The 144,179-nt window shown below is 38.2% G+C and overlaps 1 non-coding gene and 1 pseudogene across 1 annotated transcript; one reads left to right on the forward strand and one right to left on the reverse strand.

Annotated features, from left to right (window-relative positions):
• The first annotated feature begins 10,398 nt into the window (after window positions 1-10,398).
• Window positions 10,399-93,433, forward strand: LOC129633043 (aurora kinase B-like; annotated as a pseudogene).
• On the reverse strand, window positions 85,788-85,870 carry TRNAS-GCU (transfer RNA serine (anticodon GCU)). The gene has a single exon. It is a non-coding gene; the product is annotated as a tRNA-Ser (tRNA).
• Window positions 93,434-144,179: the final 50,746 nt, after the last annotated feature.

Raw genomic sequence — 144,179 nt, forward strand, 5'->3', positions numbered from 1 at the left:
CTTTCAATTATATTCAGCAAAATTTTGTGATGCTACTCTTAAGAATCATATTGCAAACTAGGAATACAAAGACATGTTTCATCAAACATATACTGAAATAATAGTTTTGCTTTCTTAATCTAATAACAAATTTCCTTTGTGTTCTGGAAGATATTTGGTCTTATCTTTAGTCCTTTTTAAAAACATATTAAGCTTTCAGAGGCAATAGTTACCAACAAGAATATATCAATGAATTACATTACAGCTTTTTATATGTCTAATGATTTCTCACATGGTCTTATCCTGCTATTTTACCATGTGATTCGAAGTACATACTGCTACTTCATTTTATTTCCCGCTTTATGAGTTCCTTTAAGCTGCCACACTCTTACATAAAATTCACTAGATTTTGTAGAAAAGAAGTGCCCGATGTTTATTGTTCTATTCTTTCAGTAACAAACTGTTTATCTTGATCTGTTCTCATAAGTCTATTTTTCTCAGACACCAATTTCTCTTTGTATTCCCTTTTTATCCTTCTTTCCCAAGGCCCTCTATTTTAACTTTATTCATCCATTCATTTTTTTCCCATCTAATATCCTTCAACTTTTTTAATAAATTGCAACTTGTAAATGCTGCTGCTGCTGCTAAGTTGCTTCAGTAGTGTCCAACTCTGTGCGACCCCATAGATGGCAGCCACCAGGCTCCCCTGTCCCTGGGATTCTCCAGGCAAGTGTACTGGAGTGGGTTGCCATTTCCTTCTCCAATGCATGAAAGTGAAAAGTGAATGTGAAGTCGCTCAGTTGTGTCTGACTCCTAGCGACCCCATGGACTGCAGCCTACCAGGTTCCTCCATCCATGGGATTTTCCAGGCAAGAGTACTGGAGTGGGGTGCCATTGCCTTCTCCGGTGGTAAATGCTACAAATGTTTGGTCAAAAACAAAGCGCCCAGTGACATTGAAGACTGCAAGATGAGCAAAAAGAATGGGGACATCAGGGCGAACCATATATAAACCTAAAAGATGACATCTTGACATTGATGTTGGCACTTAAACTTTGAAGTGCTACCTTGGATGGCCTACATAAAGCCTCTTTTTAGTTTATCTTAAGTTCCATAAACTTCATATGATGCCTGGTGTCCCTAAGTTTCACCTGGAATGGCCTGTTTATAGGCAGGATTCAAATCAATAGTTCTCTTTTGTAGGATATTTTTCTCCTGTCATTATTTTTATTCTGCTACTAACAGTCATGAAATAAATTTCTTCATAGAAAAAAAGAAATACAGCAGGTCAAAAAGTCTGTGTGAATACAAATCAATCTCAGCAGGAAGGAAAACCATCACTGATATGTTGTAAAAGTTCGTCTAGTCAAGGCTATGGTTTTTCCTGTGGTCATGTATGGATGTGAGAGATGGACTGTGAAGAAGGCTGAGCGCCGAAGAATTGATGCTTTTGAACTGTGGTGTTGGAGAAGACTCTTGAGAGTCCCTTGGACTGCAAGGAGATCCAACCAGTCCATTCTGAAGGAGATCAGCCCTGGGATTTCTTTGCAAGGAATGGTGCTAAAGCTGAAACTCCAGTACTTTGGCCACCTCATGCAAAGAGTTGACTCATTGAAAAAGACTCTGATGCTGTAAGGGATTGGGGGCAAGAGGAGAAGGGGACGACAGAGGATGAGATGGCTGGATGGCATCACTGACTCGATGGACGTGAGTCTGAGTGAACTCCGGGAGTTGGTGATGGACAGGGAGACCTGGCGTGCTGCAATTCATGGGGTCGCAAAGAGTCGGACACGACTGAGCAACAGATCTGATCTGATCTGATCTGATACATCTTTCACAAAAGTTTCCTATAAGCTTATACACAAAACGGATGATGTTGTTTTAACTGTATTTTCATTTAAAATAGCTATTTGTTCCCATTAAAACAAATATGCACATCATTTTATTTGCTGCAAATGGATGCAGCTTTTTTTTTTTACCAGTTTCTATTGTCATATCTTTCTCCATTTGTCCACCATTATTAGATTGCAAATAAGTATTTTCACATACATAGTTTCACAGGAGTCTATTTTCTCATTATAAGGTCTTAGATTTGGAATTTTGAATCAAATTAAATAGAGTAATCTATTTTTTAGATACTAACAAATTGAATTTCAGAGACTTGTATTTTTTATAAACTGAAAGCTTAAAATTTGGAAGTTTAAAGCTTTCTGGTTTCCTTTCGGTATCATTTTAAGAAAGCTGTGGTACATATACACAATGGAGTATTACTCAGCCATTAAAAAGAATACATTTGAATCAGTTCTAATGAGGTGGATGAAACTGGAGCCTATTATACAGAGTGAAGTAAGCCAGAAAGAAAAACACCAATACAGTATACTAATGCATATATATGGAATTTAGAAAGATGGTAACAATAACCCTGTGTATGAGACAGCAAAAGAGACACTGATGTATAGAACAGTCTTATGGACTCTGTGAGAGAGGGAGAGGGTGGGAAGATTTGGGAGAATGGCATTGAAACATGTAAAATATCATGTATGAAATGAGTTGCCAGTCCAGGTTCGATGCACGATACTGGATGCTTGGGGCTGGTGCACTGGGACGACCCAGAGGGATGGAATGGGGAGGGAGGAGGGAGGCAGGTTCAGGATGGGGAACACATGTATACCTGTGGTGGATTCATTTTGATATTTGGCAAAACTAATACAATTATGTAACGTTTAAAAATAAAATTAAATTAAAAAAAAAGAATTAACATAAATATTAGTTATTTTCTTAAGACATATATTCACTTTTAGTCAATTCTTAAATTTTTCCAGAATTTATTTTGAAGTTTAATGTGATCCAGGGAAATCCTGGTTAGGACCTGCTTTAGAAAAACCCCACCTGTGGCAGTTGCCATGGAAGAGAGAAGGCAGTCTATGTTACAAGTCTACTGTGGGCAGAATTCCCATCCTCCAATGGGATTAATTCAGAAGATGTAGTGAGCATCTAGTAGGGCAAGATATGAGGTTTTGTTAGTTAAATCTGAACTAATAGTACTCCTATGTCACCCTCTTTGTATTGACAGTTTTGTCTCCTGTCTAATCAAATATGCTTATGTAGTTTTTCTCAATTTTATTTTATATTTTGTTCCATCTTACAGAACTCATACCATTCAAGTTAAAAGAAAATTGAATTAACTTTGTCAAATATAGTAAGATCTGGGAAAATTTTAATGACTCTGTGTTTCATGGATTGCCTAAATTCTGCCCAGAGTACTGAACAAAGAGCCATGTGTTGACAGGAACTGACTGCTCACCTAACAGGCAAGTCTCTTCTTGTATAATAAACAGACTCTGAACTCATCTATAAACTAGGCAGCAATCTGAATGAAAGATGGGTTTGACTCCTGTTCCCTGGTGGCTCAGATGGTAAAGAATCTGCCTGCAGTGCAGGAGACCAGGGTTTGATCCCTGGGTTGGGAAGACCCCCAGGAGAAATGAATGGCAATCCATTCCAGGGTTCTCGCCTAGAGAATTCCATGGACAGAGGAGCGTGGTGGTCTATAGTCCATGGGGTCACAAAGAAACACGACTAAGTGACTAAGACACACACACACACACACACACTGGTTTTGAAAATGTGATTAAGGTCTGATCAATTTGATATAAGAAATATTTTGCTGCCTAATTGTAAACAAAACCAAAAGCAGAAATGGGGGAACTGGTTTTGTTTCTTTTTTTGTTTGTTTACATAAATTGAATCTTTTAAAAAGGTCTAAAGAACTGATATTGTGAGACAAAAACTAGATGATGCTATTCCTTCCTAACATATGTTCTGGAGATGCAACTGAGACATCTGGAGTGGCAAGGGCTTCCTTGTTACCGTGAGGAACAAGCAGGACAAAAAGCTAACACACTCAGGATGATGCAATAGAAGATGAAAAGAAATTAGATCCTGTTGACACTGTTAAGTTGCTAAATCAACCCAGCAGTAGCTAAAGCACAATTGCTGTTAAGTGAGATAATTAAAATGTCACTAATGTTTAATGTCAGGAAGCAACATTTAGAACTGGACGTGGAACAACAGACTGGTTCCAAATAGGAAAAGGAGTACATCAAGGCTGTATATTGTCACCCTGCTTATTTAACTTATATGCAGAGTACATCATGAGAAACGCTGGACTGGAAGAAACACAAGCTGGAATCAAGATTGCTGGGAGAAATATCAATAACCTCAGATATGCAGATGACACCACCCTATGGCAGAAAGTGAAGAGGAACTAAAAAGCCTCTTGATGAAAGTGAAAATGGAGAGTGAAAAAGTTGGCTTAAAGCTCAACATTCAGAAAATGAAGATCATGGAATCCGGTCCCACCACTTCATGGGAAATAGATGGGGAAACAGTGGGAAATAGATGGGGAAACAGTGGGAACAGTGTCAGACTTTATTTTTTGGGGCTTCAAAATAACTGCAGATGATGACTACAGCCATGAAATTAAAAGACACTTACTCCTTGGAAGGAAAGTTATGACCAACCTAGATAGCATATTCAAAAGCAGAGACATTACTTTGCCAACAAACGTCTGTCTAGTCAAGGCTATGGTTTTCCCTGTGGTCATGTATGGATGTAAGAGTTGGACTGTGAAGAAGGCTGAGCGCCGAAGAATTGATGCTTTTGAACTGTGGTGTTGGAGAAGACTCTTGAGAGTCCCTTGGACTGCAAGGAGATCCAACCAGTCCATTCTGAAGGAGATCAGCCCTGGGATTTCTTTGGAAGGAATGATGAAAAAGCTGAAACTCCAGTATTTTGGCTACCTCATGCAAAGAGTTGACTCATTGGAAAAGACTCTGATGCTGGGAGGGATTGGGGGCATGAGGAGAAGGGGACGACAGAGGATGAGATGGCTGGATGGTATCACTGACTCGATGGACTCACGGGAGTTGGTGATGGACAGGGAGGCCTGGCATGCTGCAATTCATGGGGTCGCAAAGAGTCGGACACGACTGAGCGACTGAACTGAACTGAATTGAATGCTTAATGTCATATCTTTAGCCAAAATCATTATTGATTTATACAGTATGTATCATGAAAGGATTTTAGCAGCCAGTAGTGTTTGTTTTTTTAATATAAATTTATTTATTTTAATTGAAGGCTAATTATTTTACAATATTGTATTGGTTTTGCCATACATCAACATGAATCCGCCATGGGCATTTGAAATCAAGTTCAGGAAGCGGTCACAGAAAATGGTGACTATAAGCCTATCAGTAGGAAATTACCTGCACTAGGAGATATGCAGAGAAAGGATGAACTGTTTTGGACTCTGGAAAACTATCTGTGGAAGAGAATTAGTGTCCACCATTGTTGAAAATGTATGTGACATACTTTGCACTCAGCTTAAGTCAAATGCTCTAAGCAATTTGAAAACAACAGCACCTAAAACTAATGAACATGTAGGAAGTATGTCACCTTTAAGTTTTAAAAAATATGTTAGAATTTGTCCACATGAACATTTTCTTTGATGGAGAAGCAATTTAATCAAATGGTCTTCTGTTTTAAAATTAACTATTTAAGATTTTAACAGTTTTCTATATTTATTTTGATTGCAGTTTTTATTGTAACACATCTGATTTATACAAATATTATACTTCAAACTTGTGTTCACAATTTATCCTGAAATTTTAAATATCTGATCCTTTGCTTAATATGCACTTATACTAATTCTATTTTCATTTCATAATGAAAATCAACCAATCCTTGAGACTTGCTTTAAATAAAAATTTCCTGAAGTTTTTCCAATGCAGATATATTTTTTTTACATATTATCAGTTAATAAATTAATCTTATTTTGTTTCTGTTCACATGATTTAATTAAATGTTATATTGATTGAAGAATGTTGTTGTTCAGTAGCTAAGTCAATGTCCGACTCTTTGTGAACCCATGGACTGTAGTATGCCAGGCTCCTCTGTCCTCTGCTGTTGCCTGGAGTTTGCTCAAATTCATGTCAATTGAGTCAGTGATAGAAAGATAGAATTCAGTATATTAAAATATTCAGGATAAAGTCACCCAATCTAACAGATGTCTGTTACATGAGTATATGTACACACTCATAATTAATGAGAAGTTATGATAAAAATATTTTATTTACAATCAGATCAGATCAGTCGCTCAGTCGTGTCCGACTCTTTGCGACCCCATGAACCACAGAACGCCAGGCCTCCCTGTCCATCACCAACTCCCGGAGTTCACTGAGACTCACGTCCATCGAGTCAGTGATGCCATCCAGCCATCTCATCCTCTGTTGTCCCCTTCTCCTCCTGCCCCCAATCCCTCCCAGCATCAGAGTCTTTTCCAGTGAGCCAACTCTTCGCATGAGGTGGCCAAAGTACTGGAGTTTCAGCTTTAGCACCATTCCTTGCAAAGAAATCCCAGGGCTGATCTCCTTCAGAATGGACTGGTTGGATCTCCTTGCAGTCCAAGGGACTCTCAAGAGTCTTCTCCAACACCACAGTCAAAAGCATCAATTCTTCGGCGCTCAGCCTTCTTCACAGTCCAACTCTCACATCCATACATGACCACAGGAAAAACCATAGCCTTGACTAGACGAACTTTGTTGGCAAAGTAATGTCTCTGCTTTCAAATATGCTATCTAGGTTGGTCATAACTTTCCTTCCAAGGAGTAAGCGTCTTTTAATTTCATGGCTGCAGTCACCATCTGTAGTGATTTTGGAGCCCAGAAAAATAAAGTCTGACACTGTTTCCCCTTCTGTTTCCCATGAAGTGGTGGGACCAAATGCCATGATCTTCGTTTTCTGAATGTTGAGCTTTAAGCCAACTCTTTCACTATCCACTTTCACTTTCATCAAGAGGCTTTTGAGTTCTTCTTCACTTTCTGCCGTAGGGTGGTGTCATCTGCATATCTGAGGTTATTGATATTTCTCCCAGCAATCTTGATTCCAGTTTGTGTTTCTTCCAGTCCAGCATTTCTCATGATGTACTCTGCATATAAGTTAAATAAACAGGGTGACAATATACAGCCTTGATGTACTCCTTTTCCTGTTTGGAACCAGTCTGTTGTTCCATGTCCAGTTCTAACTGTTGCTTCCTGACCTGCATACAAATTTCTCAAGAGGCAGATCAGGTGGTCTGGTATACCCATCTCTTTCAGAATTTTCCACAGTTGATTGTGATCCACACAGTCAAAGGCTTTGGCATAGTCAGTAAAGCAGAAATAGATGTCTTTCTGTAACTTTCTTGCTTTTTCTATGATCCAGCGGCTGTTGGCAATTTGATCTCTGGTTCCTCTGCCTTTTCTAAAACCAGCTTGAACATCAGGAAGTTCACGGTTCACATAATGCTGAAGCCTGGCTTGGAGAATTTTGAGCATTACTTTACTAGCGTGTGAGATGAGTGCAATTGTGCGGTAGTTTGAGCATTCTTTGGCATTGCCTTTCTTTGGGATTGGAATGAAAACTGACTTTTTCCAGTCCTGTGGCCTCTGCTGAGTTTTCCAAATTTGCTGGCATATTGAGTGCAGCACTTTCACAGCATCATCTTTCAGGATTTGAAATAGTTCAACTGGAATTCCATCACCTCCACTAGCTTTGTTCATAGTGATGCTTTCTAAGGCCCACTTGACTTCACATTCCAGGATGTCTGGCTCTAGGTCAGTGATCACACCATTGTGATTATCTGGGTCATGAAGATTATTTAAAGTAGTACCAGATAAATAAATAGATAAAAATATACAAGTAGATAAAAATATAACATAGCTATTACAAGAAAGGAGTTCAGCAAAATAAGACAAAGCTATGAAATTTATCTGATACATAAAAGGAGTCGACTAGATGACCAGATATTTAAAAGATGCTTACTCCTTGGAAGGAAAGTTATGACCAACCTAGATAGCATATTTAAAAGCAGAGACATTACTTTGCCAACAAAGGTCCATCTAGTCAAGGCTATTGTTTTTCCAGTGGTCATGTATGCATGTGAGAGTTGGACTGTGAAGAACGCTGAGCACCAAAGAATTGATGCTTTTGAACTATGGTGTTGGAGAAGACTCTTGAGAGTCCCTTGGACTGCAAGAAGGTCCAACCAGTCCAGTTCTTTGGAAGGAATGATGCTAAAGCTGAAACTCCAATACTTTGGCCACCTCATGTGAAGAGTTGACTCATTGGAAAAGACCCTGATGCTGGGAGGGATTGGGGGCAGGAGGAGAAGGAGACGACAGAGGATGAGATGGTTGGATGGCATCACCGACTCGATGGACATGAGTTTGAGTGAACTCCGGGAGTTGGTGATGGACAGGGAGGCCTGGCGTGCTGTGATTCATGGGGTCACAAAGAGTTGGACACAACTGAGTGACTGAACTGACTAGAGTTGACTAGATGACCAGATATTAATGATTTAAACTCAGAAATTGAATAATTTAATACATCATATTCCCAAACTAATAATAGCTAATAAAAATGCTAAGCAAAATCCTTTATTTTAAAATTTCTCAAAGTACCCAAGGTTCAATTAAGAGGAGAGATATGAAAATGAAATATTATGGCAACAGGATGGTCCTAGAAAATATTAACACATATTTTATAAAAAAACACATTAATTAACATGCTGCAAGAATCAGAGATGGCTGAGTGAGACTGCATGAAGTGAGACAAGAAAATTGATATATCAGAATTAATAACTCAGATAGAGATCATGTTTCTATTAGTAAATGCAAGAGAAACAATAATGTCAGTGGGACTGGATTGGTTAATTAAGCCATTTTATGAGAACAATTGATTGAAAGTTTAAGCCAATATCTATTTTTACCTGATTTAGGATGTATAATGATGCATTAAATTTAAGTCTACTTGACAACATTTGACTATCTAAACAAAAAATGTAATGTCCAACATCAGTTGATCATTTTGATATGTTTATCAGATTTGTTAAGTATTTTAAAATGCCTAATTTAAGTGTGAAATTTAATTATCAGATCCCCCTTTTCATTATTAAACTTCTATTTAAGTATCTTTTTTGATTTTCTTTTTAAAATGTTCACTTCCAGTTTTATTGAAATATAATTGATAGCACTGTATAAGCTTAAAGTGTGCAAAATAATGATTTAACAACATACATCAAGAAATGATTACTATAATAAATTTGTATATATATATCATATAGATACAAAATAGAAGAAAAAGAAAAAATTTGCTTTCCTTGTGATGAGAACTCTTAGGATCTATTTTCTTAACAACTTCCATGTATAACATACAGGAGTTTTAGTTATATTAATCACGTTGTATATTGCATTCCTAGTACTCATTTTCTTGTAACTCAAATTTGGACCTTTTGATCACCTTCATCCAATTCCCCCTTCTGCTGCTGCTGCTAAGTGGCTTCAGTCATGTCTGACTCTGTGTGACTCTTTTTTATGGCTGGATAATATTCTGTTATATATTATACCATTATAAACATTAGAAACAATACCTGTGTCTGTATATCTACTGACAAAATAATTAGGGAAGTGTTGAAAAGACCTACTTCATAAGTGAGCAAAGATTAAGTAATAGATAAAAGTAAAATGTTTCTGATTATATATCAGAGACAAATGTCTCACTGCTGACATAAGAAACCTGTTAACACTATCCTGAGGTATCAAGACATACAGCTTCATAAGAATCTTAATTTCAGATTCCCCACTAATGGCAATGCTTCTATCATAGCTCTACTTTGATCATTTATTAAGATTATATTTGAAGTCCATACTAAGGAGATTATGTTTTGTTTCATAAGCACTGAATGCCAAAGAACATCTTAAATGTTCTTTGACCTAGGGAGTAAAATGGTCATAAAATATAGTAGTTAGGAACATTATTCAGAGGGAGATTTAAAGAATGGAATTAAAGAGATTGAAACCTCAGGCACAGTCAACAGGCTATTTCTGTATTACAGATGCTAATAAGAGCACATCCCTTGTGGCTAATAAAAGCTGAACAGAAATGGAAAAAATGTCTCCAAAGTTTTGAATCTGTATTACCTGGAGAATAAAAGTCATAATTTAAAATTATGCAAATGTAAGAGAAAAGCTGTGTTTGGCTTCTGTTATTTTTCCTTTTGTTTTTAAGAGAAGAAAAAAAAAAATGATTTCAAGGATGGATGTCAAATGAAAAGAACACCCAAGTAATTCTGATGATGAGAATTAGTGTTGTTAACTATTTACTAGGTTCAAAGCACTCATCTAACTGCGTGCTTGCTGCTTGCCATAAACCAATTTTTCAGATGAGGCAAGTGAAGCCCAAAGATGGAAAGTGTCTAGTGTTAGTTAGCTGATCACTGGTAGCACCAGGACTTACATATAGACATGCTAGCTACAAAAGATTGCGCTCTTATCCAATTTACCATCCACAAATAAATATCTTAAGTCAGGCTTAAGGGAAGAATGGGAACTGATGAATACATCGACTTTGGAAAGAAGAAAAAAATAGTTGTACAAGAGAATTCAGAGCAGTCGTTCTTAACAGTGGCCAATTGTGCAGCTTTACAATTAGATTCGTTGGTCCAAACACTGAGAATCCTCGATCGGTAGGTTTTGAGTAGCAACTGACCTATTTAGTTAAAAGAAGATCCACAGTGATTCTGATTCACAGGCAAAGTGAGAATCACAAATGTAGGGAGGGAAATAAAGAGAGTTAGTTGCTACAACCCCTCTTAAATGATAAGAGTTAACTTATCAAAGGTATGTTATGCATGAAGAAACGAGAAGCCAAAGTGTAGCTCTCTGTCATTCAGTTGAGCTCTGTCATTAAGCTGTCCTATTGGCAAGTTTGCTGGCCCAGAATTGTAATCTTGAGAAACATCCGCAGGCACTAGGAATACTATTTATCATGAATTCTGTACACCATCTCTACATCTCAATTATATTAAAGAGTAACCAAGTTTAAGCTATATCCATGGACACACAATTTCTAAACATTGAGATGAAATCCCAAAGTCTAACTTTAAACTCTATTATTTTTCCCATTGGAGATTTATTTGAGATGATGCTTTCATAATGGTGCTTCTTTGAGATTATGTTTTCAGAGCCCTAGAGGTCTAGAGAGTTTACTTGGGGCCAGTTTGGTGAAAAGCAGAGCAGACAAAGGGATGCAGAAGAACAGCTTGGAAACCTCCATCTAATATCTTCTTATATCTTCAACCACAACATCTTTGTTCTTATGTAGTGGGATTCTGTGTGTGTGTGTGTGTGTGTGTGTGTGTGTGTGTGTGTGTGTGTGTGTGTGTGTTTAAGCTGCCAGGCTCCTCTGTCCATGGGATTCTTCAGTCAAGAACATTGAAGTGGGATGCCATTTCCTCCTCCAAGGGATCTTCCTGACCCAGGGATAGAACCCATGTCTCTTATGTTTCCTGCATTGGCAGGCAAATTCTTTAACCACAGCCCACAAAGGGTATAAAAGTTACTGAGTTAACCCAAGAAGACAAAATAGGAGTAATAACAGTAGATATGGTGGTTCAGAAGAAGTTAGCACTTTATGTACAGGAAAGATCTATCTTAACTAACTTACGCAAATCATGAAAAATTGAGAAATTCACAAATGTTGTCAACTATAAGGATATTTGAAAAATTTCTCAACAAAGCAATTATATTCATATTACTTCCCCTTATTATAAAAATCACATTTCTTATATGAACTAATTTTTACAGCATGCTTATATTTTAGGAATAAATTTTGACTAACTTATCTTGTATAACACTCTTCGGGAAGACTTTAGTACAAGGGATTCCAAACTGGCACCCTGGTCAAAATGGGTCACTCCGCTATGTTGCGTTTGTAAGATGGCCATGCGATCCATAGTGCAAAGCAAGATGCATTTGAAAGTGACAGTAGGCATGAAACTCGACAGTCAGTCCCCTGGCATACAGAGATACATGGCCATACTACCTATTTAGCTACTATAAGGTTGAAAAACATCAATCTGAACACTTTTGTATGAATTAGTGCTTCCAGTTCACCAAAGTCCACACTACTCCTTAGTGTTTGAATTTTTGTTACCTGATCCCTATTTTATGCAAATAAAAATATGAATATAAACCCATCTCCTTTGTAAGTAAAGAATGTATGTATACATGCATGTGTGTTTACATGTACACACAATATATTAATTTCATACATGTATGTACAAATATACACACATTGTGTATGTACATGTGTGCACACGTATAATTTTTAAATCTATTCATACCTTGGTTCTCCCACATAATGGATAATCTTCCCTCTGCCTCTTATTACAAAGATTCTCATTTATTCTCCCCCATTTTCTCCACTCAGAATCTTTTCTTGCCCTCAAAGGAGGAGAATTCCACCTGGCCATAACTTCAATATGTTAGTATTATGATTTCCACTATTTTCTTTAATTGGGTATAACAAAAACCAACAACATGCCTATAGCTGATGAACAATGAGAACAATGTATCAGTAGATATATTAATACTTGACAAAAATTACTCCCATCTGACCTGTATTTTTTAAGTGAAGCTTTGTTGAATACATTCATCACAGGAGTATTGTTTGCAAAATAGCCAGTTTAGATCTCTAGTAGTATAGAGAACTGTTAATGGTTGCTATACACCAGCACCTCTTATTTTGAAGTACTTAAACATAAGCACAAAGCCACAAACAAGAGAATGAGAATGAGAATAATAAATTATGGAAATCAGAACTAATTGTGCTTTCAGAGGTTTGATAGATTATCCTTTTAAAACAGGAAAGAAGAGCTGGGTTTTTGTTATTGCAATGCTGAGATGAATTACCCACGACCTTATGTAAACTGAAAGCTTGTACTGACCTGTTGAAATCAGAAAACTTGTAACCATGGCAACAGAGGACAAGTAAAATTAGGTTTCTGCTGCAGTTATAAATGAGGTGGAGAAACCCTGGACTTTTCCTCCCTCAATCTGTGACAAAGACAACACAGAAAATGAAAACCATCATTTTTTTCTGTCTATGGCTTTCCTAATCATAAAATGCAAGTCATAATTTGGATGAAAATCTCCACAAAGACAGACAGTAATCTACAAGGTGTGAAGGGAGAGAAGGTAGGGTGTAAGGATTGGCGAAATGAAGTAGAATCAGAAAGATATAGAAGATCACAGGCAGTGGCAAAACCACTGATTAAAAAATTCTTAAACGCTTGCCATACACAACTGCAGTGTTGGACATTTCAAAGTATCTAAACATACTTGAGCCAAAGTACAAGAGAAAACCAATAATCCACTTCAAATGATTGCACTGTTTATCTCTTTTATCTAGAATAAAAAGGATATTAAGCACAGAATATTTGTAACTGTATCCATCTTTACTGTGTTCTAAACTAAATAAATAATGATGTATAAAGCTTTGAAATGTGATTCTATCTATACAAGCTTAATGGCCACTATGGTTAATTCTGTTAATCCTTTTAAGTCAGAATTTTTATCAAGTGTTTTCCAAAAATTTAACCTCTTTCACCCGACACTTGGTGGCACTACTACTTCATAAGGCAAGTCCCTGCAAATGGTTTCCAAATCTTCTGTTTTAAGGCTTTGGAAAATACATTATCTATCACTCTCAAGTACAACCCTTCCGCTCAAATGCTTTGACTATGCTACCTGCATGCGTGCGTGCTATGTTGCTTTTGTCGTGTCTCACATTTTGCATTGGTGTGGACCGTAGACTGCCAGACTTCTTTCTCTGTCCATGAGACTCTCCAGGCAAGAATATTAGAGTGCTCTGCCATGCCCTCCTCCGTGGGATCTTCCCAACCCAGGGACTGAACCTGTGTTTCTTATACCTCCTGCATTGGCAGGTGGATTCTTTACCTCTAGAGCCATCTGAGAAGCCCCTATGCTACTTGAGGCATTAATAAATTTTCTGTCCCTCCATTTTCTTCCAACAATTTGGAAAAAAAATAATTTGCTACAAGCACAATTTTTTTTAACACACTAAGTTAATAGGGATGGAAAATAGAAGAAAAATACTTTGCATGTTTACTAGGTTGATGCTTTTGAGTCCACACTGTCCCGGGGAACTTTCTGAAATGACAGATGTGTTCTTTGGAACACTAAGATGATGGACATTGAGTTGTCTAAGATGCAGCCACTAACCATATGTGGCTACTGAACTTGAAAGTTAATCTTGCAATAGAGAAACTAACATCTTTAGACATGTGTTTAATTAAATCAACTTAAATTTCAGCGCTCACAGGCAGTTAGAGGCAATTATGTTGAACCACACAGCTTGGACCTCCCTAGGGATGGACATGAGTTTGAGTTAACTCCAGGAGTTGGTGATGGACAGGGAGGTCTGGCATGCTGCAGTCCATGGGGTCACAAAGAGTCAGACACGACTGAACGACTGAACTGAATTGATCTAAACTGAGGGATGGACCTGAGCTGTTGGCCCAAGAGGACAGGAAGGGAAGCAAGGTATGATAAGAAAAGTGATTATCTCACCTGTTTCCCAATCAGTAGGGGGAAAATTAAATAAACCAGTCTCTAATGTAATAAATTATCCTCTCTGTTATCACCTAGGAAGGAGTAAAATGTTTTCTTTGCAATAATGCCTATACTGATTGGGTTTCCCTTCTAAACATTTCTCCTTTTTGTGTATTTTCCCCTCTTTATAATAGTTAAGGGAACAGAAACACATTCAGTGGCAGTCACTTTGAACTGTGTTGCCCAAGGATGATCCCATGGAGCTTCTCATCACTCAACCCCATCCCCAGTGGCCTGGGCTAAAGGTCAGAATAAGGCTTTCCAAATTTGTTCTTTCTTGCTCCATTGAGTGCATTCAACAACAGTAAGATGCAACAGAAAAAAGGTTGATTCAAAGATGGTTCTTGTCTCCAGGCATAAAATTATATTTGGAAAGACAATGAGAAATGGTCAGTGGTTAGTGTGTCCTGGACTACTCTTAATTCTAGCACTAATTTATCCCTTACCTCCTTAAATGACTTAGTTAAGTTTATCAGGGCTTCCCCGATAGCTCAGTTGGTGAAGAATCCACCTGCAATGCAGAAGACCCCGGTTCAATTCCTGAATCAGGAATATCCCCTGGAGAATGGATAGGCTACCCACACCAGTATTCTTGGGCTTCCCTTGTGGCTCAGCTGGTAAAGGATCTGCCTGCAATGTGGTGGACCTGGGTTCAATCCCTGGGTTGGGAAGATACACTGGAGAAGGGAAAGGCTACCCACTCCAGTATTCTGGCCTGGAGAATTCCATGGACTATATAGTCCATGGGGTCTCAAACAGTCAGACACGACTGAGAGACTTTCACTTTAACTTTTCACTTTCAAGTTTTGTTAAATTTGATTTTGTCCCAGTGCACCAGCCCCAAGCATCCAGTATTGTGCATTGAACCTGGACTGGAGACTCGTTTCATATATGATATTATACATATTTCAGTGCCATTCTCCCAAATCATCCCACCCTCTCCATTTTGATATATGGCAAAACCAATACAATATTGTAAAGGTAAATAAAATTAAATTTAAAAAAATAAAAAATAAAAGAGAAAATTAAAAAAATAATAAATTGAATTACAGGAAAAAAAAAATTGATTTTGTCATCCTTATTGGAGTAGGGGTCTCAGAGGAAAAGGACTGTTTTTTTTTGTTTGTTTGTTTTCCAACCTTTAAAAATGAAAGAATTTGGAGAATTGAGACTTCACAAATTTCCTGTTATAAAAGCAGTGTGCTGATAACCACCTCCTAATAGTGACAATGCAATTACTCTACTGACAGTTATGGATGTGCAGGAATTACTGCCAGAATCTTGTAAAAACTCTACTATGAGTTCTAAATTTGAACAACTGTATTTCTACGATAAGAAATGCTGTGTCATATCAAAAGTGACTCCACAGGTACCTGGTTATTTTGAAAAAATTTCCCCTGCAATTCTCTTACATGCATTTATAATATAAGCTTTCTGAAAGATGTTTTTTCACTCAGATGATTTAGCCTTCAGCTGGTCAAAATCTGCACTCTGTTCCTACGGCCCATATGCCAAGAATACTCCCCCACTTCCATCATACAATTTTTTTCTCTTTTATCTTCTGCTTCCCTATAAATAATCACTTCTGTTTTTAATCCATTTCGGGTTCAAAATAGGTACAGAATGGTCTTGATGATTGCTTTACATATTTACAATTATTTCTTATATTTTCACTGATATTTTCGTTGATCATTCTCGTCGTTATGCTGTCCCCAATCATATAGGACACCTAGAAAAATTAAAGGAAAAATTTTTCTTTTTGTGAAAATATTTATCAGCCAGAGCCTATTTGACTAAAATCATGCCAGTTACTTGAATGGAAAGATTTAAGAAAGTGTTAAATAATACAAAGGATGAAAAGAAAATGCTAAGGTATCTATCATAAAGGTAGCTACTATTAAAAAAAAAGCAAAAAACAAACCATGAGCCCAAATGCTCAGGAAACAAGGGGACAATGACAAAAACTTAGAAACTTAAAGGAAGGGCCTCTGGGAGCTGAAACTCAGACCTTTCAGGAGGGACTGAAATGGTGTTCCTGGATGGAAGACAAGATGTGGCTGATTCTGCAACTGTTGGCAAAAATGCAGACTGCATTCAGCTGCTGCTACAGAAATAGCTGCTGCCTCCAGGGTGAGGAGATGCAGCAGTGATGCTCACAGGAACACAAGCAGACGGGAAGCCCATGTAAGGTAGACAGGAAGGAACAAGTCTCTCTCTCCTCCAGCCTTGAAAGCCTCCTCTGATACCTTTTATTGGCGGAGCCAAATAGAAAGACAGTTGACAGAGCAGAAATGCAGTGATCTGAATCCCAGCTCCCTAATCAGCAAGCAGGGTGTAGAGAAGGGGTTGAAGTTAAGAGACAATGATTAATAATTGCCGGAGACTACATATCAACTTTTTATGTCTGAACCTTAATTTTTCTCATACTATAGATACAACATCTATTTTGTTTGTCATGACAGTCTCATTTACAAGATTATGAAATGCCCCAGGGCAGGGCATATGCTTCCTTCATCTTGGAATCCTCATTACCTGGCACCCAGCCTGGCATGCAGCAGGCATCCATACAGTTGAGTGAATTTGTTGAATTTCAATCTGTTTTTAAAACAGACTCAATTGAATCAAATGAGTGAAAATGTCCACTTGATCTCAGTGATTTCTGGTCACTCTTAGACAATAGATGCAATTCATCAAATGCTGTGCTTCAAAGTTTGAAAGGTCCTTAAAAGGCATCTATTTTACCAGCCTTTGAAATCCTGAATTGTATTTCTTCATGTATATATATGTGTGTGTGTGTGCAAGATATGTATACACATACTTTTTCACACACATGTATATGTATTTAAATTTACATTTTGGGTGATTTTCTTCCTGAAGGTTCTGTTTCATTCATTTGCTTAACAAAGAAGGCCTGTGTTAAAATTCATGTTTAAAAAGTCAAAAGTGAAAAGAACCATTGGTATTCATTAGGCTTTAAGCAAATATCATGAACACCTAATTGCTTTTCAGTTCAGTTCAGTTCAGTCACTCAGTCACGTCCGACTCTTTGCGACCCCATGAACCGCAGCATGCCAGGCCTCCCTGTCCATCACCAACTCCTGGAGTCCACCCAAACCCACGTCCATTGAGTCGGGTATGACACCCAACCATCTCATCCTCTGTCATCCCCTTCTCTTCCTGCCCTCAATCTTTCCCAGCATCAGGGTCTTTTCAAATTAGTCAGCTCTTCACATGAGGTGGCGAAAGTATTGGAGTTTCAGTTTCAACATCAGTCGTTCCAATGAACACCCAGGACTGATCTCCTTTAAGATGGACTGGTTGGATCTCCTTGCAGTCCAAGGGACTCTCAAGAGTCTTCTCCAACACCACAGTTCAAAAGCATCAATTCTTCAGCGCTCAGCTTTCTTTATAGTCCAACTCTCACATCCATACATGACCACTGGAAAAACCATAGCCTTGACTAGACTAATTGCTTTTAGAAAAAGATAAAGTTAGTACAGAGTACTTTTTGGATTTTCAAAGTAGAATATGATGCATCTTTTTATACTCTGTACCCATTTGTAAGGGCTTCCTAGGTGGCTCAGTAGTCAAGAATCTGCTTGCTAATGCAGGAGACACTGGTTCAATTCCTGGGTTGGAAAGATCCCTTGAGAAGGGAATGACAATCCACTCCAGTTTTCTTCCTGGAGAATCCCCATGAACAGAGGAGCCTGGCAGGCTACAGTCCCTGGGGTCACAAAAGAGTCAGAAATGACTTAGAGACTAAATGACAACAACCGATGTATAAATGCTGTTGACCACAGTATAACTGAGGATTCAACAGATGAATGACTGAGAAAATAGCATATTAATAAAAGTGATATTTTAAAACTAAAATGCCAAATATACTGAGAGAAAAAATAAATATAAATGTAAGTAATGGTAAGAAGTATGGCATTTATTTAATTTAATTTTTTTAAAAAAGAAAAACTAGAAATTTAACTTGCAAATTGATTATCTGTTTTGAAAATACTTCACTCAGAAATACACAGTATGGAACTTCCCTGGTTGTCCAATGGTTAAGAATCTGCCTTTCAATCCAGGGAACGTGCATTTGATCACTGCTCTAGGAACTAAGAGCCTATATGCCTCAGGGCAACTAAGTTCTTGTACAGAAACTAGAGAGTCTGCGCACTACAAAAAAAATAAAAATAAAAAACTCACATGCCACAACTAGGACCTGAGGCAGCCATATATATAAAATCCACGGTAAGATCCATTGCCTTACAACAAATATTCATTCATTCAAGAAATATTGATGTGGAAACAATAATAAATAATAAATAAATAAAGCTTCATATGAATTAAGCTTCACAAAAATTAAGTTCCTAACATTCTAAAATCATAGGCACTATAAAGGAAATAAGTAAGTGCTATAATACTGGACAAGAGCTTGTATGACTCTAGGCTCAGGGACCAGAAAAAGATCTGAGGTAGGGAAAAAACTGGGGAATATTGGGAAAGTCTGGGTATGACTGAAGCTTAAAGTGAAACATAGGAGATTCTGTGAGGTGAAGTTTGAGAAAGATGGAATAGAGCCTGGTAGGCTTTGAATTTTATCGTAATGGGAGACTAATGGAAACCTTTAAACAAAAAAAAAAAAAAAAAAGAGAGAGAGAGAGAGGGACATGGACTGATGAACGTTTAAACGTCTGAGTGGAAGATGATGGGATCACAAACCCACAGCTAGCAATCCCACTTAGAAGCCAGCTGGTACAAGATATTCTATTGTAGGAATTTAAGAAGGGAGAGGATCATTAAATTAGTAGCTATAACAAAGATCTATGGTGTTAAAAAAAAAAAAAACTCTGAGTGGTAGAGTGTTATAAAAAGAATAAAAGTTGAATTGAAAGTGAGAGATCACATCATAGGAGGAATTGTGACCACTTTAGGACAGAGGACCCTGGTGGGCTGCAGTCCATGGGGTCGCTAAGAGTCAAACACGACTGAGTGACTTCACTTTCACTTTTCACTTTCAAGCATTGGAGAAGGAAATGGCAACCCACTCCAGTGTTCTTGCCTGGAGAATCCCAGGGACGGGGGAGCCTGGTGGGCTGCCATCTATGGGGTCGCACAGAGTCGGACACGACTGAAGTGACTTAGCGCAGCAGCAGAGAGAAGCTAGACCTTGTGGGTTGAAAAGTGGATGAGAAATATAAAAGTGAGAGAGTGAGTGTAAAGCACGTTCCTGAGAATTTACGGTATGCCTAAAGTGAAATTGTACAGGAGTTGGAGAGGAGTGTGGATGACAAAAGGGAATACCAACTCATTGCCCAGCACAAAGTTCTCCAGTGACTACATCGCTAGAAGCTCACATTTCACCTCCAAGGCGTATTTTTCAATATTTCCTCACTTGATTTTCTACAGGGTCCCAAGTACTATGCTGGAAAGTTTTCAACTTATGTACCTACTTTAATTATCTAGGTTCACTTCTTGTTCGGCATCTTAAAAATATGCTCCCATCTCCTGTTTGCCTGTCCTACTCCAAAACTCAGCTCTCATCTCCTGCTTACCACTGACAGCTTCCCTGTGATTGCAGCCAGCAGTGAATGTCTTTAAACTCTGACCACTTATTTCCTGTTCATCCTAGAGGTTAAAGTCCAAGAAAGAACCGTGGTCATGTTTCTAGGAATCTCCAAATCGTGCACTGTCAAAAACAGAGAGAAAGAAGTTGACACTGAAAAAGAGAGAACTAACTTTCCTTGGGAAATCCTCACTTCTTTTACTACACAAAGGAGGTAGAAAACAGAAAAACAAACAGCACATTTTAGGTATCTTTGTGACACAGGAGAACAGAAAATGTGAGAAGTCATTACAAGAAATAAAAAATAAATAAATAAAGTAGGAGAGTAGAGAGACCATGTCCTTTGGAGCACAGAAGTAGATTACTTCTACTTGTAATTTCTTTAAAATCCATTTCTCCATCTCTGACCAAGAATATTAGCAAGTCCTTTTTTCTTATATAACAATCAAGCCACAGTGGGCCTGACACAAATGAAGAAAGAAACATTCTCCTTTCCTGGTTTTTCTTTGCAATTCATCAACAGGTCTTATGGCAACACATTTAATAGGATTTAATTTTCCATGTGCCTATCTTTTCTCAAAAACAATAAAAAAATTATGGGCAAGAAAATATTATGTCTGTGTAAGTACTTTTTCTTGTGTATTTTTATTTCTGTACAGTTCTATAAGTTGAGTATTGGTGAGATTCATAAGCAGACTTAAAAATTAGAAGTTTTATCACTGTGATTGATCACCAAAAGGCACATTTATTGGCAAGAATAGTTAGTTCCCACTATATTGTTGGATGACTTTACACTATATATAATTCAAAGCCATACCATTGGGCTGCAATTTTCCCTGAAAATTAAGAATAAGTTATTCAAGCATCCTTTATTTCTATGATCTAGTAACAGCTGATCAGTATAGATTAATATGTATGAATTAATGAATGGATGGATTGTAATACTCCCTGAAGAAGTTTGGATCTCTTGAGAGAGAAATATATAAAAATGTAAGCCATCCTAATATCTTCCTCACCAGTGTTCATCATCTCTCTGGATGGATAAATCTACACAGTTGAAGTAAGAACGGTAATTAAGAGTTATGGTTGTAGTTAATATAGTAATTAAGCACATTAAAAAAAATTAAGACCCGGAAAAGCATTTTCCAAATTATCATTTCTGGAGATGTGAGGTGTTCCATGAAAAGTAAGACTATGAAAATAAAGCAAGTTCAATAGAATTACAGTGTCCATCACCATAGCGGGTGGTCAGAGAAGAAACAGAATTAGAAGAACTGAGTCAGAAAAAAACTCTTCCACTGATTTTCAGCCAAGGGCTACTTGTTTATATTCTAAGCTTAGTGCCTCTTTACATGTTGTTCTCTGCAACTGGTCCCTCCTTTCATTCTCTGTGTTTTTGAGGATGAGTTAGACTATATCAATGACTTAGCACCATAGTTCCCTTGCCAGAGAAGGTGACTCTCCAAGGGAGCCATCCTTCTTGTGGCATTACACAGCAGTTGCCACTAGGCAACCGAACTACTTTTCTCTTGCTGCCAGCTCATTTGACCATTGAGACATCCATTTTTCTACTATATGTTGGAAGAAAAAATCTGGAGAACTATTTGGAGACTTTCAAGTGCCTTAGCTTAGAAGAATCATACATTCCCACTTCTCACTTTTCTTTGAAGAGAATTAATCATGTTACCATGCCTAAATGCAAGGAGGCTGGAAGTATATTTTCTTATATGGCCAAAAGGAAAAGTATTTGTGAGATACATGAGAATACAACATATGTTTCCATGCATACATGCTAAGTTGCTTCAGTTGCATCCAATTCTTTGCATCCCTATGGACCATAGCCCACCATGCTTCTCTGCCCATGGGATTCTTTAGGCAAGAATACTGGAGTGTATTGCCATACCTTCTTCCAGGGAATCTTCCTGACCCAGGGATCAAACTCACATCTCCTGAAGGATACTTCTCATAATGAAATAAATTCCAACCACTGTTATAGAATTGATTCCTTCTCCTCTAGTTGAGGATCAAACTATCAGATCTCACTTTCTTAGTACTTCAATTGTTCCCCCAAGGGCAATCTCTCCATTAATACATCATAATTCCCAATGTTATCCTCTTTTAGTAGTGTATGCCGCGCTGGTTTAGGCACTAAGTTGTGTCCAACTTTGGTGACCCCGTGGACTGTAGCCAACCAGGCTCTTCTGTCCATGGGTTTTTCCAGGCAATAATACTGGAGTGGGTTCCCCTTTTCTTCTCCATTGGTAGTGTATACTCCCAGATGAAAGCCAGTCTTCCACTTTTTTCAGACAGATGGATTTGCAGCTCAGAATCTGAAGTCAGATGGTCTGAATACATATCCTGGCACCAATATTCACTAGATATATGACCTTGGAAAGGTTATTCAGCATTTTAGTGCTACAACTTCCTCACTTGTAAAGTAGAGATAATTATAGCTTCTTCTATCTTCTTGGGTGTTAATGATAATTAAATTAGAAAATAAATGTAAATATCAACTATTATTAGTAAAGGTCCTTATATCATGGATCCCATTTTATCTCCACCATTTTTGTATGCTTTGTAAAACCCTGTTTAAATTAGGCCCAGCTTATATCCTAGCCTATCTGGTAATATCATCCACCCAGCTTACTTTACTCCTGACTTTTCATCAGCTTCGTATCAATGATCAGTTCTTTCCTGACTCAGGACCTCTGCTTAAATCTCATCCTTTATTTTCCCTCAAGTCTCAGTTTAGATGCCATCAATTTTCATATGTTGCTAAACATCCATGCAATGATTCAGTTGGAATGATCAATGACCTGAATAGGAAATAGATTACTTAGTTAAAGTTGTTTTGTTTTGGGGATATTCATTAATGCTGTGACTTAAGACTCAGTATGCCAATTATACTTCCTGTCCAAAACTACATGAAACCTCTACTTGGCATCTCTTTGGTAATACAATAATTTGAAACCCATTTTTGTCATCATGAGCACTGGCAGAATCCATGTGTAAGGCAGTTCTATGAAATTATGTAATGATAATCTGGGTTATATAGGTAACTACCTTTTAACTCAATGCGTAGAACTTGCAAACCATTTGAACTATATCTCAGAACATGCTGATATTTACATTTTTTGTCATGTCAGTTAAAAAATGGAAGAAAAACATGTGGCCAAAAAATGTCTGCCAAATCATGGCAGATGAGATCTGCCTCAGCATTTGGACCTTATTAATCAAGGCAAAGGAGTCCTCTTTCATAGGCACTAATTCAAGAGCTATTATTTGGGAAATAAATGAAATACTGCATCTTTTCCACAAGATTTCAAATCTGAAGGAGTGTTTACAAGGTTAGCAAATATCCTCGTTAGTATAAAGCATAATTTCAACATACCAAATAGAAAGAAAGGAAGGAAGGTAGGAAGAGAAAAGAGTAAGAGACCTAGAGTCAGAAACTATGCTTTATTTGAATGAGGGTTTTTTCCATCTTTTAATTTCTGATGGTTAATCTTAAAAGGTAGGGGCAGCAAAAGAGACACAGATGTATAGAACAGTCTTTTGGACTCTGTGGGAGAGGGAGGGGGGAATGATTTGGTAGAATGGCATCGAAAAATGTATAATATCATATAAGAAATGAATCACCAGTCCAGGTTCCATGCAGGATACAGAATGCTTGGGGCTGGTAAACTGGGATGACCCAGAGGGATGGTATGGGGAAGGAGGTGAGAGGGGGGTTCAGGATTGGGAACATGTGTACACCCGTGGCAGATTCATGTTGATGTATGGCAAAACCAATACAATATTGTAAAGCAATTAGCCTCTAATTAAAATAAATAAATTTAAATTTAAAAATAAATAAAAAAAATAAAAAGCAGAGACATTACTTTGTCAACAACAAAAACAAAAAAAAAATTAACTTTGCTACTGTTCAAATATTCCATGTCATTTTGGTTTGTATTCATATATTAAAATAAATAAAAATGTACTCTAGTTAAAAAAAGAAAAAAGGTAGTGGCACATAATGTGAGTAATGAATGCTACAGAAGAAAAGCAGAGCTGGTGCTTTAATTAATTTGGTGGTAAAGGAAGAGACTAGGACAAAGTGATTCAGTAATTTTGACAGAGCTCTTCAAAGCATGCCAATAACACGCATTGCATGGGAAGGGAAGGGGGTGGGAAGAGAAGCTGATGATGTCATAGACACACCAGAGAAGCTGTCATTCTAGTGTTCTTGGCAAGGGAAACAGAGTCAGTTTAGTTATAATATTTTAGAGAAACTGTCCAGAAAAAAAACAGGAAGATATGAATTTGACAGAGTTTTATTGCTACCTGAATTTGCATGAAAATGTTAAGAGGTAGGAAAAAAAAATGTAAACTAATAAAATGATCACTAGGGTGCCAATGAAGTTCTAAACTAACATGCTGTCATCAGACGTTCCCCTTCAAGGGTCACAGCTTTGTCGTGGCTAAGGGACTTGCATAACTCAATGAAGCTCTGAGCCATGCCGTCTAGGACCACCCAAGACAGACAGGTCATAGTGGAGAGTTCTGACAAAACGTGGTCCACTGGAGGAAGCAATGGCAACCACTTCAGTATACTTGCTGTGAGAACCTTATGAAGAGGATGAAAAGGCAAAAGGGTATGATACCAGAAGATGAATTGTCCAGGTTGGAAGGTGTCCAGTACACTACTGGAGAAGAATAGAAAGCAACTGCTAATACCTCCAGAAAGAATGAAGCAGCTTGACCAGAGCAAAATGACACTCAGTCATGGATGTGTCTGGTGGTTAAGGAAAAGTCCAATGCTGTAAAGAACAATATTGCATAGGAAAGTGGAGTATTAGGTCCATGAATCAAGGTAAATTGGACGTGGTTAAGCAGGAGATGGCAAGAGTGAACATCAACATCTTAGGAGCCAGTGAACTAAAATGTATGGGAATGGGCGAATTTGATTCAGATGACCATTATATCTACTACTTGTGGGCAAGAATTTCTTAGAAAAAATGAAGTAGTAATGAAGGACAGGGGAGCCTCAAGATCTACACTCAGTGGGGTCACAAAAAGTCAGACACGACTTAGTGACTGAACAATAACAACAATCGGAAGTTACCTACTAACCTCTCTTCATTCTTTAGTTAGCTCCTGTAGCGTGTATATCTTATAATTTCATGAGTGTGACATAAATCAATTACCAAAGGGATAGCACTGCATATAAAATTTCATTAAAGCCACATATTTCAGATGACAAACATGACGTGGCAAAAGGGGTCTGGAAGAGTCCAGGGAACTTCTGGATAAAAGAAAAATGATGGTTCCACAAAATCAAATTCAGCAGGAGATATTGTTTACAATTTTCATGTGAAATAGCACCACATAGATAAGCTAAAAATCAGAATGAAGAGATTTTGCTACTATTTCATAATGAACACTGATAACCAGCTGCTGTTTACAATCTATTTGATTCTATTAAAATCAGTCAATTTTTCATTACCTCTGACATTTAGTTTAGACTCTGACTGTGGCAGCCTGGTGCATGGAGGCACATTGGATTTCATTTTGTTTATTCTGTGATTTGGTATCATTAAACATTTGTGCGTTGGATGTCACTTGGATGATAGTTATGGGATATTGCAATTAATTTTAAATGGATGTGGAAAAGGAAGCTGCTTCACTACCATAGCTTCCTAAAATGGCATCTATAATAAATAACAATTTTCTCTGAATTATAACTAATTGCAAGAGTATATAGTGTGTAGCAAGATGTTAAAATGTTCAAATGGAAAAACACTAGCAAGATGTTAATTCTATAACAAAATTGAGATTTGTTTTTCATCTGTTTTACTGACTATTCCATTGATCAGTTAATTTTTAAAAGCAAATGATGTCTAAAAGTGTGAGCCTGTACTATACCCACTCAGAGACAGGCTCCTTCTGGTTACCAAGGAAACCATTTCAGGAACATTCACATAAATTATAGACAGTGAGGGGAAACATCATAAATATAGGAAAAGGCTCACTTGAATTTTTATTTCTATGAGCAAACTCTCTCTATAACTGTACTTGCACTAAAAAAAAAAATGAGAGTGATACCTTGTATATGACAGATATAAGTGGGATAATAAGACTACATTTATTCAGAAAGAGAGTTAGCAATAGTATGTGCATCCTGCATGTTAAGTCCCTTCAGCTATGTCCGACTCTTTGAGACACTATGGACTGTGGTCTCCCAGGCTCCTCTGTCCATGGGGATTCTCCAGGCAAAAATACTAGAGTGGGTTGCCATGCCCTCCTCCAGGAGATCTTCCCAACCCAGGGACTGAACAGGCATCTAATGAGGCTCCTGCATTGCAGGAGGATTCTTTACCACCGAGCCACCATAAGGTTGCTACAATTGCCAAAGTTTTCAAAATTAGGGAGATAAGTATCAAGAAAGCTTATTTTCATTGGGATTATAATGAAATGTTAATCACAGGCATTCCACCAAGCAGTGATGATTTTTCTCTTGTAAAGCTTTGCAATATTACTTATCAAACAAAGATCAGGAATATTATTAGGTTATATCTTCAGATTTTTGCCTGAGTTGACTGTAAGTAAGGATCTCGAGCTTTATTAGATGCATAATTATTTCTGAGTTCTGAAAATTATCAGACATCTAAATATGACTTAAAGCAAAAATAAAATCAAAACCCCTGCTTTTCAGGCATAATAATACCAATTCTATGAATTGATATTTCAGTCCTCTTTTCAATGATTTCTTGGCATTAGGTAAGGACCTTAGCCTATTTAATCAATCAGTAGACTGGATTCTTTTGTTTGGCTGGCTTGCCAGACTTTCCCTTTCCTTTCTGAATATGGTCCTCTGTTTTCCTTTGCCTCTTGCTCCCACATTCCAGGGCAGCAGGAAGGGTTGATCAATCGCAATTCCCCTGGGGTATAGGAATGCACCTTGATTCAGTCTGATTCTCTACTGGAGAAACACCAAAGTTAGCTGGAACCCAATTCCTGCTGCAAAATTTCCTGATATTTCCTTATTATCTGTCCTAGCTAAGGTTTGGCTTTTCAGGGTTTCTCTTAATTTGATCAGCTCCTCACCATTCTTCCAATATAGTAGGTTTCATTTAAGTTGAGCCAAAGAACTCCAAAAGATAACCCAATAATCTGCCTATGACTACTATAGCCAAAAAATGAATAAACATGTTTTATTATAATAATTATCTTAGTTTGTCAATAATTATCAATGTAAAAAAAATCCTATACTCACTAAACTTAAATGACTTCATTCCAAATCAATGTATTATTTATATTTGCCATCGTATGCAGAACTAGTAGAATCCTTCATTTAAATTTTAAAGGCTAAACCCTAGTTCTAAAAGTCTAGCTTTAAAATAAAAGTGTACTGACAGCGAGTCTTTGTATTTGTTTTTTTATATTAAAACTTAAAATTTTATTCACCCTCAATAATTAACAGAATGATTGACACAGTGCAAAGTTCAGTGTGAGCCCCAGGTAAATTTCAGTGAATGGAAAACAATGTCTATGTTCAAGTTGTTTATAAATCTAGGGAAAGAAAATACGAGTTTGTAAGTTACATAGTAGCTATATAATATATTCAGAGAGAATTTAAAATAAGATGATGCTTACTTCTATTAAAACTCTTTATAATTTTAACAAAAATGTAGGCATTTTGTAAATATCACCTGTGCTTTTATCCATTCATTCATCAGGTATTTATTGAGTGTCATTATGGGCCAGGCATTTCCTTGGTGCTGAAGAAAGAACAAAATTCTGAAGGGACAAAATTCCCTGTCCTCATGAAGATTATATTCTGGTTAGAAATACAAACACTTAACAACATTGCAAGGAAATGTAATTTCCTTGTGATAACAAGCAGAGACATTACTTTGCCAACAAAGGTCCGTCTAGTCAAGGCTATGGTTTTTCCAGTGGTCATGTATGGATATGAGAGTTGGACTGTGAAGAAGGCTGAGCACAGAAGAATTGATGCTTTTGAACTGTGGTGTTGGAGAAGACTCTTGAGAGTCCCTTGGACTGCAAGGAGATCCAACCAGTCCATTCTGAAGGAGATCAGCCCTGGGATTTCTTTGGAAGGAATGATGCTCAAGCTGAAACTCCAGTACTTTGGCCACCTCATGCGAAGAGTTGACTCCTTGGAAAAGACTCTGATGCTGGGAGGGATTGGCGGCAGGAGGAGAAGGGGACGACAGAGGATGAGATGGCTGGATGGCATCACTGACTCGATGGACGTGAGTCTGAGTGAACTCCGGGAGTTGGTGATGGACAGGGAGGCCTGGCATGCTGCGACTCATGGGGTCGCAGAGTCGGACATGACTGAGCGACTGAATTGAACTGAACTGAACAAGGAAAGTAATTGCAAGTTTGAACATGATAAACACTAAAGGGGAAAAAGCAAGGAAGGACATATATATCACAGAGAGGGCAAGGACAACCTCAGAGAAAAAGAAATTTGATTAAAATCTGGACTAAGGGAGGGCAGCCATGGAGATTAGTTGATGGAAGAATAAAATCCATGCATTTTACCACTGCCTATTTTGTTAATTTTTTTTTTCCTAACACTGATCATCACAGCTATTTAAAAGAAGAATTGGGAGATAATGTCTGAGAAAGCATAGCAAGCACAAAGGCCCTGAGGTCAGGAAGAGTTTATGTATTTGAGGGCAAAAAGGATCCAGGTGAGAACTTGGTAAGGATGGCATTTTAGTGAAGCAGAAGAGGGGGTACAGTGAGGTTAAGCTGGAAAGGAAACTCCAGTTAGCAATGGACTTTGGAGGTCTTGTTGGAATACTGTATTATAGATGAGAAAGCAAAGATTTTGAAAGCAGAGAAGTGATATGATTGAATTAATATTTTCAAAGCACTGCTTTTAGTCTTTCAAGGATTGGAAATGCGTAGGTGAAGAAGTAGTAAAACTAGTTAAAAACTCTTCTGTTTAAACCAGATTTACTCCAACTCTTATTAGCAATGTAGTTTTGAGGCAAATGAGTAGATGCAAGCCCTACTTCTGAGAAACAGCTGATCTTAATCCAGCTTAAGAGTCACAGAGAGACCTTTAACCATGACATCTAAAGGTCCCCAGCCCAACACCCAACTATCATTTACCAAGAGAGAGTGCACACTTTCCTTGATCCTCATTTATCAACTTCTGTATTCATCTTTTTTTTCATCCTTTACCTTCTTTCACCATAATACAGGTGTACTGAGGGTGGGAACTGATCTTATTCATTTTTTTAATTAATAGATTTTACTGTTTAGGGAAGTTTTAGTTTAAAACAAAAACAAAAAAATGAAGCATAGTACAGAAAGTATCCTATGTCCCCCTGTACACATCCTCCATTAGTGTAAGACATTTTGCATTTGTGTGGTACACTTGTCACAATGAAGAACACGTGTGCTGTGCTTAGTCGCTCAGTCCTGTCCAACTCTTTGTGATGCCATGGACTGTAGCCCGCCAGGCTGCTCTGTCCATGGGACTGTCTAGGTAAGAATACCGGAGTGGGTTGCCATTTCCTTCTCCAGGCGATCTTCCCAACCCAGGAATCGAACCCAGATCTCCCACATTGCAGGCAGATTCTTTACCAGCTGAGCTACCAGGGAAGTCCAAAAAACCCATATTGAATCATTATTATTAACTAAAAGCCAAATTTTACATTAGGACATACTCGTGTTATACATTCTATGAGTTTTAACATATGTAAGTTGGCGTGTATCCGCCATTGCAATATAATATAGCATCATTATGTTATACTGTGTTCCACCTAACCACTCTCTATTCCTTCTCTCCCAAGTCCCCTAGCAACCATTGATTTTTTTTTACAACCTTCCTAACTTTGCCTTTTTCAGAATGACATGGTTGAAATCATACAGTATTTTGCTTTTTCAAATCAACTTCTTTCACTTACCAATATACACTTAAGTTTTTTTATGTCTTTAGATAACTTGATCGCTCATTTATGTTTGTCACCAACAACGTATTGTACTGTATGGATATACCAGGCTTCCCTGGTGGCTCAGATGGGAAACAATCTGCCTGCAACGCAAGAGACCTGGGTTTGATCCCTGGGTTAGGAAGATTCCCTGGAAAAGAGAATGGCAACCCACTTACCTGGAGAAGTCCATAAACAGAGGAGTTTGTTCACCCTTCATCTATAGAAGGACATCTTAGTTGCTTCCAAGTTGTGGTAATTGTTAATAAAGCTTCTATACACACTTGTATGCAGTTTTCCTGTGAACATAAGCTGTCGGCTTACATGGATACATATTTAATACCAAGGACTGAAATTGCTGAATAATGTAATTAGGATATATTTAGTTTTTCAATAAAGTACGAATGTCTTCCAGAGTTGTTTTACATTCCTACCAGCACGGAATGAGTGTACCTGCTGCTTGACATCCTGACCAGTTTTATGCTGCCCTGGGCTCGCAAAGAGTCAGACACGACTGAGCAACTGAACAACAAATTATAGTAGTAGGAAAGTTATCTCATCTTTGTTTCCAGATTTCACAGTATCTAAAATAATGTCTGACAAAGACATGTGTGTGTGACAGACACACACAGAAAGAATGGTAGGAAGAATTCATCTAAAAGCTATCAGAATCAATAATGAGAAAATTCAGATACGTTGCACACAAAGCAATAGTTTTGGTATAAACAGCAGGGTACAGTAAATCATATTAAAAAGGATTTGGACAGATACTACATAATTGTACTGAGGAGAATAAAATAATATTTGATTACACAGAAATAATCATATAGAGGTATTATATCAGATCAGATCAGTCGCTCAGTCGTGTCCAACTCTTTGTGACCCCATGAATCGCAGCACGCCAGGCCTCCCTGTCCATCACCAACTCCCGGAGTTCACTCAGACTCACGTCCATCGAGTCAGTGATGCCATCCAGCCATCTCATCCTCTGTCATCCCCTTCTCCTCCTGCTCCCAATCCCTCCCAGCATCAGAGTCTTTTCCAATGAGTCAACTCTTTGCATGAGGTGGCCAAAGTACTGGAGTTTCAGCTTGAGCATCATTCCTTCCAAAGAAATCCCAGGGCTGATCTCCTTCAGAATGGACTGGTTGGATCTCTTTGCAGTCCAAGGGACTCTCAAGAGTCTTCTCCAACACCACAGTTCAAAAGCATCAATTCTTCTGTGCTCAGCCTTCTTCACAGTCAACTCTCACATCCATACATGACCACAGGAAAAACCATAGCCTTGACTAGATGAACCTTTGTTGGAAAAATAATGTCTCTGCTTTTGAATATGCTATCTAGGTTGGTCATAACTTTCCTTCCAAGGAGGAAGCGTCTTTTAATTTCATGGCGGCAGTCACCATCTGTAGTGATTTTGGAGCCCAGAAAAATAAAGTCTGACACTGTTTCCACTGTTTCCCCATCTATTTCCCATGAAGTGGTGGGACCGGATGCCATGATCTTCATTTTCTGAATGTTGAGCTTTAAGCCAACTTTTTCACTCTCCACTTTCACTTTCATCAAGAGGCTTTTGAGTTCCTCTTCACTTTCTGCCATAAGGGTGGTGTCATCTGCATATCTGAGGTTATTGATATTTCTCCTGGCAATCTTGATTCCAGCTGTGTTTCTTCCAGTTCAGTGATAGGACAACTAAATATTTTACATAATTCTCCAAATGTATTTAAAAGATGAATTTTAAAATAATTTCCCAAAGTTGACTTAGTAATTAGAATCAACTGGAAGAATATATCAAAGAAAGAATATCCTAATGAATACTGAAAATCAGTTGCTCCATATGAAATAATATTGCTTTCCTTGAAGGAAAAATATCTTAATCCCATCTCTATGCTTACTTTTTCTCCCAATATTTGAATGATATTTTCAACTGCCTCTTATACACAATCTCACTTTCTGCTCATTTTTGGAGCATCTTGTTGGTATTAAAGTTATTTTTTCCGTAATATCTTTTTGTTATTGTTCAGTCATAAGTTGTGTCTGACTCTTCGTGATCCAGTGGACTGCAGCACACCAGGCTCCTCCTTCACTGTCTCCCGGAGTTAGCTCAAATTTATGTCCATTGAGTTGGTGATGCTATCTAACCATGTCATCCTCTGCCACCCTCTTCTGCTTTTGCCTTCAATCTTTCCCAACATCAGGGAAAGTGAGTTAGCTCTTCACATCAGGTGGTTAAGTATTGGAGCTTCACTTCAGCATCAGTCCTTCCCATGAATATTCAGAGTTAATTTCCTTTAGGATTGACAGATTTGGTCTCTTTGCAGTCCAAGGGACTCTCAAGAGTCTTCTCCAACACCACGATTCAAAAGCATCAATTCTTCAGCTCTCAGCCTTGTTTATGGTCCAACTCTCACACCCGTACATGACTACTGGAAAAACCAAAGCCTTTCAAGACAGCTTTTTCATTCTCTACTTTCACCCTTCACTTTCATGAAGGAAATATCTTTCACTGAAGTTAAAATTATTTACCTCCATTCAATTCTATTTTTTTAAGTTCTTTTTCATAAGTAAAACTCCAATATGAGACTTGTCTGATTATTTACACTTATGCATGAGTCTCTTCCCTAGAAGTTGAGAAGAAGGTTCAAAGGGACCATTTTGAATCTTCCTTGTGTCAGGTATAAACCTGTATTCCTCCATTATTTAATGTTTTAATTTAATTTTATGAAAATTTAATGTTTGCAATAATCCATTATTTCAGTCAATCTTTGTAATAATACTAGGTTTTCATGCCCTTATTTTATACTTAAGATCCCTGTCCTTAAGAGTTTAAGTTGCACAGAGGCACACAATACTATAAAGAATTATAGTCAAAATATGAGATCAGGTCTGTGACCAATACTGATATCTGTCAGGAAAACAGTTCATTATGAGATGTGATGAAATTCACAGAAAAGCATTTGTACTTGAGCTTTACTCTCATGAACTTCCTCAATGCTGCCTCTATGTATAGCCTGTTTTGATAATCAAGGACAGAAAATCCATTTGTAGAAATCATCTATCAAGAAGTTATATATTAGGATTGTTTGCCTTCCAGGGATCCTTTCATACAATCCCAAAAAGAGGAAAATGTCATACTGCCAAAGCCTTGACTTAGCCGGGCAAACCCAAGAGCAGCTGCTTCTATTTTCTTGTTTCACATCTGTGACTAATAATCCATGTTTGACTCTGATGTAGTCATTGGCAGGCTAACATTTCTCCAACCAGTGTTTAACCCAAGCATAAAGTTTCAGGCTTTGTATTATTAAGACTTAACCCATTTTCTCCACTTAAACACCCATATCTCTCTTGGTACAACTGCAGATGACTCGGCACATTCCTAGTAGGAATGTGTATCATTTGTTCAGGTAATTCATATGCTTTCTATCCTATATATGTTCCTGAACATTAAAAGATACTTATAAATTTATTCTTATAACACTTTATCGTATTTGATCTATTCTTTGTTGTTGTCGTTCAGTCACTAAGTCACGTCCTACTCTTCTCGACCCCATGGACTGCAGCAGGCCAGGCTCCTCTGTCATCCACTATCTCCTGGAGTGTGCTCAAAGTCATGTCCACTGAGTCAGTGATGCTTTCTAGCCATCTCATCCTCTACCACCTACTTCTCCTTTTGTATTCAATCTTTCCTAGCATCAAGGTCTTTTTCAGTGAGTCAGCTCTTCACATTAAGTGGCCAAAGTATTGGAGCTTCAGCATCAGTCCTTCCAATGAATATTCAGGGTTGATTTCCTCTAGGATTGACTGGCTTGATCTCCTTGCAGTCTAAGGGACTTTCAAGAGTCTTCTCCAACACCACAATTTGAAAACATTAATTAGAAATACTCTAATAGGTAATATTTCATGACTATCGTCTTTTAGCCAAACTATTCTCATTAAACTTCATACCATCTATAAATAGGATATTATCTCAATAACTTTTACATGCGGAAAAATTTTGCTGAATGCCTGGAAATTTTCAGACACTACAAGAGATAAGAAATTAAATGAATCTTTCCTAAATACAAGTAACAGGGAAGAAGAAAATATTAAAATTAATAATCACAATAATTCTAATTAAAAAAATAACCAGCATTTCTTGCATCTTCTGTATCTCAGATATGTGTTAGAGGCTAGAATTTCAGCCTTAATTTTCCAGAATATGAAGTGGTTCCTCAAATTCTCTAGGTTTTGTTTGTTGTTGTTTAGTCAGCAAGTCATGTCCAACTCTTTGTAACCCCATGGACTAGCTCGCCAGCCTCCTCTGTCCTTGCATTTCCCAGGCAAAAATATTGGAGTGGGTTTCCATTCCTTTCTCTGGAAGATCTTCCCAACCCAGGGATTGAACTTGCATCTCCTGCATTGTAGGCAGATTCTTTACTGCTGAGCCACCAGAGTAGCCCAGGTTTTGCTTATCATTCATTAAACAGTGAAAAGGTGACAGTTGCCTGTGTGTGGGACACTTGGGAGGGGGCAAGAGAGAGGGCCATGCAGACATTAAGGCCTTTATGGGAAGCTTCTAATGTGTGCAGAATATATTTTAGATTTATTTTTCCTAAATGATCAGCACATTCATTTTAATCTATCTCAATTATGTTTCTGTTGCATTGCACTTTTCCAACATGAAATACAATTTTATACATATAAAAATTACTATAAAATATTGATTAAAACAAAGTTTTCAAAATGCCACTGAAAATCTCTTTTGTTGTTATTTAGAAGTTACTTTCTTGCATTATAATTATCAAATATTATCCCAGCTATACCACATTTTAGTCTTTATTGCTCTGCTTTACATATGAAATATACATATATGTATATATATACATAAGTATGATATATAAATCCCATGGATGGAGGAGCCTGGTAGGCTACAGTCCATGGGGTCGCTAAGAGTCGGACACGACTGAGCGACTTCCCTTTCACTTTTTTTGTTTCCCCTTTCACTTTTCACTTTCATGCATTGGAGAAGGAAGTGACAACCTGCTCCAGTGTTCTTGCCTGGAGAATCCCAGGGATGGGGGAGCCTGATGGGCTGCCGTCTATGGGGTCGCACAGAGTCGGACATGACTGAAGCGACTTAGCAGCAGCAGCAGCATGATATATAAAGGAAGTCTTGTCAAAGCATTTGCTTTAAACTCTGACATTCCCCCGGTCTATTGGTCTCAGAACAGAAAATCTGAATTCTCAGTGATGATTATCTTCTTATTTTACTCCCATATAAGTATTTCTTTACTAATGCTTATAATTCAAGCTCTGGGAAGTTTTTCTGTGTGTTTAATTCAATGCTGCAATCTCATACTTAGGAGAGTATATGGAACAAAGTAACTGCCTACCTAATGGCGTTGGAATAAATAAACCAATGATTGCCTACATTAAATTTATTTCAGGGTGAAAATAGTAGCTATCTAATGGTACTGAAATACATCTTTCAGTTTGTTTCAAAAATTGTAACTACTTTTGTTCCAGAAGACTCTGATTCAGAAAAATCAAAAAGATAAACTCAGAATTGAATTGTAGATGATATAAAAACATAATAGGCAATACAAGCCCCAGTGAGGAAGACTGAGGATCACTCAAGGAAATTTGGGAGCCTTTTTTCTTTCACTACCTTTGAGCCCAGTCCCAGTAGCAACAATAGACACATTTCCTCCCTAATTTATCCACATAGGCAGATCAAATTTAGAACTCTTAGCATCTAAACATTTAAAGCAAAGCTCTATATTGGGGTGAAAAACACAACCTGGAATCGATATTGCCAGGAGAAACATCAATAACCTCAGATATGCAGATGACACCACCCTTATGGCAGAAAGTGAAGAGGAACTAAAGAGCCTCTTGATGAAAGTGAAAGAGGAGAGTGAAAAAGCTGGCTTAAAGCTCAACATTCAGAAAGCTAAGATCATGGCATCTGGTCCCATCACTTCATGGCAAATAAATAGGGAAACAATGGAAACAGTGACAGACTTTATTTTGGGGGGCTCCAAAATCACTGCAGATGGTGACTGCAGCCATAAAATTAAGAGACACTTGCTCCTTGGAAGAAAAGCTGTGACCTTCCAACAGGTCACAGGTTGGTAATGTCTCTGCCAACAAAGTTGCGTCTAGGCAAAGCTATGTTTTTCCCAGTAGTCATGTATGGGTGTGAGTTGGACTATAAAGAAAGCTGAGCACCAAAGAATTGATGTTTTTGAACTGTGGTGTTGGAGAAGACTCTTGAGAGTCCCTTGAACTGCAAGGAGATCAAACCAGTCAATCCTAAAGGAAATCAGTTCTGAATAGTCATTGGAAGGACTGATGCTGAAGCTGAAACTCCAATACTTTGGCCACCTGATGTGATGAATTTATTCATTGGAAAAGACCCTGAAAGATTGGGAGGGAAAGACTGGGAAAGATTGAAGGCAGGAGGAGAAGGGGACGATAGAGGATGAGATGGTTGGATGGCACCACTGAGTCGATGGACATGAGTAGGCTCCGGGAGTTGATGAGGGACAGGGAAGCCCAGTGTGCTGCAGTACATGGGGTTGCAAAGAATCAGACACGACTGAGCGACTGAACTGAACTAAACTTGAAAATGCAATGGTGGAAAAAGCCCCACCTGCAATCAACTATTTTTCTGAGTTTTTTTAAGCAGGTTATTCAGTTCAGTTCAGTTCAGTCGCTCAATCGTGTCTGACATTTTGCAACCCCATGAATCACACGCAGCACGCCAGGCCTCCCTGTCCATCACCAACTCCCGGAGTTTACCAAACTCATGTCCATAGAATCGGTGATGCCATCCAACCATCTCATCCTCTGTCGTCCCCTTCTCCTCCTGCCTTCAATCTTTCCCAGCATCAGGCTCTTTTCCAGTGAGTCAGCTCTTCTCATCAGGTGGCCAAAGTATTGGAGTTTCAGCTTCAGCATCAGTCCTTCCAATGAACACCCAGGACTGATCTCCCTGTAGTCCAAGGGACTCTCAAGAGTCTTCTCCAACACCACAGTTCAAAAGCATCAATTCTTCGGCACTCAACTTTATTCACAGTCCAACTCTCACATCCATACATGACCCCTGGAAAAACCATAGCCTTAACTAGATGGACCTTTGTTGGCAAAGTAATGTCTCTGCTTTTTAATAAGCAGGTTATTGGTGTCTACTAAAACTTAGTCACAATCTGAAAGTAGAGTTATTTTATTTGGTGGGAATATTTAGGACTCTGAGCCTGGGAGATAACATCTCAGTAGCTCTGAGAAAACTGCTCCAAGGAGGCTGGAGGGGGAGTCAGACTATATTTAAGTTTGCAACAAATGAAGAAGGCAGTCTGAACATCAAAATCAGATATCACGTTAAGGAATTTAGCTGTCTGTGTGTGGGAAGATGCAAACCTCTGGGCTCACTGAACTATTCCTTTCATGTGCACCTAAGCTATTTTCTGTTCCCTTTTCCAACTTAAGGAGTGGCAGCTGGGGCAGAAGGGTTCCTTCCCTCCCCTGCTGCCCTGGGCTTCTCAGTAATCATCGTGGGGGTTGGTGGCATTTTCAGGATTGCAATTTGGAAAGTCCTCATTCATATTTGCAGGCCAGAATCACTGATGGCTGTGACATTTCTTGTTTACTGATATGACAGGAGATCTTTCATTTCACACTGGGATGTCTAGTTATATTATTTGTGTCTGATACTAGACCACATACTGGAGCTTCTCTTAGCTCTTAGCTTCATTTACTTTATAAGGAAAGTCAGAGTCAATTGTCTTAAAGCATCATCTGAAAAAGGAATACATATGTTCAACCACTCCAGTCTGTAACAAGGGCTCAGCTTCGGTATTGCATTAAAAGAAATAGAGGTTTATTTCTCACTGATTTGTTGTTCTGAAAGTTCTTGCCACAAATGTGAGTTCTCCTCACATTCTAGTAAAATTGACTCTGGTAATGCTAGGCACTAATACATGTTGCAGACAATATTGTGCACAAATAAAATTATTTTCCTAGGAGAGTACTTGGGGTTCCCCAGTGGCTCAATGGTAAAGAATCTGCCTGCAGTGCAGGAGATGCACACAGGAGATGCTAGTTCAATCCCTGGGTCAGGAAGATCCCCTGGAGGAGGGCATGAAATCCAATCCAGTATTTTTGCCTGGAGAATCCCATGGACAGAGAAGCCTGGTGGGTTTCAGAGCATAGGGTCTCAAAGAGTCAGACATGACTGAAGCAACTGAGCATGCAAAAGAGTACTTAGAGGAATGATGTTTATTCTTTAGCTTATTTCTAAGGAAGGATGATCCCATAAAAAAACTCTCTATATTTTTTCACTTGCAAATGTCCTAATTTGAAAAATCTCTAAGAACATGGATAGAAGTTGGCATACATATTTTCAGGTCCTCTCTGTAACAAAGAATATAGTCAGTCTTGGACAGTAGAACAAATTAAGTTCTCAAACAATCTCTTCAAGTGCTTTGGCTCAGAGTAAGCAATATAGAAACCTCCTTTTAAAATCTGAAAATTCTCTTCCTTCATAAAGAAGAGGAAGGACAATATGAACTAAAGATTTCCTTTCTCTCAAGTGGAATGTCATACTATTGGTTTGGATCATCCATTTGCAGCGCAGGAGTAGAGATGCAAACATAGAGAATGAACTTGTGGACACGGAGGAGGGCAGGAAAGAATGGGGCAAATTGGGAGAGCAGCACTGACATATATACACTGTCACGTGTAAAATAGGTAGTTAGTGGGAAGCTGCTGTATAGCACAGGGAACTCAGCTTGATGCTCTGTGATGACCTAGAGGGGTGGGGAGGGGAGAGAGGATCAAGGAGGAGGCCATATATATAATTATCGCTGATTCACTTTATTATATGTCAGAAACCCACAACATTGTCAAACAATTATGCTGTGCTGTGCTGTGCTGTGTTTAGTCGTGTCTGACTCTCCGTGACCCCCTGGCCGGCAGCCCGCCAGACTACCCTGCCCATGGGATTCTCCAGGCAAAAACACAGGAGCGGGTTGCCATTTCATACTCCTGAGCAATTATATTCCAATTTGAAAAATCCTTTAAAATCATTTTTTTTGCAGCAGCAGTAGCCTTTCAAACTCTTTTTCACCCCAAGTAATTTTTTAAATGTCAGATCACTTTAAAATATAGTGTTTCTAAAACAATTTTATGGATACATATCATGATATTATTTGGTTTGCAGTCCAACTTTTTATATTATAGAAGGAATAATCTGACTATGAATTAGTTTATCTCAGTCCCTGGAAGCTTTCTGGAGACTCCTCTTCCATCTCAGTGAACTTTTCACTCCTAAATTGTCACCATAAACTGCAATGATTCTAACCCCTTCCAGGGAATGAATCCTGACAGTCTGCCCCGGGCAGAGACTGTAAACACTATTAGTCAATATTTCATTTGAAATGTTCTGTTATGCTATGCATTCACAAAAAAAAAAAAAAAAGTGTCATTTGGGAAAGACAATAAAAAAAGTAATCATTATTGTAAATTATATAACCAAAATAGTTGTTTGAAAAATAATTGTTTTTAAACTCTGCATACACTTGGTTTGTTTTTTATTACATACTCTTAGCCTCTTTGCATGGTTACAGATATAGTCTTGTAAATTATACTATAAACTCAGAGAGTCACCTTGACAGAGTTGAGCATTTAGCTTTGATGTAATTCAATGAAACATTTTGATATGAGAATTTCTGATTTAATTATAAGCCCTATTCTTTGCTTACCTGTCTGCAAGCAATAGAGTTCTCTGAACTTTATTTTCTTTATTCATAAAACATACCTCATAATGTATCCACAAAAATAGAAATAAATACTTTTAAGTATCCCTGTGTCTTTTCTACGTTTGACTTCACTTAACAATTAGTTTTCCCTTTTTTTCCCTTTCCTTATACATTTAAGAATTGACTAAATAAAGTTCATTATTTAAGGCAAGATAAGAGAAAATGAAGCATATTTTTTTTCTCTGCTCCTTTGGGCCTCTTCCTTCCCCTGCAGGGTGCATTGTGCATCTGCATTATGTATTAACCAAATCCTTCAATGGCCTGCTCAACCAGAGGGATCAATTTTTCTTCCTCTGACATCAGCATGTCACTCCTTAAAAGATAACATTCCTTTCTCAATCTTGTAAAGGGTCATGATGACCCACCATTCACCTTCTATGTGCAGACATCTTTGGTGAACTTTATGTACAATGCCAATAAATCCTTTCCCTTAAAGATAGTCATTGGTATGGAGTAGATTAGCTTAAATATTTACTTATGATCTTATCAATGTCACTAGCTGTATTACTTGTAATCTGCCTGTTTTACATGATTATTGTTTCTTGCATTACTACATGTGTGACTGAGCCTCCAATAAAAATAATTATGTCGTAGCAACTTGAAACAATTGACCACGTGAAATATGATTGAAATATTAACAGTGTAACCCTAGAAATGGGAAGAAGCAATAAGAGGGAATCATTTCCCGCACCATCACTGACTAGTAAGACAGGTGGCCCAGTGGTTACTGTTAAGGGGACCTAGTCCAGTAATGATGCACTGTAGTGTCTGTCCATCAACAAAATCTGCCTGACCTGGGGAATGAGCATTTCTAGGGCCATGGGTCAAATGGGTCACAAAATGCCTCCCAAATTTTGGTCAAGATTAAAACCAAAAGAGAGCTGACTGTGAAATAAAGTGTCTCCTGCCATCCAGTTGCATAAGAATCAAGTCATTAGGCACTGCAGTTTCCGACCTACAATACACGCTGAGAGAAATTCAGTATGAAGATCAAAGCGAGGCACTTCGTTCTCTGGGAAAACTGACAGAACTGACCTTCAGATAGTTAGATCTTTTCAGGAGAAAATTTTATGAGCCCAATTTCTTACAGTTTTCTTTTTTCTTCTTTTTTTTTTTAATTTAATTTTATTTTATTTTTAAGCTTTACATAATTGTATTAGTTTTGCCAAATATCAAAATGAATCCACCACAGGTATACATGTGTTCCCCATCCTGAACCCTCTATAGCTAGAAGAGCACCAAAGCCATTAAATAAGATATACCCCTTAAAAATAGCAGTAAACATCTACCAGGATATGTGCTCAATCTTTGTGTACCCCTTTGTTAAAATGACACGTGAGCTGGCCTCCCCTTCCTTCTGTGAGATAGTCCCCCAGATTTTCTAAGAGACTGTCTCCTGGGTTATAATTCTCAGATTTGTTCAAATAAAATTTTCTGCTTTTTTCTTAAATCGACAATTGGTTAAATTCTTCATAGGCAAAATCATCCTGTCAATCTACACACACAGACACAAAGTAATCTTGAGTGGTTTCAAGTTCAATTGGGTTGAACCAATAGATCAGTTCAGTTTCTAAAAATTGACATTTAACAATTTTGAGCTTCCATATTAAACCTTCCCAGCTTAGTGTGGTATCTCTCCATTTATTGTTTCTTCTTTGATTTATTTCAACTTTGTTTTATTATTTTCATCATATAACAACATTTTGTATATACTTTGGAAGATTTATACCCTTTTCATGTATTCGTACTTTTGGCAATTGCTCTTTTTAATTTCTAAGTATTCATTGCTAGCATATCGAAGGGGACCTGCCTCAGCCCTCCCTGCCACCCCTGCAGCACGCTGGTTTGAGCTCCAACACTGGGCCATCCTCACTACAGGTGGGGTGAGCCATAGAGCTCAGTGTGCACCTTTCCCTCCTTCTTAGCTTCTTAGGTCACCCCACCACCGTGAGCCCAGACAGGGCGTGCTGGGATCCATGTGCTTGCTTCCTGTGGGGCTTCCCTGGTGGCTCAGTCAGTAAAGAATCCACCTGCAATTCAAGAGACATGGGTTTGATCCCTGGGTCTGAAAGTCGATCCCCTGAAAGGAAATGGCAACCCACTCAAGTGTTCTTGCCTGGGAAATCCCATGGACAGAGGATCCTGGCAGGCTACAGTACATGGAGTAGCAAGAGCCAGACACAACTTAGCAAATAAACCACCACCAGCAGCATATAAAAATATAATTGGCTTTAAATATTAACTTGTAACTGGACTTCTTGCTAAGGTCACTTTATAGTTTTAGTATCTTTTGGTATATTTTTAGGATTATCTGTATAGACTTTTTAAAAGTCTCAGCAGTTATCCCTGTCTTTCTAAGTTTCCAATGGCATATATTTTAGATGATTTAATTTTGTACCACATTTACTCAATGTTCTTTTTTGTTTGTTTTTAACAATGTTCTATATGTGTTTCAGTTTGTATAATTTCAAGCTGACCTGTTTTCAGGTTCACTGATATTTCCTCTGGTATGTCAAATCTACTCATTAGATTGTCAAAGTTATTTTTCATCTTTGTAAATGTGTTTTTACATTTGATTCTTTCTTACAGTTTCTGTGTATTTGCTGAAGTTAACCAGTGGACCATGCATATGAAAAGTCTCTTTTGCTCAAGAGACTTTCTTCTCTTTTGCTCAAGAGAATTGTTTTGAGATTCATATCTAATGTTATATCTGTCCCTATTTTTTGCTGGTTTCTTGAAATGTGCTGCTTTTACTTAATTTTTTCTATCTCATAAGTTTCTGGTGGAAAGTAGGTACATTGTCTTGAGCAGTAGATACTGAAGCAAATTAATTGTTATGACTACAATGGGTATAGCTACACTTTCCTTCTGCTGAAATTTTAATGTGGAAGATTGAGTCAGTGAAGTCAGAAGTTAAGGTGGGTTTCTGATTTCTTCTTGTGACACCCTCTGGAACCAAATGTCTCAAATTCCTCTGACATTACCTTATCTTTAGAGGTGAGGCTGGTTTTCAGGAGGATTCCTCCCTTACAAGGTCCATTCCGCACTTGATTTAGGTCTTCTCTGCACCCTAACCCTTGGAGTGTCTTTCTCCGGGCACTTTCCCTTCTGCAAGCAATGTTACTACTTCACTCTAGTTGATAGTGATGTTTGTTACACTGGAGATGGTTTTGAAGGAGAAGGAAAAGAAGTACTTCCTGTTATTTTGCTTACTCTTCGGTCTTAGGCAGACACTGAGTCCCTGGGTCATATGAGACTGTCATCTACAAATTGGCACTTGTCATGGGCACTTGCCATCTACCTATCTACCTCTATGAGGATTAAATCATGTGCTGCTGCAGCTGCTGACCTTCAACACCCCCTGAAAGGAGTTTAGGGTAGAGGATAGAAATGAGGCACTCTGTGCTCAGGGAAAAGCTGGCAGGACAGGTCTTCAGATGGTTAGATATTTTCAGGAGCCAATTTTATGAGCCCAATTCTGGTATCTTCTCATATGTATAAAAGCACTAAAATCCTTCATGGTGATGACTGTTCCTCATGACCAGAAAAGCTTCAGGAAACTAGTAGAAAGCTTCTGGAAAAATATAGGGTTGATTGCATATATACTCCCTTCACCAAAATCACATATACACTGACCGTTTCCCCCTGCCTCTCTGGAGCAGTTTCTCAGAGCTACCTGAGATGGTTTCTCCCAGGCTGCAACCCTCATTTTGCCCCCAATAAAACTTAACTCCAACTCTCATATTGTTTTTTTTTTTTTTTTTGAGTGTGCAGACGTTCCCAATTATCAGACCCAGCCCTGGTGTTCCTCTGAGCCAATCCCTTTGCCTGCTCCTTCCCACTGAATGTTTTTTTTTTTTTTTTTAATTTCCCAAGATGCAATTGATATTCACCTGTGCTGTAAAAGCACCAGGTTCTATTTTTCTTCCCAAAATGTTTTAGAACTCTATTCTGTAAAAGAGGGAGAAGGATCCAAACAATGCTTCATGCCTTTCCCACAGTTACAAGTATTCTCCTCCCTCATCTTTTACTGATAGGAAAGGGATTCTTTTAGAGGACCCTCATCCTGCCCCCAATCTTATTAAAAAGAACCTACAATTAATAATTAATTCATTTTGTTTCTCTGGACCACATGTGGTTCTGTATTTTCTTACTACTGTTAGTCATTCAGTTGTATCTGACTCTTTGCAACCCCATGTACGTTAGCCCACCAAACTCCTCTGTTCATGGAATTCTCCAAAGCAAGAATACTGTAGTGGGTAGCCATTCCCTTCTCCGGGGGATCTTCCTGACCCAGTGATCAGATCTGGGTCTCCTGCATTGCAGGCAGATTCTTTACCTTCTGAGGTACCAGGGAAGCCCATTTTCTTACTATATCACACTCAATTCTTTGAAATTAATTAAAAAGTCTTGTTGAATTTTTCTTATCGGTGTTTTGTAGCATCTTCCCCAAGTAAGCAAATGCTCACATCCAATCTCTTCTTGTAGGTGACTGTCTCCCTTTAGGTTTTGGGCTAATTGGTGGCTCAGTATCCTCAACTCTCTGAGAGGTTCAATAAAAAGTTGGTTTTGTGAATCTACTGACTGTCCATATTGAGCTTGTTGTGTTTTTAGGCTGGTAGTGTTTTCTTCAGCTTTCTACTCCTTAAATTAAAGCTGGAAGTCACCTTGAGCTGGAGTATTGCCACCCTTAAGCAAGTTCACTCCAAAAACCTAACAAAATAAGCAAAAAAAAAAAAAAGTGAACAGTGTATTTTTTATCTAATAATCCTCCAAGATGCAGATTCATTTCTTTCCTCTCCTTTACAGCCAAGTATTTTACAAGAGTTAACTATGCTCATTGCCTCCATATCATGTCACAGACAGACATCAATACAATTTCATTTGTTATCTGTGCAGTTTTGTCGTTTAAATAATTGACACTGTTGCTATTAAATTCACTACATTCTGTGAACATTTTTTGTTCTCATTTTACTTGATGTCTTAGCAACATATGACACTCTTTAATTAGTTTCTTCTTTATAAAACTCTTTTTTCCCTTAGCTCCATGACCCTAGTCTCCAGCTTTTTCACCTAGGTGTCTGCTTGCTATTTCTGAGTCTCTTTTGCAAGCTCATCTTCTTCTCTAAGACATTCAACTTTGAAGTCCCCCAAGACTGGAATCAAAGTCCTGTTATTCTCATTCATTTACTCCTATAGATTCAATTACTCTCTGTACACAAAAAGATTTCCAAATTTACATATTCAATATAGGCTCCTATTTATAACTCTGATTCAGTTTCCCCCGTGTTTCTGAGGTATAATTGACAAAATTGTGAGTTGTTATATATTTTAAATGTATACCATAATGATTTATGTGCACATTGTGAAAGGATTCCCCCCATGAAGTTAAATTAACATATCCTTCACCTTTCTTTCTTTCCTTTTTTTTTTTTTTTTTTGGTAAGAATATTTAGATTCTACTCTCTTAGCAAATTTAAATTATATAATACAGTGTTATCAACTATAATCACCATATTATACATTAGATCCTCAGATCTTACCTGTCTTATAACTGAAAGTTTGCTTTCTTTTACCAACCTCTCCCTGTCTTCTCCACCACCGCCATCTCCCCTCACTGCAGCCCCTGTAACAAGTTTTCTATTGTCTGTTTCTTTTGTAACTCTCATTCTCAATGTATTTAAAGTATTTGCAACTTGAAGCATTCTTAACTGAACTCATGCTTCTGTATCCTTGTTCACTAATGAGTTCCTACTGAGCTGTCTCTCCAATCTAATCTCCTTGAGGTTACCCTTAGTACACTGATGGATAATCAGATAGAGTTCTGGGCCACCTATCTGATAGTTTACTCATGCTTCTGGTCCGGCTTATGCTCAGCCCCAAATGTGGTGCTTTCACTTGCAGTGATCTTTTGGTAGGGCTACCCATGTTGAGAATTTAGTGGGTCTGACAGAATCTATTTTTGGCCACAGAATCACCTGCTATCACCTAATCGAATAAGCCATCTCTACCCTACCCACTAAGACACCAAGAGCTACTTTACAGATAGCGTGTTTTTTTATATGTTACTGATTATATGATTTGTTTGAGACTCCTAGGCATTCTATGTTGTGATCCTCTTTTGGGTGGGGCTGGCTTAAAATTCACACAAGCATCTTTATCCACCATGGCTATCTCTAATACTAGAATGTCCTCTTGATTTCATGGCTCAAGCAGCCGTTCTTACTGTTCCCATAGCCTGGAAATGCTGCAGAATTATTTCCCTATTTGGATCCAATTCATAGCTGGCAGACTTTTATGTTAAGAAGGCAATGGCACCCCACTCCAGTACTCTTGCTTGGAAAATCCCATGGATGGAGGAGCCTGGTAGTCTGCAGTCCATGGCATTGCTAGGAGTCGGACACGGCTGAGCAACTTCACTTTTACTTTTCACTTTCATGCATTGGAGAAGGAAATGGCAACCCACTCCAGTATTCTTGGCCTGGAGAATCCCAGGGACAGGGGAGTCTGGTGGGCTGCCGTCTCTGGAGTCGCACAGAGTCAGACACGACTGAAGCGACTTAGCAGCAGCAGCAGCAGCAGACTTTTATTCACGCAGTGACTGGGCTGGAGGAGTGCAGAGTATGATGCCTCCTGCAGGCCTGCTTACCAAGTATCAATCTTTTTTCCTTGGTAGTAAGAGGGTTGTAATGCAATGACGTGTCCTTTATTAGGAGAGGATGTCCCATCATACCTCAGCCCACTAGACCCCAGGCTTCTTATATGGTAGGCTATAAATCTTGCTATGATTTACTTCTCACCTTCTCAAATGTCTTCACTGAGGATTCTTGTACATTGGTCACATCTTGCTCATTTGGTGCAATTCACATGATGAAAGCAGTAGAGTAGATCAATGTGTTGTTCTGCAGAATAACCAGATGGTTCAGGTCCCTTTGAACTACAATATGACAGAGGGCAGGAGAGTAACATAGTCCGTGCGTGTGTGTGTGCGTGTGTGTGTGTGTGTGTGTGTGTGTTGAGTTACTTCACTTGTGTCTGACTCTTTATGATCCTATGGACTGCAGCCTGCCAGGCTCCTCTGTCCATGGGATTCTCCAGACAAGAATACTGAAGTGGGTTGCTGTGCCCTCCTCCAGGGGATCTTCCTGAGCCAGGGATCAAACCCATGTCTCTTATGACACATCTCCTGCATTGGCAGGTGGGTTCTTACTGCTAGCGCCACCTGGGAAGCCCAACGTAGTCCATAGTCCATGCCAATTCAGAACCAGTGTTTAATAGTTCTTTCCTTGAGAAGTTTTTTCTCCAATGCATAATTACATGACTAAAAGGCAATAGAATCCTTGAGGGCCGGACTGGGGAAGATCACTCCATAGAATGTCACATTGAAAGATCCTTTCTCATAGACTTTCAGCTTCTTCTTCAATAAGTGGGTGAGTTCTGAGTCTGAAAACTTATTTAGAATCATGTATGAAATGCTAATTTTTGGCTAATTTTTGGCTTGACTGTATATGTTACCTGTAAAAGGAGTGTCTTCTGAATCTACTCTGGGAACAAGGTCAACTGGTGAATCTTCCATCTCTGCATAGGATATACATTCTGGCATGCCCATTTTGACCCATTTCTCTATGATATGGCACTTATACTTAGTATGAGCAATTGCTTTTGCTAAATTTCAAAGAGACATCCAAGTAGCACAGCAACGTGTGGTTGAACCACACCAACTCCATTTTGTCATCTCCTCTAAGACCCATAGTCATACTCCCTCCTCTCTCTGCATGATCAAGCTTCAGCCTACTCACAAAGAAGGCACCCAAGTCAGATAAGCTATCAAGTTTAACCCTTACCTTCATCAGATAAGAAAACTATAAGAATGCCTTTCCCTGATACAGATGGTTAATGGTTATGAAACTGCTGGGAGAGGAAATAGTCCCAGTTCCAGTCTGTGCAGACATGCAACTCACGTGGTAGTCAGATTCTATTTTTAACTTTGACCCCTTAAATTCCCCCCTGTACTCCTTTCAGTGATGTGAGTGCAGCTGTGAATGCCTCTGGAGCATCCATCTGCCTGACCCTTTCTTCCTGTATGTAAGTTACTCTCAATAAGCTTCACAATGGCACTTGATTGAGTTGCCCACTTCATTTATTGGTCTCAAAGTTCTTTATCAGTTTGAAGGATATTATTCAACAGCACTGCTTCCCAATATAGCATCACTGGGGTCTTTGCCATGGTGTTAAATCTTGTACTGCAAGATTACTCCAATGTCTATAAACTATCTCTAATCTAACTTAATATTCTGCATCCCTTTGAGAACACCTCAGGATTTCTTCCCATGTCCACTGTCCTAGATCTTACTGACACATATTAGAAATTCTGCAGCTCCTTGCATGGATTATACTTTTCTTCCCTTAGGAAGCTCAGCATCTTATCATTCATACTGTCTTGAGATCCAACTTCTGTTAATGGTCTGGTTGACAGAAGAGAGGTAGGGTACATCTTGAGAGATGTGAACTTTGTCTTGAAAGAAACTTGCCTGATGTAAGTATTTTTCATAAACTTCAAACATGAAGGAAGGGCCAAGATTAGGAGAAGACAAGTGAGGTGCCTAGAAGAGCTTGGGGCCCGAGAAGATCCTGAATTTTCACAACCTTGAGAGTGAGAGCCCCTTCAAATGTTGCTCTCTGTGTGCTTCACTTGCCTCATCCCCAACCCCGTCCCGAGGGAGGAGAGGTGCTATCTAATCAACGTGTGTGTGTTTCACTTCTGTAGGCCTAGTGGATTCAGTGGAAACTTACTGGATCAAGAATCTCAAGCTCATCTACCCAAGTATCTCCATCTCAAGCTTCATGGACACATTCACTTCCTGTTAAGTCTCAGACTTTCGGGTAAGAGGAAGGTGGGGCTGATAGCTCAACCTTCTGTGAAGCTCTGCTATTTTATGATTAACTTCTGAGCCAAATCTTTCATTTTGTTTGTCCTCCAGCTGCAAGAAATTAAGTTTTCCTTAAATATTTCCAGAAAAACTTTCTGCTTTCAGTTTCTCTTGAAATGGTGATTTATCACCCACAACCTGCCATTTTCTCTCGTTAATGATTCAGTGGTACTCAGCAAGAGTCACCAAATGCCATTGTTTATAAGCACAGTTTCTCTCATATTTCTCAAATTCCAGAAATATTGTATCAACAAATGAGATTCTTTCCATTTGCATACCATCTAAATTTGCCATCAAAATATAGTTCAATGATCGTACTGCTTTAGTATGCCAGGTGCTATCCATATCCACTTACTATCAGCAACAGAGTACTCAGTGCCAACCAAAGGGTGAATAAAGCAGCTGGAAGGTTTCACTCTCTGTGTCCCCTCTTCATAGCAACTATTTTCATTCAAGTTCCCCAGAAACAGAGAGTAAAGTGAATAATGTCATGCAAGAGTTATCCTAGAGTGCTCTTGGTAGATACACCATTTAAGAAAGGGAAGAAATTGAGATGGGACACAAGAAGACACTGATAGGCACAAATTGCTACTTGTAGGGATGAAACTTAAGCAAGGCAATTTCCTAAGGCAGAAGGTAATGTGCAGTGAGAAACAAGAGATATGAACCATCAAAAGTTATATACCTAGCAGCGTGTGAGAATGACTGCACTGGTCATGAAGAAAGGATTTGGACAGACAACTCCAGTTTCCACTAAAGAACAGTCAAAGTAGTGGAAGTACACTTTTAAAATAAAAATAATCCTTTTATTAAAGATGACACAAAATCCAGAATGGAGGAAAGTGAAAGTCTCTCAGTTATATCCGATTCTTTGCAACTCCATGGAGTATACAGTGCATGGAATTCTCTAAGCCAAAATACTGGAGTGGGTAGCCTTTCCCTTCTCCAGGGGATCTTCCCAACCCAAGGATCGAACCCAGGTCTCCCACATCGTGGGAGGATCATTTACCAACTGAGCCACAAGGAAGCCCAAGAATATTGGAGTGGGTGGGTAGCCTATCTGTTCTCCAGCAGATCTTCCCAGCCCAGAACCAAACCAGAGTATCCTGCATTGCAGGCGGATTCTTTACCAACTGAGCTAATCCAGAATGGAGTACAACAAAATCACACTTTAAATGTTTTTATGTCTTCTGGAGAAAAGGAGGGCTTATATTCAAAGGCAACTGCTGAAAACCTCTATGCATTTTGAAACAAAAAGATATGGGCAATAGAAAAGCATGTTCAAGCACCAAGTGACACTGTTTTTGGCCTCACAAAATGAGTTTGGGTACAAGGTGGTGGTTGTATTTATAGCTTTAAGTAGATAGACTCTGAACTTGGAAATTATTTTAAATGATCATGGCACACTGTGCTCTCACCTATTAAAATACATGCAAGAAATGTGAAGCAACAGCTCAGTGGTGGTCTTCCTCTAATGTGACAGGTTTGCATGTTAGATGGATAGTTGGATAGATAGATAGTATGGTACTGGTAATGGTTTAGTCCCCAAATCATGTCCAACTCTTGTGATCCCATGGACTGTAGGCTGCCAGACTCCTCTGTCCAGGGGATTTCCCAGGCAAGAATACTAGAGGGGTTGCCATTTCCTTCTCTAGGGGATCTTCCCAACCCTGGGAGTGAACCTGGGAACCCTCATCACCTGCATTGCAGGCTGCTGCTACTGCTGCTAAGTCACTTCAGTCGTGTCTGACTCTGTGCAACCCCATAGACGGAAGCCCACCAGGCTCTCCCGTCCCTGGGATTCTCCAGGAAAGAACACTGGAGTGGGTTGCCATTTCCTTCTCCAATGCATGAAAGTGAAAAGTCAAAGTGAAGTCACTCAGTAGTGTCTGTCTCTCAGCAACCCCATGGACTGCAGCCCACCAGACTCCTCCATCCATGGGATTTTCCAGGCAAGAGTACTGGAGTGGGGTGCCATTGCCTACATTGCAGGCAATTCATTACCTCTAACTAATTTCTAGTTTTGCTGAAACATTTCTTTCAATCTACAAGAGAGATTGCACTAAGCACATAAGGTGACAGTTTGTTCTGTCTATGGTTACACTTCTGTCACAATACAGATCACTTTGTGAGAAAAGAGGTCATCAGATTAGATCAGATCAGATCAGTCGCTCAGTCATGTCTGACTCTTTGCGACCCCATGAATCACAGCACGCCAGGCCTCCCTGTCCATCACCAACTCCCGGAGTTCACTCAGACTCATGTCCATCAAGTCAGTGATGCCATCCAGCCATCTCATCCTCTGTCGTCCCCTTCTCCTCCTGCCCCCAATCCCTCCCAGCATCAGAGTCTTTTCCACTGAGTCAACTCTTCGCATGAGGTGGCCAAAGTACTGGAGTTTCAGCTTTAGCATCATTCCTTCCAAAGAAATCCCGGGGCTGATCTCCTTCAGAATTGACTGGTTGAATCTCCTTGCAGTCCAAGGGACTCTCAAGAGTCTTCTCCAACACCACAGTTCAAAAGCATCAATTCTTCAGAGCTCAGCCTTCTTCACAGTCCAAGTCTCGCATCCATACATGACCACAGGAAAAACCATAGCCTTGACCAGACGAAACTTTGTTGGTAAAGTAATGTCTCTGCTTTTGTATATGCTATCTAGGTTGGTCATAACCTTCCTTCCAAGAGTAAGCATCTTTTAATTTCATGGCTACAGTCACCATCTGCAGTGATTTTGGAGGCCAGAAAAATAAAGCTGACACTGTTTCCACTCTTTCCCCATCTATTTCCCATGAAGTGGTGGGACCAGATGCCATGATCTTAGTTTTCTGAATGTTGAGCTATAAGCCAACTTTTTCACTCTCCTCTTTCACTTTCATCAAGAGGCTTTTTAGTTCCTCTTCACTTTCTGCCATAAGGGTGGTGTCATCTGCATATCTGAGGTTATTGATATTTCTCTCGGCAATCTTGATTCCAGCTTGTGTTCCTTCCAGTCCAGTGTTTCTCATGATGTACTCTGCATATAAGTTAAATAAACAGGGTGACAATATACAGCCTTGACGAACTCCTTTTCCTATTTGGAACCAGTCTGTTGTTCCATGTCCAGTACTAACTGTTGCTTCCTGACCTGCATACAAATTTCTCAAGAGGCAGATCAGGTGGTCTGGTATTCCCATCTCTTTCAGAATTTTCCACAGTTTATTGTGATCCACACAGTCAAAGGCTTTGGCATAGTCAATAAAGCAGAAATTGATGTTTTTCTGGAACTCTCTTGCTTTTTCCATGATCCAGCAGATGTTGGCAATTTGATCTCTGGTTCCTCTGCCTTTTCTAAAACCAGCTTGAACATCTGGAAGTTCACGGTTCACATATTGCTGAAGCCTGGCTTGGAGAATTTTGCGTATTACTTTACTAGCGTGTGAGATGAGTGCAATTGTGCAGTAGTTTGAGCATTCTTTGGCATTGCTTTCTTTGGGATTGGAATGGAAACTGACCTTTTCCAGTCCTGTAGCCACTGCTGAGTTTTCCAAATTTGCTGGCATATTGAGTGCAGCACTTTCACAGCATCATCTTTCAGGATTTGGAATAGTTCAACTGGAATTCCATCACCTCCACTAGCTTTGTTCGTAGTGATGCTTTCTAAGGCCCACTTGACTTCACATTCCAGGATGTCTGGCTCTAGGTCAGTGATCACATCATTGTGATTATCTGGGTCACGAAGATCTTTTTTGTACAGTTCTTCTGTGTATTCTTGCCATCTCTTCTTAATATCTTCTGCTTCTGTTAGGTCCATACCATTTCTGTCCTTTATCAAGCCCATCTTTGCATGAAATATTCCTTTGGTATCTCTGATTTTCTTGAAGAGATCCCTAGTCTTTCCCATTCTGTTGTTTTCCTCTATTTCTTTGCATTGATCGCTGAAGAAGGCTTTCTTATCTCTTCTAGCTATACTTTGGAACTCTGCATTCAGATGTTTATATCTTTCCTTTTCTCCTTTGCGTTTTGCTTCTCTTCTTTTCACAGCTATTTGTAAGGCCTCCCCAGACAGCCATTTTGCTTTTTTAATGTTAACTGTTGACTATAGTTAATAATAAACTATCAATATTGGCTCATCAATTGTAACAAATGTGTTTCACTAATGGAGGATGTTAATAATACAAAAAAATGTGTGTGGCAGAGAGTGAGGGTAGTCTGTGTACTATTCTATTTCTATTCCGTACTGAACACTAGTCTAAAGAAAAAAAATCTGTTTTCAAAAAAAGTGAACGTATTTCATGACAGTGCTTTCTCTGATCAAAGAATCAGGAATAACCTTTCACATCTCTTACACATACTACCAAGAACTTCCAGATGTTCAAGCTGGATTTAGAAAAGGCAAAAGAACCAGATATCAAGTTGCCAACATCCGTTGGATTATAGAAAAAGCACAACAAACTGTGTAAAATTCTTAAAGAGTTGGGAATACCAGACACCAGACCACCTTTCTTGCCTCCTGAGAAATCTGTATGCAGGAAAAGAAGCAGCAGTTAGAACTGAACATGGAACAATGAACTGGTTCCAAATTGGAAAAGGAGTATGTCAAGACTGTATATGGTCACCCTGCTTATTTAACTTCTATGCAGAGTACATCATGTGAAATGGCAGGCTGGATGAAGCACAAGCTGGAATCAAAATTGCAGGGAGAAATATCAATAACCTCAGATATGCAGATGACACTACTCTTATGGCTGAAAGCGCAGAATTAAAGAGCTTCTTGATGAAAGTGAAAGAGGAGAGTGAAAAAGCTGGCTTAAAACTCAACATTCAAAAAGCTAAAATCATGGCATCTGGTCCCATCACTCCATGACAAATAGATGGGGAAACAATGGAAGCGGTGACAGACTTTATTTTGGGGGGCTCCAAAATCACTGCAGATGGTGACTGCAGCCATGAAATTAAAAGGTGCTTGTTCCTTGGGAGAAAAGCTATGATCAACCTAGACAGCATATTAAAAAGCAGAGACATTACTTTGCCAACAAATGTCCATCTAGTCAAAGCTATGGTTTTTCCAGTAGTCATGTATGGATATGCGAGTTGAACCATACAGAAAGCTGAGTGCTAAAGAATTGATGTTTTTGAACTGTGGTGTTGGAGAAGACTCTTGCAAGTCCCTTGGACTGCAAGGAGTGAAACCAGTCAATCCTAAAGGAAATCAGTTCTGAAAATTCTGAATATTCATTGGAAAGAGTGATGCTGGAGGTGAAGCTCCAAAACTTTTGCCACCTGATGTGAAGAACTTACTCATCAGAAAAGACCCTGATGCTAGGAAAGACTGAAGGCAGAAGGAGAAGGGGATGACAGAAGAAAAAAATGGTTGGATTACATCACCAACTCAGCAAAGTAATGTCTCATCATGGACTCTATGGAGATGGTTTGAGCAACTCTGGGAGCTGCTGATGGACAGGGAAGCCTGGCATACTGCAGTCTTTGGGGTTGCAAAGAGTCGGACATGACTGAGCAACTGAACTGACTGATCTTGTTCAAACATTATCAGTTTATTAAATTCAAGTTGTGTTTCTTGCTTTCACATGGATAAGCATAAATAAAACAAGAATATTAAGGTGTGCAATGAGAAAACAATCTATTATTTGTCTCCAGTGAAAAGCTATACAGAGTGAAGTAAGCCAGAAAGAAAAACACCAATACAGTATACTAATGCATATATATGGAATTTAGAAAGATGGTAACAATAACCCTGTATACAAGACAGCAAAAGAGACACTGATGTATAGAACACTCTTTTGGACTCTGTGGGAGAAGGAAAGGGTGGGATGATTTGGGAGAATGGCATTGAAACATGTATAATATCATATATGAAATGAGTCGCCAGTCCAGGTTCAATGCACAATACTGGATGCTTGGGGCTGGTGCACTGGGATGACCCAGAGGGATGGTACGGGGAGGGAGGAGGGAGGAGGGTTCAGGATGGGGAACACATGTATACCTGTGGTGGATTCATGTTGATATATGGCAAAACCAATACAATATTGTAAAGTTTAAAAAAAAGAGCAAAATCTTTTAGTTGCTATCTGTGAAGATAAAGGAGATATCCTGTGCTGTTCTTGAATAACATTTTAATTCAGCAGATAAAATATGTACAGTGGTCACTTGGGAAGTTCAGTATAACTGTTATATGAAGTACTTTGCAGAGGGCATAGGACAATTTACATATGGGATCTGTGATTGCAGTAGGCATCCCAATGCTTTTCCTCAGAGATTCACAATTGTGAAAATCAAAGTGAAGGGAAGGTGACTTCTTCCCTGAAGGCCTGTGAAAAGGAGGGCAATGAGGCCTCTGAAACAATGTCCACAGCATGGTCCAAAAGTATGGTAGTCTGGAATGAATCCCAGCATTCAACAAGAAGGCAAGAAGGGAGGCAGAGATCCCAGTTCATGATGTGCTTGATGCTGGAACTGGGTCTTTTATAACCTTGGAATTGCTTCTGTGTGGGACTTAAAAAGCTAATTAATAAAACTGTCATATCTCATGATCAAGCCAACTAGGGCATCGATTCCTATAAACTAAATATTACATGGTGATTGTTCTCAGTTGATCCACCCCCACAGCTGGAAGACAGAACAGCTAAACAATGGTCTTGCCTCACTGTAGCCAGAATCCCTGTCCCCAAAGCCCATCAGGAGACGGATGTTCAACACTGTCAAGACCTGCTACTAAGTGTGGTTTGCTGAAATACAGGCACTGACCTTGAGGGCACTCACCAATTTAGCATGAAGTTCATTTTCCTTTGGGACACCAAACTGAAAAATTAATACCTCTGGAAAAGGACTGGGAATGTAGCAGTGTCTTTCATGGAAACTACAGTATTGTCTAGAATACGGAGTTCATGTAAAGCTTCAAATCGAGGTTCACTGAGAACTACTACTCAGCAAATAATACCCCCCAGTTGTCATGGGAGTAGGACCAAACTGGACTGGACTCCACACCTCTTCAAAGGCTAGAAGCCAAAGATCCGAGCCTTTAAGAGGAGGACACTTGGGGCTTTGAAATTCTCCTCAATGGACTGTTGAGTCACACAGCTGGTAGAAACTCAAGAATTGACCTGGATTGGATCAGAGAATGTTATTTACCCACCAACACACTCTTAAAAAAAAAAAAGATGACAATCATGTACCTGAATGGAAATATGTTCAGGGAATAGAAATGACACAAATTCAAGACAAAAATCCATGTATCAAACTAATTTTCTATTTTTGATCACTAATTATGCAGAATATTAAATCAGGGACAGTATTTTAAGTAGGTTTTAGTTTAAAATTTTCTATTATCTATGATTACCTCTTTTTCTCAATCCATACAGAAGACAAATATACCCAGATAGATTGAATAAATTCAAGATGCCTCCAAAATTTAGATGCAGGTTAAAATATATATATAAATGCCAGTAACAAAGAAATGAGATCAAAAGTCCTGTGTCAGGGAGTTCTCTGGTTGTCTAGTTTAGAATTCATCACTTTTTCTGCTGTGGCACAGGTTTAGTCCATAGTTGGGGAACTGAGTTCCAGCAAGCTGCATGGTGCAGGAAAAAAAAAAAAAAAAGTCCTTGGTGACCTGAAGGCCCAAAGAAAAAATGTGGAGACATATGCCTGTGAACAAAGCTTGATGCAGACACCTGTGCTGAGAAGTGCTCCAAAGAAGTGAAGTTGATTAAAGTAAATTTTTAAAATTTCACTTTCACTCTAAAGACAATTAGCCACATTCATCCACAATTATTCATTGGACTTCAAAACAATTAAAAATCATAAGCTATAGGCTCTCATTAGCATGCTATTTAAAATAATCTAAATAAAGACAGGATGGTACTGTAAAGGGTGAAAGATCAACGTCTGTGTAAACCTGATTTTTCACTTGTGACCACTCACGTCCCCATCTGAACAACCCCTAAGGCTGCCCGCACTGTCACACTAGGTATTAACACCGCAGGTCTTCTTGAACTTTAAGCCAGGACATCAATGGATCCGGGTGTTTGGGAAAGCAGGGGTGTTTACAAATCTATTCATTTGGGTCCTAGAGACAGAACAAAGCAGAACTACGCCTGGCTAGCTGGGAAAACTTAAGCATGATACTACTTCTCTCTGTGCTTCAGGTTCCTCATCTATTAAATGAAAGGATTGAATTGGATAATGATTTGTAAGATAATTTCCAGTTTTAGCATTCTATGATATTTTGAATATAATTCAGGCCTTTGATTCTGCCAGGAGCCAATTTTTTTTTTTTTTAACTTTAAAATGAAGCCAGATTTATCATTCCTCTCTTTCCCACTCTGCTTCCAAAGCACTTTGTTTTTCTTTGTGGGCTGAGCTACTAAGGAGATACAGCATAAGCCCAATTTGGTTTTAGAGATAATTACTCATATTTTCCAATTCAAATCTCATATTTCAAAACTTTATAAGTATTGAGAAACAACATTCCAGATACTAATGGAAAGCTGACAGACTGTGGACACACAAATTTAAAGGATTGCAAAGAAAATGTTATTTAACCTATTTTAGAGAAAACAATTCTGTTATATATTTAGATTCTAAAAGGTCATATATTACCCCAAAATGTGAACGTTAGTCATGATTATTATTTAATGGACATAAAGAAAATACAAATTATGTTGAAGTCCAATGCTTACTCTAATATAAAAGACAAAAAGATAGCTGTAACCAAAAAAAGAAGAATATTCAAATATTCAGATTGTTATTAACTACACATTAAATACCTCTGGTATTTTTCAATATAAAATATGTTTATCTAATTTTAAGGAATTGATTTATTAAGAATTAGAGTATAGTGTTCCTTCTGATAGATTCAGTGATTAGCAGAACTAAAACCCCTCTCTGAGCTAGATTCAGCAATGAAGAACACAATTTTTATTTTAATCCTCAAAAACATTTTGCTATCTATCACTTTGGGTCTTGTTTCCATAGAGAATATGATGCAAATTGCCGTATAACTACTTCCTCAAGATACCCAGATCAAGTTTGCTTTCCCTAGTTTATATATGTGTGTTTTACCTTGGTTTGGAAAGATTTCAAACCTTGGGCCAGGTTCTGTGGTCATGATTTAGAGATGAGTTGTTAACTAAAACTTAACATTGCTGCTTATAAAACATAATTTATAAAACCTCATGAATTTATTAAACTATGCACCCATATACTGGATTGAATAGTATCCCTCCAAAATTCATGTGACCCAGAACCTCAGAATGTGACCTTATTTGGAAATGGTATCTTTGCAGATGTAATAAATTAAGCTGAGGCCATACTGGGGACTTCCCTGGTGGTCCAGTCATTGAGACTTCGCCCTCCACTGCAGGGGCTGAGGGTTGCATCCCTGGCTGGGGCGCGAAGATCCCACAGCCTCACAGCCAAAACACCAGAACATAAGCAACAGAAGAAATATTGTAACAAATTCAATACAGACTTAAAATAATGGTCCACATCAAAAAAAAAAAAAAAACTTAAGAAAAAAAATGAGGTCCTACTGGATTAGAAGGGACCCTAAATCTAATACAACTGCTGTTCTCATAAGAAGACGAGACTTTGGACCCAGAAACAGACACAGAAGGAAGACAACCACGTGAAGACACAGGCCGTGATGCAGCTGCACGCGGTGAATGCCAAGGATTGCTGGCAACCCGCAGAAGCCAGGAAAAGCCAAGAAAAAATGTCTCCCCTACAGCCTTCCAGAAGAGCATGGGCCTGCCCACACCTCGATTTTGGATTTCTAACCTCCAGAATTGTGAGTGAGCAATTTTCTCTTGTTTTAACCCCCACAGTTTTTAGCACTTTCTAAAAGCAGTCCCAGGAAACCAATATACCTCCCGAACCAGTAAATTAGCAAATTCCCAATTATCCAATTGAGAATAATTTTCTCTACTTAAAAACTTATAAACTCTTCACAAAGAAAGCAATATACAAAACAAATCAAATATAAAACATATATGAAGCAAAACTGGTATGGACAAAAAATATAAAGTGAATACAAAAGAAATCACCTCCAAAATGTACATGAAAATAGAATATTGCCTGCATTGTGCAAATTTCTCAAAAGTTTCTTCGAAGTCACACCTCTTTCCCCTCCATGTGTAACCACTTTCCAGAGTCTGATTTCAATAATTTCTTTGGTATTCTTGTGGCATTCTTACTATGGTCTCTATGAAGCATGCTTTTGTTTTGACTTCTTTTTGACATCATATAATTGAAATTATGATATATATGCATACATAAATATGATATTTTTGTTTGTATGCTGCTGCTGCTGCTGCTAAGTCTCTTCAGTCGTGTCCGACTCTGTGCAACCCCATAGACGGCAGCCCACCAGGTTCCTCCGTCCATGGGATTTTCCAGGCAAGAGTACTAGAGTAGGGTGCCATTGCCTTTTCCTTTGTTTGTATTGTTGGGTTCAATCCCTGGGTCAGGAAGATCCCCTGGAGAAGGAAATGGCTACCCACTCCAGTATCCTTCCCTGGAGAATTTCATGAACGGAGGAGCTTGGTGGTTTACAGTCCATGGGGTCGCAAAGAGCGGCTGAGTGGCTAACACTTTCAACTTTCAACACTGTAGTTCTTATCTGTTCTACTGTTGATGAACGCTTGGTTTGTTTCCAGAGTAGAGCTATTCTGGGTAATACTTCAGTTGAACTTTCTTGTAATTATATCCTTATATTTGCTGTTGTTCGGTCACTAAGTGGTGTCTGACTCTTTACGACCCCGTGAGCTCTAACCCTCCAGGCTCCTCAGTCCATGCGATTTCCCAGGCAAGAATACTGAAGTAGTTGTCATTTCCTTTTCCAGGGATCTTCCCAATCCAGGGATCGAACCTGCATCTTCTGCATTGGCAGGCAGATTCTTTACCACTCCGCCACTTGGGAAGCCCATATCTTCATATATGTAGTAGCAATATTCTACTCTCTACTGTTATACCTAAAGCTGAACTGCTTAGAGTGTGTTCAAAACTTCACTTGTCAATACTCATACCAATTTCATTTCTGCAACAGTGGATACATTTCTATTGCTGCACAACCTTTCAGACATTTCATATTCCAAGTTAATTTTGTCCAATCTAGTACTTATATAATGATATTTCCTATCATTTAATGATAATGGCTTTCATTTTTATCACTGTGATTATTAATTATAAAATAGTAACCATGTATATCATTTCATTTCCTTTTGGACTTTTTTGTTTATAATTTGCCTGTGCAAGATTTTTGCTCATGTTTTTCTATCGCATTGTCTGTGTTGCCCTTAATAACACTAGAGTTATCCCAGTGGACCAGCCCCAAGCTTCCTGTGGTGGATGCATGTTGAGGTATGGCAAAACCAATACAATATTGTAAAGTAAAAAATAATTAATTAATTAATTTAAAAAAATAACACTAGAGTTGTTTCCATAGTCTAAATGTCTGTTCTTTTTCAGTTATGCATACAGTAACTACCCTCTCCCACAATATCATCACCCCATGTATATTGTGGTGCCAAGCATCAGGACAGGCAGCCAAGGAGACAATGAGAGCTGAAACACAATTTGTGCTTCACTTACAGAATCGTGTTCTTTATCTGGCTATAACATTTGAGAAAGCTATTTTTTCTAATATAGAGTTCCCTTACCTTGTGGCTTCTCCTTTCTCCCTTAGGTGCTTTAATGAACAAAGGTGCTTAATATAACATAGCAAATTTTATCAGTATTTTTCTGTATATCTCTCTCTCTTTAGTCACTAAGTCATGTCCAATCCTTGCAACCTCATGGACTGTAGCCTTCCAGGCTTCCCTGTCCATGGAATTCTCCAGGCAAGAATATTGGAATGGGTTGCCATTTCCTGCTCCGGGGGAATCTTCCCAAACCAGGAATTGAACCTGGGTCTCCTGCATTGCAGGCAAATTCTTTACCAACTGAACTATGAGGGAAGCCCTCTTTCTGTATGTTTCAGTTCAGTCGCTCAGTCGTGTCCGACTCTTTGCAACCCCATGAATCACAGCACGCCAGGCCTCCCTGTCCATCATCAACTCCTGGAGTTCACTCAAACTCATGTCCATCGAGTTGGTGATGCCATCCAGCCATCTCATCCTCTGTCGTCCCCTTCTCCTCCTGCCCCCAATCCCTCCCAGCATCAGGGTCTTTTCCAATGAGTCAACTCTTCACATGAGGTGGCCATAATTGGAGTTTCAGCTTTAGCATCAGTCCTTCCAGTGAACACTCAGAACTGATCTCCTTTAGAATGGACTGGTTGGATCTCCTTGCAGTCCAAGGGACTCTCAAGAGTCTTCTCCAACACCACAATTCAAAGGCATCAATTCTTCGGCGCTCAGCTTTCTTCATAGTCCAACTCTCACATCCATACATGACCACTGGAAAAACCATAGCCTTGACTAGATGGACCTTTGTTGGCAAAGTAGTGTCTCTGCTTTTTATGCTATCTAGGTTGGTCATAACTTTCCTTCCAAGGAGTAAGTGTCTTTTAATTTCATGGCTGCAATCACCATCTGCAGTGATATTGGAGCCCAAAAAACACAAGTCTGATATTATTTATAATTCAAGTTGTTCTTTCATGACTTAAGCATTCACATGACTTCTAGATTATCTAACTTTTTTAAATTTTAATTATAGGCCTTTGGTAATCTGAAAGTTTATTGAATACTCAATTTTCCTAGAACCATTTAACGTGAAAAAATTAAAAACCAAAACTTTGTTTTTTTCATCATTCATGACATATTTGCCATAGTCAAAAATATACTTTCTGTACTTTCTATTCCTAACCATGGACCTGTTTGCTTCTGAACCAATTCCAAACCAGCTTTATTATTATTGCTTTACAATATGTTTTGACCTTTCAAAAGTTCTTCCAAGAGTGTTATGAGCATTTTCAATCCTATATGTGTATATATATATATATTTATAAATATATATGATCATTATATATATAGTTGTATATCTATGATTGTTTATATACATGTATGATTGTTTTATATATATATATATATATATGATTGTTAAGTTATACAAACACAGCCATACACACACACATCCACAAACCACACTGAATGTTGATTGGTGTGGTATTAAATACACCCATCAATTTGGAGAAAATTGAGATAATTTAAATTATACTTTTTCCACTTTATAAACTTAGGATTCAGTTCAGTTCAGTTCAGTTGCTCAGTCATATCCGACTCTTTGTGACCCTATGAATTGCAGCACGCCAGGCCCGATGTCCTTTTCATTATAGGGGACTGGAATGCAAAAGTAGGAAGTCAAGAAACACCTGGAGTAACAGGCAAATTTGGCCTTGGAATATGGAATGAAAGCAGGGCAAAGGCTAATAGAGTTTTGCCAAGAGAACACACTGGTCATAGCAAACACCCTTTTCCAACAACACAAGAGAAGACTCTACACATGGACATCACCAGATGGTCAACACCAAAATCAGATTGATTATATTCTTTGCAGCCAAAGATGGAAAGGCTCTATACAGTCAGCAAAAACAAGACAGGGAGCTAACTGTCATGAGCTCCTTATTGCCAAATTCAGACTTAAATTGAAGAAAGTAGGGAAAACCACTAGACCATTCATGCTAAGTTGTTTCAGTCGTGTCTGACTCTGTGCAACCCCATAGACGGCAGCCCCCCCAGGCTTCCCCGTCCCTGGGATTCTCCAGGAAAGAACACTGGAGTGGGTTGCCATTTCCTTCTCCAATAGACCATTCAGGTATGACCTAAACCAAATCCCTTATGATTATACAGTGGAAGTGAGAAGTAGATTTAAGGGACTAGATCTGATAGATAGAGTGCCTGATGAACTATGGACATTGCACAGGAGACAGGGATCAAGACCATCCCCATGGAAAAGAAATGAAGTTAGGATACTTTTTCATTTATGTGAATGATTTTATGATCCTTTTTCCAGAACCATGAGCTTAGAGAAATAGGAGGAGAGGAAGGTTTCCTTCTCGTTCATGCTTACTCTAAAGAGATCTTTGACTTTCAAGTAAATGTGGGGAGGATTTCTTATGAAATCCTCACCTTGATAGTCCTGGTTCTAGATTAGTCTCTAGCTCTTCATTAGCTAAAACCAGTTACAAGGTGTCAGATGATGCTTTTAGAACAAAATTTGGTGCTCTCATATTCTTTCCAGATGTCTAGGTTCATAACTTTCTACTAAAATTATCTTCACTATCTCTACTATTTTCAAACTCTTCAACCTCATTAAGGAAATTAAATAAAATACATTGAGCATTTATAAGGAAGGAAAATTGATTCTAAAATAATTAGCTCACTTTTTCAGGAAATAGAAGTATACATTTTATAAAAGGCATGTGCTAGACATTTATTTCAAAATGATCACATATAGAAGGCATGTGATATAACTGGAAAATTCATAAGAAATTTCAATTAAATATATTCATATTTTAACATTATTTTTATCTTCATATTATGTCAATGCATTAATAAATTAATGATAGAAAGCCTGAGACTCAAAAATAAACTGTTAATCTGTCAAAATATGTTTCAGACATTATGCTTTGGGTTCCTTAATTCCTTTAAAGATATGTCAAATGTTGCTGCGTAGGAACAGAGGAAGAACAAATAAGTTAGTTTGACCAAAGGCATTCAAAATTTCCTTTAACAAGAATAATTCCTTTCCCTTATTAAATTAGAATTCTTCACACATATTTATTTGAAAGAATAATTTTCCACAAATAAATATTTGAAAACCACTGGCCTGCAAAAAGAGATGAGATTTTCAAATATACTGATCAAACAGTGTCCAGCCTATTGTATTAAGACCTGAACATTATACTTCATGAAATATTTTCAGTGAAAGTTTATTTTAGTTAATTCTAAAGAAATATAAACTATATTACATAAAATACTATTATTCAAAAAGTATTTACTGGGTTTTGACTAATCCAATGGGCATTCCTGTTGGAAGAGTGAGAAAAAGAGAATCAACCCCATGATTGATGAAACTGACATTTCAGTGAGTGAGACAGAAAAATATATGTAATAAAATAATGGTAAATATCTATATAATAATTATGAGCTGATGAGTTAACAAAATGTCAAAAGGGGATAAAACTTCTAAACTATAAATGCAGTATAACTGTATATGGATGTAAAGAAAACAGATCAGTCAGTTCTTACCTTAATTTACCAAGTACACAAAATTTACTCCAGAAATGATGTTTAACTTTGCAATCAATCAGAAGTTAATATTGATGACTGGTAATGGAAGAGATTCTTCATCTCTATATTCCTTCTTTACCTTTATATTCACACATCTTTTTAAAAGTCTTTCCTTCTTCTTTTTCTACTCCTCTTTGGGATTGTTTACATTTTTCTCTCTATAATGCCATTAAATGTTAGAAAGAAAAAGAAGAAAAAATGAGAGGTAGATGTCATAAGACTCAATGAAATAAGCCTCTCTTTCTCTTTAATTTATTTATTTTAATTGGAGGACAATACAATATTGTGATGTTTTTGCCATACACCAATATGAATCAGCAATGGCTATGTGTCCCCTCCATCCTGAACGCCGTCCTACCTCCCTCCGCATCCTACCCTTCCAGGTTGTCACATTACTGGCTTTGGGTGCCCTGCTTCACACATCAAACTCACACTGGTTATTATCTATTTTACATATGGTAGTGTGTATCTTTCAATGTTATTCTCTTAAATCATCCCACCCTCCCCTTCGTCCACTGAGTCCATTTTTTTAATTTGCACAGCATAAAGACATCCTTTGTGAAATATAATACGTCTGTCTCAATCCTCAGTCAGTTTATTAGATCTTGCCTCTAGACAGCAACAGAAGTAGGTGACACCAGAGAAACTCTAAAAGACCTCTCCACGACAAAGTCAATGAACTCATTCCCAGGCTGGGCATGGCATGTCAGGACAAGCTGGCAGTGGCATCTGTTACTCTATTGATCGTTTGTTCAAAAGCTTTGGCCAGTTGAGCGGGTGTCTCCTTTCTCTTCACCTATCTACATGTGTTCCCCTAAGGCTACATTCCAGCTGAAGACACAGGAGATTTGAAATTGAAAGAGTAGCATTCTTCAATGCCAGGACATTATAAGCAAACTTTCTATCATTACTGCTGGAAGAACCAAACAGAGGTCAGTTTAGTGAGGCTAGGAGGGAATTCTGTCCAGAAGGAAAAAATATCAGTTAGTAAATTCACTAAAGGAAGAAGACTTAAAAAAAAAAAAGAAAGAAAGAAACACCAGCTCCCTTTAATTTAAACTTGAGAGACTATTTTGCTTTCTCATTCCAATTTTTATGACAAATAAATGAGTAGAAATAGATCATATTTTCCCTCTTTATCTTTCTTACTCTTTTATATATTATTTTATGTCAGAGATTAAAAGTATATTATGAGATTGTAAAAACTTTGCATCTGTGTATGAAATACCACAAAGATATTAGAGTATTAAAAAATAAATTGTGACTAAAAAAGTTATGATTAGATGTAACAATATTAACTCCATAAGTGAATATTTGAAATATAATAGGTACATGCACAAATATAATCCATATAATCTGAGCTATTGTATTTTCCCACAATCAACTGCATTTTTCTATTTATAAAAGCATACTTTTGTATAGCATCTGGGATATTTATTACCCAAAATTTTAATTTTCTTACTTAAATGCAGCTACCTTTAGGTTTAGTTTTTTTAGAAAAAAAGTGCTATTACATATCCTATAGGGTTTCCCAGGTAGTGCAGTAATAAAGAACCCCCCTGGCAATTCAGGAAATGCAAGAAATGTGAGTTCAATCCCTGGTTAGGAAGATCCCCTGCAGTAGGAAATGGCAACCTACTCCAGTATTCTTGCCCATGTGGTTGGAAAGAGTTGCACATGACTGAGCAACTGAGCACACACACATATAAACATATTTTAAATAGTATTTTTAAGTCTTACAATATGCTTTTTTTTAAAGTTTTGACCATGAATTGTGCTACTGAATAACTCATATTTTTAATATATTTATTTTTTTATTTATTATAAGATAAACAGTTCCTAAAGACAGCAGTAAAAAAAAAAATACTCTGATGAATCATTTAATGCTATACGATTATTTTTTATTAATTATGTCATAGTAAGTATGATACTGATGAAACCTTACTTCATTACATACATTCACACATATACATAGGCATATATATATATATATATATATATATATATATGTCTATGTCTCTATGTATCCATTTGTAGATGGAAAACTAAGACTCAGGAAAGGTATGCAGCTAGCTCATGGCTAAGACTGGAAATCAAATCTCCAGATACCCAGAACTGCATGTTATCGCACTGTGCCTGAAGGACTGGTCCAGTATACTTGACAATTGAAATGGCTTCTTCACTACCTTATAAGTAAGTAAGAATTCTTATAAATAAGAATTAAATTTGGCTTACTTTCCTTGGCCAGTTGTTTCAGATTTATAGCATTCTTCTGGTACCTAATCTTTGTAAATTACTTCAGCTTATATTTTTGAGCCCATCTAATATGCCTAAGGCTTCTCAGGTGGCGCTAGTGGTAAAGAACCTGTCTGCTAATGCAGGACACATAAAAGACACAGGTTCAACCCCTGGGTGGGGAAGATCCCCTGGAGGAGGTCATGGCAACCCACTCCACTATTCTTGCCTGGATAATCCAACGGACAGAGGAGCCTGATGGGCTACAGCCCAAAGGGTCATGAAGAACTGGACATGACTGAAGTGATTTAGCACACAGCATGCCATATGGCTAAATTGATGTGTTTGGCATGATGAAATATGGGAGAACTGTTGAAAAACTCTTTTCATAAAGCATATACTTTACTGTGAGAGAAATAAAATTAATAAACTGGTAATAACAAAAAGTTAAATTCCAAATATAAAGTCCACCACTGAATCTCTTCAGTCTTGTCTGACTCTTTGCAACTGTGTGGATGGTAGCCCACCAGCCTCCTCTGTCCATGGGATTCTCCAGGCAGGAATACTGGAGTGGGTTTCCATCCCTGCCTTCAGGGAATCTTCCCAACCTAGGGATTGAACCCATGTCTCTTAGGTCTTCTGCATTGCCAGGTGGGTTCTTTACCACAAGTGCCACCTTATAGTCTTTACCCCGAAAAAGAGATATCCTTTCTTGTGATTATTTTTCCTAAGATTTATCTTAGTTTTAAAAAAATCGAGCAGCACAGAAAGTTTTATAATAAAAAGACAAAATCTCTGTTCTAATCCTCACTACAAACTTACTCTCTTCAGAGACTTCTTCTCGTAGCTTCTACTTATAGTTTTTCTGTAGTTGCTATCTTTATTCTAAATACCTCAAATATTATATGTGACTAAGGTTGTGAAAAGACAGGTGGCATCATACACTGATGATGCATACCAATTTTAATTATCACAGAATTCTTGGAAGGCAATTTGACATTTTCAAATGACATACTCCTTGATTCCTTTTTTACATATTTATTCCACATATTTTCACAAATTCAAACACATATCTATATTTGCACACCAATTATAGAAGTATTTTCATTATCAAGATAAAGCTAAAATTATTTCTAAAAATTATCTAAAAGGGATCAAATTAAAGAAAATATACACAAACAATGGAATAATTTAGAGCCATTAGGAAAAACATAGCTTAACTATGCTTAATGTAAAAACTTAATAAAAACACTATTACAGCACAAATTCATAAACATGTTCCATGTTTTATGAAGGATAAAGTGAAGTGAAGTGAAAGTCATTTAGTCGTGTCCAACTCTTTGTGACCCCAAGGACTATACAGTCCATGGAATTTCTCAGGCCAGAATACTAGAGTGGGTTGCTGTTTCCTTCTCCAGGGGATCTTCCCAATCCAGAAATCGAACCAGGGTCTCCTGCATTCCAGACTGATTCTTTACCAGCTGAGCTACCAGGGAAGCCCTATTTAAGAAGGATACTAGTGCATATGTAAACACACACACACACATATATATGACATATACAGATATCAATTTTCAATTTGTATGTATAGAAAATATACAAAATTGAAACTGTTAATAGTGACTTCTTTTAGATATGAGATTACATAGAAAAAAATTGTGTAACATTTCATATTCAATGAATGTTTTTGACTGATTCATGTATCATTTATGAAATACAAAATAGAATACATATTAAAAAGGAAAAAAGACTTTGTAGTAGGTCAGGAGATGAGATAGAATGATAAATATGGACTGTGCTCTGGAAGCAGAGAAAAAAAAACATTCAACCTGGAGGAGTTCATTATGGAAGGCTTCCTGCAGGAAAGGCCATTTGAATTGGTTTTAAGGACAAAAGTACTTGTTCATGTAAAGACACACTATCCCAATCAGATTTGCACTTTAAACAATGGCTCTGACTGAATGTGAACACTAAGTTAGATTAGAGAGGTTTTTCAGTGGTCATCTATGATAAAAAAAGTCCAAAATCACTCACTCGTGACTCTGTGACCCCAAGGACCGTAGCCTGCCAAGCTCCTCTGTCCATGGAATTCTCCAGGCCAGACCACTGGAGTGGGTAGCTGTTCCCTTCTTCAGGGATTGAACCAATTCATGGATCAAACCCAGCTCTCCCACATTGCAGGCAGATTCTCTACTGTCTGAGCCACCAGGGAAACTCAAGTAATTTATTACCTAAGATTTATGACAATGGGAATAGAAAAGATCCGTTACTTGAACCAATTCCTTGATGGAAATTGTGTTTTCCATTGTTACTGTAACACATAACCATGAATTCAGTGGCTTACACCACACTATGCATTATCTCATAGTTCTGTAGATCTGAAATCCAGGTGCAGCTTGGCTCAGATGGGTCTCCTGCTTAGTCTCAAACAACCAAAATCAGTGTTAGAATTCCCTTCAGAGGTTCTGGGCTTGAATTTGCTTCCAAGCTCAGTTGTTGACAGAATTTATTTCCTTGCAGCTGGAGAAATGAAGTCGCAGTTTCCTTGCCAGCCGTCAGCCAGGGACGAGTCTCTGACCCTAGAGGCTCTGCATTCCTTCCCATGTTTTCTCTGTGTCTCTCCTTTCACCTCAGTGGGTCTAGTCCTTCCCTTCCTTAGCATCTCTCCAATTTTTCCTTCTGCCTCATATTTTTGATTCTAGCCAGAGTTCATGTGATTAGATTTTCCCTATAAAATAATCCATAATTATTTATCTATTTGAAGGTCCAAACTTTATTATATCTGCAAAGTCTCCTTCACTACACAATACATGTGATGAAACATGATATATTCACAAGATATACGCATAATATGGAGACATTTTGAGGTAGCCATTACTCAGGGGCTTTCCTGGTGGCTCAGATTGTGGCTCAGACAGTTAAGAATCTGTCCACAATGCAGGAGACCTGGGGTTTGATCCCTGGGTCTGGAAGATCCCCTAAAGAAGGGAACAGCTACGCACACTAGTATTCTTGCCTGGAGAATTCCATGAACAAAGGAACCTGTCAGGCAATAGTTCATGGGGTCAAAAAGAGAAGGACACAACTGAGTAACTCACACTTTCATTACTCAGCCTGCCACAGATGGAATGTTCTTGGCACATAGTAAATAACTGATAAATCTATGGCAAAGCCAATCACTTCTCACTGTCTCCACTGCTACCATTCTGATCTAAATCACCGTCATCTTTTACCTAGACTAATTCAAATACCTCCAAACTGATTTCTGTTTCCATCCTTAATTAGAATAAAATTTAAACATATTGTTACCATGGAAATGATCTGACCACTTTTGTCTGAGGTTCTACCTTTGCCTCCTGCTCAGTCACTAATCATAGGAGTTTTCTTTTTACTTTTTAAACCACAGATATTAAAGAATTTTAATTGTTTCATCATTTTACTTAGAATGCTTCCCTATTAGAATTTTCTTCATTTAGGTCTCAGTTTAAATATTCCCTTCTAACAAAGCCTTCTGCAGTCTTATTTCCTAAGCAAGGAAGCCTTCATCTCATTTCTACTAAGTCACTCTGTGTCCTATTTCCTGCCACATTTTTCTCATAATACTTACTATCAAAAATCCCCCCACTCATCTACTTATTTATATGTTCACTCCAGATGCCCATAATTAGAATATTAACTCTGAAGGAGCAAGGTCCTGGTCTATCTTGTCCACAACTTTACCATCAGCATCTAAAATAGTACCTGACACTAATTAGATGCTAGATAAATACGTGTTCTATAAGTGAATAAATAGATGGATGAATTATTCTTTAAATTCCTCTTCTACTCTAAAGAAGAAATAAGAAATGGAAGTGACTTAGGGATTTAGGGGCTGCTGTGCATTGAATGATGTCCTCACAAAAGATACATTCAAGTGCTAAGCCTTGGTACCTATGAATGTGATCTTATTCGAAAACAGGGACTTTGCAGATATGATCAAGTTAATGTGAATTCACACTGGAGTAGAGTGGCCCCTTAAGCCAAATGGTTGATGTTCTTTTAAAAAGAGGAGGAGACACATAGAGATGGAGACACACAAGAAGAACGCCGGGTAATAGCAGAAGCAGAGATGAGTGATGCGTCTGTAAGCCAAGGGAGACTAAGAATTTCTGGTGACACCAGAAACTAACAATAAGGTATAGAAGAGATTTCATCTGAGAGCCCTCAGAGAGAGCATGACCCTGTCCACAGCTTAATATGGGACTTCGGGCTTCCAGAGCTTTCAAAGAAAAAATTTCTATTGTATGAAACCACCTAGTTTGTGATATTTTGTTATGGCAGCCCTAAGAAATGAGTACAAGGGCTATTTATCAAGATGCAGGTTTACAGGTCTGAAATTGTTTCAATTGTAATGTGTTAGCTTTCAGATATTTGCAGGACCACCTGAAATACCGTAAAACGTTCCTTATCAAATCAGACTCATAGAAAGCATAGCTGTCACTCAATGCTAAATTTTACTAATGATTCACAGTGAATATAAGCAAAATCCAAGCATGTATGCAACATTTCTTTTGGAGGAGTCCTGAGTCTGTCAGATTCAGGTCCCTAATGTCCTTTGCTTACTTTGGTGTTGGAGTAATGAACTAATGGTAGACAACTGACAATATATCCGTGAATTACATGCTGGCCCAGAAAACACTGTTTGGATCCAGGGTTTCTTTTTTTGTTTGTTTGTTTTTATTTTTTTTTAACTTTACAATATTGTATTGATTTTGCCATATATCAAATGAATCCACCACAGGTATACATGTGTTCCCCATCCTGAACACTCCTCCCTCCTCCCTCCCCGTACCATCCCTCTGGGTCATCCCAGTGCACCAGCCCCAAGCATCCAGTATTGTACATCTAACCTGGACTGGTGACTCATTTCATATATGATATCATACATGTTTCAATGCCATTGTCCCAAATCATTCCACCCTCTCCTTCTCCCACAGAGTCCAAAAGACTGTTCTATACATCAGTGTCTCTTTTGCTGTCTCATATACACAGTTATTGTTACCATCTTTCTAAATTCCATATATATGCATTAGTATACTGTATTGGTGTTTTTCTTTCTGGCTTACTTCACTCTGTATAATAGGCTCCAGTTTCATCCACCTCATTAGAACTGATTCAAATGTATTCTTTTTAATGGCTGAGTAATTCACTTACTAGGGCTGCCATAACAAAGTACCACAGACTGGGGAACTTTAAAAGAAGTGAGAACTTATTTCTATTCTATGAGCTGCTGCTGCTGCTAATTCACTTCAGTTGTGTCCGACTTAGTGCAACCCCATAGACGGCAGCCCACTAGGCTCCTCTGTCCCTGGGATTCTCCAGGCAAGAGTACTGGAGTGGGTTGCCATTGCCCTCTCCGATTCTATGAGCTATGAATATGAATATTCATATTCTCATAGTTTTGAAGGTTGAAGTCCAAGATCAAGGTGTTGGCAGGTTTGGTTTCTCCATTGGCCTCTCTCCTGGGCACTGTTCTCATGTGTCTTCACACGGACTTTCCTGTGTCTGCATCTCTGGTGTCTTGTCCTCTTCTGAGGACATAGTCCTACTGGATTAAGGCTTCACCCTTACGAACTCATTTAACCTTAACTGCCTCTCTAAAGGCCTTGTTTTCCAATGCAGTCACAGTGGCTGGTGGTTAAACTTTGAACATATTAATTTTGAGAAGACTCAATTATATGTATCTGTATATATATAATGCTAATGTATTTATGTATATTAAAATACATATTATTCATTTAATCATTTTTAAGGAAAGTTCAGTAGTTGCTTTCAATTTTTTTTCAGAATGTCATTTAATTGAGCCAATATATTATTTTTTAAACTTTATTGAAATACAATTGACAAATAAAATTTTGATATATTTAAAAATATATATCGTAGTGATGGTTTGCTATAAATGTATATTATGAAAAAATTCTCTCCTTTGATTTCATTAATAAATCTATAACTTCACCTATTTTCTTTTCTGTTTTCTTTTTTGATGAGAACATTTAAGTGCTACTCTGTTAGGAGATTTCAGACATGCAATACAGAGTTATAAATTATAATCATCATATTATTCATTAAAACCTCAGACCTTATTCATCTTATAACTGAAAGTCTATATCCTTTTGCCAACTTCACCTTATTCTTCCATCCTCCTCCAGCTCCTGGTGACCACTTTTCTACTCCCTGTTTCTATATATATTACTTAAAAAAATTCCTGTATAAGGGATACCATACAGCTTTTGTCTCTCTGACATATTTCATTCATTGCTCAATGTCCTCCATGTCCATCCACATTGTCACAAATAATAGAATTATCTTCTCATTGAGTGCAGTATAATACTGTATTATATAAAGTTACACAATTTATTTTTACTATTTTAGTTTTCAATTGGATGAAAATTGTTTTGCAATGTTGTATTGGTTTCTGCCATACAACAATGTAAATCAGTCATAATTATACACTTATACCCTGCTTCTTGAGCCTCCCGCCCCTTCCCCCATCCCATTACTCTGTATCATTACAGAGCACCAGGCTAGGCTCCTTGTGTTATACAGCAGCTTCCCCCTAGCTATCTGTTTTACACATGGTATTGTATATATAGATTGATGCTACTTTCTCCATTCATCCCACTTTCTCCTTCCCCCACTGTGTACATATGTCTATTCTCTACATCTGTGTCTCCATTCCTTCCCTGCAAATAGGCTCATCAATACTATTTTTCCATATTCCATATATATGTGTTAATATACAATATTTGTTCTTCTCTTTCTGACTTACTTCATTCTGTATAACAGGCTCTAGGTTCATCCACCTCACTAGAACTGACTCAAAGTAATGTTTTTTATGGCTGAGTAATAATATTCAGTTGTATATATTTACCACATTTTCTTTGTCCATTCATCTGTGAATGGACATCTAGTTTGCTTCCATGTCCTGGCTATTGTAAACGTACACATTTTCTTGATCCAGCCATCCGTTGATGGACACAAATGTGTCAATAACTAATGAGGAAAGACATTTCCTATGTATTATCACATACAGCAAAAAGTGAGACAAGCCTTTTTTTTTGCCCCAAGGATTCAGGCTGTGAGATGAAAGAAATCATATAATAACTAACTCAGTAAACATGTCATAAAGGTATAAAGCAATGTGTAAAGTGAAAGAGGAGGGTGAAAGAGTTGGTTTAAAGTTTAAAATTCAGAAAACTAAGACATGGCATCTGGTCCCATCACTTCATGGGAAATAGATGGGGAAACAGTGTCAGACTTTATTTTCTGGGGCTCCAAAATCACTGCAGATGGTGATTGCAGCCATGAAATTATAAGACGCTTACTCCTTGGAAGGAAAGTTATGACCAGCCTAGACAGCATATTTAAAAGCAGAGATATTACTTTTCCAAAAAGGGTCTGTCTAGTCAAGGCTATGGTTTTTCCAGTGGTCATGTACGGATGTGAGAGTTGGACTGTGAAGAAAGCTGAGCACTGAAGAATTGATGCTTTTGAACTGTGATGTTGGAGAAGACTCTTGAGAGTCCCTTGGACTGCAAGGAGATCCAACCAGTCCATCCTAAAGGAGACCAGTCCTGGGTGTTCATTGGAAGGACTGATATTGAAGCTGAAACTCCAATACTTTGGCCACCTCATGCGAAGAGTTGACTCATTGGAAAAGACCCTAATGCTGGGAGGGATTGGGGGCAGGAGGAGAAAGGGATGACAGAGGATGAGATGGCTGGATGGCATCACCGACTCGACACAGATGAGTCTGGGTGAACTCCAGGAGTTGGTGATGGACAGGGAGGCCTGGAGCACCGAGATTCATGAGGTCGCAAAGAGCCAGACACGACTGAGTGACTGAACTGAAATGAATGTGTAAATTCCAAAAAACAAACAAAAAATGTCCATCCAGCTGTTTGGAATCAGCCAGAGGTTTAGTAGAGGATCAGGAGAAGTCTTGGAATCTGGGAAGACACAGGTATTACTGGTGGAATGAGTGACTGTGTGAAGGTCTTCAGTCAGAATTAAGGTCATTTACATGCTTACAAAATAGAATTTTAGACTACTCTATTACTAATAAATCTCACAAATGTTTTAGACCACTATAGCTTAAACTTCATATTTTTAAACAAAAACATAAAATGGTTTCAAGGTCTTATTTTTTTTTTCAATTCTTATAGTGTGATAAGCCCCATCAGGGCAATTTGTAAAGGAAATATCTAATTTTGTGAAGGCATAAGTTGAAGTGTTCATTACAGTCTCCTCAGGTTCCAAAATTTATTGAATGCTTAGGGAAGTAGAAGGACAAAGAATTGTCTTTATACACAACTAATTCTAATAAAAAGTTCAATTTTTCTAGGTTAAACTATATGAAATTATCACTATCTGGATATTTTTTGACCTATCAAACCCAATCCCATATGGTTCAACTTAATAAATAAAATTCCATTTATAAATTATAGTTCTGCCTTCCAAATACTGCAATCAAGATATAAGTTCCATATGCACTTAACCTTGTCATCCAAATCAATAACAGAGCAATTATAACTTAAAAACAAAGTTTTATAAGTCTAATATGCTGAGGTTAAAGTCGTGTGGAAAATAATATGCTATGCATTTAATGCAAGGTAATATCAACTTAGGTTTTGTTGTATTCTTCTAAAGGACAGAATTTAACAGGAAAAAAAGAGAAAAGTAACATTTTGGATAAATCATATGCTGGCCCCAAATTTTCATAAAAATAACTTTCTACCACTTTTTGTTATAATTTTTAGCTAGCTTATGTAGTAACTGATTACATCTCAATAAAAATATCCAATACAGCACTCAAAGAACATTAGTGTTGTTCTGTTATACTACTAGTCTCTTTCCTGGGTGCACATTAGATTTTCAGGATCATGCAGCTGGCAGAGAAAAAGATGCTATTATGAAACAGCTATTTAAGTGTGAATTGTTCCTCAAGCTGCCACGGATAATAGAGGACTTACAAGAAATTTTCTCCATTTCAGTAAATTAACAGTCTGGGGAGAAATATTTTTAGAGTCACTTAAGATGTAGGGTATTTCCCTTTAGTTCATAAAAATTACCACACCTCCCAAAGCACACCAATCCAGGGAGGAATCCTTGAGCCTTTATATTCTCATAAACTTTATCAAAGTCGCTGACTTCAAGATCTCTCGAACTTTAAATCTTATATTTAATCTTTTTTTTTTTTTTTTTTTGGACTCAGTGGAAGAAGGCGAGGGTGGGATGATTTGAGAGAAGAGTGCTGAAATATGTACATTGCCGTATGTAAAATAGATGACAAGTGCATGTTCAATGAATGAAGCAGGGCACCAAAAGCCTGTGCTCTGGGACAACCCAGAGGGATAGAGTGGGGAGGGAGGTGGGAGAGGGGCTCAGGAAGTGGGGGGACGTGTATACCTGTGGCTGACTTATGTTGATGCATGGCAAACACCATCATGATATTATAAAGTAATTTTCTTCCAATTAAAATAAATAAATTAATTTAAATCTTACATTCAATTTCTAAACCTTAAAAAAAGGCATTTTTTTCTTCCTTTTCACACCTAAAACTTCTACTGTGTTTGAGTAATCTCTTCTTTATTAGTCTGGGCAAGAGAGAGCAGATATGAAAATACCACCTTTCTTGTAAGTGTTGAAAATTCTAGGTACTTGGTTTCCAACCTTCTCTGTACTTGAATTTGTGAACAAGTGACTTAGGCTTCTTCAAGCAGATGTAAATTGCCTGACTTTGTGTCAGCGCTAATGACAAACATGGAAGGTGCTACTGCAGCATCAGATTACCAATCTCTTTCTGTATGTGTGTGTGTGTGTGTGTGTGTGTGTGTGTGTGTGTGTATCCATCGGGTCGGAAAGAATCAGACACAACTGAGTGACTAAGCATAGCACATGTGCAGACTTGCTAAGTCACTTCAGTCGTGTCCAACTCTTTGCGACTCTATGGACTGTAGCCCACCAGGGTCCTCCGCCCATGGGATTCTCCAGGAAAGAACACTGGAATGGGTTGCCATGCCCTCCTCCAGGGGACTTCCTGTCCCAGACATCAAACTGGCATCTCTCGTATCTCCTGCGTTGGCAGGCTGATTCTTTACCACTAGCACCACCTGGGAAGCCCAATATATACATAGATATTGATATATATCAATATAGCTATAGGTACCTACTCGGAGAAGGCGATGGCACCCGACTCCAGTACTCTTGCCTGGAAAATCCCATGGACGGAGAAGCCTGGTAGGCTGCAGTCCATGGGGTCCCAAAGAGTCAGACACGACTACGCGACTTCACTTTCACTTTTCACTTTCATGCATTGGAGGAGGAAATGGCAACCCACTCCAGTGTTCTTGCCTGGAGAATCCCAGGGATGGCAGGACCTGGTGGGCTGCCGTCTATGGGGTCGCACAGACTAGGACATGACTGAAGCGACTTAGCAGCAGCAGCAGCATAGGTACCTACTATCTATCTAAATACGTATTTCCATCTCCTAAAGACATGAGGTTTTCCTGGAGCAAAAGAAGCATCTTAGGATTTGCACACAGCCACAGTATAAGCGAGTTCAAAGTGCATAAGAACTAGTTTTCTTTTTTTCTGGTTAGGTTAGTTTCTTTGTTTCTATAGTTGATTCTCTGTTTTCTTATTTTGTGGAATGTACAATTGTGGACATTTCTCAAAATATTTTCTTCTGCTCTATTGTTACTAAATGGTCATTCTGGCTGACAGGAGAAATCTATGCCTATTTTTCCCACTCAAAACTTGAGAATATCTAGTATCTGGAACCTGGTAGGCTGCAGTCCATGGCGTCTCTAAGAGTCAGGCACGACTGAGCGACTTCACTTTCACTTTTCACTTTCATGCATTGGAGAAGGAAATAGCAACCCACTCCAGTATTCTTGCCTGGAGAATCCCAGGAACAGAGGAGCCTAGTGGGCTGCCGTCTATGGGGTCGCACAGAGTCGGACACGACTGAAGAGACTTAGCAGCAGCTGCAGCAGCAGCAGAGCTAATAAAAAATAATTGTTTATCAGTGATCCTTTTGATAGGTTACTTCTCTATGAAAGGTGTTAGAATCTTCTCTTGTGCCATCATGCTCTGAAATCTTACAAAAATATGTCTAATTGACCATATTTTTATTCCATTTTGTTTTTATTTTTTATGCCCTTTCAACTTAAAAGCATTTGTCTTATTTCAGCTATCAAAGTTGTCCTCCATTTATGTTATCTTTGTCTGATTTTGGCATCAGGGTGATGGTGGCTTCATAGAATGAGTTTGGAAGTGTTCCTTCCCCTGAAATTTTTTGAAGGAGTTTTAGAGGATAAGCATTAGCTCTTCTCTAAATGTTTGATAGAATTCTCCTGTGAAGCTATCTGGTCCTGGGCTTTTGTTTTTTGGGAGGTTTTTGATCATAGCTTCCATTTCAACACTTGTAGTTGGGTTGTTAATAATTTATATTCCTTCCTGTTCAGTCTTGGAAGATTGAACTTTTCTAAGAATCTGTCCATTTCTTCCAGGTTATCCACTTTATTGCCACATAGTTGTTCATAATAGTCTCTTATAATCCTTTGCATTTCTGCATTGTCTATTGTAACCTCTCCTTTTTCATTTCTTTTTTTTTATTTTATTTTATTTTTAAACTTTACATAATTGTATTAGTTTTGCCAAATATCAAAATGAATCCGCCACAGGTATACATGCGTTCCCCACCCTGAACCCTCCTCCCTCCCCCCTCCCCACACCATCCCTCTGGGTCGTCCCAGTGCACCAGCCCCAAGCATCCAGCATCGTGCATCGAACCTGGACTGGCAACTCGTTTCATACATGATATTTTACATGTTTCAATGCCATTCTCCCAAATCTTCCCACCCTCTCCCTCTCCCACAGGTACAGCCACTATGGAGAACAGTGTGGAGATTCCTTAAAAAACTGGAAATAGAACTGCCTTATGATCCAGCAATCCCACTGCTGGGCATACACACTGAGGAAACCAGAAGGGAAAGAGACACGTGTACCCCAATGTTCATCCTTTTTCATTTCTAATTTTGTTGATTTGATTCTTCTCTCTTTTTTTCTTGCTGAGTCTGGCTAAAGGTTTGTCAATTTTGTTCATCTTCTCAAAGAACCAGCTTTTAGTTTCATTAATCTTTACTTATGACCAACCTAGATAGCATATTGAAAAGCAGAGACATTACTTTGCCAATAAAGGTTCGTCTAGTCAAGGCTATGGTTTTTCCTGTGGTCATGTATGGATGTGACAGTTGGACTGTGAAGAAAGTTGAGCACCAAAGAATTAATGCTTTTGAACTGTGGTGTTGAAGAAGACTCTTGAGAGTCCCTTGGACTGCAAGGAGATCCAACCAGTCCATTCTGAAGGAGATCAGCCCTGAGATTTCTTTGGGAGGAATGATGCTAAAGCTGAAACTCCAGTACTCTGGCCACCTCATGTGAAGAGTTGACTCATTGGAAAAGACTCTGATGCTAGGAGGGATTGGGGGCAGGAGGACAAGGGGACGACAGAGGATGAGATGGCTGGATGGCATCACTGACTCGATGGATGTAAGTTTGAGTGAACTCCGGGAGTCGGTGATGGACAGGGAGGCCTGGCATGCTGCGATTCATGGGGTCGCAAAGAGTCGGACACGACTGAGTGACTGAACTGAACTGAACTGAACTGAATCTTTACTATTATTTCTTTCATTTATTTCTGCTCAGATATTTATGATTTCTTTCCTTCTACTAATTTTGGGTAATTTTTGTTTTTCTTTTTCCAGTTGTTTTAGGTGTAAAGTTAGGTTGTCTATTCAATGTTTTTCTTGTTTCTTGAGGTAAGATTGTATTGCTATAAACTTCCCTCTTAGAACTGCTTTTCTGCATCTCATAGGTTTTGAGCGGTCATGTTTTCATTTTCATTTGTTTCTAGAAATTTTTTTTATTTCCCTTTTGATTTCTTCAGTAACCTGTTGGTTATTTAGAAACGTGTTGTTTAATATTGATGTGTTTGTGTTTCTCACAGTTTTTTTCATGTAATTGATGTCTAGTCTCACAGCATTGTGGTCAGAGAAGATTCTTGATAGGATTTCAATTTTCTTAAATTTACTGAGATTTGATTTGTGACCCAAGATATGGTCTATCCTGGAGAATGTGCATTTGAGAAGAAGGTGTATTCTTCTGCATTTGGATGGAATATCAAGAAGGTATCAATGAGATCCATCTCATCTAATGTATCATTTAATGTGTTTCCTTATTAATTTTCTGTTTTGATGATCTGTCCATTGGTGTGAGTCAGGTGTTAAAGTCCCCTACTATTATTGTGATTCTGTCAAATTTTCCTTTTATGTCTGTTAGTGTTTGTCTTACGTATTGCTACTGCTGCTGTTGCTGCTGCTAAGTCGCTTCAGTCGTGTCCGACTCTGTGCGACCCCATAGACGGCAGCCCACCAGGCTGCCCCATCCCTGAGGTTCTCCAGGCAAGAATACTGGAGTGGGTTGCCATTTCCTTCTCCAGTGCATGAAAGTGAAATGTGAAACTGAAGTCGTTCAGTCGTGTCCAACTCTTAGCGACCCCATGGACTGCAGCCTACCAGGCACCTCCATCCATGGGATTTTCCAGGCAAGAGTACTGGAGTGGGGTGCCATTGCCTTCTCCACTTATGTATTGAGGTGCTTCTATGTTGGGTGCATAGATATTTACATTTGAGGGAGACAAATGTCTTCCTCTTGGATTGATCCCTTGATCGTTATGCAGTGTCCTTCCTTATCTCTTGTAATCTTCTTTAAGGTCTATTTTGTCTGTTTTGAAGATTGCTACTCCAGCTTTCTTTTGCTTCCTATTTTCATGGAATATATTTTTCCATCCTCTCACTTTCAGTCTATATATGTTTTGAGGTCTGAAGTGAGTTTCTTGTAGACAGCATATATATGGGCCTTGTTTTTATATCCATTCAGCCAGTCTGTGTCTTTCGGTTGGAGCATTTAATCCACTTACATTTAAAGTAATTATTGATATATATGTTCCTATTGCCATTTTCTTAATTGTTTGGGGTTGATTTTGTAGATCTTTTTTCTTCTCTTGTTTCTTGACTATATAAGTCCCTTTAACATTTGTTGTAAAGCTGCTTTGGTGGTACTGAATTCTCTTAACTTTTGCTTGTCTGAAAAGCTTTTTATTTCTCCATCAATTTTGAATGAGATCCTTGCTGTAACCTACAAGTAATAAGTAATCTTGGTTGTAGATTTTTCCCTTTCAGTATTTTAAATATATCCTACTGTTCCCTTCTGGCCTGCAGAATTTCTGCTAGAAGATCAGCTGTTAAATGTATGGAGTTTCCCTTTATGTTACTTGTTGCTTTTTGCTTGCTGCTATCAATATCCTTAGAAAACAAGGAATAAAAGCACCATATGAGCCAGCAACCCCACTCCTAGCCATATACCCTGAGGAAACCAAAATTGAAAAAGACACATATATCCCATTTTTCATTGCAACACTATTTACAATAGCTAGAACATGGAAACAACCTAGATGCCCATCAACAGATGAATGGATAAGGAAATTTTGGTACATATACACAATGGAATATTACTCAGCCATAAAAAGGAGTGCCTTTGAGTCAATTCTAATGAGGTGGATGAACCTAGAGCCTATTATACAGAGTGAAGTAAGTCAGAAAGAGAAATATAAATATCATATTCTAATGCATATATATGGAATCTAGAAAAATGGTACTGAAAAATTTACTTACAGGACAGCAATGGAGAAACAGACATAGAAAATAGGCTTGTGGACATGGGGAGAGGGGAGGAGAGGGTGAGACACATGGAGAGAGTAACATGGTAACTGACATTGCCATATGTAAAATAGGTAGCCAACAGGAATTTGCTGCATGTCTACAGAAACTCAAACAGGGGCTCTGTATCAACCTGGAGGGGTGGGATGGGGAGGGAGATGGGAAGGAAGCTCAAAAGGGAGGGGATATATGTCTACCTATGGCTGATTCATGTTGAGGTTTGACAGAAAGCAACAAAATTCTGTAAAGCAATTATCCTTCAATAAAAATATAAATAAATTATAAAAAAAAATTGTCCTCCATTTAAACTTACTCCCTCTTCCTATTCTTTACATATTTGTTTTATCTTGGATTACCTATGTTGATATTCCATTCTCATATTTTCCATCTCTTTTTTCTCAATTTCTGAGAGATTTTTTTCTAAATTTTCCTTCCAATTATTCTACTTACTATTTTATCCCAGCATTTATATTTCTGATTTCAGAACTCTTTCTTGTATTTTTTCAAAGTTGCTATATTTGATATATCATCTTGAACTTTTCTGTATATTAAATGGGAAGAAGATAGATTTTGTGCTCCATGAATATCAATTTAATTTGAATAATCTTGTCTCCATGTTTATCTTGAGGCTGAACCTTTAAACCATTCATTTATTTTTCAAAATTCTGGATATCTTTGCTAATTGTTCTTCTATACAATGAAGAATACTGCCCTAGTACTGGTTTCTTTTGCTATAACACTTCTCCCCTAAAAAAGAGAATGAACTAAAGTTTTGTGTACTACAGGAAAGGTGAGTCAATGAACAGGCTTTATGGCACCATGCATAGCTAGGGTCAAACCAGTATGGGTGTGCCATCTGGGAAATATGAAATCAAGGAAGGCCTTAGGTTGGAGTGCTAGCCACCATAGTATGATTTCCTATTCTTCCTAGAGTATTGATTGGATTTCTTTTTGTAACCACACTCAAGCTAATGGCAGGATAAACACTGATGACAGACAATGACTTCTTATACCTGGAGAGTTTGCCATCATTTTCAATAGGCTATCCTTTAACTAAGTATCCTGATAACTTGCTATAATCCAATACTGCTCCAAGTCTCTCCCACTTTAAAGCTGGACTCATTCTATGATTCTTCCAACAAAAATGTCTACATTATGAAGCCTTCTCTTCTGAATATTCTGGACTGTGATTGGCTTTTTTTTAAATATCAGATCTATCAATGTTATCTCATTAGTTTTTGCCTTCTAGAAATGTATCCACATGTGTGGTGATTTGATGGCCTTCTTCCTGATCTATGTTGCAATAGTTCTTTTCACTTTTTAAGTCATTGAAATAGTCCTTGGTCAAAGAGGGAAGATGAGAATAACGCTTAGTTTGACATCTTTTTTTTATTTTATTTTTTGTTTTTTTTTTTTTTAAACTTTACAATGTTGTATTGGTTTTGCCATATATCAACATGAATCCACCACAGGTATACACGTGTTCCCCATCCTAAACCCTCCTCCCTCCTCCCTCCCCGTACCATCCCTCTGGGTCGTCCCAATGCACCAGCCCCAAGCATCCAGTATCGTGCATCTTGAATGGAAAGTAGTAAGATAGTTTCGTAAGTCATGATAAAAACTGAGTTTCCAGAGGTAACTGGCACTTTGAAAAAGCAAGACTCCTTTGTGCAACAGAAAGAAGAATGAGTTGTATTACAAAGTGGAACCTTGAGCTTAAGGAATCCAAATCTTTTGTAATAGACTTCAAGAAATGGTTGGGCATTACCTTAGAGGGATATATTATCTTTCTTACATCAGATAGTACAAAACTAATGCAATTATGTAAAGTTTAAAAATAAAATTAAATTAAATTAAAAAAATAAAAAAATAAACTCAAGTAGCTACACTTAAATATATATATAAAAAAAAAAAAAAGAAAGAAACTTGCTCTCTGCTTCTAAGGTAGACTCTATCTTGCAAAGCTGTTTTCATCACACCAGCATCTTTGAAGAGATGGTCCAGAATAAAGGCCCTCACGCCTCTGCTCTCAAGGCATGCAGACACATAAAGCATAACTGATTCCCAGCAGTGTTTCCTGCTGAAACAGATTGAACACAAGTACCCACTGGGCCCCTTACAGCAAGAGGGCCTGGACTTAAAATTAATACAGACTTAGCAATCCATCTGGACCCTTGCCCCAGACCAAGGCTTTGATAGTTTTGCTATACCACTTCAAAAAGATAAAAAGTCATGTTCAAATATAAACCTTTCATGAAATAACAGAAGAACCAAGATATTTGCCCTAAAAGGTTTATTTACATCCTCGTATTAATGTTCTACCATCTTGAGCTTTAACCATACCTATGAACAATTCTCTTCATGGAATCCATGAAAGTGTGACAAGAAGCAAGGATTTCTCCAGAAGCTAGCTTTTTTGCCCTGGCTTTCAAGAGTACCTCAGTTTTGTCTTTGTACCATCAGTACAGTCCAGTTGCTCATCCATGTCTGGTTCTTTGCCACCCCATGGACTGCAGCATGCCTGGCCTCCCTGTCCATCACCAACTCCCGGACCCATGTCCCGGACCCTCAAACCCATGTCCATTGAGTTGGTGATGCCATCCAACCATCTCATCCTTCATCGTCCCCTTCTCCTCCTGCCCCCAATCCCTCCCAGCATCAGGGTCTTTCCAAACGAGTCAGCTCTTCCCATCAGGTGGCCAAAGTATTGGAGTTTCAGCCTTAGCATCAGTCCTTCCAATGAACACCCAGTACTGATCTCCTTTAGGATGGACTGGTTGGATCTCCTTGCAGTCCAAGGGACTCTCAAGAGTCTTCTCCAACACCACAGTTCAAAAGCATCAATTTCTCAGTGCTCAGCTTTCTTTATAGTCCAACTCTCACATCCATACGTGACTAAAGGAAAAACCATAGCTTTGACTAGATGGACCTTTGTTGGCAAACTAATGTCTCTACTTTTTAATGTGCTCTCTAGGTTGGTCACAACTTTCCTTCCAAGGTGTAAGTGTCTTAATTTCATGGCTGCAATCACCATTTGCAGTGATTTTGGAGCCCAAAAAAACAGAGTCTGACACTGTTTCCACTTTTTCCCCATCTATTTCCCATGAACTGATGAGACTGGATGCCATGATCTTTGTTTTCTGAATATTGAGCTTTAAGCCAGGCTTTTCACTCTCCTCTTTCATTTTCATCAAAAGGCTTTTTAGTTCTTCTTCACTTTCTGCCATAAGGGTGGTGTCATCTGCATATCTGAGGTTATTGATATTTCTCCTGGCAATCTTTGTACCATATATCTGGACAAATGCATTATATCCTCTGATTTCTTAGTGTCTTAAAAATAGGAATTCTCTCAGCCACAATGTTCTTAGTCACTGAGTCATATCCAGCTCTTTGCTACCCAATGGACTGTAGCCTGCCAGGCTCCTCTGTTCCTGGGATTTGATTTTTTCAGTCAAGAATACTGGAGTGGGTTGCCATTTCCTCCTCCACGGAATCTTCGCAACCCAGGGATGGAACCTACGTCTCCTGTGTCTCCTGCATTAGTAGATGAATTCTTTACCACAGAGCCACTTGTGAAGCCTCTATCTGTCAGAAATGTGTGCTAAAAGCCTGTTTAGAAATAATTTATTAAAATTAAAGAAAAAATGCATTTCAGAACAATAAGTGATCTGTAACGAAAGACATGTTTTCAAAACTTGTACTGGCAATAAAATTACATTCACTTTCAATATATCACAATATGAAAAATGACATTAAAATAACATTTTATCCTGCTTATATAACATTTCATTCCACTGAGATAAACACATTGTTGTTGAAGTTCCATTCTTTTTTAACCATACAGAAAGTAAAATTTTATGGGAATTTCATAAACTTGGCTGCATCTCAGAATGGAATATTGATTTCATATCGGTATATGGCTAAGATTAAATATATTATGCTTTAGTGAATCATATTGCAAACTTTGAAAAGAACAATAAAACCTAATATAGTTTTCTGAACAAAGCATACAATAAATTCAATGATATGATTTGATGTTTATGCACAAAAATAACTTACAACATTCATGGTTTTGCATTGTTATTTTTTTCAAAAATAAAACAGTAAACCAACCCACAAAGAGAATTACAGGATTTCAGAAAAGAGGAGGCACTTCAGTTTGCCTAATTCAGCCACACTGCTTTGTAACAAGGACCAGAAAAGCCAAGACTGGGCCATGGTCACCAGACAGGGATATGGTAAAATTAAGACAATAATCCATTTTCTTTTAACTCCTAATGAATTCTCTTTCCACTGCACCAAGAAGTTTGTTTCATAACTAGTGAATTTAAATAGTTTTGGCTCCACATTCAAAAAAAGGAAGGGTAAAGGGAAAGGTTTCCTAAGTTACAAATATGGTGAGGTGAAACAGTAGAAAGAAAGAAAGTGAAGTCGCTCAGTCGTGTCTGACTCTTTGCGACCCTGTGGACTGTAGCCCACCAGGCTCCTCCGTCCATAGGATTCTCCAGGCAAGAATACTGGAGTGGGTTTCCATTTCCTTCTCCAGGGGATCTTCCGGACCCAGGAATAGAACCCAGGTCTCTCGCATTGCAGACAGACGCTTTAACCTCTGATCCACCAGAACAGACCCCCAAAAAGAGAGCTGTGGATATCCAGAGTGGATATCTTCCCCACACAGGGATCGAATCCAAGTCTCCCGCATTACGGGTGGTGGTTTCTTCACCAGCTGAGCCACAACAGAAAGCCATAAACTCAACCAGACGACGAAGATGGGATTCAAACCCACACGTGCAGGACCACAATGGATTAGCAGTCCATCACCTTAACCACTCGGCCACCTCGTCGCACAGTAGAGTAGCTACCAAAAGTAAAAACAAACAAAGAACAATATAATGCCATTTGCAGCGACATGGATGGGCCTAGAGATTGTCATACTGAGTGAAGTCAGTCAGAGAAAGACAAATGTCATGATATCACTTATATGTGGAATATAAGAAAAGGGTACAGATGAACTTATTTTAAAAAGAGGTAGAGTCACAAATGTAGAAAACAAACTTGTGGTTACTATGGAGTTAGAGGAGGTGGAATAAATTAGGAGATTGAGACCGACCTATACACACTACTGTATATAAATTGATAACTAGTAAGAACCTGCTCCATAATACAGGAAACTCTACTCAGTAATCTGTAATAGTCTATACAGGAAAAGAATTTTTAATAAAAGAGTGGATATATGTATATGTATAAGTGTAACTGATTTACTTTGCTGTACACCTGAAACTAACACAATGTTGCAAATCAATTATAATCTAAAGAAAGTAGGAACATAGGACACCATATGCTTCCTGAAACAGTATACTGGGGTATAAGGCAGAACAATACGGGGTTTCACAGTACATCTATTTTAAAACAAAACATAAGAATTGTCAATAGACATCCTCTTGCTACATTATTTATACAGGTCTTCTAATGTAAAGAGTGCTTCTCTTTAATACAAGCAGGAGAAGTAGTGTTCCCCACATTAAAAATTAAGATGAGATTCAAAGAGGTGAAAGACATACCAACACAACCAGAGTTAGTATATGCATGGAAAATCTAGATTTCAGGTCGCCTCGTGTATAGGATTCTGGTCCTTCTTTTGCATTCAGTTCAGTTCAGTTCAGTCACTCAGTCGTGTCCGCCTCTTTGTGACCCCATGAATTGCAGCATGCCAGGCCTCCCTGTCCATCACCAACTCCCGGAGTTGACCCAAACCCATATCCATCAAATTGGTGATGCCATCCAGCCATTTCATCCTCTGTCGTCCCCTTCTCCTCCTGCCCCCAATCCCTCCCAGAATCAGAGTCTTTTCCAAGGAGTCAACTCTTCGCATCAGGTGGCCAAAGTATTGGAGTTTCAGCTTCAACATCAGTCTTTCCAATGAACACGCAGGACTGATCTCCTTTAGGAGAGTCTGGTTGGATCTCCTTGCAGTCTAGGGACTTTCAAGAGTCTTCTCCAACACCACAGTTCAAAAGCATCAATTCTTCAGTGCTCAGCTTTCTTTATAGTCCAACTCTCACATCCATACATGACCACTGGAAAAACCATAGCCTTGACTAGACGGACCTTTTTTGACAAAGTAATGTCTCTGCTTTTGAATATGCCATCTAGGTTGGTCACAACTTTCCTTTCAAGGAGTAAGCGTCTTTTAATTTCATGGCTGCAATCACCATCTGCAGTGATTTTGGAGCCCAGAAAAATGCTGCCTCAAATGGAAAGCCATTCTCCCAAATAAAATCATTAAAATAATAACCAAAATAGTTTGTTCTAAGAAAACAAAACCATTCTTAAAATTTATACCATAAAAAAATTTTTGAGCAAAAATAAATGATAATCAAAATAGATTCCTTTTTATCTTACTATGTGTATATATCAATGGCTATTTAAATATCTATGATGTTACCTTATAAAAGCTGTTGAGTTTGCTTTTATGTTACTATACGCCCTCTCTTATATTTGGAACTTTCTTAGATTTTCTTCATTTACCTTGTTCCAATCACAAGCCCATGGAGAAGGCAATGGCACGGCATTCCAGTACTCTTGCCTGGAAAATCCCATGGACCGAGGAGCCTGGTAGGCTGCAGTTCACGGAGTCGCTAAGAGTTCGACACAACTGAGCTACTTCACTTTCACTTTCATTTTCACTTCACTTTCATGCATTGGAGAAGGAAACGGCAACCCACTCCAGTATTCATGCCTGGGAAATCCCATGGACAGAGGAGCTTGGTAGGCTATAGTCCATGGGATCGCAAAGAGTCAGACATGACTTAGATACTGAGTACTGAGCAATAATTAGATTGAACAATAAGAAAGCAATGGCATTTGACTATATTTAACCACAAAAAAATGGCAGTTTAATGTACAACCTAATAATTTCCTATTGATAGCACAGTATCTCATACTACTGTCATTTTCACTTACTTGACTTCTGATGGTTTTTCTTAATTGTATTTGTCAAAATCCTATGAAAATCCCACAAAGAAATGGAACTTTAAACACAGAGATAAAATTATTTATTGTAAATTTTTTTTTTAAATTTCTATTGATGTGTGGCAGAAACATATTGTAATTAGCCTCCAATTAAAATAAATAAATTTAAATTAAAAAAATTTCTATGCATACAATATTTATAATATTAAAGTAATATATTTAAAGGAGTAAATCTAAGGTTGTGTTCCTTAGGGATAAAGCCTCAGCTTATTTTTGTTATGATAGTGACATAGCCTCAGAACACATGTCACATTTTTCTATGACTACATGAATTTCTCAAATTAAATGGCTATAATAGCCAAGTCACAGCTTTTGGGTAATTAGAAGAAAAAGTGACTTTCTTTGGAGGACATAACTTTACAAGGGCAAATGGCTTGAAGAGCAAATCCCAAGATGACTATCAGTCCCCATACGGCTTCTTATCCAAGTACACTTGTGCAGTAAACAACCTACACAACCGTACATGGAGAACCTGTACATATTATTTGTCTAAATAAAAGATGATTTATTCCCCTTAGTTGTTATAAATTCAGTGCCTAACTATAAGGAATGAAGCATATATTACAGGGCAAGAATACACCTAAAAACCAGTCAAAAGTTTGCTAGTCATTTATTATATAAAATTATACTAAATAACATTCAGATAGTAAGACAATGAACTTAGTTGAAAAAAATTGCTTTTTTGTCATCTCTCCAACATGTCTAGAAACAGATCTCACTTTTTGGTGTGTATGGTGTGGCTAAGCAGAAGGGCTTTACCTAAAACTTGGACTCAACTTCAAAGATCCCCTTTATAATGCCTCTTAGGGAAAATTTTAATTGGCAATAATGAGATTCAATAACCACCTCAATTGAAGCCAATTAAATAGGCAAGTCCCTACGTTCAATTTAGCAGAAATATTGAAAAAAAAGAAAGAAACTCCAGGCAGTTGTTTTTTTACCAGAGAAGACTCAACAGAAATTCCATGGGAACTGCATAAAATCTATCTTTTTGAGAGTGGGGTAGAGAGATTTTAGTTTTGAATGCATGAGGGCAATAGTGAATAGGTACAGCTTCTTACTCCCACGTTTTTCCAAAGAGAAGAGAAATAAATAAGTAAATAAATAGTTAAATAAGTAATTGTATAAGTATGCAGGAGCCTCAGGCATAAAAAAAGAGGGCCTGGGAATCAGCTGAAACACCATAAAGCAAGGGTTCATATCCATGACCTTGAATGTTGAAAGACTTTTAATTTTGGAAGTCCTAATGTGTTTTTAAAATTAATTATTTCAATTTTATTAAAAGCAATATATCATTCAGAAACTATAAACACTTGCCTCCTGATATCAGTGTTAATCTATTTTCTTAATGATACTTAATAGCCTAATATCTCATTCAACTAAATGAGCTCTATAAACTTTAATAGTTTTTTTAAAGAAATACTAAATATCCAGAGGAAAAGCCACGATTCCAGAAACTTTCTGTGATTTTAATTATTATACTTTATGAGGGTAATATTGTCATGCACATTTATAGCAGACAAACGGGTTTCTAAGGGGAAACTGCCTTATGTTTAATTTTAGGACTGACAGAAGGCATCTGCTTTTCTGCAAGGGAAAAACAATGCAGTCCTATCCTATGTTAATCCTGGAAGTGTTTCTATGTTTAAATTATCTTTTTATTACAAATCTCAGCATTACAGAATGTTAAGTAGTAAATGAAAGTGAAAAGTGTTAGGTGCTCAGTCATTTCCGACTCTTTGTGACCCCATGGACTGTAGCCCACCAGGGTCTTCTATCCATGGGATTTTTCCAGACAGGAATACTGGACTGGACTGCCATTTCCTTCTCCAGGGGATCTTCCCGGCCCAGGGATCAAACCCAGGTCTCTCGCATTGCAGGCAGACTCTTTATGATCTGAGCTACCAGATCCTTTGCAATAAAAAGTATATGTAAAAAAAAAAAAGTATATGTAGGGGGAAACTAATTTCAAATGCCTTTGAGTAGGGATGTCTGGTTATTACATTTTAGGCTTTCTAAAAGGATTACAGTCCATTTATTAATATTCTGATACAAAAAGAACTTAATATTCAAACTAACTTTGTTCTTTCCTGAAGCCATTTACTAAGGGACAAACTTTCAGTCCAGGAAAAATTTTAGGAAGCTAGGAGATGGAAGATGGGTTTAATAAATAGTGTTAGAAATATAACCATGCCTAAGAAATGATTTTACATTTTCAGTAAATAAAGCAAAACAGTCTATGTAAATAAATGCTTGTGTTTCTAGATCAAGTTCACTAAAACAAAGAGGAAGCCTAAAATAATTCCAAAGTACAAGTTTAAAAATATTTATAAAACTGCGTGTGGAGAAGGTCAGTCATTTGCTAGCAACCAATGTGGAGGTTGAAAAACATCTATTTCTGCTTTATTGACTATGCCAAAGCCTTTGACTGTGTGGAGCACAATAAACTGTGGAAAATTCTGAAAGAGATGGGAATACCAGACCACCTGATCTGCCTCTTGAGAAATTTGTATGCAGATCAGGAAGCAACAGTTAGAACTGGACATGGAACAACAGACTGGTTCCAAATAGGAAAAGGAGTACATCAAGGCTGTATATTGTCACCCTTTTTATTTAACTTATATGCAGAGTACATCATGAGAAACACTGGACTGGAAGAAACACAAGCTGGAATCAAGATTGCCTGGAGAAATATCAATAACCTCAGATATGCAGATGACACCACCCTTAAGGCAGAAAGTGAAGAGGAACGAAAAAGCCTCTTGATGAAAATGAAAGAGGAGAGTGAAAAAGTTGGCTTAAAGCTCAACATTCAGAAAACAAAGATCATGGCATCCGGTCCCATCACTTCCTGGGAAATAGATGGGGAAACAGTGTCAGACTTTATTTTTCTGGGCTCCAAAATCACTGCAGATGGTGATTGCAGCCATGAAATTAAAAGACGCTTACTCCTTGGAAGGAAAGTTATGACCAACCTAGATAGCATATTGAAAAGCAGAGACATTACTTTGCCAACAAAGGTTCGTCTAGTCAAGGCTATGGTTTTTCCTGTGGTCATGTATGGATGTTAGAGTTGGACTGTGAAGAAGGCTGAGCACCAAAGAATTGATGCTTTTGAACTGTGGTGTTGGAGAAGACTCTTGAGAGTCCCTTGGACTGCTAGGAGATCCAACCAGTCCATTCTGAAGGAGATCAGCCCTGAGATATCTTTGGAAGGAATGATGCTAAAGCTGAAACTCCAGTACTTTGGCCACCTCATGCAAAGAGTTGACTCCTTGGAAAAGACTCTGATTCTGGGAGGGATTGGGGGCAGGAGGACAAGGGGATGACAGAGGATGAGATGGCTGGATGGCATCACTGACTCGATGGACATGAGTCTGGGTGAACTCCGGGAGTTGGTGATGGACAGGGAGGCCTGGCGTGCTGCGATTCATGGGGTCGCAAAGAGTCGGACACGACTGAGCAACTGATCTGATCTGATCTGAATGTGGAGGTTGTACCACGGGCTCCAGTTCTCACACCCTTTCCCTCTAAGGACTGCCAGGAAGGAAAACACCTACCCTAATCTCTACGGCCAGCAGACGGCTCAGCCTGGTCTGAACACCTACCCCAGAGAGGTTCTCCAGAAGAAACTTGTCATCCCATCTCTTCTGTCCCCTTGAGCTCCTCCAATGTCCAGCCCACAGATGCTCCCTGGCCAGAAGATGGTGGAGAACAGCAGGGGGACCCCCAACTTCTCAACGTGTTTCTTCGCAATCCATGACTTCGAGACTGGGCGTCCTCCAGGCAAAAGAAAGTTTGAAAATGTATACCTGGCTCGGAAGAAGAAAAACCATTTCCACGTGACACTCAAAGCCCTCTTCAAGTCTCAGGTAGAGAAGGAGGGTGAAGAGCACCAGCTGTGTGGGGAGATCAGCAGCCTCCCAACGTCTTCAGATCAGATCAGATCAGTCGCTCAGTCGTGTCCGACTCTTTGCGCCCCAACGTCTTGCTTCTCAACAATTTCTCTAACCAGCGAAGGATCTGTTTGATTCTGGGTTTGCCCCTCACTGGGTTGAGGAGGAAGAGGGAAGCTCAACAAGGAGCCGTGAAAGGGCGGCACTTCTGTGGAGCAGCGAACAGCCAGGAGCTGGCAGATGCTCTGATGTACTGCTGCTGAAAACAGGTGATTCACAGAGACTTAAAGCCAGAGAATCTGCTCTCGCGGCCCCAAAGAGAGCTGATAAGCTGGTCGGTGTGATAGCTTATGGTGAATGGTGTCAGATTCTTGATCTCCAAAGAAGATTTAGCTTTGGGACAGGGACCAGGCTTGATCAGTCAAAAGCTTTTGTGTAGCAGAGTTTTATTCAAGTAAGAAAAGGCACAGAGAAAGCTTCTGACATAGAGATCAGAAGGGGACGGAGAGTGCCCCCCTCGGTTGTGTTAGCCAGGGAGTTATATACTTTTTAAATTAGCTATTATAGTAAAGCAAAAGAATGTCTCAAGGTTGTCAAGATCTTACTAGACCCACTCCCATAATTTACATTTTAAGATAACAGGATTAGCCAGAAGGTTTTCAGGAAGGAGAAACTGTCCTCAAGCAGGATACATTGTTTTTATATAATCCTTGAAAGTGAAAGAAAGTGAAGCAGCTCAGTCATGTCTGACTCTTTGCCACTCCATGGACTGTAGCCTGCCAGGCTCCTCCGTCCACGGGATTTTCTAGGCAAGAGTACTGGAAGGGGTTGCCATTTCCTTAGTTCAGAGTTTAAACTGAGTTGTTTGTTGTGTAATCATCAGTTCCAGGCTTAAAGAAGAAAACGTTTTATGTGACTAAGACTAAGGAAGGTAGAGGGAAAAAAAGATGTTTGTCCTTCCCTCCTCCTTGAGAATTCCAGCCCCCTATCTCCTTGGGGACCCCTGGATTTCTTATCAACCTGCCTAGGAACTGACTCTTCAGGTGCATGCCCTCTCCTTGAGGAGGAAGACAATGTTGGCACCTGGTCCCCCTTTCCGAAGAGATGATTGAGGGGCGTGCACACACAGGCACACAGGGACAGGTAGATTTGGAGTTCATTGGAGTGCTCTCCTACCAGCTGTTGGTGGACAACCTGATGTTCCTGAGTGCCTCCCACAAGGAACAAGATGTATCTGCGCATCATCAAGGTGGTACTGAAGTTCCCCGTTCTGTGCCCATGGGAGCCCAGGACCTCATCCCCAAGCTGCTCAAGCATAACCTCTCAGAACACCTGCCACTGACCCAGGTCTCTACCCACCCTTGGGTCCAGGACCATTCTCAAAGGGTGCTGTCTCTCTCTGCCCTTCAGTCTGTCCCCAGAATTGTCCCTGTCCTTTTCTCAGTCGTGTCTGTACTTACGTCTGTATATTGTAATTAGGAGGAGGGGTCCCTGGCCTCTTCCACCATCTGTCTTCTACCTTTGCTTTATTTAATAAAAGTAGATGCTTTTTGTATTGATGACTGTAGATATTTACAGGTGGAGACCACTGTGGAGGAAGCCATGGGAGGAGGCTGAGGAGTTATCCATGCTGGGTGCCAGGGTGGGCACTGCATCACCATGCCTAGGAGCACCCAGCCCTCTCACCTCTAGCCCCCACCTGGTCAGCTCCCAGCCACCCCACCCCCTATGTCTTCTCTGTCCCCTGCTCTGACTGGAGATGCTGGGGACCTCAGCTCCACTCTGCTCTGCCTGCACACCGGCCATCTGTGCCCACCTGCTCTTAACTACTCGCCCTTAGTTGACCTCTTGTCTTTCTGTCTCCTGCTAAAGCCCTACTGACCCAGGAGCAATGAACACTGCTGTACCCAGAAGCTGTCTTTTTTGTTTGTTTTTCTATTCTGGTGAGGCTCTAACACAGGAGTGAATAGAAGCAGTACTGATGGTACCTTGTTCCTGACTTACGTTTTCATTGCCAACTATGACGCTTTGTGTAGGTCTGCTGTTTGGTTTGGTTTTGACCGCCTTGCGAAGCCTGCAGGATCCTGCAGGATCTTAGTTAAAAGAACAGGTCCACCCTGAAGTGGAAGTGCAGAGTCCTAACCATTGGACTGCCAAGGAGTGCCCTTGCTGTAGATACATCTCTTTTATCAGCTTAAAGAAGGCTTGGTCTCTTCCTAGCTTGTTAAGGATTTGGGGTTTCCTGAATCATGAATATATGTTGACTTTCACCTAATGCTTTTTTTCATTTGCTAATGATTTGTTCTTTTGAGCCATGTGATGAAAAATATCAATATATTCTTATTTTTATTAAAAAAAATACTGCCTATTGAGAGACGGAATATGATTTCCATAGAGGCTCATGTATTGGAATTCTTCATGTACTGGAATTAGAATGTTTTTTCTTCAAAAGAAGAAAACATAATGTTCTCTCATGTTGCTGCTGCTGCTAAGTCAGTTCAGTCGTGTCTGACTCTGTGTGACCCCACATATGGCAGCCCACCAGGCTCCCCCGTCCCTGGGATTCTCCAGGCAAGAACACTGGAGTGGGTTGCCATTTCCTTCTCCAATGCATGAAAGTAAAAAGTAAAAGTGAAGTCACTCAGAACAGATCAGATCAGTCCCTCAGTCGTGTCTGACTCTTTGCGACCCCATGAATCGCGGCACGCCAGGCCTCCCTGTCCATCACCAACTCCCAGAGTTCACCCAGACTCACGTCCATAGAGTCAGTGATGCCATCCAGCCGTCTCATCCTCTGTCATCCCCTTCTCCTCTTGCCCCCAATCCCTCCCAGCATCAGTCTTTTCCAATGAGTCAACTCTTCGCATGAGGTGGCCAAAGTACTGGAATTTCAGCTTTAGCATCATTCCTTCGAAAGAAATCCCAGAGCTGATCTCCTTCAGAATGGACTGGTTGGATCTCCTAGCAGTCCAAGGGACTCTTAAGAGTCTTCTCCAACACCACAGTTCAAAACCATCAATTCTTCAGCGCTCAGCCTTCTTCACAGTCCAACTCTAACATCCATACATGACCACAGGAAAAACCATAGCCTTGACTAGACGGACCTTTGTTGGCAAAGTAGTGTCTCTGCTTTTGAATATGCTATCTAGGTTGGTCATAACTTTCCTTCCAAGGAGGAAGCGTCTTTTAATTTCATGGCTGCAGTCATGATCTGCAGTGATTTTGGAGCCCAGAAAAATAAAGTCTGACACTGTTTCCACTGTTTCCCCATGTATTTCCCATGAAGTGATGGAACCAGATGCCATAATCTTCATTTTATGAATGTTGAGCTTTAAGCCAACTTTTGCACTCTCCACTTTCACTTTCATCAAGAGGCTTTTCAGTTCCTCTTCACTTTCTGCCATAGGGGTGGTGTCATCTGCATATCTGAGGTTATTGATATTTCTCCAGGCAATCTTGATTCCAGCTTGTGTTTCTTCCAGTCCAGCGTTTCTCATGATGTACTCTGCATATAAGTTAAATAAACAGGGTGACAATATACAGCCTTGATGAACTCCTTTTCCTATTTGGAACCAGTCTGTTGTTCCATGTCCAGTTCTAACTGTTGCTTCCTGATCTGCATACAAATTTCTCAAGAGGCAGATTAGGTGGTCTGGTATTCCCATCTCTTTCAGAATTTTCCACAGTTTATTGTGCTCCACACAGTCAAAGGCTTTGGCATAGTCAATAAAGCAGAAATAGATACTTTTCTGGAACTCTCTTGCTTTTTCCATGATCCAGTGGATGTTGACAATTTGATCTCTAGTTCCTCTGTCTTTTCTAAAACCAGCTTGAACATCAGGAAGTTCACGGTTCACATATTGCTGAAGCCTGGCTTGCAGAATTTTGAGCATTACTTTACTAGCGTGTGAGATGAATGCAATTGTGCGGTCGTTTGAGCATTCTTTGGCATTGCCTTTCTTTGGGATTGGAATGAAAACTGACCTTTTCCAGTCCTGTAGCCACTGCTGAGTTTTCCAAATTTGCTGGCATTTTGAGTGCAGCACTTTCACAGCATCATCTTTCAGGATTTGGAATAGCTCAAACTGGAATTCCATCACCTCCACTAGCTTTGTTTGTAGTGATGCTTTCTAAGGCCCACTGGACTTCACATTCCAGGATGTCTGGCTCTAGGTGAGTGATCACACCATCGTGATTATATGGGTCGTGAAGATCTTTTCTGTACAGTTCTTCTGTGTATTCTTGCCATCTCTTCTTAATATCTTCTGCTTCTGTTAGGTCCATACCATTTCTGTCCTTTATCGAGCCCATCTTTGCATGAAATGTTCCTTTGGTATCTCTAATTTTCTTGAAGAGATCCCTAGTTTTTCCCATTCTGTTGTTTTCCTCTGTTTCTTTACATTGCTCACTGAAGAAGGCTTTCTTATCTCTTCTTGCTATTCTTTGGAACTCTGCATTCAGATGCTTATATCTTTCCTTTTCTCCTTTGCTTTTCGCTTCTCTTCTTTTCACAGCTATTTGTAAGGCCTCCCCAAACAGCCATTTTGCTTTTTTGCATTTCTTTTCCATGGGGATGGTCTTGATCCCTGTCTCCTGTACAATGTCACAAGCCTCATTCCATAGTTCATCAGGCACTCTATCTATCAGATCTAGGCCCTTAAATCTATTTCTCACATCCACTGTATAATCATAAGGGATTTGATTTAGGTCAAACCTGAATGGTCTAGTGGTTTTCCCTACTTTCTTCAATTTAAGTCTGAATTTGGCAATAAGGAGTTCATGGTCTGAGCCACAGTCAGGTCCTGGTCTTGTTTTTGCTGACTATATAGAGCTTCTCCATCTTTGGCTGCAAAGAATATAATCAATCTGATTTTGGTGTTGACCATCTGGTGATGTCCATGTATAGAGTCTTCTCTTGTGTTGTTGGAAGAGGGTGTTTGTTATAACCAGTGCATTTTCTTGGCAAAACTCTATTAGTCTTTGCCCTGCTTCATTCCATATTCCGTGTCCAACTCTCAGCAACCCCATGGACTGCAACCCACCCGGCTCTGCCATCCCTGGGACTCTCCAGGCAATAATACTGGAGTGGGTTGCCATTTCCTTCTCCAGTTCTCTCATGTTAACTATCCATAAAACTTTTAAGACAATTTTAATTTTTCTCTTAATAGAGTGTCCAAGTATGAGTCCAAATATTTATAAAATACATATAACTAGTGCCTAAAAGGGAAAAAAAGGCAAGTTTTAGTATTGTTTTACAATTATTTTTAGATAATGATTTATGTTTATACATGCTATTGAGCTTATATGCCAATGTTGTTGTTTAGTCACTAAGTCCTTTCTGACTCATTTGTGACCCCAGTGTGCTGTCTATGGAATTTTCCAGGCAAGAATACTGGAGTGGGTGGCCATTTCCTACTCCAGGGGATCTTCCCAACCTAGGGATGGATATCGCAGCTCCTCCTGTGTCTCTTACATTGCGTGTGCTATGTTGCTTCAATTGTGTCTGACCCTTTGCAACGCTATGTACTGTAACTCACCCATCTCCTAGGCTCCTCTGTTCATGGGATTCTCCAGGCAAAAATATTAGAGTGGGTTGTCATGTCCTCCTCCAGGAGATCTTCCCCACCCAAGGATCAAACCCAGAGCCTCTATACACAAAGCCTGTCTTTTCCCAGTGAGCTGCATCAACCTCTCCTGCATTGCATGTGGGCTCTTTACCACTGAGCAAAATTAATAAAAGAATGAAAAATTCAAGCTTCATACAATAAGAATTTTAAATATATTTCAATATATGTTACTAAAATTAAATACAGTAACATAATGTTATTAGAACAATAAATCATAATGACTTTTTTTAATATGCCTGGCAAAGACAGTTTTAAGAATCAGTTATATCAAACTATCTTGGAAAAAAATTTCAATTTTGTTGATAGAATTCCACATCATAAGGAAAAAAATGCTTCAAAACTATTTTACAGACCTTTGATATTACAGTTTATATAACTAACTTTGAAATCCAATGAAAGCCCCAAATATAGACTTAAATCTTATTTATGACTAGAAGTAAAAAAAAAAAATCATAGATAAAAGGTAAACTAAAAGTATATTAAAAGATAAATACTCCATAATCCAAAAGGATACATTCCAGAAATGCAAAAGTGAAGTGATATTAGACAGTATAACCATATGATTCACCACATTTCTAGATTTTTAATTTTTAAATAGTGTTTTAAAATGCAGTAAACAACATCTAAAACTTGAAAATACACTTCTATTTTTTTTTTTTTAAGTCGCTCAGTCTTGTCCAACTGTTTGTGACTCCATGGACTGTAGCCTACCATGCTCCTCCGTCCATGGAATTCTCCAGGAAAGAATACTAGAGTCAGTACCCTTTCCCTTCTCCAGGAGATCTTCCCAGCCAAGGGATCAAGCCGAGGTCTCCTGCATTGCAGGCGGGTTCTTTACCATCTGAGCCACCAGGGAAGCCCAAAAATATACTACTAATTAAAATTCTTAGAATACTATATGTAGACAGCTTCTCCTTTTTTATTATAAAAGCTGAGGATATTTCTAAAAATGAAATTAATTAATTAAAGGCATTTTTAGCAATGAAACCACCACCACCAAAAATCAAAACTAAAAACTTATAGCAGAATCCAATTAAAAAAAAATGAGGCAAATAGTACTTTTTAGAGTAATAGGAGAAAGCACACATGGAGAATCACTGCCGCCACCTCATCTGACTTCCCTCCAACCCATTCCTACTCACAAGATGGCCATCAGAGGCCAACGGGTAATCCATTCCCACTGACGGGTGATTCAGAAATGTGACCCAAGTCATAAACTCATGGAAAAAAGGATGATTTGGAAAGAAGACTGTCACTCCCCTGTCACACTGTCATTAAAACCAGAGGTACCTGAATTTAGCTTATTGAGAACATTTGAGTAAAGTCTCCAGAAATTGAAGACCACGCTCCAGGAAGGAGCAACTTCTTTCATTTCCCCTCTGGATGCCATCATCTGTGCTTCGTTGCCCTGAAGCCTTCTGTAGCCACTGTCTGAAGATGAGTTTGACTCACAAAACTCAGATTGTGCTTTTAGGACCACCTTTCATCCGGTCCCATCACTTCATGGGAAACAGATGGGGAAAGAGTGGAAACAGTGTCAGACTTTATTTTTTGGGGCTCCAAAATCATGCAGATCATGACTGCAGCCATGAAATTAAAAGACGCTTACTCCTTGGAAGGAAAGTTATGACCAACCTAGATAGCATATTCAAAAGCAGAGACATTACTTTGCCAAAAAAGGTCTGTCTAGTCAAGGCTATGGTTTTTCCTGTGGTCATGTATGGATGTGAGAGTTGGACTGTGAAGAAGGCTGAGTGCTGAAGAATTGATGCTTTTGAACTGTGGTGTTGGAGAAGACTCTTGAGAGTCCCTTGGACTGCAAGGAGATCCAACCAGTCCATTCTGAAGGAGATCAGCCCTGGGATTTCTTTGGAAGGAATGATGCTAAAGCTGAAACTCCAGTACTTTGGCCACCTCATGCGAAGAGTTGACTCATTGGAAAAGACTGATGCTGGGAGGGATTGGGGGCAAGAGGAGAAGGGGACGACCGAGGATGAGATGGCTGGATGGCATCACTGACTCGATAGACGTGAGTCTCAGTGAACTCCAGGAGTTGGTGATGGACAGGGAGGCCTGGCGTGCTGGGATTCATGGAGTCACAAAGAGTGGGACGTGACTGAGTGACAGAACTGAACTGAACTGAACTGAAGCCACTCACCTCCCAGTTTTGCAGTTGTTTCAGCCAAGAAGTCAGACTTTGTTGGGTTTTTGTTTCCCTGTAATCAACAGCAGGACTCAGCAACTTCAGAAAAGGATCTAAGATAGTCAATAACTTAGACTCTGTGGACATGGGGTCTGTAACCCAACTCTGGTGTTTTATTGCAAAATCAGCCTGAGGCAATAATAAACAGAAGCATGGTGGAGCTCCAGGACATCTTTATTTACCAAAACCATTCATAAAGATACTCACTTTTGTTTTCTTCTATAACATTTGTAGTTTCACGATTTGCATCAAGGTCTTTGAACTGTTTAAAATTAATATTGGTATATGAGGCAAGGGATGGGTATGTTCAGCATTGTTTATTCCTTGAGAAATCTATCCTTTCTCTGCTGAATTACCTTTGCATGTTCGTCAAAAACTCCATTGGCTGTGTTTGTACAGGTTTATTTCTGGACTCTATTCTTTTTCACTGATCTAGTGAAACGGTTAGTCACTCAATCATGCCTGACTATTTGCAACCCCCATGGGCTGTAGCCTGCCAGGCTCCTGTCTCCAACGGATTCTCCAGGCAAGAACATTGGACTGGGTTGCCATTTCCTACTCCAGAGAATCTTTGCAATCCATGGATGGAAACCGGATCTCCTGCATTGCAGGCAGACTCTACCGTCTGAGCCACTGATCTATTTGTCTATTGAATACCTCATTGAGCATTGCTCTAACTTAAAAATGAATCCTGAATCAGGCAGCATAAGTCTTCCAGCCTTGACTTCTCTTTCAATGCTATTTATTCATTTTGATATGACTTTTAGGATCAGCTACTTAATTTCTACAGAAAAGACTGCTAGGATTTTGATTGAGGTTGTGTTGAATTCAGAGGTCATTTTAGAGAGACTTGGCATAATTTCATTATCGTTCTCTGTTTCAGGATCATCATATCTTTAACCATTTATTTGGGTCTTTAATTTTTCTCAGCAGTGTTTTGTGGTTTTCAGTAAATAAGTGACACTTTTTATTAAAGATATCCCTATGTACGTAATATTTTAAACTATTATATATGATTTTTTATTGCAATTTCTTTTTGTGTGTGTGAATGCTGCTGCTCCTGCTGCTAAGTCACTTCAGTTGTGTCTGACTCTGTTCGACCCCATAGACAGCAGCCCATCAGGCTCCCCTGTCCCTGAGATTCTCCAGGCAAGAACACTGGAGTGGGTTGCCATTTCCTTCTCCAATGCATGAATGTGAAAAGTGAAAGTGAAGTCACTCAGTCGTGTCTGACTCCTAGCAATGCCATGGACTGCAGCCTACCAGGCTCCTCCACCCGTGGGATTTTCTATGCAAGAGTACTGGGGTGGGGTGCCATTGCCTTCTCCAGTGTGTGTGAATAAGGTTGTTCAATACAGCAGCAATGTTTACCATTTGTCCAGCTGAAATCTTCCAAGATATTCTAACCAGCTCTATGGTCAAAAGTTGGCCAATATGGAAGCTGCTCTTGAGAGCCTGATAGTGACTGTTTCTAGGTCTTCTCCCTTAAGTCAAAATGAAACTATGTACCCAGAGGGAAAGAAAACCACTGTGAAGTCTTCTAGGATTTACTAAAGCATTCCAGGAAACACAGTTCTAAATCTAGAACATAGGAATCTTTTGATTTATATCTTAGTTGAAGATCTTTTTCTTGATATAAAGAGGCAATTTGAAGGCAACATAGTCAGATGTCAGAGTCTTGATATCATCTCAGGTTGCAACCCAATTCTTTGAGGAAGTGAAAGAAAAAGCACTTGTCTTATAAATCCCATATTTATAACAACAGATATATGGCTGTGGAAACATTTTAAGCCCATCTATTCTTTTACCAATCCCCAAATATTCCGCTACTCATGTCAAAAGGCTGGTAAAATATTTGGATTTAGGAAACAAAAGCCCTTCTTGGAGAAACATATCCTTTCTCAGTGCCTATGAGAGGTAACTCTTTTACTTGTTCTCCTCCAGGAACAGAGTCATCTCTTGAAAATTTCAGAGAGAGACTTATTTTAAAAGTTAATTTGGAAATTAGGTGAATACAAAATTTTAAAAGTCTTTCTTACAAGTATTAATAAAAATCTTAGCCATCTGAGCAGGTAACCCTAACATATTCTATCTGGCAGAAACACAATTTGGGTCTAGTTTGTGCTTTATAAACTGGTGGTTTAATAGAACTATAATATTATATCTGCATTATATCATATCATAGTTAAAAATTTTAAGTGAAAACTGTAAGATTTTTGCATCTATGTGACAACTAAAAATATATATTCACAACATAAAAATTGAGAATTATGTTCTATTTGGAAGGATTTTCAGGACTTCAAGCCCAGGGAGCAGCATCTCAAGCAACCCTGAAAGAACTGCTCTGAAGAGGTGAGGAGGGAGCCAGGGTATATAAAAATTTTGCAGCAAAGGGCAGGTTGTCTGAAGGTTAAAGATTATTGTTAATTAAAGAAAACCAAATATGTCAAGTTAAAGCATTTAACACTTGTCTGTGTATCAGAAGATGCTAGAGTCCGGGCTATGGAGCCAGTATCCTCTTGCTTTCATATCCTGAGTTTCCTCAGGGCTTACATTGGAAAGTGGCTGCTGCCTGATGGCTGCTAGATGGCTGGTATTCTTTCCTTTTTGAGTTCCCTCAGGGCTTACCAGTTCACCATCTGGTGGTGGCTGCCATCACTGATGACCGTGACATTCTTTGTTTACTGATATGGCAGGAAACATTCCATTTATCATATGTGTATGGTTATATGTGTGTGTGTGTATATATATATATATGTATGTATATATGTTTTTAGTGTGTGATACTTTTCTACTTCTGGATGATATTGCCAAAATTAATTTGTAAAAAGTGAAATTTAAGTGGCTTACAGATAAACAAGTATAAATGAAGTATACTCTCAAAGCTAGAGAAACTAACCCAAATGTTTTTCTTAAGTTTACATGATCCAGAATAATCTATGGTAAGTCAAATCTAGTTTAAGTTCAATTTCTGATTGTTTATTTCTACTGTAGATATTTTTATACCTTGATTTTGTATCCTGGTCTTGCTAAACTCACTTTTTAGTTTTGGTAGCCTTTCATAGATTTCATAGGATTTTCTACATAAATAGTCAAAAATATCATCTGTGAATAAAAACCTTTAATTTTTATTCTACAATCTGATTTTTTTTAACATTTTAAACTTTTTCAGGAAAGTGTTGAATTGATTTTCCATAATCTCTCTTACTTTCATGCTTTTCAAAGAACTTCAAAAGAACACTAGGTTTAGAATTTAGAATTATATTTTCTATAACTGAATCTGACCAATATTACTTAGAGAATTTTAAAGTAAAGAAGCTAATGTTCACTTGTTCTGCAATTTGGTATGTTATTAGGTGCAAAATTTGAGGTGCAGAAATATTTGTGTGTGTGTGTATATATGTGTACAAAGAGAGAGACTTATCACATCAATATTATAAAAATGTCTATGAAAGTATTATATATGTGTCTCTCTCAGTGTGTGTCGATACCCTATCTATCTATTTATCAGTCTATCTAGGAGGGCACAGAAGAATGTCTGAAAAGACACACTGTAAATTGCTGTTTACTTGTAGAGGCTGGGTATAGGGGAAAAAAACATTTTACTACATATAATTTGCTACATATCATTTTTTACTTTATATAATGAGTTTGTATTGCTCATATACTTTACCACAGACTTTCAAAAATAAAGGCATCAAAATAGATAAAATATAAGCAAAGATTATAAAAGTGACTCATCAGGAAATTGTTATTTCAGTGTTTCTCATATTCTTCCACATGCTGCCTTTATTTTGTGCTATTAGAAACACATTGTGTTATTAGTCCCACCAGGGACTTCCCTGGTGGCTCAGTTGTTAGACAATCTGCCTGCAATGCCAGAGACCCAGGTTCGATCCCTGAGTCAGGAAGTTCCCCTGGAGGAAGAAATGGCAACCCACTCCAGTATTCTTCCTGGAGAATCCCCATGGACAGAAGAGCCTGGTGGGCTACAGTCCATGGGGTTGGACATGACTGAGTGACTAACACATGCAGTATTCTTGCCTGGAAAATCCCATGGACAGAGGAGCCTGGCAGGCTACAGTCCGTGGGGTCGCAAAGAGTCAGACATGACTGAGCATGTGAGCACAGAGCAAATGCAAACTATTATTATTAGAAACATGGGGCTTCCCAGGTAGCTCAGATGGTAAAGAATCTGTCTGCAATTCAAGAGACCTGGGTTTGATCTCTGGGTCGGGAAGATCCCCTGGAGAAGCAAATGACAACCCACTCCAGTATTCTTCCTGGAGAATCCCCATGGACAGAAGAGCCTGGTGGGCTACAGTCCATGGGGTCACAAAGAGTTGGACATGACTGAGCGACTAACACATGCAGCATGAATTATGAAAATAAAAATATTTATTTTAAAAAATATGCCCATGAGAAAGCTTTAGTATATTGAAAATACTATGAAAGCTAAGTAGTTTCTTCATAATAATCAAGCATGAGCTTATTGAAGTAAGACAAACTAAATTCTAGGTTATTCAAATAAATGGCCAAAATCTATTTTCAAAAATATTCAAAAGAAATACTTTCTTTGAAATTCAATCACAAAAATATCATGTTAGATTCTTATCACGATTCAATTTTAATAAAACCATCAACCAATGTTTGTTCCTGACACTGATGCTTTTATAAAGGTTCTGCTGCTGCTGCTGCTGCTGCTCAGTTGCTTCAGTCATGTCTGACTCTGTGCGACCCCATGGAGGGCAGCCTACCAGGCTCCCTGGTCCCTGGGATCCTCCAGGCAAGAACACTGGAGTGGGTTGCCATTTTCTTCTCCAATGCATGAAAGGGAAAAGTGAAAGTGAAGTTGCTCAGTCGTGTCCGACTCTTAGCGACCCCATGGACTGCAGCCCACCAGGCTCCTCCATCCATGGGATTTTCCAGGCAAGAGTACTGGAGTGGGGTGCCATTGCCTTCTCCTATAAAGGTTCTAGAATCATGGTATCAAAAATATCTAAGCAGAATTATCCTCGGTTACTTGTATATTTAGAGTGAGATTTCTCACATCTTCTAAATGTACAATTTAATTCTCATGATATAGATGACATTTATTGTCATTTATCCCCTATAAAATGGCAAGTCAATACAAAAATAAAGGTTCTACTTTTCATTATAAGTCTGTCCTTCAAATTTTTATATTTAAATGTGAACACATATGTAAACACAAACTTTGTGTGCACACACATTCATTAAAAATATATATATTTAGAACAATCAAAATTGCCTTCAGGCAGTAGTAATGCAAACTGATATGTTATCTATTTGTGCACACTTTATCAATGTTTTAAAACCCTTAGCAGCCTTACTTTTCTGGTGTTGTATCTTTGTATGTGTATGCTAGTCTCTCAGTCATGTCTGACTCTTTGCAACCTCATGGACTATAGCCTATTAGGCTCCTCTGTCCATGGAATTCTCCAGGCAAGAATACTGAAGTAGGTTGCCTTCTCCAGGGAATCTTCCTGACCCAGGGATCAAACCCAGGTCTCCTGTATTGCAGACAGATCCTTTAAACTACAAATTTCTCAAACTTGATATGTTGCTTTCTAATGTTTCAAATGACATAGGACCAACCCAATGAAGAAATTATTTCTGAGTCACTTTGTATCCTGCCCTTGGCATCCCAGATTACTACCTCCTCTACACTGTGCACCCTTGATATTTATTCATGTTTATATAATTTTTAAAATAAGAATACTGTAGGTGAGGAATAATGTGAAAGGTAAGATAAAGATAATTTGGCAGCTTCTACTTTGTTTCCTTTGGAATAGCCAAAGGGAAGAAAAGAAAAGAATGATGAAAAAATGGGGAAAGATATCTCCTAAACTGACATAGGACATTTATTCTGACAGCCCATTAGCTGTAATTCAGTCATTTGACCACATCCACCATCACTTCATAGCAAATAGATGGGGAAACAGTGGAAACAGTATTGGACTTTATTTTGGGGGCTCCAAACTCACTGCAGATGGTTTGATTTCAGCCATGAAATTAAAAGACGCTTACTCCTTAGAAGGAAAGTTATGACCAACCTATATAGCAGAGATATTACTTTAGCAACAAAGATCTGTCTAGTCAAGGCTATGGTTTTCCTAGTGGTCATGTATGAATGTGAGAGTTGGACTGTGAAGAAAGCTGAGCACTGAAGAATTGATGCTTTTGAACTGTGGTGTTGGAGAAGACTCTGGAGAGTCCCTTGGACTGCAAGGAGATCCAACCAGTCCATTCTGAAGGAGATCAGCCCTGGGATTTCTTTGCAAGGACTGATGCTAAAGCTGAAACTCCAGTACTTTGGCCACCTCGTGCGAAGAGTTGACTCATTGGAAAAGACTCTGATGCTGGGAGGGATTGGGGGCAGGAGGAGAAGGAGACGACAGAGGATGAGATGGCTGGATGGCATCACCGATTCGATGGACATGAATTTGGGTAAACTCCAGGAGTTGGTGATGGACAGGGAGGCCCGGCATGCTGCAATTCATGGGGTTGCAAAGGGTCGGACGTGACTATGCAACTGAAATGAAATGAATGAATGAACAGGCAAGGAAAGATTTAGAAATTTATCTTTATGTTTCAGTGTTTATCTGCTTAGCTAAAAGTTCTATTAAAATGAAATTAGGGAAGAATTAGGGTTAAGGGAAACTATCAACCTGCCTCACTGACCCACTTTTACCTCCAGGACTTAAAATATTGGGTCAACCTATTTACTCAGTGATCCATCCTGATCTATTTCACGATGTCTCATTTATTTCAGTTTGATGTGGTCTGGCATGTGGTTGCTTCTGTACTGGACCTCTTAGAGATTTATTATTACATTATTATTATTATTAAGCTTCTTGAATCTCATTCCTTCTTTGTTGAATCAGAATTTTGGGGATGTGGCCTCATTTTACATTTTTAATGGTACCCAGCATGATTCTTGTGGGGGCTTACTTGGCACTTTACATATAATAACCACTGATCTAGACTTCACATAGTTATGCCTGGCTTGATGGAAAAAAAAAGTCATCACAAATATATCATAATAGTAAAGAAAATAAAACCTCACATTGTCATCTTTACATCAGTAAATCATGTCTCTTCTGGGTAAAACCATGTTTCCTAAGTTCCCTTATTTTGTTCTATCTCTATGGGCTTCTCACTCTCCTACTTCCAAATCAAAACTTGAGCACAGGAATTTTACTATGCTTATGTGAATTACTTCTCCAAAGACATCACTTTCTAAGATTTCTCTTTAGTTAGCTAGTGATTCAGGGTTGGCCTCTCTCCAAGATATTGCAGGTACCGAATCAAATATGCAGAAACACTGACATCTGGGCTATCCTAGGGACCATAAAACTCTATCAGAAATGATGCTTGCAATCGTGTCAAGATGTAGAATATTTTGAGGACTCTCCCCTCAAAGTGCAATATATCATGGATGTAGATGTTTTAGATTGTCAACTCCCAACATAAGGAAATGTCATTAGATGACTGTTCAAATGTCTATTTTAAAGCGAGACTGAATGCTGTTTGAATAGACTTAATTCATCTCTTCCCAAAATTCAGGCAAAAAAGATTGGTTTCTGGAAGATGGACTAGATTTTCACTAGGATATTCACCATGAATAATTCAGTCTGAAGATGAATAAATGTACATGAAGAACAGATACCTTTTGCTATGCTAGTACCATAAATCCAAATAAAATTTAGTATATTTTTATGTGTTCTTTCACACTGAGCTGAATTGACATTGTTCTTCTCAAGTTCAAGTGAGGAACAGCTCTAGTTCATGCAAAATTGGTATTAACTTTTACCAACCTACTGCACCTACTGAGCTATACTAAGTCCTTGATTGAGAAAGCTATAGGAATAAAGAAAAAAGTTTGAAAAAACATGTTTTTAAATAGGTCAAGGAAGCTATTTTCTTCATTTTATTTATACCTCATTCTGGGGTTTATTTAAAATCCTCTGTGGGTCCTCCTTTTATTATATGATTTTTCAGAAATAAAAAGCAGCAGGGCATCCTCTTCAGACTTTATTTCTGTTTATTTAATTTTTTTAAAAAGGTTTTCTTCAGTGAATTGCTTCTGGGCCCAAATACTTAGCTAAATAACAAACTGTAAAAGCATAAATATTTTAAAAGAATAATATTAATAGCAATAATAAAGAAGATATCACTTTTATTTAAATTCCTAACCAAACTCATCATTGGTATTCTATTCTCTACCCAATACATTTTTTCTTCTCTACAGTTTTCTTGTATATTAGTTGCACACTAAATAATATCTAGATACCTAGAAAAAGGATGTACATAAATTATATGAGGAAATATACTGTACCTTTAAAATGTTTTTGTAAATTTTAAAACAGTGAGAAAATGATTTTGACAGTGTTTTAATGAGAAACAAACTTGTGTAAAGAAAATATACTTATATTTATACATGTCATATGTATACTTACATGTATTTTCATATATAGACATATATAATGCTGTGTATTCACACATCCATGTGTATTATATATATAACATGTATATATATCCATATGTGTATCTTCATACATATAGCTTTGCATAATAAATACTAGAAAGTATGTAAAAATTGTAATGCTAATTTTGTTTGAAAGAAATAAAATATTTCAAGTACTATTCTGCCATTCTGCCAGTTTCAACCTATATACATACACAGTTATTTTCTTCCATCTTCAACATTTCTAAAAAATATCATTTAGTCCCTGTGAATATGGTAAGTAGAATAAGGTAAATTCTTAATAGTTAAAACAAATGTGGTATGCTCTTCCACTTGGTTGTTGTAATTTAAAGAAATATCTAATTCTGCTGTTGTCAAGAATTTGCATGTATACATTTTGTGGCAATAAGAAATGACCTTTCCATGTTATAAGTTAACTTTTTAAGAAATATACTAGGATTAACTAAGGACTAGATTGTTTTTCTCAGATAAAAAATGTATGTATTTCTGAAGATGCAAGCTGCATTAGTAAAACTCATAACTCAACTATGTGACATTTGGTTTAAAAAAAGAAAGAGAAAAATATGTGGGATTCAATCAAGTTTGCATATGCTGCTGTCTAGATAGTGTGGGAGCTCAAATGCCAAATATAGATTAGAAGATATAAATGGGATTTTTTTTCTCCTGACAACAAAATACTTCTGATACATGGTATTCAGGGAGAAAATATATACAAATCCTCTGGAACTTCTAAAAGTCCAGGGATTGAAATTATTTTCTTTTGAAGAAATATATTTGACAGATTACAGTGAATGACTTCCCCAAATAACCAAGAATTAGGTTAGTTTATATACTCCAGAATTACTATTAGCAGCACTATTAAAAAATGGGGGGAGGCATTGTTATTTGTAAATTTGGTAATATGAGATTAAACAAAGACTTAAAAAAAAAAAAAACTGGGAGACTTCTCAGTACCTTTAATATAATAAATAATAGCTCATATTATTGAGCCTGCTCTGATTTAGGTCATTATGACAAATCTACATGTGATCATTACAAGAGTCTTTTGAGATAAGTAGTATTATCTTCACTCCTATTTTAGAGCTGAGGATCTTTAGGCTTATATCAAATAATTTGGGTGAATTTACATGGACAGCAACTGCTGAAGAAGCTGTATGAACCAAATCAGACCAAAGCGAAAGTCTGGATTCTTAACTACCATAAAATATGCAACACGTTTCCTCATTAGCCGATGCCCATTGATGGTCTCCAGCAACAGAACACAGTGTACTGTGTTTTGGGGGGACTTCCCTGCTGGCTCAGGCACAGTGTACTGTTTCTCAAATGTATGGGATCTCAGACCTTATACTTTTGTCCAAATTATCTGTGTCCTTCTGGATTAAACAATCCATTTTGCAAATATTCAAGTCTTATGCCTTAGCTACAATCTCTCAGTACATTATTAAAATGTCTTTGTTTTAAATAGTTCTTTTTTTAAAATCAGAGAAGGGTGTTGCATGGAAGAGAGAAAATCTGAAGGTAGGGCATGGGAAAAATCAGATAGTATTGTGTTTTATTCCATTTGGGTCAGTGCTTCTGTGGGTATTGCTCCCTACCCATTTTCACCCTACATTCTGCCCCCAAGAGGTTGTACCCTAGAATTGCATCCCCTGGGCCACAACATTCCCTGGTTCCAGTTGAGTTTGGCCAAAGGGAGCAAATCAGAGGGCAGGTAGGGAGAGAAATTAGAGTATTTCTTTGCTGGCTTACTTCCATGGTGGGCCATGGCTTTCCAGAGACTGCTCTCCTTTATTGTTAGCTGGAGTTGTTCTTCTACACTATAGTCCTGAATAAGGTAAGCCCATTCTTTTGGCTTCTTCAGCTTTCTGCATATTAGCAGATAATATCAATAGATAGCAGGAGATTTCCTGCGGCTGCTGGCCCTGGATAACTGCCCTCTGATAGTTCCCATTAATCATTCAGACAGACTTTGTTGGCTCCCATTAATCCTGTCCAAGCCTTTTTCAAAAGTGTTTTGTGTTTATATTCAATATCTCTCATTCTCGGTAATATTGGTTGATCCTATATGGCCTGTTTCCATTTACTTAATGGGAACCACCTCATTCTCTTTTATAATCCCTAGTTTCTGAAGGTGGATACTTTTCACGGCCAGAGTTCGATCTAGTCATTTGTGGTTTTTCTGAAGTAAAACAATAGATTCAATGGAGGATGCTTTTACCTAATTTAGGAAAACTATTTTTAGAGGTCCAAAGTTAACTTACCCCAAGAAAAAGTATGTTTGGACCTAAATGAATTAGGTATTATCCAGAAGAGTCAATGGGTACTGACCACAGTGGCCTTATTTGATTGGTTGACATGGCAAAAAAAAAAAAAAAAAAAAAGGCACCTTATGCTTTCACTTGTCTCTTTTGATGTCTGGTATTAATTGTATTTTCAAATTCCTGAACTCTGTCTATGTTTATCTCTAGAGTATGTTTCTCTTCAGATTTTTTTCCAGACTTATTAAGATATAACTGGCATTTAACATCGTGCAAGTTTAAGATGATGATTTGATACTTGCATATATTGCAAAATGATCACCAGAGTCGGGTAAGCTAACACCACCATAACTTCACATAATTACCATTTTCTTTTCATTTTGGTGAGCAAATTCATGATCTGTTATCCTAGTAACTCTCAAGTATATAGGACAGTGTTGTTAACTATAGTTACTCTGTTGTACGTTAGGTCCTCAGAACATACTCACCTTTTAACTGGTTGTTGTTGTTCAGTCACTAAGTTGTGTCTGACTCTTTGTGACTCCATGGACTGCAGCACACCAGGCTTCCCTGTCCTCCACTATCTCCTCACTATTTGAGCATCAGTTTGCTCAAATTCATGTCCATTGAGTTGGTGATGCTATCACACCATCTCATCCTCTGCCACCCCCTACTCCTATTGCTTTTGATCTTTTTAAGCACCAGGGTCTTTTCCAATGAGTAACTGGTAACCTATACCATTTGATTGACATGTCTTCAGTTCCCTGACCCACAGTCCTTGATAACCACCATTTTACTTGTTTCCATGAGTTTGGCTTTTTTAGATCCCAGATATAAATGATATTACACAAAATTTGTCTTTTATATTATGTTTTAAAATATGTTTCAGAAATTGTTTAAAGACAAGCAAGAAGTTGTTGCTCATGGTGTTGGATTAATGGTACCTCCTTGACTCATTTTATTCCATGCAATGTTGAAGGATAAAAGAAATATAGAAAAATTGTTTATTAGGCAAGTGTCCACTCTATTCAAATTATCCACAACTAATTTACATTCGTGTAGCTGTCTTGGCTTTAAAGAATCCACCTACAATATAGGAGATTCAGGAGATGCAGGTTTGATCCCTGGATCAGGAAGATCCCCTGGAGGAGGGCATGGCAACCCACTCCAGTATTCTTGGAGAATCCCATGGACTGAGGAGCCTGACAGTCTATAATCCATAGGGTCACAAAGAGCCAAAAAAGACTGAAACAACTGAGCATACATGCAGCTGGATTACAAATAGATTCATATATTTAAAGCGAAATGTCATATAGAAAAATCAAGAGTTAATACTGAAAAGGTTTGACACCAACATATAGCAAGTTATGAGTCCAGTTTAAGGAGCTGAATTTATTTTTCCAGGAGAAAATACTTTTGTTTTTTTTTCTCCACTTGGAATTTTCAAGATGCAATTTTCAAGATGCAAGTGGTTAAAAAAAGAAGCAATTGGATGCATGAATAAAAGTTAGAAGAGTGGACAATTTGGGCTATATAAAAAAGAAGTGACGTTAGTTGAACCTGGGAAAATATAATCTGTAAATTGATGAAAAACTATAATAGCATACCATTCTGACAGAAAGTTTACAATAATGCCTTCTTTAATGTTTTTTCAAGGAATTTGAAAATTTACATTTCTCTTGTGGCACTTAAAGTATTAAGTGTTCTATTTTTGTGCAAATAATACTTTCTAAGAAAATAAGCACCCCATGAAGCAAGACTACATCTAAATCATCTTTATATCTTGTAAATGTAACAATTGGCTTCTAAAAGTTTCTAAAAATGTGATAGGTATACATAATTTTAAAAATGGAATTAGGAGTTTTGGGCTCCAAAATCACTGCAGATGGTGACTGAAGCCATGAAATTAAAAGACGCTTACTCCTTGGAAGGAAAGCTATGACCAACCTAGATAGCATATTCAAAAGCAGAGACATTACTTTGCCAACAAAGGTCTGTCTAGTCAAGGCTATGGTTTTTCCTGTGGTCATGTATGGATGTGAGAGTTGGACTGTGAGGAAGGCTGAGCGCTGAAGAATTGATGCTTTTGAACTGTGGTGTTGGAGAATACTCTTGAGAGTCCCTTGGACTGCAAGGAGATCCAACAAGTTCATTCTGAAGGAGATCAGCCCTGGGATTTCTTTGGAGGGAATGATGCTGAAGTTGAAACTCCAGTACTTTGGCCACCTCATGCGAAGAGTTGACTCATTGGAAAAGACTCTGATGCTGGGAGGGATTGGGGGCAGGAGGAGAAGGGGACGACAGAGGATGAGACAGCTGGATGGCATCACTGACTCGATGGACATGAGTCTGAGTGAACTCCGGGAGTTGGTGATGGACAGGGAGGCCTGGTGTGCTGCGATTCATGGGGTAGCAAAGAGTTGGACACTACTGAGCGACTGAACTGAACTGAACTAAATCCCTTCATACTGATATTGAAAAATTGAGACTCAGAGAATGTTAATGTTTTATTCAAAGTCACAGAACAACAATAGTTACCGAACTGGAATTTGATATCATGTTTTCTAATTCCTAGAAGAAATCAGTTTCAGTTATAGCATGCTGGATTATTAACTGAGAGAAATAAAGAAATTAATAAGTAAAATAAAAAATAGTGTAAAACTATAAATTATAAAACATTTTCTAAAGTCTGGATATTTGACTAAAACAAAAGCCTTATAACTAATTGTAGCATTAAAGTAGCTTTAAATATTTCAGCTATCAGATAAGATCAGATCAGTCGCTTAATCGTGTCTGACTCTTTGCGACCCCATGAATCGCAGCACGCCAGGCCTCCCTGTCCATCACCAACTCCTGGAGTTCACCCAGACTCAAGTCCATAGAGTCAGTGATGCCATCCAGCCATCTCATTCTCTGTCGTCCCCTTCTCCTCCTGCCCCCAATCCCTCCCAGCATCAGAGTCTTTTCCAATGAGTCAACTCTTCGCATGAGGTGGCCAAAGTACTGGAGTTTCAGCTTTAGCATCATTCCCTCCAAAGAAATCCCAGAGCTGATCTCCTTCAGAATGGACTGGTTGGATCTCCTTGAAGTCCAAGGGACTCTTAAGAGTCTTCTCCAACACCACAGTTCAAAAGTATCAATTCTTCAGCGCTCAGCCTTCTTCACAGTCCAACTCTCACATCTATACATGACCGTAGGAAAAACCATAGCCTTGACTAGACGAACCTTTGTTGGCAAAGTAATGTCTCTGCTTTTGAATATGCTATCTAGGCTGGTCATAATGGGTGATCTCAATTCATATTAATGTAAATATAATATATATATAATGCAAATATATAGTCATAGGTAAAAAACTTACTATATAGCAAAATATATTCTACAGTTCAGTTCAGTTCAGTCGCTCAGTCATGTCCGACTCTTTGTGACCCCATGAATCGCAGCACGCCAGGCCTCCCTGTCTATCACCAACTCCCGGAGTTCACCCAAATTCATGTCCATCAAGTTGGTGATGCTATCCAGCCATCTCATCCTCTGTCATTCCCCTTCACCTCCTGCCCCCAATCCCTCCCAGCATCAGGGTCTTTTCCAAAGAGTCAACTCTTCGCATGAGGTGGCCAAAGTATTGGAGTTTCAGCTTTAGCATCAGTCCTTCCAAAGAACACCCAGGACTGATTTCCTTTAGGATGGACTGGTTGGACCTCCTTGCAGTCCAAGGGACTCTCAAGAGTCTTCTCCAATACCACAGCTCAAAAGCATCAATTCTTTGGCGCTCAGCTTTCTTCACAGTCCAACTCTCACATCCATACATGACCACTGGAAAAACCATAGCCTTGACTAGACGGACCTTTGTTGGCAAAATAATGTCTCTGCTTTTTAATATGCTATCCAGGTTGATCATAACTTTCCTTCCAAGGAGCAAGCGTCTTTTAATTTCATGGCTGCAATCACCATCTGCAGTGATTTTGGAGCCCAAAAAAATAAAGTCTGACACTATTTCCACTGTTTCCCCATCTATTTCCCATGAAGTGATGGGACCAGATGCCATGATCTTAGTTTTCTTAAAGATGGAAAAATATCCAAGTTGGAATTCCAGCAGGAAAAATTATCTAGGAAAAAATACCATTGCTGATTTTATGTTTATCCATTCATTTTTTAAAATAGCATATAATATAGACCATTTTTGGGGAAATAGAAAATATCTCTATATTAGGTGCTTTTCTAGGATATTAATCATTTTAAAACAAGGTTTTCTTAGCATTTATCCATTTAATGTACCTAATTCTATAACATCATTTGAATATTGTTATATTTCATCATTTTAAAAGCTCCTTCAAACTTAGTAATTAGTGCCAATAATGTTTAATGTTTGATTTAATGTTCATTTTTAATACCACATTTTATAATAAAAGTGTAAGTGATATAAATCAACAAATGCATTTGTGAGGTCAAAATTATTATATTTGACATATTTATGAGTAATTCTACAGAGATATTGTGCCACTAATCTAAATACCATATTTTAAAGTTCAAGAACATTAAATGATTCTGGTAACCCCCTAAGGGTATATAAACTTAAAATGGTCAAGTTAGGTGGAAATGTTAATCTCATGAAGTTATAGACAAAAGATTTGAACATGTGTGCCAAAGCTTTTTTATTAGATATACTCACAAAGTGAATATTTTACCACAGTGTAATTTTACATATAAATTACACACACATACATTTTAATCACAAAGCAATTTTGAAGACTATATTTTAATACAACTTTGATTAGAAAATAAGAATTATTATTAGGCGTAGTAAAATCAACCTGCTACTTCTCAAAAGGGAAGACAGGAGGTTGCCAATTGCTGCCCCAACTCATTCTTAAGAAATTGCTTGCCTCCCTTTTCATTCTTCTTCTCTTGAAAGCCAGAACTTGGGAAAGAGATAGGACCTTAGAGAACGAAAGAGCAGCAAGAGAGAAGGAGCCTGGATTACTGAATGATCATGTAGAATACAGCTGCCTGCCCACCCACACTGGACTACTTACCTTGCTTTGAACTATGACTTAAGAAAAAGGTCATCTTCTAACTTATTTGAGATGCTATACATTGTGATTTTCTTATTACTGTGGTCTGGTCTCTTCACTAAGTAATACAAACAACATACAAAATTGAAAGTGTCAGGAAGTTTGACAAACTGAGTATGGGATAACTGACATCACAAAAAGACATAAAATATATGTCTCTTTGTGAGCAGGTAATAGATCATAAATATCTAGACCACATTTATGAAAAACCAGTCATATGTTCCAAGTTGATCATCAGGCATTTGGTCCTGTCCAAAATGTCCTTGAGACATTTAGTCCACACCAAAATGTCCTTGAGATTTCGTCCTGTCTAAAACCAGTTCACATAGACCAAATATACTTATAAACATGGGAGATTGCTCTAAATCTCAAGGACCTCTTGGTGTGGACCAAAGTTTTACAGACCAAATATCTCATGGATGCTTTGGAGAGGACCAAAATGTCCTGAAAAGTTCAAATCAGGTCATCAAATTTAAGACTTCTTGGGACTTGCCTGGTGGACAAGTACTAAGACTCCCACTGTAGGGGACCTGGGTTCTATCCTTAGTCAGAGAACTAGATCCCACATGCCACAGCGAAAGTGTTTGCAGCCAAATCGAAAGATCTCACACGCTGCAACTAAAAAAATCCCGCATGGAACGTCCAATGTGCCGCAACTAAGGCCCAGTGCAGTGAAATAAGCAAATTAATTACCTTAAAAAAAAGAATAAAATATGTCTTAAGACTTCTTCTTCACAAGTAAGAAGGCTCAAGTTGAATATACTTAAACTGAGCAAAAACAAAAATTTTATTCTTATGATGATGGATTTCACTGCTGCAAAATTCAAGGCAGATCTGTCAGCGAGCACCATTAAAAGCTACCTAATAGCAATGTAAGTGACTAAGTGAAATTCATTATTTCTTCCTTGATCTATACTCACAAGAGATAGGGGGAGAAAAGGTCAAACTTTCATAATGAGCATAGTCACAGCAAAGTTTTTAGATCTGAATCATTTGCAAGTCCCTAAACTAGTTTTATTTTAATGTGACAGGCAAAAATATGCACCATAAAAGTGTAATAATGTATTCATTAGTCTTTTTTATTAGTTTGAGCATATATTTTGAGGAAGTAGACATACTCCTATTGCCTATAAACTGAGATGCACTCCTTTTTAAAACCATTCATTTGCAGAAAATTTATTATAATAAAATTAGAAAAGCATGAAAACAATTCAACATGTGCTCCCACAAGGCTAACAAGTTCTAACTAATCCATTTAGTTAAACAATTAGTTTCAGTTTGTAAAATACATAGTGGTTAATCAATTTTTTGCCAATGTGTCATTTTAGACGTCCAAAGATGCATTAATAGTGTCATAAAACATGCATAACTAACATCTCCATGGAATGCTTTATGATCTTCTAATTTGCATAAGGTATAAACAGAATGTGTGAGGAGAATGAATATAATAAATGCTAACTCTTGAGGACTGAGGTCACTTAAAGCATAGCAAATAAAAAGTGATTTGTTTCATATCCAAGTTTCAACTTTCCTCACACGGGTTATTAATTATATTGTAAGCCATCAAAAAAATAAAATGAGGATGTTAAGGAATGCATACTTGTAAAGTAGAAAGCTAAGTAAGTTATGATAATGTGTGTTTTCTGTTAGTATATGAATATTTTTGAAGGTTTGCTTGTGTGTACTTGCTCAGTGATGCCTGACTCTGTGTAACCCTGTGGACTGTAGCCACCAGGCTCCCTGTCCATGGGATTTTCCAGGTAAAAATACTGGAGTGGGTTGCATTTCTTCCTCGAGGGGATCTTCCAAACTCAGGGATCAAGCCTGAGTTTTCTGCTCTGCAGGAGGATTCTTTATTGCTTGGCCATCGGGAAGGCTGTTTTGAATGTTTATTATAGAATATTACATAGGACAATGGATATATGTAAGGTGCGTAAAACTGGATATAAATTGTTTAAACAGTGACATCCTTAAGCTAGGGCAGCCCAGAGGTGTCATTATCAAAACGTTTCTGCTAAGTAAAAGCTCTAGTTTCACCTTTGGCAGGGGCTATTGTTTTATTCTTGCTACCAAAAAATTAGCATAGCAAAACAGCTCTGCTCAACAGCTTGACAGACACTAAAATGTGGGTAAGGGAAAAAAGGAAAGCTGTCAATCAAAAACATAGGAGCTATAAGTGATTTCCAAGTTTTAAGTCTTTAGAAGTAGGCTATTGAGACCCTTTAGAGAATTTCCTTGGGTATTGTTGTATGAAAACTCAGTATTTATAGTAGACATTGAGCAACTGCAAAACAGATATAAAAATTGCTGTGAGTGCATTAATAAGAGTGTCTGTATGCTCCTCTTTGGGATGTTAGCTGTTCAGGAAAATCTTTTATCTAGACTGGGACCCAGAACTGGCTGCTTTTATGGCTGTGCACACAGTGTTTTGATAAACAAAAGAAATATGGTTCAAATGAAAAGGAGGCCAAAAAGCAGAAACCGGCTTCTAAGCAATGGCACAAAAATCACAGAGTTCTTATCTTTGGAGGATTGAGAGGAGAAAGAGTTTGAAAGTTCCCCCTAAGGTGCCAAAACATAAAAGCAGGCAGAGTTGTATCAGCCATTTAACAAGTCATTGCCCAGGTGGAGATTTCATGGTGTCTACTCAGTTGAGACAGAAAAGGCAAAGAAGAGTTCTTGCTTCATGGAATAACAGTGGAGTAGGATACAAGAAGATTAGCAAAACTTGCACTACGAAAAAATAAGAATTCAAGAGGAATCAAATCCTACCAAAATTATGAATATCCTAAATTTCTTACCTAGCGAACCTTTAAAAATGATCTCTAGAGAGAAAATAACATCATGAAAGGTTCTATTCACTGAATGAAAGGACCTAGAATCTAGAAAATGCACACCAGATAAACAGTATCTTCTGTGCAGTGCCTCTCGAAGTGTGGTTCTCAGGAGGACCACCAGCATAAGCTTTGCTGGAAACCCATTAGAAATGAAAATCTCAGCAGAACTCAGAACCTGCCAGGTAAGAACCTGCCAAGTAAGAAACTCCCATAATCTGCATTTTAATAAACCTTACAGGTGATTCTAATGTACACAAAGTTTAAGGACCACCAGCATAAGCTTTGCTGGAAACCCATTAGAAATAAAAATCTCAGCAGAACTCAGAACCTGCCAAGTAAGAAACTGGGAGTGGGCTCCATAATCTGCATTTTAGTAAGCGTTATAGGTGATTCCAATGTACACAAAGTTAAGGACCATTGCTCTATGGAATACTGCCTTACTCTTTCTGTGTAACAAAATGTACAAGTTATTTCCTTTCAGTGCTCTGTTTCAAAGCTTTTTGTTCTCATTAAAATGCAATTCTCATCTAATAAAATAAAAAATTATTCAGATTGAAATGAAATGCACATAATATGATTCCAAGTAATTTCCAAGAAACATTGAAAGTCTTTAATGAACCTAGGAACCCTCATTATGAGATTATTGACACTGTGGCCTCATGGTGATGACTCAGAGAGAGACTGCCCAGTTTAAGATTTAATTAACAAACACCATGGACCTTAATCTACTAAAGCTGATCTAGCACTGATCCTGCTGAAAAACCAGACTGCCTGTCACAGGGACCAACACTGAGTCTCCGTTATGATGGAACCATACTTCAAAAGACCAACCAGTCACTTGGTAGCCAGTTGGCAGGTGATATTCCAGCAGGGTGGCATACTTTGTAAGGATCTGCCACTGTTCTTCAGAATGGAGGATGTGCAGCTGATCACAGATCTCTGTATGGCATTGTCTCCCAACCAGGAAAAATTCATGAGTCTACTAACCAATGGGTAAATGTAGAAGTAGTCACACGTAGCATCTGCACACAGCATCCCTGGGGGAGTTCGTGCTTCCCATTCATGCAATGCTTGGATCCTGTTACTGAATAGAACAGAGATACACAGCAAAGATACCATTTATTAAAAACTATAGCCATTACCTGGGTGCTTTAAGCTCCTTATGTTCAGGGAACAGTAGGCAAGAATGGAGGTGCTATCTTGCCGGGGCTAAGGGATCCTGAGAGTTGAGGGAAGAATGTACCTGATATAGGCAGGAAGGGAAAAAAGAAAAAACCAGGTGACTTGCTTGGTGCTGCTTTGAACACCCTTGTCTAGTTGTGACTGTAAATATCAGGTACAATAACGTAATCTTAGGAAGATATGGTGATCAGGGTTGAGATTCCTTATGAGACTCTTTATTCCTATCTCTCTATAGGTGAGATCATGAGGTGTTAATAAAATTTAAAAAGAAGACATAAAACATTAAGGAAATAAAAAGACATGAGACATAAGACAAAAGAAAAGGAAATAACCAAGAAGACACAAATAAAATTGGAAAGAAATCTAGGACAATATTTCATACATAATGAAAGCATCTAACAAATCGATAAATTCCTAGATAAAAGCGATTCAAGAAGAAACAGAAAATAAGAATCTATCAAAAACAATTACAAAAATAGAAATACTAAACAATGAAAAACTGAAGATTTAATTCAACACATATGTTCTATGAAACATTCACAGAAATGTCAGTATTTAACTTATGTGTATATTATTCTGAGATATAGAAAAAGAGAGAAATTATCATTCATTTAATGAAGCATTCAAATCAAAAATGGTATGACAAAATTTCAACCAGTTTCACTTATGGCAAAGATGTTGTCCATTAATAAAATATGAGCAAATTAAATTCAGCAATGTATTTTTAATTGGGATTTTAAGTGTTTGTTTAATAGCTGGGATGGGAGGATATTTTACTATGGTAAAACATTAACGTAATTTATAATGTTAATTAAAAGAGAAATATAAACGTAAAAATAAATCAGATGTGATAATGAAGAACATTATAAAATCAAATACACACAGGCATCATTTTTTTTATATCAATCAATTGGGTTATATTTTCTTTTTTTGTTTGTTTTATTTTATTTTATTTTTATTTTATTTTTTAACTTTACAATATTGTATTGGTTTTGCCATACAGCAACATGAATCCACCACATCATTTTAAACTCAGAAAACTTAGGAATATGAGAACATTTTTTAATTTGAAAATAGGGATATATCAAAACAAACGTCAAAAAATTCTGTGAAACTTAATAAACAAAACAAGAATGATAATCATCATCATTACTCTTTATAATTTTATGAAAATTTAAGGCAGTGTAAATAAGATAAATAGATAAAAAAAAGATTTGGGACAAAGAAATAAAAATATAAATATATAATTGTTATATTTGTCTACACAGAAATTAAAGAGTGGCGCAGAGGTTACAGAGTTTGCCTGCAATGTGGGAGACCCGGGTTCGATCTCTGGGTAGGGAAGATCCCCTGGAGAAGGAAATGGCAAGCCACTCCAGTATTCTTTCCTGGAGAATCCCATGGAGGGAGTAGCCTGGTAGCCTACAGTCTATGGGGTCGCAAAGAGTTGGACACGACTGAGCGACTTCACTTTCATTTTATAAACAATTAACAGTAAATAAACTTAGAAAATTTACCTGGTATAGATCAATGTAGAAAGTCAGTAACATTTATATACACAGCCAAAAACATTTTGACAATGCAATTAAAAATGTAATATCAATAAGTGTAAAAACAAAAGACATAAACATTCTGAATTTGGTCCGTCAAAACAGAAACCCTTTAGAAAAAGTATAATAGTTATTGTCTTAGGCAGTTTGGGTTATTGTAAATACCATTGATTGAGTGGCTTATAAACAACAGAAATTTACTTCTCATAATTCTGAAGGCTTAAGTCTGAGATCAGGGAGCCAACATGATTGAAGAAGGGCCCTCTTCCATGTTGCAGACTTGTCTTTGTATTCTTAAAGGGCAGAGGGGACTGGGGAGCTGTATGGGATGTCTAATACAAGAGCACTAATCTCATTCATGAGAGCTCCACCCTCAGGTCTAATCACCCCGAAGGCCTCACTTCCTAACTCTATCACCTTTGATAGGTTAGGATTTTAACCCATTTGGAGAGAACAAAAACATCCAGATCATCAGTTCAGTTGTTCAGTTACTCATTTATGTTTGACTCTTTGTGACCTCATGAATTGCAGCATGCCAGGCCTCCCTGTCCATCACCAAATCCAGGAGTTCACCCAAACTTATGTCCACTGAGTCTGTGATGCCATCCAACCATCTCATCCTCTGTCATCCCCTTCTCCTCCTGCCCTCAATCTTTCCCAGCATCAGGGTCTTTTCAAATGAGTCAGCTCTTCTCATCAGGTGGCTAAAGTATTGAAGTTTCAGCTTCAACATTAGTCCTTCCAATGAACAGCCAGGACTGATCTCCTTTAGGACAGACTTGTTGAATCTCCTTGAAGTCCAAGAGATTTGCAAGAGTCTTCTCCAACACCACAGTTCAAAAGCATCAATTCTTCAGCACTCAGCTTTCTTTATAGTCCAACTCTCACATCCATACATGACTACTGGAAAAGCCATAGCCTTGACTAGATGGACCTTTGTTGATAAAGTAATGTCTCTGCTTTTTAATATGCTATCTAGCTTGGTCATAACTTTCCTTCCAAGGAGTAAGCGTCTTTTAATTTCATGGCTTCAATCACCATCTACAGTGATTTTGGAGCCCAAAAATATAAAGTCAGCCACTGTTTCCACTGTTTCCCCATCTATTTGCCATGAAGTGATGGGACTGGATGCCATGATCTTTGTTTTCTGAATGTTGAGCTTTAAGCCAGATGTTTCACTCTCCTCTTTCACTTTCACCAAGAGGCTCTTTAGTTCTTCACTCTCTGCCATAAGGGTGGTGTCATCTGCATATCTGAGGTTATTGATATTTCTCTTGGCAATTTTGATTCCAGCTTATGCTTCCTTCAGCCCAGCATTTCTCATGATGTACTGTGCATATAAGTTAAATAAGCAGGCTAACAATATACAGCCTTGATGTACTCCTTTTCCTATTAGGAGCCAGTCTGTTGTTCCATGCCCAGTTCTAGCAGTTGTTTCCTGACCTGCATACAGGTTTCTCAAGAGGCAGGTCAGGTGGTCTGGTATTCCCATCTCTTTCAGAATTTTCCAGTTTATTGTGATCCACACAAAGGCTTTGGCATAGTCAATAAAGCAGAAATAGATATTTTTCTGGAACTCTCTTGCTTTTTTAATGATCCAGTGGATGTTGGCAATTTGATCTCTGGTTCCTCTGCCTTTCCTAAAACCAGCTTGAACATCTGGATGTTCACTGTTCACGTATTTCTGAAGCCTGGCTTGGAGAATTTTGAGCATGACTTTACTAGCGTGTGAGATTAAGATCATAGTAGCTGTCAAAAAAACATAAAATACCATATGATATCACTTACACATAGAATCAAAAAATAAAAGATATTAATGAACATATTTGCAAAATATAAACAGACTCACATACATAAAAAACAAAACTGTGGCTATCAAAGGGGAATGCTCTGGGAAGGGATAAATTAAAAGTTTGGGATTAATAGATGCACACTCTTGTATATAAAGTAGAAAACAACAAGGGCCTACTGCATAGCACAGGGAACTACATTAAATATCATAATAAGCTTTAATGGAAAAGAATCTGAAAAAGAATATATATATATATGAGTCATTGGCTATACATCTAAAACTCACACAGCATTGTAAATCAACTATACTTCAATAAAAAAAGAAAAACAGAAACCAACAAAACATAAAACAAAACCCACATGGAGAACAATTTCTTTTAATGAAAGGAAGTTAGGATTCTGAAGATGATAGTTCTTGGTCACATGAACTACAAATGCAGTACAGTATTTAAAATTCCTAAAGTTTTTTTTTAAAATAAGACTTACCAACTGGTCCTAAAATATAGAGGTATGAGCAGATGTGAAAATAATAACCAAGGAAAACTTAAGATTAATAAAGAAGGATTTCCTTACCAGTTGATAAGATTTACTATGGTTATTAATTGCATATGATGATAGTAAGCATAAAACAGTCAAGAGTTAAAAATTATGGAAACTATATTTACGATAATTTGACAACAATACCAAACAAGTCATTGGTACTATTAAATTGTGTTGTGGCAAATTTTTTTAAAGATAAAGTTATTCTATGGACAGAGGAACCTAGCAGGCAACCGTCCACAGGGTCCTAGAATTGAATATGACTGAGCATGCACGCATGTTTGCATACCTATATCCAATGCCACATCCTTTAATCTCAATTTCAAATCATTTTAAGAGACAGAAAGACAAAATGGAAAAGAGGAAGCTGAAAAGTTTTTAGAAGATAATATAAATGAATGTTCTTATAATATTAGGAAAAATGATTGCTAAATTTGACCACATTAAAATTTGAAATGTTTGACTATTTTAAGATGTCATAAGTTACATTTAAAAGTTAAACCACAATTTAAAAATATTGCAATGGATATATGTATAAGCATTACTAGTCACAATATATAATAAACCTCAGCAAATTAATCAGATCAGATCAGATCAGTCACTCAGTTGTGTCCGACTCTTCGAGACCCCATGAATCGCAGCACACCAGGCCTCCCTGTCCATCACCATCTCCCAGAGTTCACTCAGACTCACGTCCATCGACTTGGTGATGCCATCCAGCTATCTCATCCTCTGTCGTCCCCTTATCCTCCTGCCCCCAATCCCTCCCAGCATCAGAGTCTTTTCCAATGAGTCAACTCTTCACATCAGGAGGCCAAAGTACTGTTCAGCATCATTTCCTCCAAAGAAATCCTAGGGCTGATCTCCTTCAGAATGGACTGTTTGGATCTCCTTGCAATCCAAGGGACTCTCAAGAGTCTTCTCCAACACCACAGTTCAAAAGCATCAATTCTTCGGTGCTCAGCCTTCTTCACAGTCCAACTCTCACATCCATACATGACCACAGGAAAAACCATAGCCTTGACTAGATGAACGTTTGTTGGCAAAATAATGTCTCTGCTTTTGAATATGCTATCTAGGTTGGTCATAACTTTCCTTCCAAGGAATAAGCATCTTTTAATTTCATGGCTGCAGTCACCATCTGCAGTGATTTTGGAGCCCAGAAAAATAGTCTGACACTGTTTCCACTGTTTCCTCATCTATTTGTCATGAAGTGATGGGACCAGATGCCATGATCTTCGTTTTCTGAATGTTGAGCTTTAAGCCAGCTTTTTCACTCTCCATTTTCACTTTCATCAAGAGGCTTTTGAGTTCCTCTTCACTTTCTGCCATAAGGGTGGTGTCATCTGCATATCTGAGGTGATTGATATTTCTCCTGGCAATCTTGATTCCAGCTTGTGCTTCATCCAGCCTAGCGTTTCTCATGATGTACTCTGCATATAAGTTAAATAAGCAGGGTGACAATATACAGCCTTGACGTACTCCTTTTCCTATTTGGAACCAGTCTGTTGTTCCATGGCCAGTTCTAACTGTTGCTTCCTGACCTGCATACAAATTTCTCAAGAGGCAGATCAGGTGGTCTGGTATTCCCATCTCTTTCAGAATTTTCCACAGTTTATTGTGATCCACACAGTCAAAGGCTTTGGCATAGTCAATAAAGCAGAAATAGATGTTTTTCTGGAATTTAAAGACAAATGAACTAAAAAAAAAAAAAACTGGAAAAAGTCTATGAATAGGCAATTCAAACCATAGAAGTCAGTCTGGGCAATTAACAGACAGCAAAAGGCAAATCAACAGAACTGTGATAGGTGTGGCTCAGCTGGTAAAGAATCCACTTGCAGTGTATGAGACCTGGGTTTGATCCCTGGATTGGGAAGATCCCCTGCAGAATGGACAGGCTACCCACTCCAGTAGTCTGGTCTGGAGAATTCCATGGACTGTATAGTCCATGGGGTCTCAAAGAGTCAAACATGACTGAACAACTTTCACTTCACTTCAAAGATGAGAAGGCCCCATCCCTAGGATCTCTTTGCATTACATGGCAAAAGGGACTTAGCAGATGTGATTAAGGGTATGGGCCTCATGATAGTGACAGCAGTTTGGATTATCTAGGTAGGTGCAACCCAATCAAATGAGTCCTCAAAGCAGAGAAGCTCTCTAGCTGGAACAAGAGAGGTAAGGTCTAAAGAGAAGTCTCAGAAATTCTAAGTGAGCTGGGATGGCCCCACCATTGCTGGGGGGGAACCACATGGGGCAACTGAGAGGAAAGGTGGGCAACCTCTCAGAGCAAAGCCTGGTGCCTGGCTTACAGCCAGACGGAAAAAAAGAAACCTGAATTAGGCCAACACCATGACTGAGTTTGTAAATGGAATCATCCAGAGAATCTAGGGAAAAAAAAGAAAACATAGACGTGCATACACCTCAATTTTTCCCATGAATGATTTTAAACACAAAACAAGCTTAGACACATTATTCCCAGACTTCTGATCTACAAAACTGTAACACAATAAATGGTTGTTATTTTAACCCCCTAGATTTGTGGTAATTTGTTATCATAGCAATAGAAAACCAATATTGGCATATGCATACTTCCATGTGTAACATACATAGTAGTGGGAAGTTGCTGTATAGTACAGGGAGCTCAGCTTGGTGCTCTGTGATGACCTAGAGGGGTGGGATGGGGAGATGGGAGGGAGAGAGGCTCAAAGAGGAGAGGATATTTGTATACGTATAACTGATTCACTTTGTTGTACAGCAGAAACTAATACAACATTGTAAAGTGATTATACTCCAACTAAAAAATTGAATTCTGATACAGCAGCAATGAAATATTTCCTATCCATTAGCATGGCCAAGATCAAACAAGTATTGATGGAGATTGGAGAAACAGGAACATATACACAACTAGTGTGTTGGTAGGAGTATAAGTTGTTATGGTGGTCCTGTGGAAAACAACTGTTCTCTATCTGGTTAGATTGAACATGTGCATACCTTTGGACCCACAGATTCTACTTCAAGGTATCTGTCCTAGAGATGAGTGCTCATGGAGATATACATTAGAATGCATTTTTAATTTGCAATAATTATAAAGACAAAAAATGGATAAAAACCTAATGATCATTTATCAAAACATAATGAATGGCTACCCTAGTGGCTTGGTGTTTGAGAATCGGCCTGCACATGCAGGAGACATGGGTTCAATCCCTGGTCCAGAAAGACATGCCACGGAGCAGCTAAGTCTGCATGCCCCAACTACTGAGCCTGTGCTCTGCAGCCTGGGAGTTGCGACTACTAAGCCATGTGCCACAAGTACTAAAGCCTGCAAGCCCAGAGCCCTTTCTCTGGAACAAGAGAAGCCACAGCAATGAGAAGTTTGCCCACCACAGCTAGAGAAAAAGCCTGAGCAGCAACGAAGACCCAATGCAAACAAAAATAAATAAATAGATAAAGTTATTTCTTAAAAAATTTAATAAAAAAGTAAATGGTTTATTCATTTAATGTAATCCTAGGCAACAATTATGACTGTTTTTCATCTCATATAATAATAATAATTAGAAGATAAAAAATATTTAACAGTTTTAGTTCTTAGTCCATAGAAGACAGTATTCTAATTACCTAACATATAATATCTCTTTTTGTCTTCACAGCTATTTGATGTAGGAACAATAGTTATCCCCATGAAAAGATGGGAAAACCAAGACAAGCAGAGATCATCAGCAATAAGGACACCAGGTTAACCATTTATATTGTAGTTCATGTGAATGATGCCCCATAGCCTCGAGCAGTATATGAAACATGTTGTGCTATGTGGATGACTTGAAGTAAATATAGTTTATCAACATTAGAACCGGGACTCTATCCCAAGCAGTATGACTCCAAAATTCTTGCTCTTAGCTATTATATTACTATTGCTTTCACTCTCCAGCTATTAAGGCTCTGCTATATTCCAGGCATTGTGTGAATGCCTCACAACATCATAGCAAGTGGATCAATAAGGACTTTGCATGTTCAAATATGCAGTCCAGGGCAGGAGTGGGATAAATATATGGTCATAGCATAAATTAATGATGTTCAGAAAGGGCTGCCCTGGGTATAATGGCAGGGAAGGGACACCAATTTAGGCACAAGTGGAGGAATGAAGAAAGCCTAAAACAAAAGACACTGAAAACAGTTCCAGTAAAAAGGTAGTTTCATAGCAGATGAAAAAATGCCCAGGAAGGGTCCATTCCCAGAGACAGAAAAATAGAGGACCATGAAAGCTTGTGTTCCTTATAGAATGCTTTATATACATCCAATGCTTTCATTAAAAATTAAAGTCTCATCAGATCCTTGCCTACAGATGTCACAATGAATGGCACAGAAGGTCAAAAGGCCATATATGACATTCAAATGAGATGCCTACTGAAGACTTACAGAAAGGCTACGATCTCAAACTTGGCCATTAACAAGGCTCTTTTTTTATTAGTTCACTTCAGTTCAGTTTAGTCTCTCCGTCGTGTCCGACTCTTTGTGACCCCATGAATTGCAGCACGCCAGGCCTCCCTGTCCATCATCAATTCCCAGAGTTCACTCAAACGCATGTCCATCGAGTCGGTGATGCCATCCAGCCATTTCATCTTCTGTTGTCCCCTTATCCTCCTGCCCCCAATCCCTCCCAGCATCAGAGTCTTTTCCAATGAGTCAACTCTTCACATGAGGTGGCCAAAGTATTGGAGTTTCAGCTTTAGCATCAGTCTTTCCAATGAACACCCAGGACTGATCTCCTTTAGAATGGACTGGTTGGATCTCCTTGCAGTCCAAGGGACTTTCATGAGTCTTTTCCAACACCATAGTTCAAAAGCATCAATTCTTTGGTGCTCAACTTTCTTCACAGTCCAACTCTCACATCCATACATGACCACAGGAAAAACCATAGCCTTCACTAGACGGACCTTTGTTGGCAAAGTAATATCTCTGCTTTTGAACATGCTATCTAGGTTGGTCATAACTTTCCATCCAAGGAGTAAGTGTCTTAATTTCATGGCTGCAGTCACCATCTGCAGTGATTTTGGAGCCCAGAAAAATAAAGTCTGACACTGCTTCCACTGTTTCCCCATCTACTTCCCATGAAGTGATGGGACCAGATGCCATGATCTTCGTTTTCTGAATGTTGAGCTTTAAGCCAGCTTTTTCACTCTCCACTTTCACTTTCATCAAGAGGCTTTTGAGTTCCTCTTCACTTTCTGCCATAAGGGTGGTGTCATCTGCATATCTGAGGGTATTGATATTCCTCCCGGCAATCTTGATTCCAGCTTGTACTTCTTCAAGCCCAGCGTTTCTCATGAGGTACTCTGCATATAAGTTAAATAAACAGGGTGACAATATACAGCCTTTATGCACTCCTTTTCCTATTTGGAACCAGTCTGTTGTTCCATGTCCAGTTCTAACTGTTGCTCCCTGCTCTGCATACAGGTTTCTCAAGAGGCAGGTCAGGTGGTCTGGTATTCCCATCTCTTTCAGAATTTTCCACAGTTTATTGTGATCCACACAGTCAAAGGCTTTTTATTAGTAGTAATGTTTTAAACCAATGCTCATTACTTTTTCCCCCACTGGAGTTGAAATGTGTGAATGTGGAGATGAGAGGTGGCAATTTCACAAAGAAGCAAAGGTACTTTTTTCCTAATTCACAAGGAAAAGAGAGTATATGCAAAGAAAAACTTGTCTTGTGTGATAAGTATGCTGAATGGTTGGCTAATCCCACTCCCACATATATGTATATATGCTCAGCCTGTCTGACTCTTTGTGACCCCATAGACTGTAACTCTCTAGGCTCCTCTGTGCATTGAATATTATGGGTAAAAATACTGGAGTGGGTTGCCATTTCTTACTCCAGGGGATCTTCCTAACCCAGGGATTGGACTGGCATCTCTTGTGTCTCATGCATTAGCAGGTGGATTCTTTACACTAGGACCACCTGGAAAGTCCCCACTCCCACATATATGCCTCAGCAAAATTATGAAAGAATATAGGTAATCATCAGTATCTCTCATGAAAAATCAAAATCTCAAATGTTTAACCTATGAATGTCAAGAGACTGCTGAACATTATTTTGGACTTTTAGGGGAAAACTGACTTTTTAAAAAATATAATAAATAAGAAATCTGACATTGTTTCATGAGAAAAGCAAGAGAAAAGAAGAAACAAAATTTCATATTTTCTAACAGTGGGAAACTAATTTTTCACTGCCTAAGAGGTGCTAATGTTTAACAACATTCCAAAAATACTTATGCAAAATTATTTCACTTCATATATTTGTTTCAGGGGGATTTTTTTTGTTTTAACAGTGGATGTCAGAAAAAGGCCAGCTAAAGCTTTAGGGCTATGATTTTCTTCCATTGCCTAGCAACATGAGCAAATATAGATGTGCAGAAGCAAAAGTAGTGACCTTTCTTTTGTTCCTGCCTCTAATGTTTACAAAGGATCTTTTGAGTATTTCGGTATTGCTCATAAATTTGGAGGTCACTCAGGATGCAGACATTGTATTATTTTTCACTCTATATTTTGCATGAGCAAGAAGACTTCTGCATCTCAGGAAACAAAATGGAAAAACAAAACCAAAAATATAGTAGCTACATGTTAAAAATTAGTATCCTCAATTATTGTTTTAGTAATATTTTTAATTTGTAGAATGCAGTTAGATACTATGCAATGTGAGAGACACATCTACCATATTGCATTCTTAAGAAAATATGTGTTAATAATATTCTATTATGCTAGGAACCTGTGTTAGTAAAGGACTTTCCCAAAAGAATAAAGTATCACAGAGATGGGTTACACGATGGATAATTTGAAAATTACTTCTTCACCTGAGAAAGTCAGCTGCTATTTTATAAATGAAAGTGAAAGTGAAAGTCGCTCAGTCATGTCCGACTCTTTGCAACCCCATGGACAATACAGTCCGTGGAATTCTCTACAACAGAATACTGGAGTGGGTTGTCTTTCCCTTCTCCAGAGGATCTTCCCAACCCAGGCCTCCCATATTGCAGGCAGATTCCTTACCAGCTGAGCTGCAAGAGAAGCCCAAGAATACGGGAGTGGGTAGCCTATTCCTTCTCCAGCAGATATTCCCAACCCAGGAATCCAACTGGGGTCTCTTGCATTGCAGGTGGATTCTTTACCAACTGAGCTATCAGGTAAGCCATTTTATACATAGTTGGTAATAAGATTTACCTCTATGGAACCATTTAGCACTATCTGGCAAAGTTAAACACATACAGCCTACAACTTTGCAAACAGAGCTTTCAGTACATAACTAAGAGATACACTCATGCAAGTGTACAAGGAAATAAATAGCAAAAATATATAGCTGCTATGCATCTGGCATGCTCAGTCAGGTCTGACTCTGTGACCCTGTGGATTTTAGCCTGCCGGGATCCTTTGTCCATGGGATTTTTCCAGGCAAGAAAACTGGAGTGTGTTGCCATTTCCTCCTCCAGAGGACCTTCCCAATCTAGGGATCAAGCTCACATCTCCTGTGTCTCCTGCATTGGCAGGCAGATTCTTTACTACTGAGCTACCTGGGAAGCCTGATATTAATTTTCTATTACTGTGTAACAATTGACCACAAACTTGGTCATTTACAAATTATCTTGCAGTTTCCAGAAGTCAGGAGCTGGGTCCTCTGCTCAGGAATTCCCAAGACTAAAACCCAAGTATTGGCCAGAGCTGAGATTCCATTTGAGACTGGAGATCCTCTCCCAAGCTCATTTAGATAGTTGGTAGGAAGCAGTTCCTTGTGACTGTAAGCCTGGACCCTGTTGCTAGAGGTTACCCCTCTCTGCAGGCAGTTCACAATGTCTGCTTATTTAAAGCCAGCATGAGTATATTTTTCATATTTTGGATCTTTTCCTTTAGGTAAGATCTGGCCCCTTTTAAGGGCTCACAGATTAAGTTAAGCCCACCTAGCACAATCTCCCACTTGATTAACTCAAAGTCAATTGATTTTCAACCTCAAATTCATTTCCAAACCACTTCAGCTTTGGCTTAGAATGTAACTTAGTTTTTTTTTTAAGTTAAATCTATCATATAAATAGTCTTGCCCACAGCTACTAGTAGGGAATTATACATGATGTGTAGAACAGAGGTTAGAAATCTTGGGAGCCATCTCAGATTTCTGCCTACCATACTGCTTTATTAAAATTAAGAAAAAATGTATGAAATCAATGTGACAGTTAATTATGTTTTATTAGTTTAAAAAAATGAAGTAGTATTCAATACTGCAAATGAATAAAATAAAGCTATTTTTATCAACATGGATGGATTCCATAAAAACAGCAATATACAGACAAAAAAAAATGGTATAAACTATATAAAGTTTAAATTTAGTCAAACTATATAGTATATTGTGAGAATGTACACAATGGTATGATAATCTCCAAATTTAGTTTAAGAATCACCTCTGGGAGGAAGGATGGAGTAAAATCTAAAAAGAGTCTCTGTCCATAATTGTGGAATTTTCTCTTTTAAAATAGATTCAGTTCAGTTGCTCAATCATGTCCGGCTCTTTGCAACCCCATGGACCACTGCACACCAGGCTTCCCTGTCCATCACCAACTCCCAGACCTTGTTCAAACTCATGTCTATTGAGTCAGTAATGCCATCCAATCATCTCATCCTCTGCCATCCCCTTCTCCTCCTGACTTCAATCTTTCCCAGCATCAGGATCTTTTCCAATGAGTCAGTTCTTCGCATCAGGTGGCCAAAGTATTGGAGTTTCAGCTTCAGCTAGTCCTTCCAATGAATATTCGTGACTGATTTCCTTTAGGAGTGAGGTAGTAGATACATTGGGGCTTAGTATAGTATTTTTATTTATATTTACTCATTCAATATATTTTGCAATAAATATTAAAATATAGAATTACCCAAGGAAACTTTTCATAATCTATATCCGTAACATTCAGGCAGAATCAGTGACTTCTCTTAGATGTGTATCTTGAAACAACAGGGTCTTTATTTTTTTGGCTATAGTATTCTTTCTGTAAACAAACTGAAAGTAGAATTTGAAGGTATAAACCATTAAAAGCACAATCTACACTGGTTGAACCAGTGGAAAGAGGCTGTGTAAGAGGGGACAGAAAGGGTGAAGAGCCCAGACATCCATTCTTTTGCCCTTTCCACAAAAAGCATCTGAGTGTTTAAATTACAATCCACAGAATGCAAACCACCACTCTGTAACTTTATGTCTCACTTACATATGCCTCCATTACTACAGTAACCATCCTAAAAATTGATTTCCATGGTTTTGTCTGCTCTGACAGACGTTGAGCATCTTTCCATCTCCACAGCTAGCTTTTTTTTTTTTAAAGCTATACTTAGTATCAATGAATGTTTCTTAAATGTGTTACTGATGATTTCTTAGTGAAGTTAGGATTCAAGACACACAAAACACCTTGAACAGTTCAATAGGAAAAGAAGTAATACCTTTTATTAATTTAGCAGTCTTAGTGGAGAAGGCAATGGCAAGCCATTCCAGTACTCTTGCCTGGAAAACCCCATGGATGGAGGAGCCTGGTGGGCTGCAGTCCATGGGGTCGTGAAGGGTCAGACACGACTGAGCGACTTCACTTTCACTTTTCACTTTCACGCAATGGAGAAGGAAATGGCAGCCCACTCCAGTGTTCATGCCTGCAGAATCCCAGGGATGGCAGAGCCTGGTGGGCTGCTGTCTATGGGGTCGCACAGAGTCAGGCACGACTGAAGCGACTTAGCAGCAGCAGCAGCAGTGCTTTTTAGCCATGCTTGGGTCAAGTGGACGCTGTGATGCAAGAACTCTGATGTTTGAAGGGAGGACTTTAGACAGTCTTTCCCCTTAGAATGGTTATTTAAGTGAACACAGGTCCAACAATACTCCATCTGAGAACACCTCATGGCCCACTTTTAGTGTCACATTTTCTTTCCTGATTTCTCTGTCTCCTCGATTCAGCTCCTTCATTTTAATGGTAATGGGGTGTTCCTCCCAGGGTTTGATTTCACTGACTTCAACGCCCTTCCCTCTTTCCAATTTTCAGCTATATTGATTTAAAACATCTGCTTATATTTAACTGCCATCTAAAAAATGAAGAAATGAAGGAAGTAGTATATTCACGTAAGAGCCACTTAATTAAATGACGTAACACAGTCTACCATTATGACAACTTCAGTGCTCTATGCCCAAGAGCAAACTCTGGGAAAATACCAAAATTTAGGGAATAAGATTTTAAAATATTAGAAAAACAACACATATCTTAAAATTCACCCAGGAAAGTACACTTCACAAAGAATCAATAGGAAAGTGTGTGTGTAGTTTGTCAACCTTATGAGGACTGGGGAAAAATATTCCTTACTTCAAAATGCTGACTTAGTTGCTCCTTTATCTCAGCTCCCCTTTGCAATATGTTCATCCATTTATCATAGCATTTACAACACTGGATTTTAAATGTCGAGTTTTTCCTGAGCTTAAGTCTCTCTAGACACCCTATACTAGCCTTGCTCTTCCAGTTTGTGACTTAGTTCTGGATCATGAAATAAGAGCAACAGTTACATCAAAGTTATCCTGTCCAATGGACTGTGCCATGATGTGATTCTGGAAGGCTCTCTCCATCCATGTGACCAAGGCCAAGGAATATATCCTGAAGGATGCTTACACTCTGATTAAATCAACCACCTGCCCTGACTCTTCCTTAAATACTTGGGGTTAGAACATCTTAGCCCGTGCTGTCAGCAAAATGGACTCTAAAATCCTTTTTTTTTTCCTCTTCCTTTATAAGCTTCATTAATGGTTACTGTGGGCTTCTCTGGCTTTCATTGGTAATGAATCCATTTGCCAAGGTAGGAGGCACTGTTTTGATCCCTGAGTCAGGAAGATCCCATGGAGAAGGAAATGGCAACACATTCCAGTGTTCTTGCCTGAAATTTCCATGCATAGAAGCCTGGCAGGCTACAGTCCACAGGGTTGCAAAAGAGTCACACACGACTTAGTGAGTAAACAACAACAATAATGGTTACAGTGAGTCAGGACATAAATATCAAAAATAGTCTTTGTAAGCTAAAATTTTAGAAACAATTTTGAAGGCAATCAGGAAATATTAATAATATAGAGTCAGACACGATGCCCAAACTTTATTATATACAGCATGCTGTGTAAAAGTTGAAACAGCACTATCAAGTTGATACTCTTGTCCTGATTTTATGGAAAATAAAAACAGACTCCAACAACTTGTGTCTTTGATGTTACAGAAAATAAAAAGTACTGAAGACACTATTCAGAAGAAGAAATTATGACTTTAAAATTCCAAAGACCACGTAATTTTCCACTGTATGACTCATAGCCTTCTCCTAACAGTAGATGTTTACAGAGAAACATACTTGTCTACTGTTACCTTTTTCCCAGTTGCCCTTATTAGATGGCTTCCCAGAAGATCTTTTGAATTCTCAAAACTCCAGTCAGCTCAGCAAAAGAGACACTGATGTATAGAACAGTCTTATGGACTCTGAGAGAGAGGGAGAGGGTGGGAAGATTTGGGAGAATGGCATTGAAACATGTAAAATATCATGTATGAAACGAGTTGCCAGTCCAGGTTCGATGCACGATACTGGATGCTTGGGGCTGGTGCACTGGGACGACCCAGAGGGATGGAATGGGGAGGGAGGAGGGAGGAGGGTTCAGGATGGGAAACACATGTATACCTGTGGCAGATTCATTTGGATATTTGGCAAAACTAATACAATTATGTAAAGTTTAAAAATAAAATAAAATTAAAAAAAAAAAAAAAACTCCAGTCAGCTATTATACCATCTCTCTGTGAACAGCTCACTACTCATATTGACAAATTACTCTGAATTATGTTTGGTTTGTCAAAGCTCAGTGACAGAATGAGGTCCATGATCTCTTTCCAAATCTAGACATCAATTTAATCTTTAGATGTGGATTCCTGAATAATATTTTGATCCTGTGGGAGGCAAAATCACTTACACTCCCAGTGCAATGATGTTCTGTCTTTGTTGTTTCTATTCCCTCTACTTTTCCTTTGTTGGTTCCTTTATTTATTTTGAAAGTTCAAAAATTCTGACACCTGGAAAGTTCATCTTTACTTTTGGTCCATTGCATGAAAGCAGTAAAGAAACAGAGTCTGGAGCTTCTAGAGTGAGGATCTTTGTTCTACTGGATCTACCATATACTCTTCGTGTGACTTTGAGCAAGTTACCTCTCTTTGACTCAGCTTCCTCATCTGAAAATAGAGTTATGGAGACATGTAACTCTTCATATTAGTAAGAATGAAACTGACTAATCATGTACAATAGTCAGAAGAGGGCCTGACACATAGTCAACACCAGTCTTGTTAAGGCATTAACTCTCTTTACAGCAGATCCCATGTTTCTCTTTTTCCAAAAATGTGTTCCTATTGGACATCAAATTCTCAGTTCATTTTTATGTTTTAATCAATTATTTGGGGCAGATTTTTCTCATTCCTCATTTTTCTGTAATATGGCCCCCATTTTTATATCCTTCCAGAAAGAAGTCACTTAAAATTTCAAACCACCAAACACATAGAAGAAATGAGAACTGTTATAAGTTCAAACTCAGGAAGAGCAGATCCATTCCACAATACATGTCTTTTAACAGAGCTGAAATAATCAACTTTGCTTGTCTTGCTTGAGTTCTTACTTTCTGTCCAAATTGCTAGAAAAGGAAAGCAGACAATTAAAAGATAAATGTTTACCTCACTTCTTAACATCCTTATAATCCTAAGAGGTTCACATTGCTACCTAGATCCAGCTGTTTCTATATTCTAGTAATAAAATGTTGTACCTGGTCTGCAATAGTCCTTGAAAGTTTCACATAATCACAAATATACTTCAAATGAGCTTACCAGTTAACACAGTGGTAAAAAGAATCTGCCCACCAATGCAGGCAATGCAAGAGAAGTAAGGTTGATCACTGGAGTAGAAAATGGCAACCCACTCCAGTATTCTCACCTGGAAAATTCCATGGACAAAGGAGCCTGGGGAGTTATAGTCCATGGGGTCACAGAGAGACGGACATGACGGAGCATACATGCACACATCCATATTCAAATATTTGTTTGGTTGTATCTTCTTTATTTCTTTGAAACACATACCATATATTAATGCTACGATACTCTGAGGGATGCAGAGATATTTTTTTTTAATTCTTATGTATTCACAGAATTTTAAATACCCAGAAGCTAACTCAATCTTTCATGACCATAATTATCAAAAAGACAGTTATACCAAACATATTTATTCTGCACAAAAGAACAGACTATAAACACTATGAATTTATAGTAATTGGCATCTTAGGGAAATCAAACTGTCAAGAAGCTCAAGTTATGATTTAACATGTAGTATATAATTAGGGCTTCCCTGGTGGCCCAGACGGTAAAAAATCCTCCTGCAATGCAGGAGAGCTGGGTTAGATCCCTAGATCTCTGGATTGAGAAGATCCCCTGGGGGAGGGCATGGCAACCCACTCCAGTATTCCTGCCTAGAGAATCCCTATGGAAAAAGAAGCCTGGTGGGCTACCATCCTGGTGGGTCACAAAGAGTTTGGACATGACTGAGTTGACTAAATACATATAATTAGTACTACTAGGTTTTGTTTTTCTTTTCTTAGAAAAGGAGATACCCTTATTACTCAGAATCAAAATATGTTTCTATCTTTAAATGTCTGTAAATCATGTATATGGTTATTCTGTTTATTTCATAGTACCCAATTTTTTTCAATATCAGATATTATTGATGGAAAATAAACATTGAGACTTCTCATCACTTTGTTTCTTCAGCGTTTACTCTAGCTTTACATGCTATAATGTTAATGTTAATGTGTGTGTGTTCAGTCACTCAGTCGTGTCCTACTCTTTGTGACCCCATGGCCTGCAACACACCAGGTTTCCCTGTCCCTCATCATCTTCTGGATTTTGCCCAAGTTCATGTCCACTGAGTTGGTGATGCTCTCTAACCATCTCATCTTCTGCTGCCCCTTCTCCTTTTGCCTTCAATCTTTCCCAGCATCAGAGTTTTATCCAATGAGTCCACTCTTCGCATAAGGGGGACAAAGTATTGAGGCTTCAGCTTCAGCATCAGTCCTCCAATGAATATTCAGGGTTGATTTCCTTTAGGACTGACTATTTTAATCTCCTTAGTATCTAAGTGACTCTCAGGAGTCTTCTCCAGCCCCACAATACAAAAGCATCTATTCTTCAGTGCTCAGCCTTCTTTATGGTTCAATTCTCATATCTGTACATAACTACTGGAAAAAACAGTTAATATTAATAGCACATTTATATATTATAATCATTACAAGGACATGGAAGCCTGTTATGCTGCAGTCCATGGGGTTTCAAAGAGTTGGACACAACTGAGCGACTGAACAACAACAAATTACAAGAATAGTCTTCAAAAATAGCATATTTTATTGTCTTGGAACATTCAGGCTGCTGTAACAAAAATACCATAGAGTAACTTACAAACAACAAATAAGTATTTCCCACACTTCTGGAGGCTGGGAAGCCTGAGATAAAGGCACCCACAGATTCAGGGTCTGGTGAGGGCTCTATCCCCGGTGCACACATGACTGTCTTCTCATTGTGTCCTCACATGGTGGAAGCGACAGGGGGCTTCCTAGGGTCTCATTCATAAAGACATTAATCCCATTGATGAGGGCTAATGACCTCCATAAAATCCCACCTCCAAATTCTATCACATTGGGTGTTAGGATTTTAACATATGAATTTAAGAGGAATACAAACATTCAATCCATAGCACATATCAACAATAAAAAAAAAAGTATGTCTAAATAAAACACATGCACTACTTATACTTTAGTAAATATATGTGTTCAAATAATCAATATGGGCACAGTAGTTTCTCAATTTTGAATACCAAAATTTTTTTGTAAATGTGAGCTGCAGTGCACAGGGTTACAAAGAGTCAGACATGACTGAAGCGGCTTGGTGTGTGGTGTGGTAGAAAACGCAAACTGGCTGGCTATATATAATACATAGAAATGTGGTTATAGACTACTTATTACTATTAAGGCAGACTAATAGTTGTCAACTTACAGCTATCCTTTTTAATAGTGGGCTCCAATTTTAGCTAAAAATACAACTCCCTAAAATGAAAAATGTTTATCCTGCTCTTTCATGTACCTGGATATAACCAAATGACTAAGTTCTGGCCATTTAGAGTAAATATAAATGATATGAAGTTTGTAAAAGAGTGTGCTTGTCTTCTTCCTTTTATCTTTCCTGATGTCCAGAATGTAGAGGTAATGGCTGGAGCATAAGAAATCACTTGAGATGATAAGGTAAACTTAGGAAAGAAAATAGTTTATAGCAAAGCAACAAGATAGAAACAAGTATCACTGATTTGGAATACCATACTAACTAATTCTGGAATTCTCTATATTTCCATTATCAACAGGATATGTAAAATAATTTTGGCATATTGATATAATGGAATCATGAATAGCAATAAAAATGAATAAACTACAACCATGTGTAAACATGAACTTTATTCATTAACATTATATTGAACAAAAAAGTATAATATTATATGAGCTCATTTCATATATAATTTCTAGAGCATTCAAAATATAAAAGAAATAGAATTACTAACACATAAATACAAAAAACAAAGTAAATATGATAATTACAAAAATGTGGAAAGAAGAAAGAGTTTCATTTATAAGTAACACATAGTAAGTAACAAAAAACCTGGTGCAGTTATTAAAAAGAAATAGATATATTTTGCAAAATCATTTTTTACAAAAGCCAGAGATTTGTGGAGACAAGAAGAGTAAAACTAGAATTCCAGATACAGAAGAGCCATTCATAAGTTAGATTATGTCCACAGGCTGTTTTCATGCCTTGTAGCCTTAACCACTGTGGTACCCAAGTGGTGAGGATAAAGCTTAGCCTGGCAGACAGCCTTTAACAGAGGAAAGGAGAAACAGACTATAGCTTATTGCATGGGGCTTAAATGACACATTAGAAACTAAAAGAACTCTAAAGGAATAGCCAGTTTTCTCTATAGAGCACATGGTGTCTCTCAGGAAAGTAGGAGACTAGGGGAGAAATGAAAAGTTTTTAAAAGGGAGAAATACCTCAAATCCCACAATGTGTAGGAGAAATGTTGTACAGAAGGTAAAAGCCCACCATAAATGTGTAACTAATATCCTCTTAATATGTAAACTATCATTTGAAGCAAGCAGGGAAGGAAGACTAAAGAACCCAACCAATAACCCGCAATAGAGCAGAAGCAACTCTTCTTCAGAGATTCAGGGCTGAGAAGAAAGAGACCAGCCAAACTTTCAGTCAAAATCTTGATGGCCATAGCTGGGGAGGGACTGAGAGAAGAGAGAAGAGTTGTATTACTCAAAGAGCAAAAAAGCATAAACCTAGCCCAATCTATATGGTACCCTCCATGGTTCTTTTAAATACTACCTTGAAAACAATCAAAATGTTCTGGCTTTTTAAAGTGCAAGATAATGTGGCCAATAATTTTGTTTTAAAAAATTAATAATTTAAATTGACTTGTAGATGACCTATTTTTTGATATTGAATAGTGAAAAGTTTAATGTAATTGTTATTGATATATGCAAGACAATGAAAAACAGACCAAATGGACAAAAGATGGCAATTTTAACAGACATCCATATGAAAGAATCAAATGGATGCTCTAGAAATCTTAATATGAATGAAAAAAACAGAACCCAAATTTGTGCTTTATTTTTTTTAATTTTATTTTTAAACTTTACACTATTGTATTAGTTTTGCCAAATATCGAAATGAATCCGCCACAGGTATACCTGTGTTCCCTATCCTGAACCCTCCTCCCTCCTCCCTCCCCATACCCTCCCTCTGGGTCGTCCCAGTGCACCAGCCCCAAGCATCCAATATCGTGCATCGAACCTGGACTGGCAACTCGTTTCATACATGATATTATACATGTTTCAATGTCATTCTCCCAAATCTCCCCACCCTCTCCCTCTCCCACAGAGTCCATAAGACTGATCTATACACCAGTGTCTCTTTTGCTGTCTCATACACAGGGTTACTGTTACCATCTTTCTAAATTCCATATATATGTGTTAGTATACTGTATTTGTGTTTTTCTTTCTGGCTTACTTCATTCTGTATAATAGGCTCCAGTTTCATCCACCTCATTAGAACTGATTCAAATGTATGCTTTTTAATGGCTGAGTAATACTCCATTGTGTATATGTACCACAGCTTTCTTATCCATTCATCTGCTGATGGACATCTAGGTTGCTTCCATGTCCTGACTATTATAAACAGAGCTGCGATGAACATTGGGGTACACGTGTCTCTTTCCCTTCTGGTTTCCTCAGTGTGTATGCCCAGCAGTGGGATTGCTGGATCATAAGGCAGTTCTATTTCCAGTTTTTTAAGAGATCTCCACACAGTTCTCCATAGTGGCTGTACTAGTTTGCATTCCCACCAACAATGTAAGAGGGTTACCTTTTCTCCACACCCTCTCCAGCATTTATTACTTGTAGACTTTTGGATCGCAGCCATTCTGACTGGTGTGAAATGGTACCTCATAGTGGTTTTGATTTGCATTTCTCTGATAATGAGTGATGTTGAGCATCTTTTCATGTGTTTGTTAGCCATCTGTATGTCTTCTTTGGAGAAATGTCTATTTAGTTCTTTGGCCCATTTTTTGATTGGGTCATTTATTTTTCTGGAGTTGAGCTATAGGAGTTGCTTGTATATTTTTGAGATTAGTTGTTTGTCAGTTACTTCATTTACTATTATTTTCTCCCATTCTGAAGGCTGCCTTTTCACCTTGCTTATAGTTTCCTTTGTTGTGCAGAAGCTTTTAAGTTTAATTAGGTCCCATTTGTTTATTTTTGCTTTTATTTCCAATATTCTGGGAGGTGGGTCATAGAGGATTCTGCTGTGATGTATGTCGGGGAGTGTTTTGCCTATGTTCTCCTCTAGGAGTTTTATAGTTTCTGGTCTTACGTTGAGATCTTTAATCCATTTTGAGTTTATTTTTGTGTATGGTGTTAGAAAGTGTTCTAGTTTCAGTCTTTTACAAGTGGTTGACCAGTTTTCCCAGCACCACTTGTTAAAGAGATTGTCTTTAATCCATTGTATATTCTTGCCTCCTTTGTCAAAGATAAGGTGTCCATATGTGTGTGGATTTATCTCTGGGCTTTCTATTTTGTTCCATTGATCTATATTTCTGTCTTTGTGCCAGTACCACATCTTAACTGTGGCTTTGTAATAGAGCCTGAAGTCAGGTAGGTTGATTCCTCCAGTTCCATTCTTCTTTCTCAAGATCGCTTTGGCTATTTGACGTTTTTTGTATTTCCATACAAATTGTGAAATTATTTGTTCTAGCTCTGTGAAGAATACCATTGGGAGCTTGATAGGGATTGCATTGAATCTATAAATTGCTTTGGGTAGTATACTTATTTTCACTATATTGATTCTTCCAATCCATGAACATGGTATATTTCTCCATCTATTAGTGTCCTCTTTGATTTCTTTCACCAGTGTTTTATAGTTTTCTATATATAGGTCTTTAGTTTCTTTAGGTAGATATATTCCTAAGTATTTTCTTCTTTCCGTTGCAATGGTGAATGGAATTGTTTCCTTAATTTCTCTTTCTGTTTTCTCATTATTAGTGTATAGGAATGCAAGGGATTTCTGTGTGTTGATTTTATATCCTGCAGCTTTACTATAATCATTGGTTAGTTCTAGTAATTTTCTGGTGGAGCCTTTAGGGTTTTCTATGTAGAGGATCATGTCATCTGCAAATAGTGAGAGCTTTACTTCTTCTTTTCCAATTTGGATTCCTTTTATTTATTTTTCTGCTCTGATTGCCATGGCTAAAACTACCAAAACTATGTTGAATACTAATGGTGAAAGTGGGCACCCTTGTCTCGTTCCTGACTTTAGAGGAAATGCTTTCAATTTTTCACCATTGAGGATAATGTTTGCTGTGGGTTTGTCATATGTAGCTTTTATTATGTTGAGGTATGTTCCTTCTATTCCTGCTTTCTGGAGAGTTTTTATCGTAAATGGATGTTGAATTTTGTCAAAGGCTTTCTCTGCATCTATTGAGATAATCATATGGTTTTTGTTTTTCAATTTGTTAATGTGGTGTATTACATTGATTGATTTGCGGAAATTGAAGAATCCTTGCATCCCTGGGATAAAGCTCACTTGGTCATGGTGTATGATCTTTTTAATGTGCTGTTGGATTCTGATTGCTAGAATTTTGTTAAGGATTTTTGCATCTATGTTCATCAGTGATATTGGCCTGTAGTTTTCTTTTTTTTGTGGGATCTTTGTCAGGTTTTGGTATTAGGGTGATGGTGGCCTCATAGAATGAGTTTGGAAGTTTACCTTCCTCTGCAATTTTCTGGAAGAGTTTGAGCAGGATAGGTGTTAGCTCTTCTCTAAATTTTTGGTAGAATTCAGCTGTGAAGCCGTCTGGACCTGGGCTTTTGTTTGCTGGAAGATTTTTGATTACAGTTTCAAGTTCCGTGCTTGTCATGGGTCTGTTAAGATTTTCTATTTCTTCCTGGTCGAGTTTTGGAAAGTTGTACTTTTCTAAGAATTTGTCCATTTCTTCCACGTTGTCCATTTTATTGGCATATAATTGTTGATAGTACTCTCTTATGATCCTTTGTCTTTCTGTGTTGTCTGTTGTGATCTCTCCATTTTCATTTCTAATTTTATTGATTTGATTTTTCTCCCTTTGTTTCTTGATGAGTCTGGCTAATGGTTTGTTAATTTTATTTATCCTTTCAAAGAACCAGCTTTTGGCTTTGTTTATTTTTGCTATGGTCTCTTTTGTTTCTTTTGCATTTATTTCTGCTCTAATTTTTAAGTTTTCTTTCCTTCTACTAGCCCTGGGGTTCTTCATTTCTTCCTTTTCTAGTTGCTTTAGGTGTAGAGTTAGGTTATTTATTAGACTTTTTTCTTGTTTCTTGAGGTATGCCTGTATTGCTATGAACTTTCCCCTTAGGACTGCTTTTAAAGTGTCCCTTAGGTTTTGGGTTGTTGTGTTTTCATTTTCATTCGTTTCTATGCAAATTTTGATTTCTTTTTTGATTTCTTCTGTGATTTGTTGGTTATTCAGCAGCGTGTTGTTCAGCCTCCATATGTTGGATTTTTTTAATAGGTTTTCTCCTGTAATTGAGATCTAATATTACTGCATTGTGGTCAGAAAAGATGCTTGGAATGATGTCTATTTTTTTGAATTTACCAAGGCTAGATTTATGGCCCAGGATGTGATCTATCCTGGAGAAGGTTCCATGTGCACTTGAGAAAAAGGTGAAATTCATTGTTTTGGGATGAAATGTCCTATAGATATCAATTAGGTCTAACTGGTCTATTGTATCGTTTAAAGTTTGTGTTTCCTTGTTAATTTTCTGTTTAGTTGATCTATCCATAGGTGTGAGTGGGGTATTAAAGTCTCCCACTATTATTGTGTTATTGTTAATTTCTCCTTTCATACTTGTTAGCATTTGTCTTACATATTGTGGCGCTCCCGTGTTGGGTGCATATATATTTATAATTGTTATATCTTTTTCTTGGATTGATCCTTTGATCATTATGTAGTGACCATCTTTGTCTCT

This window comes from Bubalus kerabau, chromosome 18, assembly GCF_029407905.1.
Source record: "Bubalus kerabau isolate K-KA32 ecotype Philippines breed swamp buffalo chromosome 18, PCC_UOA_SB_1v2, whole genome shotgun sequence".
Lineage (NCBI taxonomy): Eukaryota > Metazoa > Chordata > Mammalia > Artiodactyla > Bovidae > Bubalus > Bubalus kerabau.